Here is a 144,179-nt window from a genome sequence, read left to right as displayed (position 1 = left end):
AAAATCTTTATTTCATCTCTACGAATTGTGATTCCCACATTTTCCTCTTCACTCCAGTTTCCATATTGCATCAGCACACATTTGTTTTTATTCAGCTTGGCCCCTGATGCTCCGCAAAACTGGGTTGTCACCTCCAAGCTATTTCTGACTCCCTTATAATCTGTACAAAAAACATTTACATCGTCCATGTATAGTACAGTTCTCACCTCTTGGGCCCCACTCCCAGGGATTTTAATGCCTTCAATCCCATTCTCCATTCTCAAGGCTTGTGCCAGTGGTTCTATACAGCAAACAAAAAGGAGTGGGGATAACGGACAGCCTTGGCGAACACCGCAACTCACATTAACCACATTTGACATGCTGCCATTAATCATTATTCTACTTCCTATACCCTTATATAATAACCTTACCCAAGTGAGGAACCTGGTTGAAAGCCCCATCTTTTGTAGTACTCTAAACATATACTCATAAGAGATACGATCATAAGCTTTCTCAAAATCCAAGTTTAAAACCGCCAATCCAATATTCCTCTCTCTCGCATAACCTATGGTATCTCTAATCAGTATCAGGCTGTCCGTGATCCTCCTCCCTGCCACTCCACAAGCTTGATCTGGATGAATGACTTCACTCAGGACAGATTTTAATCGAAGCGTTAAACACTTGGAAAGCAGTTTAAGATCACAATTCAATAAAGTTATCGGTCGCCAATTTGCCAGGTCTGTGCGATCATTCTTTTTGAATAGTAAGATCACAACTCCCGTCTTAAAGCTGTCCGGCAGTTCTTCTAAAAACTCAAATTCTTTAAAAATGGTTAAAAGATCCAATGCTAAAATATCCCAAAAGGCCCTGTAAAACTCAATGGGTAGACCATCCAACCCTGGAGTCTTACCCGTTTTGAAGGTCTTCAAACTTTCCATTAACTCTTCTACAGAAAGGCCTTTTGATAACACAGTATCATCTTTTACACTTTTTGGAATGACTTGCACAAATTTTTCTAACAAATCCTTAGACACTTGTTTCTTTCCAAACAACTCCCCATAGAAATCCTCAGCTACAGTCAACATGTCTTCCATACTAGTTTGCAAAACCCCCTCTCGTCCCTTCAATGCAGACATTAGTCCCCTCCCTACAACCCTTTTCTTGAAAAAGAATCTTGTACATTTTTCACCTTCTTCAAGCTCTTTCACTTTGCTTTGAAACATGATTTTTTTAATCTTTTCTCTAGAGAGATTTAAAAGCTCATTCTTTAATTCTTTGATTTCCTCACTGAAGTCCCACCCCTCTTCTAATAACTTAACATACCTCTGCAATCTCTTTTGTAATCCGTTTTCAACCCTTCGTATCCTAGCCTGTTTTCTCCTCCCCATCTCTATGAAAAATGCTTTTGTACGCTCCTTTACCTCCTCCCACCACTGTGCTCTTGTGCCAAACAGGTCGTACAAAGTCTGCCATTCCTTATATCTTTCCCTGAACCTGCTCCTCACTTCCTCATCCTCCAGAAGTGAAATATTCAGCTTCCACACACCCTTCCCCACAGTAACAACTGTTGGAATAGCAAGTGTACATGACAGTAAACAATGGTCAGAGAAAAAAACAGGGGTTAAGCCTGCAGTTGTGCAAGTAAAATCACGTATCAAAATAAAATCTATACGTGAGGCTTGGGTCCCATTAGACTTGTGCCATGTGAAACCTGCCCTCCCCTGACTATGAAGTTTGAGGGCATCTTTCAGTTTAAAATCTGTACATACAGTTTGCAATAATATTGATGATTTATCAAATTGGACCCGTCTCTCACCCCTCATTCTGCCTTCTCTTTCTAAAAGGCAATTAAAATCCCCAGCTAAAACCAGTGGTTCCCATCCCAATAAATATTCTCTCAATTCCTGAATTAGGACATATCTGTCGTGTGGGCAACTCGGACAATACACATTTAAAAGTTTAAATTTGACATTCATGAAACCCAGATACACCACCAGTGCTCTCCCTGGTTTCACTACAAGGTACTGATGTACCTCTACCATCTTATTTTTAATTAAAACAGCTATACCATCAGATTTATTCTCATTGGACCCACTCCAAATTGATGGGCCCAATGTCCACAGTTCTTCCATATCCTTATAGCTGTTTTTAAAAGGTAATCCACACTCCTGTAACAACATAATATCAGCATTTACCTTACTCACAAATGATAGTATAGTCCTTGCCCTTAACTTGGATCGAATGCTTCTCACATTTATGGACACAATGTTCAGAGCCATACTTGATGTTAGACCAGGGAAGACTAAAAACTCTGGCTAGAATCATTCAGTCTGTGACACCTACTATACAGGCCTTTTTCTTTTTCCATTTGCTCTCCTTGCCTCCTCCTCCACCACCCCCACCATCAATAGGATGGTTCTCCACCTGCCCTCCTTGAGTCTCTAGTTCTAAAGCTGGATCAGTAGGATTGGAGAGAACTAATCCCATGGGAGAACCTGCCATCTGAGGACTCTGAAAATGATCTTCCCTCACTTTTCCACTCGGAGTTAGATCACTTTCTATATCAGATGTCTCAGCAGACCTTTTAGCCTGCACCCTTTGTTCTATACATTCCATTTGAGCGCTTTCAGTCTCCACAGGTGGCAGACGATCAGGAGAGATGCTACCACTCAATTCAGAGTCCACCTCACTTTCCACATTATCATCATTCTCTTCTACCTCAGCCTCATCTCCTTCACTCCATTCTGAACCCTCACTCTCTTTTCCACTACTTTCTTCAACGTCAACCACATCCAGTTCCTGATCCAGAACCACTGCTCCAGCCCTAAATGCCTCTTCAAACTCTTCCTGCTTTTGCATCGGTCTTCCCAGTTTTGTTCTATTTGCAAAAGAATTTGGACAGTCTTTAAACACATGACCTTCACACTCACATAGATTGCATTTCCTCACGCTTGTACATTCAGTATATGCATGTCCAATTTCCTTGCACTTACCACACACCACCTTTGTACAGGCATCCACAAAGTGACCCAGCTCCCCACATCTCCTGCACAGTTTTGGCTGCCCTTGGTAGAACACAAGGCCTCTATTTTCACCTAATCCAATCAAGGAAGGAATGTGTTTAAATCCACCATAACCATTTTTGTCTTCATGCAACGAAATAGGTACTCTCCATGCACAGTTCCAGATGCCATCATCATCCAAGACTTTCTGAGGCTCACCTTTCACTAAACAATACTTAGACAACCATGTCACAATATCTTCCTTCATCACCATCTCATTAAACATGCGAACAATCACAGTTCTATTAGAAAGATCCGTCAGCTTCTGCCATTCAAACATTCTAATCAGGCCCACATCTTTTTTCTCCTCTATTTTTCTCCCAAATTCTTCCAATAACTTTGCCGATTTGAAACTAATGTCAAAACCAATTCCCTTCGGCAAAGTAATTAAGCAATTGACATCTAATGCCTTAACCTTTAACTCTTTCTGTAACACCTTCCTTGAAAAGTCCAACCGTGAAATATCACCCGAGTGAGCCGAGCCCTCACCACTCTTGTACACCAAACGCGCGCAAAAGTAACGGCGCATGCCGACCCTACAGGCCGCCCTGGCCGTTACAAATGTGTCAAAACTAAACAAAAACCAAACCTAAGCCTCTTCTGTACACCAAACCCTATCCCCTTAATCTTATAATCGTACACAAACTCTACTCTCTACTTCTGGGCTTTAACCCTGTAAATCTCCAACACTGGCTGGAGACTAGTTGGGTCCGTGCTCAGCGGTTATATAGGACAGGACTCAGCGCGCAGCAGGTGCGGCTCATTGGTCTACGCTCCCCGTGCGGAATGCGCGTCTCCTCCTTCCAGACTAGTAACACCGCTGCATACATCCCTCTTAAATCCCAGAAACGCAGAAACTCAGGGGTGTTTCTGTGAGTCAGTACTGAGTTTCTCTGTTCGAGGTTACAAGCAGAAACAAAAAAAGCAGGAAGTTATTTCTGCTCGTAGGCATAAACGTGTAAAAATAAATTTTCTGATTCCTAAAACCCTAATAAAATCTATCTAAGTCTCCCTTTCGTTCCCAATGCACATAACTGAATATAAACCAGTCAAGTTCAGGTACTTTTCTGATGTACAGTATCTGATCTGGCGCGGCTGTTGTAACAAAGATACTTAAGAACTTATTTTTCATACGAGCTCTTGCCGTTTTTAAAATGAATATTTTTTTGAATTCGCTAAATCACACGAAACACCAGCATCACTTATCGTAAGCATCTGACCAATTACATTCCTGAATGTTAAACCCATTTAGTCTTTATTTTTAACTTGTTCTATTTTTTTTTAAATTACACACCTGTTAACTTAGCCCGGATCGCGGTCACCGAGGACCACTCCTGTCTCCCCAGGTGACACTTTTTATTTTTAAGATAAACGCGAGATAAACAATGTTTGTTTGAAACCGCTCCACAAATTTTCTCACATGCACGTATTCTCAAATATCACCACAACAAAACCATAAAGTTTGTTTCCACAGACATGACACTATTATGCAATAAACCAATAAATTAATGAACTAGCAGAATCCCAATAAAAACACACGGCAACCCGGCAAGCACAGCATGTCAATATCATACATTTTTACCAACAAAACCGCAAAAGCAAAAACCAGCAAATATATATATATCCCATGTTTTTACCTTATTCTGGAGCATGATATATATCCAAAATAACCCAGACTAGTTTATCTCAAGAGCTAGAGACTAGTAAACGTTACTGATTACGTAATAAATGTTTGAAGAACGAGCGCCAGAAATAAGGCGATTTGATTGGTAAAAACCGCTGTCATTCTTTGTATTTTCAGCCATTCAGAGCCCTTAGGGGGTGAGACTTCCTCTAGAAGCTTCAGGCTGCATTTTTAGCTGTCAATCATTGACTCAGAAGGGATAATCAATCAGTTTTTTATCAGTTTCTTATCAGTGCTCCTTTTTTTCACACGAGAAGGCAACTCTGAGGTTTTTTTTCATTGCATAACAGCAGATAAAGGCTCTCTAGCAGTGTCTTAAGGTTTTTATAGCAATTGCAATGATTTTTATTCTTATTATTTTCAATATTTTTATGATTTTTTTATTATAGGCGTGAAATTTCATTCCAGGTCCAGTCTTCACAAAACATGATGTAGAATTTTTTCTAATTGATCAATTTGTCCCAAATTTTTATCCAAGCTAGTAACCACCTAGAACAAGGTTTTCATATCATTCCCAGGCCCTTGACATACATATAGTTGAAAAATCTGACCTCTGAAGACCAAAAAGAATGTTCGCCAGCTGTTTTTTTTTGTTTTTTTTCATATGTTTGTCTGCTGAGTGGACACATTAAGAAATATAAGAAATATAAAAATTTTCACACTCAAAGCCAAGGGGGTTAGCTTCAATTTAAGACCTGAACCAGGCTCCTGCTATGTTCTGCTGCAGAGATATAACAAATGTTTAAGGGGGAGGAAATTCCAGGCGGACATTGGCTAAATATGTCACTGGTAGTAAAAGGTTAAGTATTCTTGCCATTTTTAGCATATTGTAAGTGGATTTTTTGCAAACATTTTATTTTTTAAATCACATGAAACACAATCAACCCATTGTAACTTCACATTGATAATTCCTGAGCTTTATAACAGTGTATTATTTCTTTTTACCTTGTTTTAATATTTTTTTTTATTATTTTTGCATTTTACAGAGCTTTTTAATATATTGTGAGCATTTTAGTGTCATTTTAAAATAGGACTATCAATGCTCCTGACTTTTAAACCTCTATTTATTCTGACATTATTCTCTCCACCTGCAGATGAGGGAGGTATTTGATTATTAATTTGTTGATTTGGGGGGAAAATATACATTCATTTCCTTGTATGTATCACCAGTGGGAAACTTGGCATTTTTGGATGAATTGCAATCTTTACTGCAAGGCCTTCAGACTGATATAGAAATGACTGGAGATTTAAATGACACATTTGATAAATCAGACAGGAACAGCATAACATCTAAAATGGCAGAACCCTCTAAAGTACTGAAAAAATTTCCGGCACATTCATAATCAATAAAATTTATTTAATTTAAAGCATAAAATTTGCTTTTAAAAGAAAACCACAATTTGTAGGATATCATATTTCAATATCGATGTTCAGATGAATAATTTGAGGATTTGAATATCAATGGAGAGTACATTGATTTTGGGACAACGTTTGCATCTGAATAATCCTTCCTCCTGGAAAGAAGGAAAAAAAAAGTTTTGAGTCTCAGTCTTCAGGATCCCCCCCAAAAAACGTGCAAATTTGTTTCCGATGTATTTTAGATAAAGATATAACTCTCATAGAAGATACATTTTATCAGTTGAATGCAGTCGATACTTTCGACTTTTTATATGATGATAGGACCTACAGTACATTTAGGGCTCAGTACTGATAACACTGCTGCTATTGATGGAGTAGAAATAACTGATGTACTGGCAGTTTTTTTTTCTGAGGCAAGAAGTCCTAGAACACCTCCTATAAAAATGTTAAGATTCAGAGCAAGAAATATTTTTCCACCTCACCTAATGCTATTGCATTAACGAGACTGAAGTTGACTTCTTATTCGCCATCTGCTGCTTTGCGTTTTTCGTTCCATCTTAAATGCTGCTGCTGTGATGTTATGTCGTCTTTTGCCTGTAGATGGCTCTCTACAGTCATTTTTAAAAATACTTAACTGGATGTATTAGTGTACATTTCCTCAGTAAAGGGGAATATGTAAGTAGAGACTGTCCAAATTGCATTTTTGTATGAAACACATTTCAGAAACACAACTCACAATAAAACAAACTGGCATGTTATACCACGAGTAAATAAGACAAAGGCAAAACGTAAATTCACTGGCACTTTCTGCACATTTTCCACGACCTTGCCTTCTGATCATAAAAAGTCTCAAACTCTTGCATTTTACAAGAAATTTTAATATAGCAGTTTTAAATTTAGAACATGGCATATGAGACTATATGGTTAACTGAGGATGAGCAGAGGGTGCTCTGGTTATAAAAATGTCTAAAAATTCTGACACAGATGTGTGAGAGACAATGGAAAAGACTATCAAAATCCTGAACTTCAGGACACTGTACTGTACCGTTTTTTAAATACGACCCTCTGAACATGGCATGAGAGAATACATTGTCAAATGGTAAATGCAATGTTTGCTATATTGCTAGGGCCCTCGCTCCTGATTTTAAAATCGTCTCATATTTCTGACATCAAGGTGTGAGACACAATATAACAGACTGTCAAAATCCTGAACTTCAGGACATTTTATGATACCATTTTAAATATATGACCCTCTGAGCATGGCATGTGAGAAAATGGCATGTGAGAATGCATTGGGAAAAGGTGAATGCAATTTCTGCTGAATTGCTATGGACCTCCCTCCTGATTACAAACTCGTCTCACAATTCTGACACTGAGGTGTGAGATACAATGTGACAGACATCATTAAATCGTGAAGTACAAGAGATTATACTGTTACGTTTTTTTTAATATTGACCCTCTGGCATGTGAGGACTTGTAGTCAACAAAATAGCACACATTCTGCCAATTTGCTTTGTCCCTCCTTCCTCGTTACCAAAACATCTTAGTATACCGACACTAAGGTAAATGTCTCTAAATCCAGAAGTTAAGTTGTCAAAGTATATCGGAGTCAACCGATACTGATCAGGTTCTGCTGATGCTGAGCCCGCAGCCTTCACCATAAGGTCCAATTCCCCAAGCCTGCTGACCTTATATGTCCATCCCTTCTCGTCAAAATTCGTATTTTCACAGGGTACCCTTCAGAAATTGCAGTATAGAATGGAAAAAACTCCAATAGATATCGGCCACTGTTGGCGATTTTCCTTTAAGATAGATAATACTTTATTAATCCCGTAGGGAAATTGACAAATGATTCTCCAGAAATTTTACGGAGTGTATCACTTTCACTGAGACCGAGAAGTGTTAAGCTGTACATGAGTCTTTGTGGCTCGGTTGTTAACCAAAAGGGTGGTGGTTTGAGCCCTCCCAGGGACGCTATGAGCCTTTTAATGAACACACCCTCTTCACTTCATTTCTCCACGGCCGGTCTTGTACCGCAATCAAATACAGAGCCCGTAGGGGGCAGTAAGCCCGCGTATATAGCTCACTGTGTATATAATGAAGAAGCGGAGGTTAGTTTCTCATCTGCATGTTGCAGAGCCTTATGCAACTCGTACCAACAGTTGGGGTTTGATCCCTGCACGGGCTATTAGTTGAAAGACCATTGTAAATGACGTGTAACAGATTTATCCAGCTGGCTTTTATGTTTCATACTAAATTGCTATCTTGAAACCAAAATAATTAGAAATATGGAACACAACTGTTGTTCCCCATGAAGGAAAGCTGTTTTACACTGACGTCACTCCTTTTTATTTAATCCAGATTTTAAAAACAACTCCGCCCTATCAAAGGAAAATGTTACACAAAAGTTGGAAAGCACACTCTGAATCCAGATGTATATTTGATTTCCGCAATCCGTTCAAGGCTGCCTATGTTAATCGTAAGTGTATAGAAGAAACATTTAATATATTGTTCAGTTTAAATCAAAATGCTTTACTACTACAAGAGAGAAGTATAGTATGGAGGATGCGACAAATGTGTGATTTCTTGGAATAAAACTACTTTTCTTTGCGTTCGAAATTAATCGAAACAATTGACACACAAACCCTTTGTCTTTTTTAAAGAGATTATATCTTTAAGCAGACAAATGTATAAAATGTGTTTTTTTTACCTAGAGATTTTGGACAGGGGCGATGTATTACTAGTAGAGGCTGCTGACTAATTAACACTGTACTGTCTGGAGATCAGCTCCATTTGCAATAAAAAAACGTGCGTAACAAAGCTGGAGAGCAGCTGAACTTGTGCTCAGTAGTCAGTATGGTGCTGAGGGTTCAATACTGGCGTTGTTGTATTAGCACAAGCTGCACAGGCTCTGAATCAGACCATTTCAATTAGTCTGATCAGTGCAGGACAAGTTAATGTAGAATTATTGCTTTGTCTGTCTCTTGTTTGTATATAAATGAATGTCTCTGATAACTTAATGTTAGTTTTTAATTTAGTTTTAGTTTTACGATGTAGGTCATGCGTTGATATATGACATGTCTCATTCCTGATTCAGCTCATGCTCCATAGGAGAGAAGAGATTCCTCCTGTTTCTCGTACAACCATATCAGAACAAAAGCCCGTGTCACCCAGCTCTGATTCAAGATCGAGTTGCATCTTCAACATTTTGTTTTTGTTTCTGATCATAAATTTCTTTAGTTATGATCAATATTGAACTTTTTCTAAATAAAACAAAAATAATCAAACATGCAGGCAGATTTTTGAAAAGTATTAGGAGTTGACAGGGCGCTCCTTCGGAATAGTCGTCAGAAAATGTGAGAAAAGGAAAGTTACGTAAGTTCTCACACACAGCATTAAAGATTGGAATCTGATCATAAAAAAACTAGCTGTCTCCCCGTCGGTAATCAAACCCCGGTTTCCCACGTGACAGGCAGGGACACAAACAACTTTACTAACTAGGAGCGCTTGCTAGCTATTAGGAGGCATTTACTCTTAAATATGTTACTGTTTTGGGATTTGACTTTAATTTTCCCGATACCAGCTTTTAACAAAAGTAAAGGCACACGGCACATGTGTGCCACATCACGTCCGAGTTTAGTGACAACTACCTCAGAGATTGTAAGCTGGGTAGTTTCAGATCAGATCACTTTTTTTTATCAAAGGTTCAAGCAAACCCGAATACTTTTGCAAGAGACATTTCAGAATCCCAGTCAAATCCAGTACGATTGCTGGATCCTTCGAATTCGACTGAACTATAGCACAGATCTGCAGTCCACCATTAGAATACTGTGGGTGTGTTGTATAAGCCACATGGCCAAAATAGTTCTAAAACAGGAGATGCATCCTCGTTTAGGAATTTGGTATAAAGTGAAATGGTCTGGGAAGAGTCCTACGTTTGAACAGTTCAAAATAGACGTAAAGGGGTATTTACGGACTCTTTCGAAATGTAAGAACAAGCTGTGCGGACCTTATCTTTATTTACCTTGTGTAATCGTTTTTCATAAAGTGTAATTGTATTATAGCATGTGCCCCTGACGATGTTCTTGATACGTTATATGTGCTCTTGTTTGTATTGTATGTAGTTTTGTTGTTCAAATAAAACGTAAAAGACACAACTTTCCGAATGCGGCTGCTGTAAAGATAAAATGACATCAAGGGTGCTGTACGCAGAGGTCTGAAACCTGCTCCACAGAAGATCTTTATCCAGAGGTGTTAAAGAAGTCGAGATCTCGCCATGAGAGGGGAAGCATCTCAGAAAAAGCAGGTGCAGTCGGTTCCACGGTCATAACGCCACTAAGTCGGGCGACAAGAGCAAAACCCACCCGACCTCCTCCGAGCAAGTAACGAGACAAAGAAACAGCGCACAGCGGGTAGCGTGGCCGAGCGGTCTAAGGCGCTGGATTAAGGCTCCAGTCTCTTCGGGGGCGTGGGTTCGAATCCCACCGCTGCCAGGTGCTTCTGTCGCCACCTCCTTTCAGCTGACTTCAGATGAAAGGGAGGGAGCTGCTCTTTGGCAGTCTCTCGAGAAACTAAGCAAAGTGTTTAAAGATGCTTTCTCAGCTTGACATCAAGGCACAAAACAAAAACCGTCTTGCGTCCTCTCAACCCAAAAGCGCTTTGCCACTTTTTGCGTTATGCAGGGAACGACGTCTGCCCAGATCACTTTTGTGTCAATGCAAATCGTAGTGTGCCCTCCGTTTTAATGTTGGCTGTGCTGGCGTGCCGCTTCTGTCTGTGAAACTTGAATGTTCTGCTTCTTCACACCGAATCGTTGGCGGGGGTTGAGCTTGTTAAATCTTTGCGCATAGCGCTCCTTTGGAAGTACTTTGTCCAAGTTCAAAAGCGATCGTGGGATTTACTTCATGCGTTCAAGAAGCATGCCTCGCACGACAGATTTAAATGGGGAATGGAGCCTGCTTCTTGCTGTTTTTCCTGTGGTTGCAGTTACAAAGTTGATCGTGCTTTCACATTCTGTTAACAGTATTCACTGGCTGAGCTTTATCAGTTGGTTCGTAAAGGAATCTCTGCTTCGGTTCCAGAAAAGTCATCTGTAGTGTGTTTTTTTCCGAGCCCATGGCAGTCTTTTAAAGCTGGTAGTAATGGCGGCGAAGTTAATTTTTTATCCTCTTTAAAAGAATAAGGACGGGCTGGGGCGAGCTCCATTTGCCACTCTTTCAGCTAACCGCCGAACTCGCGAACTGATTACACTGCAGAGCCACAGGCGCCTCGCTTTTCTCCATTCTCTGGGTTAGGGTGAAAAAAAAACACTGCTGGTATTAGCTGGCCTGCTGGGAGTACCTCTTCTTCACTGATAAGCAAGATTTGTGTTTCATCTTTCGCAAGCTGTATAGATTTCTTTCAAAACAAGTTGTTCCAGAAAGGAAACGAACACTTGCATTCACCTGAATTAAAAGGCATGGGATTTGCCTGTAAGGATAAATTCTGTACAGTAAGACAGGAAGAAAGGCACCGCTGGGAATCGGACCCAGGATCTCCTGTTTACTAGACAGGCGCTTTAGCCAACTAAGCCACGGCGCCGGCAAAGTGCCGTCCTTTGACAGTCACTTGGACACGTCTCAACTGCTCTGAGACATCTGCGTTCGGTGTGCACCGAGCCTGCTCGCCTTGCAAGTTGCTTCATTTACATGCGATAGCTCCACCACTAAGAGAAAGGATGAGAAATGGCTTTTATCTGGCACTTTTCATGTCAGAGGATCTCAATCTGCTTTCCGTGTACAAGAGGATGTCCAACTCATGTAGCTAAAGACGTAGACGACAGTGCTCCACTGAAATCTTGATCTCACAACCCTCGGCATGACTCCGCTGTGTTCTGCTTTAGACAAAGGGGGAAAAGACTTCTTTCATCACACGTTTTGCACTGTTTACGGTGTTTGCAGTGCTCTTTCTTAAATGAAAACCAGGAATCGGCACCATATGAGGTGTGACTAGATAATATTGGAACAAGTAGCCTCGCCATTCCATGCGTGACGTGAGCAAAGTGTAATTCCTGTCTTTATAGTGTGCTTGTTAGAGACTTAGCTGGCACCCAGAGCGCTTTAAATCCGGGAGTCAGCAGCCCAAGACAAGAGAGCTTCCTTCGTCTATGTTTTTTGTGTGAAGGGGGGAAACCGTGCGTGTGCTGCAAACGATCTTAGTATCGAAGTGCCGTCCCACATAACCGATCCGAACAATCTGCTTTACAGAGGAGCACTGCCGGAGCTTATCGTTGGCAAACTGAAGACCAGGCCGACCTCTTCTGTGACTCAAGGTGAATCTCAAGGTTGTGAATTCAAGCTCCTCGCTGGCGGGAAATTCCATAGGTAATGATCACATTTTCTTGCATGCTAATCAAAAGAAATATTAAGAAACTTTTCCCGATACCAGTTTTTTACAAAAGTAAAGGCACACGGCACATGTATTTAGTAACAACTACCTCAGAGATTGTAAGCTGGGTAGTTTCAGATCAGATCACTTTTTTTATCAAAGGTTCAAGCAAACCCGTGTAGCGGCAATGCTTGTTAATAAGACAGAATTAAGTGTTGCGGTGCTTTCCCAAATGAGGCCTCATCTCTCTGTTCATCTCTGTGGTGCAGCCACAGAGAAACTATTCATGCAGGCTGATTTAAAGATATTTTCTTTTGATAAGGGACAGCTCCCAAAGGGGGATGCACTTAGCTAAGCCTGGCTATCATGATCAATGGTCAACCATTGGCGCCCATCTGTCTAGGGAGTGCCAGAAGGACATCTGGACTGCATTCCTAAGTGTCAGGAGTAAGTGACTCACATCTCACCTTGATCAACCAATCAGGGACTGGTAGGGCCGAGTAACCCACGTGGGACTCTGATGCCCATGGAACTTTCAGCCAATGAACGAGCTGAAGTTCCTCCATGTAACAACAGGCAACACAGAGGGCCTGCAAGAATTCTGTGAACTTTTTCGGACAATTTAAAGGAGAATTCCAGGGCAGGACGGCCCAGGAACAGAAGGCTCCCAAGGGAAGGACATTCTCGCAGCGCGCCTCCTGACCATCCTGAGACTCAGCCCGGACAACCACGGAACGGCCAGTGTGTCCGAGTGCCAGAACTTTCCTTTGTTCTAAGAGTCTAGAGCGGAGGTTGCCAGAGAGTAACCAGAGGATCCACCCGAGGTTAGCATCAGCAGTAAGCCTCGTGAACAGGTCGGAACTGTGGACAGCTGAATCACTATTCAGAACTAGCGCTTCATCAGGAACGAACCGGTCCTCTTCCTGACTTGCTGGGACCCACAGTCATCTTTTCTCCTGTGCACAAACTTTGCTAGTTAAAGCCAACACTAACTAGCCGGTCAGTGAGCGTCAGCAGCGCACTGTCGCAAGCAGCACAGCACAGCCTGGCACGGAGCCAGAGAGCCCGCAGGAGATCTGAATCCCCAGAGATTGGATGAGTATTCAACTTCAATGCATTACAGCTCAAGAATTCAATTGTTATCCCAACCAGTTGATATCAATTTAATTCCTAAGAGTTATGTACTTGTTTTGAGTATCTAATGTAGAAGTTGTAACCAAGTTCAATTACGAAACGGTCTAAATGAATGATATACTGAACGTATGTCCTCTTGATATATGTAACTCTTTGTAACTGATTGAATATATATCTTTTGTATTCTGAAAACCATCACGATAAGATCTGTTAGGTTTACATGCATATTTTATGTATTAATAAATGTATCCTCGTGTATTAGTACCTGTGTGTGTGCGTTGTTTGAGTTATATCGCATGGTTGGATTCTGCCATTAAAAGAATCAATTTCGTGATTTACGGCTACAATTAATAATTGTCCCCTTAAATGCCCAAATTCTACATTAGTATAGTGGCAAGTATCCCTGCCTGTCAAGCGGGAGACTGGGGTTTGATTCCCCGCCTCTCTCGGCTCCTCGGTTGTCATTTCTGCTCTGTAAAGGAATCACAGCACGTGTTGGCTTCCAGCACGGTGGGTCGGGACACGATGCAGGGGGTCGGAGAGAGCGATGTCTTCCTTGTTAGTATAGTTGTGAGTATCCCCACCTGTCACGCGGGAGACCGGGGTACATCAGGACGCGCATTGAGGTGAAAGCAGGAAGCGCTGCGACATGCATTGTGCAGATCCCACCACACTAAGAGGTGAGTGGGTCTGTTCGATCACAGCGCTAGGCGAATCCCCAAACAGTGTGCGTGGAGACAAAAGGCGCCGGTCTGTTTTCTCCCGGTTTCGAACCGGGGACCTTTCGTGTGTGAGGCGAACGTGATAATCACTACACTACGGAAACGGTGGGAAATCATGCCCAGCGGCCCAGTGCTGAGCTTCGCCAATGCGATTCAGCTGCTTCCAGTGCCTTTATTGGAGTGCGCTGATGGACCGTGATCTCTCTCCAGAGACCAGCACGCCTGTCATGGACGGAGCAGGAAAGGCGGCGCCACATTCTACAGCCCTCTCCACACAATCGACGAAATCGGGCTACTGAAGTGGAGAAAATCGCCTCTCCAGAAAGTGCAAAATTCATCTTGGAGAGTATAAATCCTATTGCCAAAGGTCAGCCCTGTCTACCAGAGTCACCCTCCCACCTCCTGCAGCTTTCCGAGCTGCAGCAATGATCAGTTCGTCTCACACGCGAGAAGTCTTCGGTTGGAAACAAGCGCCCCCTCTTCTTGCACGTTCGAGTGGTTTTAATGCGGCTCCTTCGTACACGTGCTGATCTTTTGGAAAGCAGAAGGCAAAACTGACACGCTCCCATACCGGGAGTCGAACCAGGGCCGCCGGGGTGAAAACCAGGAATCCTGCTCTTCAGGGCATCATGCAAGCAAACTACATAAATATGAGAAAACACGCAAGAGAGTTGTCACTCAGAGTGTCGAAGGGTCGATGTATACTGGGGCTCAGTTGAAATACAACGTCAGGACTTTTCCGAATTATGTCACACGAAGAGAGCACAGCCTTTTCCGCCCTGCCACGTGTGTCTCGGTAACTCGCCGTGATCGTATAGTGGTCAGTACTTTGCGTTGTGGCCGCAACCGGGTCACGGCAGAATAGGGGCGTCTGCTTTTACTACTTGCACAAATGAAGGCAAAAAAAAGCCAATCGATGTGAACGAACGGCGCTTTACAGAGGAGTACTGCCTGACTGGATCGTTGATGAACGACAGAGGCCACTCTGACCTCTTCTCGGTTTTCTTCAATGACTTACTAAGGATCTTCTTCACATTCGCCCATGCAGGGGAAGCCAGTTACACCAAAGCAAACGCAGGAAAGTGCATTTCAAGCAGAGACCAGGAGGGACTTGTTTACACCGAGAGTGGTCGGAGAATGGAACAATGCGCCCAGCCCTGTTGCTGGAGACGATTCTTGATGAGATCTTGGGCTCACTAAGAGGCCCCCGCTGGATGCTAATCTTTCTGTTGTTCTCGCAGGTGCTGCGCTGCTTTTGAGCCGACAGAGCTTGTCTTGGTCTGTCGGCACAGCCCAATTGCAAATGATCGGCTCCGCATACAGAAGGAATGCGCGTTTGGTACAAGAGTGCATGAAGGCACCGGAAATACATTGACTGGTGGCTCAAGACCTCTGTGAAGTACAGAAGCGTGCAAGATGAGGCAAACGTGATAACCGCTACACTACGGAAACCTGCAAGGTCTGCTGCTGGTGTCTCGCTTGTGTTTTGGGCTGAGAAAGGGAAGCGTCACTTTAGGCAGGGGACGCTGGAGAGAGGAACAAAGGGCGCGATGAAACAAAATGCCGAAACCCGAGATCTCCTCCCTCCTTTGCAGTGAGCACTATTTTTTTCATTTTCTTCCCTTGTATTTTCCTTGCTCTTTTACTGTCCCTTTCTCCCACGCAGAGACGGAAAACATGCCGAAACCCTGTTTCACCCTGTGTTTGTGCAACGTCAGTTTGTGAGGCAAAGTCAATCGTGCAGCTTCAGTGGCGCAATCAGTCAGCGTGTGGTATTTATACAGCAGCGCACAGTGGAGTCATGCTGAGGTTGTGAGTTTGAGTTTTACCTGGAGCAGTGTAGCCTGTTTCTTTAGCTACTGAAAGCAACTTTTTAGTTTAGGTGCTCTTAGGTATTTGCTGGAGATCAGGTCTAAATTAACATGAATGAAACAAGTAAAGGTTTACTCTGTACCACACCCAATGAAGACTCCACTGCCAAAACGTTGTTCAGCATGGAATAAACCTTTACTCGTTCCTTTGCAGCCCATGCATGCTGACACAGCTACTTACTTAAATTACCATCAGCTGTGGACCCCCAGCTGGCCTGTACACAGATAGATGAGAGATATGTTCTTAGACGGGAGGAGCACGATGGAGTACCGAAAACGTGAAAAGGCTCTCGCAGTTAGATTCTGTGTTTTTGTTGTTCCCCAGATATGCTTTTAATGTTCTTTTACTTTTTGTTTTGCAGTGAGCACTGTTTTTTCATTTTCTTCCCTTGTGTTTTCCTTGCTATTTTACTGTCCCTTCCCTCCCAGGGGGAGACAGAAAACATGCCGAAACCCTGTTTCACCCTGTGTTTGTGCAACGTCAGCCTGCGCTGGTCTTTAGCTTCTGAAAGCAACCAGTTTAGATGCTGCTATGTATAGGTTGTCCTTAACACCTTATGCAGTGGGATTGTAGTCTGTTAGGTATTTGCTGGAGATCTGGTCTAAATTAACATCAAAGGAACAAGTAAAGGGTTTATTCCATGTCACACTTGAAGAAGGGTCCACGTCATGTTTCTTTCTCTTTTCAGCATGGAATAAACTTTTCTGTACTTCCTGTACTTTTTCCTTTGCAGCTCATGCATGCTGACGCAGGTCACTACTTAATTTCCCATCAGCTGTGGACCCCCTGCTGATCTGTTCACAGATAGATGAGAGATATCTTCTTATACGAGAGGTCTACTGGGACTAAGGGAGCACGATGGGGTACCTGGGGTACCGAAGACGTGAAAAAGTTCTCGCATTAGATTCTGTGTTTATGTTCAAATCAAATCAAAGTTTATTAATCAAATGCACAACAATACAGCGTGTAGCAGTAGTTTCTGGCAATGAAATGTCTTTTTCTGCGAGCTCACAAAAATCACAAGAATCACAAGAATCACAAAAACACAAAAACACAAAAATCACAAAATTGAGGTTACATTTTTGAAATTGAATAAAACTCAATATGAGTAGAGCTGTTATGTGTCCATGGTGTATGCAATATATACATGTATTGCAGTTATGCTGAATACAGTGAAAACTGTGTGTCCATGTAGCCATTACAGGTGATTTGCTGAAGGAGCTGCAGGTTGGCTATTTAGCAGTCTTACAGATGCAGCCATTCAAAGTGCGCGGCACAGAGACGTACCGGAGGTAATTGGCTACGGCCTCGCGCTTTGTGACGCGCGATGACGCAAAATACCGCGGTACGTGATTGGTTGACCGACAGGGGCACTCGTGGTGTGTTGGTCGGTCATAGAAAGATTTAAATGTCTTTACTGTGCACGTTTTAGTATTGAATATTTATATGGAATTTTACCACTGAAGGGAAATCTTAGTAGCTTAGCATATAAAGAATGGAAGCATACTTTAACGCGTGTGAAGGCCATAAACGATATTCATTTTGGAACATAAACATACAGTATATGGCTGGTCTCGGTACTTTAAAGAAAACACACACCAGTATTCCATTTCTCCCTAAACATTTTAAGCATTGAAGTCTTTAACTAACGTGATACTGGAGTCAACAAGCATACTTTTAGAATTTGATTAAAAGGGAATATAGTATGGAATCGCGTATCTAAAGAAATTAATAACACTATAATTATATTCATGTACCGCAACACAAGAATTGTACACGCTGCATGATGTCTGTTGATATTGTTTGTAGGGCTTTTGCAACACTCCTTACATGGCACTGTGGGTTAGGCTCCTGACTCCCACCTCACACGTTGGGTGTTTGAATCTAGCTGGAGCCATGACTTTTTTTTTAACAAACATTTCTTTGAAAAAATAAAAAGTTTCCCTGGGTCAGAGATTAAATAAAACTTCACTCGCACCAAACAAATTTATATTTCTAAATATCACAACATGATCGAATTTAAGTCATTTTAATAACAATGAATAGTCACCTATGCATTACAATATAAACATTTATATTGATTTAAATCGCGTTTAAATCGCCTTTATTTAAAACACATAAATAAAGCTGATACTGTTTAGACTTTTAAGTATTTAAAACTGTATTACAGCAGCACAATGCACAATGCAACATAAATCGCTATCTTTGTCTTCTGCGTAATAATGTTCACCTCTCTGTCCAGCAAATTAACAATAGTAATAATAATGAACTTTATTGTATATGGCGCCTTTAAAGGTGGCTCCTCAAAGTGCTTTACAGGATAAAAACAATAACAACAATACTGTTAGGCTGGGCAAACGATTTTTTTTTTAAAGAAATACAAAATGAGATATAATGATGTGTTCCGGCTTAGACATTAACAAAGAGCATAACACGGGGGCAGCGTAGCGGTCGGCTCTGGCTTTCCCATCTATACCGATGCACTGCAAATACAACCCCCCCTCTCTGCGGGAGTGCTGGCTATGACGAATTAAACCGGTTTCACAGGTATTTTCAAAGTAGAAGGGGGCAAGATTTCCAGTGAAAGACACCTCCCCCCTCCAAAACCCAGTAAGTACAGTACTTACTAGTTAAGAAAGCTAGGCTCCTCAATGAAATCGCTTTAACATGCTAATGCTTGGTGTAACAGCAAGCTTCTAATGTCTCCCGACTACGGCGAAAGGAACCCTTCTTTCATTGGAAGACAATGAACATATTCTAGCCCTAAATGAATTAATAGCAAACATGGTTTACATAAAATACATTTTTCCAAGAAAGTTTAGCCTTTGTCACTAACGAAACCACTAAATAAATACATAATTTTTTTTTCTTATAAAATATACTTTAATCAGAAAAAAACACCTCAAAAGAAAACATCTCACACATTAACACTCCATGTAATAAAAACAACGGCGGAACGGCGGTGATTGTCCGTTATCAATCATTGCAAGTGTGGGCGGATTTGCGCTATTATGAGAGTCCCTCCAAACCCTATCACTTGCTGTTAACCATTAATCCCTGTACAGGGTCCATAGTCCTTTCCAGTGCTCCCTCACCGTGGGGAAACCCCATTTGGCTACGCCGCGCTTCATCCTCCTCCTGAGGTCCGCCAGGATCCTCTCCTCCAGCTCTCTTGCTCCCCACTCGATGTTGTGCCGGATGAGATTGTTCCTCGCGTCCCACAGGCCTTTTTTTGTGAGGGACAGCAGCAGCCACATCAGGAACTGCGTCCCCTTGTCCAATCCGGTAGGTGCCAGCCCCAGCAGAATGTACTGGTAACTGAGCACCGCACCCGTCCCCAGGAGTTGCATGGTGTTGTCCATTCTGCCCCACACCGCCTTGGTGAAGGGGCAGCTCCAGAACACGTGCTCCTGAGTCTCCTCGACGAAACACATGTCCCGGGGGCAGTGCGGGTTCCTGGAGATCGAGTGTCTGTAGAGGACCTCTCTGGTGGCCAGTCTCTTGTGTACGGCCATCCAGTTGAGGTCCTTCAGTTGATTGTCCAGTTCTTTAGGCTGCGTCCTTTCCCAGACTTGTCTGGGAACTTGCAGCCTTTCGTCGGCGACCAGATGCCCCCTCACCTCTTTGTACAGGGCTCTGTGGTTGGTGCAGAGCTCTGGCTGTCTCGTGGCCTCGTACCTCCTGCTCCACTTGACAGCGTGGGTGTAGAACTTCGGTCGCCTCTCTGCCTTGGGCCCAGTGTTTGACCACTGGACCAAGTGCCTCATCGGGACGGAGAGCCACAGCCTGACAAAGTACTGGTACTTGTGGCCGATGGGCTCCCGCAGCACCCGACAGAGGTTGCAGAAAAAGATGCAGTCGAGTTTCAGGGGGAAATGTGGGACATCTCGACCCCCTTCCTCGACCGGCTGACACATCCGGTTTCTCGTGATGTACTCGTACTTGCCGCCCCAGACGAAGCCGAAGATCATCCCTTGCAGCGCTCGTCTGAGTCTGGCCGGCAGCGGGTACACCACCGCCAGGTAAACCAAAGCTGGCAGGACGTCTGCTTTCAACACCATCACTTTCCCTGTGTAGGACAGCGACCGCGTTTTCCACAGACCCAGCTTCGCGTTCACCTTGGCGATCCTCTCGGTCCAGTTGTTGGTCTCGTTGTCCTGGCTCTGGAAGGAAACCCCCAGTATTCTGAGGGGCTCCGTGCAGAGCTCGAGACCCTCCGGCGCCGTCGTCCTGTGCTTCCAGGGCCCGAAGAACTTCAGTTTGCTCTTTCGGCGGTTGAGCTTTGACCCCGAGGCTCTGGAGTATTGCTCCATGACCTGCAGGGCCCTCCTCAACCCCCTGTCCGACCTCAGGAACAGCGTCGTGTCGTCGGCATACTGGGAGATCTTCAGGGTTTCCCCCGCGCCTCCCGGTATCTCCAGGCCGTCGATGACAGTTTCCCGTCTCACCGCCTCTGCTAAGGGCTCTGTGAAGAGAACATAGTGAAGGGGTGAAAGGGGGCAGCCCTGTCGTACTCCGGATTCCTGGGGAATGAAATCCCCCAGGTTTCCGTTCACGTTCACTCTGCTGCCCACGTCAGAGTACAGAATCTGAATCCAGCGGCTGAAACTCTCTCCGAAACCGAAGCATTCCAGCACCCTGAACAGATAGCTGTGGTTCACTCTGTCGAAGGCTTTCTCCTGGTCCAGGCTGACCACCATCATGGGCATGTTCCGGTCCTCGGCCCAGGCGATGGCGTCTCTGGTCAGCTGGAGGTTCCAACTGACGGATCGCCCCTCCACCCCGCACGTCTGGTCGCTGTGGATGATGTTGGGGAGGGCGGTTCTCAGTCTGCCGGTCAGGAGCTTGGACAGGATCTTTACGTCCACGCAGAGCATCGTGATCGGCCTCCAGTTTTTGAGGTCGGCGGCGTCTCCTCCCTTGAAGAGCAGGGAGATGACGCCCTCCCTCATGGTGTCTCCGAGTTTCCCCCGGCGGAAGATCTCCTGCGCCACTTCCACCAGATCTGGCGCCAGGGTGTCCCAGAAGCAGGTGTAGAATTCCTTGGGGAGTCCGTCCGGCCCCGGCACCTTGCCATTCTCCATGGACAAGAGCACCGCCTTCAGCTCCTCGGCCGTGATTGGACCCTCCAAGTCCTCCCTCACCTCCTCCGGTACTCGTGCCTTCAGCCCCTCCAGAAAAGCATCGCCTGCCTCCACCTCCGTCTGCTTTTCTGAAAAGAGCTCCGTGTAGAAAGCGTCGGCCGCTTCTACTTTGTCGTTCTCGTCCAGCACTTCCTCTCCGTCTCCCCGTCTCTGTGGATCACCCTCTTTTTCTGGGCTCCTCGGACCTGATTGAAGAAATAGGAGGAACAGGTTTCATTATTTTCATAATGCTCCCTTTGTGCATTGACCAGGAAAGCCTTGGCTTTCTCGGTGTGCAGTTTGCGGAGCCTCTCCTTCAGGTCCCGTGCCCGGGCTGAATTGAAGGCTCCTCCCCCGTTAGCCGAGCTGTACTCCTCCTCGAGTTGCCTCTGGAGTCGTGCAGCTTCCTTCCTCTCCCTGGCCGCCTTCCGTCTGCAGTACGTCTGCGCCAGGGTTTGGGTCCTGTCCTTCACCGACTCCCACCATTCCACCACGGAGCTGTAGCCGTCTCTCAGATCGACCCAGCTCACGTAGTCTTTCCGGAACAGTGCCCTGAAGTCGTCTTCCTCCAGTATCTCTCGGTTCAGCTTCCAGTACCCACGACCGAATGCCGGCAGGCTGGTGTTAGCCACCACCGTCAAACGCTCGTGGTCGGAATACCACGCCGGGGACACCGTCGCCGACTCCAGGGAGCAGGTCGTGTGCAGGAAGATGTAGTCCAGGCGGCTGCACACTCCCCGGGAGTTTTTCCAAGTCGTTCCGGCGTCGTTAGGGTGGCACCGTCTGAAGCCATCTACCAGGGAGAACTGCTTGAGTAGCGACTCCAGCTCTGCCGAGCTAGCGTCGCTCCCCTTCTCCCGGTCGACGTTGAAGTCCCCGCCGAGCACCATCTGTCTCTTGGTGGTGCAGCAGCTGGCCAGGTCAGCAAACACTTCCTTCCGGATAGAGGGTTCGGTAGGAGCATAGACGTTAATTGCTCTCAACTTCTGCCCCCTCCAGTCGATGTCTGCGACCAGGACCCGGCCCTGCACCACCGAGAAGGAGGAAACCAGCGTCATCTCTGGGTTTCCGAGGAGGATTCCCACTCCGGAAGAGTGGACCCCTCCTACGCTCCAGCATGATTCTCCCTTCGTCCATTCCCTGGTGAATGTCAGCTTGTCGCTTTCATCCTTCAGGTGGACCTCCTGTAAGAAACAAACTGAGAAAGACTTTGAGGCCAGATCATGAAAGACTCCCCGTCTTTTCACCGGGTCTCTCAGCCCTCTCACGTTAGTTGTTAGGAAGGTTAGTTTCACAGTCATGATTAAACTAGTGAAAGTTAAACCTCCTCTCTGTGCTTACAGTTGGAACTTGGGAGTCTACATCTGGGCACTGTTTAGCCTAGATGTAACTCCTCTCGTTCGGGTCCTGGGGGGAATATGCTGGGCTCCCTCCCTCGCTGGGGACTGAAAAGTAAACATGCTGGACAGGTCCAGCCCTACCATCAGTCCGGGCTCCAGGGCGGCTTTGAAGTAATCCTCGTCTTCCTCGAGGATACTCTCCGCCACCGCTTCGGGAAGACTCCTTTCTTCCCTTTCTCCGGGAGTTTCGGGGACCTCCAGTTGCTCCTGGGCCTCGGGGGAGGGGGGCTCCAATTCCTGGGCTGCCTCTTCCTGTTGTTCCTGGGCCTCGGGGGAGGGGGTTCCGACTTCCTGTGCTGCCTCTTCCTGTTGCCCCTGGGCCTCGGGGGAGGGGGTTACCTCTTCCTGGGCTGCCTCCTCCTGTTGTCCGTGGGACTCGGGGGAGGGGGGTTCCGTTTCCTGGGTTGTTACTTCCTGTCGTCCTTGGGCCTCGGGGGGGAGGGTTTCCATTTCCTGGGCCGCCTCCTCCGGTTGTTCCTGGGCCTCGAGGGAAGAAAGTTCCGTTTCCTCTAGGACGAGGAAACGGTTCTCCCTTACCACTCTTTTTTTTCTGTCCTTCCGAAGGTGGATCCGCCCTGGCTCTCTTCTCCCGCTTTCGCTTCCCCTTCTTGCTGGGAGTTATCCAGGGCTCTTCCTCCGGTCGTCCTTCTTCCTGGCGGCCATCTTGTGGCACCGGTGCGGCTGGGGGTGTGGCCTCGGCAGTTTCGGGGTCTCTGCGGGGGAGGTGCGGGTTCTTTGTTCTCACCTCTCTCCCTTTGTCTGGAGACCGGTTTCTGCTGGCCGGCTTCCACCACCTGCAAAACGTCTTCGTTGCAGTTGTGACATCTGACGATGTCACACGTGTTTGCCTTGTGGCCGGACTGTCTGCACTTGTTGCAGAAATCCGGCATCCTGGGGTAGAAAAGGTACCCCCTGTCGGCTCCGATGTTGAAGCGAGCCGGGGGGTACTGGAAACCGTCAACGCCCTCTGGGTCCTCTTTCAGGAGGACTCGGTACTGGCGTTTGCTGTACCAGACGCCGTCGTCCCTGATCTCTGTCGGTTTTCCCACCACAGTTACATACCTCCCTAGGTACGCTGTTACCCATTCCGTTGGTACGTAGGGGTTGTATGTGTGAACTGTGATGGTCCTCTGATTCGTCTTCCTCATAGGCTCCGGCCTGAAATCAGAGAAACCGGGGTGCTTACCTTTTTCCCTGATCAGTCTTGTTGCCTTTTCATACGAGGCGTCCGTGGCCATGTAGGCCTCCATGTATCTCTCTGTCTTGTTGTCCTGGAGGCAGTAGAGATCTCCGGCCACCAACTGCAAGATCCCTCGCAGGAAGGTCATGAAAAAGGATTTTGCAGTCGGCATCGTCTCTGTTTTCTTGGTCCAGTGGAACCGGATCAGTGTCCTCTTGTCTGCCATCTGTAGAGGAGAAAAGGGGAAAAAACGGAGGGAAAGAGAGAGAGCAAAGGAGCAGCGAGGGAGCCCTGGCCTTTGTCCTTGTGGGCGTGAAGCAGGCGGGGTGAAGCGCTCCTTCTGGCTTTCCGGTTGCTCAAGGGCGGCCTTCCCCCCTTTAGGCCGTCCCGCTCCCGTTTCCCGACGGCCTTCAGAGTCCCCAGGGCTCCGGCGCCTGGCACTCCCGGGCGATGTGCCCCCTCTCCCCACAGCGGTGGCAGATGACCCACCGTCGTCGCTCCCCCGGAGTCGCCGCGCTGACGGTCTCCTCCTCCCCATCTGATTCCCCGTGTGCCCCTCTGTTGGTGCCCACCAGTCTCCTCGAATACAGCGTCAGCCTGCTCAGACAGAACCAGGGCCTGCTCCAAGAGGACCGACGCGGCCAGCATCATGTGGCGCTGCACCTCAGTCGGCGCCAGGGCCCAGAGGAACGCCTGGAGCGCTATCTCCCGGTGGGCCTCCTCCGGGAGAGTAGGGTAACCCTGGCGGGCTAAGTAGGCCACGTCTGCGGCGACTGGACCCAGCGGCTCTCCCGCTAGGCAGCAGCGTTGGGCCAACCTTGCCCACAGCAGTCCCAGTGCCTCCCCTCTCCTGCCAAAACGCCTCCGGATGGACGACGCCAACGCCGCGTAGTTGTACCGCTGGTCCCCGGGTACATCCAGCAACGCCTAGCAGGCCTTCCAGTCCAGGACGGCGGCCAGGTGGCCCACCATCTTCACCTGAGACCAGCCGTTTGCCCAGTCTGCCATCTGGAACTGGGCCTCAAACATCAGCCATGGGATCTCCCCATTATAACGGTTCGGTCTCACTGGCGCAGGCTGGAGCAGGGGTGGCGGGCTGGACCCCGCTGGTCTGGCGTCTCCTTCCTGTCACACGGCCTGAGGTGACCCATGAAAGGGCCCCCCTTCCGCTGAGTAGGTCACCGTGGGGTAGCCCTGATAAGGGCTGTGGCCACTGGCGGTGCTGAGGGGTCGTCCCGGCCCCTGGCGGCTGCTGCTCGCCCCCAAAAGGCGCTTTAGGGGGTCACTCGGCTGCTGGGGGAACCGGCGCTTCTCTGAGTCCGACATCATCAGCCGTTCACTGTCCATCCTCCTGCTTCTGACACCAATGTAATGAATTTGAGTTCGTTGAGGACGAACACAGAGACTCAAACCTGTGGAGTTAAAAACTGCGCTTTATTTCTTCTCCGTCACCACCCGCCAGCAGCACTCTTGCACCCAGATGAGAGAGAGACACAAGACAAGCCTGCCAAGAGCGCGGGCCCGAGAGAGAGACAGAGAGAGGGACAGAGAGAGAGACACCAAGGGGTGCGGAACCAGGGAACTATTTACATGGAAAACGGGCAATCTCCCCAGACTGTACGCCTGTTTCACTGTTACCTGGATACCTCTTGGGGGATATCCTCTATATCCTCTTGGGGGGAATATCCTCTTGGGGGATATTCTAACAACAAGTGATTATAAGACGATCTGTCAAAGTGCAATGAAATACAATATGCTGGACAGTATGCTTCTCAAAGTGCTTTACGGGATAACAACAATAACAACAACAATTTTACAAGTCCTGGGAGGAAGAATATCATCAATATTAATAATAATAAACTTTATTTTATATAGTGCCTTTAAAGGTGGATTTAAAAAAAAACTTTTTTTAAGTGCATTTGCATTTGCACGCAGAGCAGTGTTTACTTGAACATGGAGATGCCATACTGAATAATTCCTGCACACAACCATTGCAGTGGAATTTGCATCGTTTGGCAGGGCTATGATTCATACAAGTGGTGGTGGATTTGGAGACAAAATGTATTTACATTGGGTTGCTGTAAGTGGAGCGCTAACAAGCCCAAAGCTCTACTTATTATTTTACAAGAGAATGCGCCTGACAAGCTGGACAGTATGCTTCTCAAAGCGCTTTACAGGATAACAACAATAATAACAACAACAATTTACAAGTTCTGGCAGTAAAAATATGATCAATATTAATAATAATAATAAACTTTATTTTATATAGCGCCTTTAAAGGTGGCTCCTGAAAGTGCTTTACAGGATAACAACCAATGAAACAACAGTGGCTGGGGGTTGAAAATACCTGGGAAACTGGTTTGTTTACAATGTACTGTAGACACAGAGTGTTACACCAACGTATTAGCATGTTAAAGCGATTCCACTGAGGAGCCGGGCGCGATAACTGTTTTATTCCTTGATATCTGATCTGCAAGGCCATTTTGCTGCAGCGAATGTGAATTCTGTCTGAAAAAATAAAAGTATTTTAATCAAGATTCCTTTATAAAATTAACGTGAAACAAAACAAAAACTAAAAATAAGATACAATCTACAGACATTCACAACAAACATATCTTAAAACATTTACATATATTGTTAAATTATTACTTTAAATATATACTTTAAGTTACTGAAACAGCCAGTTAATAAAATCGTTGCAATTTTGTTCTTGTTTGGAGGTGGGGATATTCTGACAACAATTGATTTAAAGACAATCTGTCAAAGTGCAATGAAATACAATATTACGGGGGTACCTTTAAAGCGGAGACGACGAAAATAAAGTTTATTATTAATTTGCTGGACAGAGAGGTGAAAATTATTATGCAGAGGACAAAGATAACGATTTACGTTGCATCACCAGATTGTGAATCAATAAAAATATTTAATTAAACACGGGTTTGCGATTTAAATGGAAATGGGGGTAACGGGAACTCTTAATCTAAATAAAAATAAAATAAATAAAACAGATTTCGATAGTTAATAACCACTTTTTATGCGCGAAACATTTTTCTTCCTCCTGATCAGCTTAGAAATCTGTGTACGCTGAAAGGTTTTTACTTCCTAATTAAACTTTTAAAATACGCATTTCGAATAGAAGCAGCATATGCTCACGTCTTCCTGTTATGTAGAACAGATCAGCAAGTTTTTTTTCCCCAGTCAGAGGGGTGTCAGATGGTGTCAGCCAATCACCATTCTGAAGCCTACCGTAATCTCTGGTATAGGAACACCCCAGAATTCTGTCGCATTTTCATTTTAATGAAAAGGCCCGTCCGTGCCTTCTTAATTCATCCCCACCTTCCTTTATCTGGGTCTACATGGAAACCTACGTCTACATGTCTTCTTGTTACTCTTTCTGTGAAAGTGCACAGTTGTCTGTTAAAGCCTAAATGGATTGCGGAAATTTAATATATGGAATTTGTTAAGAACTTAATTGTCTTTTCACAAATAAATACAGAATGATACAAAGAAGACATTTTATAGTCATAAACTGGAACCAGTAACAGTATCTACGCAAACATTCAGAAGAGATTACAATGCCAATAGAAAAAAGCATTTGCTCCGTTAAATTAGATCACTTATCATTTTAAACCATTTTTTAACGCAACATTTGGTGGTGCTAGTTTCCGCGATGAACTAAAACACATTTTTTTCTCTTACAGGATTTCTCGTTTACTTATCAACGAGTATAGAAAGAATGGGGAATAAAGCAGTTTCGCAAATAACCCAAAGGTCTGTCACCCTTTGGGAGATGTCAAGCACATTGAGCTCCTTGGACATAAAAAGTGCCATAAAAAAGCCAAAACACGACTGTGGAACTGACTTAAGGACGTGCAGAAACTCCCTGCACACAAGCTATCCACCACAATCAAAGAACGCCCGCAGTTCCTCACTCTTTCGTTTTCTTTACTACAGAGTTAATTCATGGGAATGAAGAAATAAGGATTGTGTTTCTGCACCATTTCGTGCACAGTACACAATTTTTATCTAACAATAACCTGTTTCTGGACTAAACGCATCTACACATCTACTGCTACATCTGTTCTCTTTCTTTTTCTTTTTCTTTTTCCCGTTTACAACCACTTTTTGTGCAATATATGCCAGGGACCTGTGCAATACATTTATATTTATATCTATAGTTACATCTATATTTATATCCATATGTGTGATATGAGTGTGATATGATTTTCTGTGTACTGTTCTGTTCTAGTTTGTTCTTGTGCGTCCGGACTGTGAGTAACTCTTGTATTGTATTGTATGTATTGTACTATTATTATATAATTCGTTACACTGTGGCTGTGTTGTGTGTGTTAAGCTGCTGTTGCACTGCAATTTCCCTCACGGGATCAATAAAGTATCTATCTATCATCTATCAATAAAACAACAGACACAGCAAGGGCTTTACACGCAGTATGGGTAATTTCCCCCTTTTATATTTCTGCCACTTTATATCGAACCTGTTATACTCCTAAAAGTGCGTAGTAGCTTGCACTTAACAAAACTGAAAAGTTCACCGCTGGTATAAACATACAGTATGTGTGCCTTGTTTGCCTTTGTAAGCATTTGTTTAAAAAATAAGTTCACAATACGTTAAAACACAAAAAGCACAAACTTAATAATACATCGATACAAAATCAAAACCAAATCCAAAAGCCAATTAAGTACCTATCCTTTGAAATTAGAGAACACCTTTATATCTACAATAAAAACGTGACATTTGTATCTACGTTTGAATTACTGTACAAAGCAGACAGAGCAGTCCCTGAATTCAAAGATCAGATATTGGCGAAAACAAGACAATCAGACGTGAGCTAAATTCGGAACAAGAGCCTCTGCTTCGTCGTTTATTGAACTCTTTTATCAAAATACACAAAAAGCCCCTTCCTTCAAGCTGGAGTCAAACCAGCATCCTAAGGATTCCCCACTGTTTCCACTATAGTCCGCAGCGCTACCCACTGAGCTATCGAAGGGAGATCAGCTGCTGCTCTCTGGCACATACTGCCCAATGTAGTGAAATGTTCCGGGTGATTTAAATTCCAGTTCGACATCAAGTTTCCAACTCGTTTCCTTAGTCTTGTTTACCTTGAACTTAAGCCACGAACCAGTATTCTACTGTATAATCCAGGGATATTACAAAATGTTTGATGGGGCATCAATCATTCCAGGCGGAAATTGACTCCTTTTTTTTCTCGAGGTATCATATTAAACATTTCATTAGGATGGAGAGGAGGATCACCATGAGACACAAAACAAACAGCTTTTTTCTGTCTTTATTAGAAAGTAGCATTTGTGCTACATTAATAATATTTTTGTAGAAATATTGATTGTTGTAAATTTTAAAATTTATATTTGAATCGAAGTGTGGGTTTGAGTTAAATATTAGCGTGTTCATGAAATTAGTTTGTGTTTGTCATTACTATATATATATATTGCCATGTTACTAGAATTTGTAACTGAAGTTTACTAGTTGTGTTTTTTATGATGATTAATTTTGTTTATTACAATATTGTATATAATGTATAATTTGAACTACATATTTTTAAGGTGTGAATAATTGTATATTTTCAGAATAAATTTCTAAAACAAATCAATGGTTTGATTCTTTCGTTTCTACACCTATAACATCTATCTTTGATGTATAATAGAGCTTTAACCATATATGTATAATAGTCCTCTAAAGTTATCCGTATAATAGAACTCCAACCATATATGTATAATGAACATATAATCATAGATCTAATTGACGTATAATGATATACGCATATTAGAATTTCATTCTAGACGAATTACGGACCACATTTATATGTCTAATATATGAGTTTAATAGACGTATATTCTACATCTTTTGCCCACTGGGATGTCCCGATTTTAATTGAACAAAGCTAGATACACATTTTCTAATGCAGCCTTAATTACAAGACAGTTTATTTCTCGAAAGCTTGCTATGTAAAAAAGAGAAAAATGAAAATATATTAATGACAATCCTTCAAAGCTGAAGATTTTAATTTTGAAAAATTGACATTTTATGTATGCAGTGGCATTCACTGGTTTTAGACCTTTGCTGTGCTTTCTGAATCATTTTCAGTGTTATAAACTGGGTGGAGAAGGAGCGATCTCTTCGTAAAGCAGTTGATAGGCTGGAGCTGTTCAGACTACTCTTGTTATTTCTCAAATGCTTCCATCATTTTTCTGTCATGCTATGATGCGAGTGTGTACATGTGTTTGGTTTTCATTTCACTGATTCTCATTGAAGATTTGGGAATTAATGACGAAAGAATCAGTTGCCTCGGAAAGCAGAAGCTTTGGTTCACAATGATCTTGAAGACACGCCCATGTAGAGCAGCATGTGATATTTGTACTATAAAAAACCAAGTGCTCAAAGTTACGTCTGCGGTTACCGTTGAGACTTTTCATCTCGGGCGCACTTTTTTGCTGAATCGCTCCACATCTTCTGTTAGCAGAGTGGCACAGCGGAAGTGTGCTGGGCCCATAACCCAGAGGTTGATGGATCGAAACCATCCTCTGCTATGCACGTTTTACACACGATTGTTCAGCACACCATCAGTTTAATGAAGTGAATTAAAACTGATTTTTTCTCTTGTGTGTGTCCAAGCTTCACACTTACTGTATTCGTTAATCTTTACCAATAGCAGATGCCCAAATGTATCTTTGGTTGTTCTGAGATCCTTGATAGTTTCCTCAAATCCTTCAAATGAACATCCATATCAAAGCAATTATGTTTATATTTATTACAATTAAGGTACATATACAAAATATCAACACACATTTGTATAATGCTCATTTAATAATGATTGTCAAGGATTGTCAAGTTCTCCAACAAATATGTGTTCTAATTTTAAAATATTTTTGCTAAGGATACAACGAGTGTATAAATGAATTCTCCCAACAGCCAGTTGAAGATAAAATTCCACACGTGAAAATGTTTTTCTTGGACATTGACTTAGGTACTTAATTGTTTACTTGTAGTTCCACACGAGTAAAATGCAAATTTCCTGCAAAGTTCAAGAGGAAATCCCATCAAGTTTTAGCAGAGATTATGGTTACAGCGGAACAATCCCCTCATGCCTGAGTGGGTTTGAACCACCAGCCCTATGTTTAACAGCTGCACAGAGACACACTCCCGTTGCTTTTCACCATTCACACGTTTGTAGTTGAAGAAAATAAAATACTGACATTTTCCTGCCAGCCGGCAGTATTTCTCCTGCACTGACCATGAATATCCAATAACTTTATTTAATCTTTCGCAGGCTGTAATCTACAGAAAAGGGAGTGAATACATGTATTAAGCTAAATCAAGCCGATGGAAATGCACTGCCGTTGTTTTTCTCAACTTTTCGTTAAAAGGAGAAAAATCACTGGCATTTTCTTGCGGTATTTCTTCTGTCCTGATAAGCAAGATTTGTATTTTATCTTTCAGAAGTTGTATGAATTTCTTGAAGTTCAGAAACAACTTGTTCAAGAAAGGAAATTAACACTTGCTTCAAAGTAAATCAAGACGTATGTCTCTCTCGCTGCGTGTGCTCTAATCTGTCCATCTCTCTCTCCTCTTCTCTCTAGCAGTCTGTGCAGAGTATCTGAAGGGGATGTAACACCACTTGGCAAAGAAGAAAAACTTTGAGGCAGAATAAAAAAAAAACATTATTCTCTTCTCAGTCAGATTCACAGCTCAGACTCACACTCAGACAGAAGCTCAACGCCATACTGCTCTCTATCCTCACAATCCAGAACCAGAAGATATTCAAACAATCAGTGCTGCTACATGAACAATATCAGACAGAACAGCCTGGACTCAAGTCACATTTCCCCCTTTTATCCTTTCTCCCAGCCCTCTTAGAGACATAAAAGAGCTCCTGGTTCTCCTCTCTGTGAACTGGGCTCAGGGGTCTCTGATCTGGCAGCTGTGGGCTCTGTTCCAGTTTGGAAGCAAGAAGGTTCTATTAACCCTTTCCAGGACTTCCAGCCCTTCAGTATTACTTTCTTTACTGTATATCAGGCTCAAACATGTTTTTTAAGTGTTTTATAACACAAGTGAGTGTGGAATTGTCTTTGTATTTATGTAATAAACACCAGTATTGACACTCTGATCAGTATATTGATTATTAGTAGCCAAAGGCCGATGGTTGTGACTACAATAGTGACCAGTTGACCAGTCTGTAGCTCTGAGCAGTGGGACTCAGATCACACAGAAGAAGACCTGTCTGTGTGTGATTCTACACCAGCCCTGGGATTCAGCTGCTCTCAGAAGTGTCTCACAGGCAGTCTTATAAATGTACAATTAGATAAAGTCTTGTAACAGTTATACAGTTAATTTAAATCATCAGACTACCTATAGAGCTGAGAGCTGGGTTGAAATAAAACCAGGATACACGTTTTAACCTCCAGGAACATGAGTCTGATCCTCCTGGCTTCTATACTCTGATGATTCGTGTAAAACCCTTGAAAGTGCTTATTTCAGGGACTCATGCTCGTTCTCTACTGCTCCACATGGGTACACTTTGTAACACATTAATCTGTGAAGTAAATGCTTTTCTTTTTGCAACATTTCGAATACCTCTGGCATTCATGAAAAAGACACTCAAAAGCAGCAGAGACGCGCTCTGCTCTGTCAGAATAAGCGCTGTGATGTCACAGACACCAGCCAGAGCGCCGGGATCAGAGAGAGAGAGAGACCGCGGGAGGCGCACGGAGCGCACGGAGAAGAGTTATTGATCACTTATCTATCGACAACCAATTATTTAAACTGAAGAACCGTAGAAAAATCGATTAACTTCACCGATTGGTGAGTACTGATTCATTTCTTGACCCTGTTTAAGTATCTAGAAAACAGTTAATAAAGACTGTATCGACCAATTATCATAGTGCGTTTAGGGTTAATAATGTTCAATCCGAAATTAAACAATGATTATTCATATTATTATTTAGGTAACTGTATCCCAGAGCTAGAAAATGATATTTCAAGTTCATAAATGTATGTAAGTAACAGTTTAAATGCATTTTTCCAGTGTTTATAAATCATAAGAATGGTAATCACGGCAACAGGCGCCCCGTCACTCCTCGCGTATAAGTGTCTCGCATTTGTCACAGAGAGCGGTGTGACGTCACGGGTAGCAACTAATACTAATATCAGTGTCTTCATGTTAATATTAGTGAGATTACAACTGGTAGTTTTAATGCTAGTGTTCATGTGAGTATTAATGACAGTGGCACTACTGATTGTTTTAGTTTTAATGTTCATATTCATGTTAATATGAATTATAATTATAGTGTTACTGTTGAAGTATTAGTAGTATTTATATTTGTGTTAGTTATCGTGTATCTGTAGATAAGTGTATTTGTGGTATCTGTGCGTGTGTGGGTGCGTGTCTGGAAGTCTGTGGTGTCTGTGAGTGTGTGGGTATGTGTCTGTTAGTATGTGAGCGTGTGGGGTCTCTGAGTGTTTGGTGTCTATGAGTATGCGTAGTGTCTCTTTGTTTCTGTGAATGCATGACTGAGAATGTGTGTGTATGGTTTATGTCCGTGAGTGTGTGGTGTCTGTCAGTGTGTAGTTTTATATTTGTAAGTGTATGTGTGGGCATGTCTGTCAGTGTGTGTAGTGTCTATGTGAATATTAATGATGATAGCATTATTGATAGTTTTAGTTTTAATGCTAGTATTTATGTAATATTAGTGATACTTATAGTGTTAGTGTCAGAGTATTAACACTCATCATCATCATGTTAGTTTTCATGAGAGTATTACTGTTATTATAAGTATTATTAGTCTAGTAGTAGTTTTTGTCAGTGTTAGTAACAATGATAGTGTAAGTTTTGGTGATAGTGTTACTGTTGTAATATTAGGAGTATCTGCATTAGTGTTAGTTATAGTGTATCTGTACCTAAGAGTGTATGTGGTGTCTATGTGCGTATATACAGATGCAGCCATTCAAAGTGCGCGGCACAGACACCGCGGTACAGATACCGCAGGTATGATGACACGGGATACCGCGGTGCGTGATTGGTTGACCGACAGGGGCACTCGTGGTCCGTTGGTCTGTCATAGAAAGACTTACTGTAAACGTCTTTACTGTGCCCGTTGTAGATATTGAATTTTACCACTGAAGGGAAATCTTAGTAGCTGAGCATAAAAAGAATAGGAGCATACTGTAACGCGTGTGAAGGCCATAAACGATATTAATTTTGGAACGTAAACATACAGTATATAGCTGGTCTTGGTACTTTAAAGAAAAAAATACACACCGGTATTCCATTTCTCCCTAAACATTGTAAGCTTCGAAGTCTTTAACTAACGTGATACCGGAGTCAACAAGCATACTTTTAGAATTTGATTAAAAGGGAATATAATATGGAATCGCGTATCTCAAGAATTTAATAACGGTATGATTATATCCGTGTACTGCGGCAGGGCTGTGTAGGGCTGTTTCGCCTGCCTGATCATGCGAGCTCTCTTGTAGCCTACTGGTCTAGGTGTGTGTGACTGCCAACTGGCAGGTTGTGTGTTCGAATCCAGCTGGTGCTGGACTTTTATTTTAACAAATATTTCTTCGAAAAAATAGGTAAGCGATATTATGGACAATCAGTTGACTTTTATATTTCAAAATATCGCAACATGATCGATATTTGCGATATTTTGAACATATCTTCCCTTCTGACAGCGGTTCCTGCTTCTATTGTGTGTGTGTGTGCAACAGTAAATTTTTATAGAGAAATGGAGGCTGGACAGTATGCGTTACAATATAAACATTTATATTGATTTAAATCGTGTTCTGATTTAAATCGCAAACGCGTGTTTAATTATGTGTTTTTAATCATAATCAGGCTAATGCATTTCTACATTTTCTGTATGAACCAGCTTAGAGGTTCATACAGAAAGACAGCTTGTGTTTAAATTGAGTGTAAGGTAATTTATGCTTCTAAAGTCATGGTCAGTATTATTGTACTGTGCTGTACTGTGTCACATTATTTTATAGCGTTTTTATTGTGTTCTTAAATCCGGTGGCGCTGTGTTAGTTTCCTGACTCACATTATTTAAACTACCACATTGATCATTCATCTCTAAATAAACTTTATTTTATATAGCGTTTTAAGCGATTAGGTAATTAGATTGCTCATAAACCTAATCGCTTTTTCTACATAAACACAGCGTGATTGCTCTCTGAAAATGCTTTTCCTTTATTTTTAAAGTAGGCTCAGATTTCAACTATAGATCGTATTATTATAAACTTTCTTGGAAAAATGTATTTTATGTAAACCATGTTTCCTATTAATTCATTTAGGGCTAAAATACGTTCATTGTCTTCCAATCGAGTCGAGTTGACATTGGAAGCCTGCCACACCCGGACTGTTAAACCAACGCATTAGCACGTCAAAGCCCATTGAGCCAGTATCGGCTTTAGTATCCCCCCCTTCTCCCCTCAATTCAATTCAAGGTGTTTTATTTGCATGACAGATGGGTACAAGCAGTGTTGGGTATGTATATTGTAACGCTTACGGCAGACAGGCACTGTGTAAGAGCCGGCGCACCAGAGCAGCGCACCGAGGGAGCGTCTGCATTTCTAACTTAGTTTTTAAAATTAGTCAAGCAATATGAAGCATCTCCTTTTACTTAGTGCCTGAGCATAAAAAGAATAGGAGCATACTGCAACGCGTGTGAAGGCCATAAACGATATTAATTTTGGAACATAAACATACAGTATATGGCTGGTCTTGGTACTTTAAAGAAAAAAATACACACCAGTATTCCATTTCTCCCTAAACATTTTAAGCATCGAAGTCTTTAACTAACACGATACCGGAGTCAACAAGCATACTTTTAGAATTTGATTAAAAGGGAATATAATATGGAATCGCGTATCTCAAGAAATTAATAACGATATAATTATATTCATGTTGCAAAAGAACTGCAACGGACATAAAAACTCCCTTGCTTTTAACAGAGCGTTCCATAATTTCTAACTACGAAAATGCCAGGTGAAAGGATTTGTAAACATATTTTGTTAAAGCAAGTCAGTTTTTTCCACAACACATAAAAGACATTTTTCCAAGAAAGTTTAGCCTTTGTCACTAATGAAACCACTAAATAAAGACACAAAACTTTATTTGATATATCACCATTAAAGGTGGCATCTCAAAGCAATACAGTAGATGTAAAAACAGATAAAAGGACCACAGATTACAAAGTAAATGCATATAAGAAAGACAAGCAGTTAGAGGTGCTACCAAAATTAGAAAATGAAGCAGATACAGACACTAAGTCTTCTGAAAAGAAAGGTTCTGAGGTTAGATTTAAACTGGCCTTGGTGTGTGTGTGTTTGTGTCTGTCTGTCCTGTGATGGACTGGCGCTATGTCCAGGGTGTATTCTGCCTTGTGTCCGTCGCTTACTGGGATAGGCTCCAAATCCTCTGTACAGGATAAAGAGATTAGAAATGGATGGAAGTAAAGGCACTGTGTGGATGGAACTATACACAGTGTTAGAAACCCACTATGAAATGGCAGCATCTGGCTTAAGGAAACAGCCTTTCCACCTCTCTTGCACATCAGTATCCATACCTAGTTATTTAAACAAATTGCCTCTAATTATAAACATCTTAATATGCTGGCTCTGTGGTCCGCATCAGCTATGTTTGCCCATTCCTTCAATTCATGTGCATCCAACACACAGTTCAACGCTAGCAACTACACAAAATCTAAAATATGAGCTCTACTTGCCACTTACAGTACCAACAGTACCAGCTAACTTTAGTAGTGACATTTTCATGGATCTTTTTAACAATAAAATTTACAACATCAGACTTCAGACACAATTAAACAGGCCTCAAAAAAGTCTGGTACAAACATTTTCAGCATGGAATAAACCGTTACTTTAATGGTATAAACCTTAAATGGATTCATATTCTCAATAAGATTTGGTGCTCAGTAACATGACTTAGAAAATGACAGAAGACATACGTATCATGCTTATCCTTCTATTTTTCATAATCGTAAACTCCTTAAGGCAGTTACATTTTCTCTGTTCTGACCTGGAGTTACAGAGAAATTTAAATTCTAATAAGAGATTTGTAATGAGGAAAGTCATACCAATCACTCATACAGTACCAGGATTTGCAATTACAATACAAATACTTTCTTTCTGTATGTGTTTATTTTGCAGTTTGAGTCTATGGCATTCCTTTGGGGGTCTATACTCCAAGGCATGACTTTTTTATGTATAAACATCAGTATTTACTGCTATTAATTACTGTACGATTTATAGTTGAAATCTGAGCCTAGATATAAAGTTAGATATAAAGTTAAAATCTCGACAAAGCAATGTAGGAAATACAGAGAAAATAAATCCTTTCTGACATCTAAAATCAGTTTCGATCAAGGTCTCTAAAACGAACAAGAAAAAGAAGATTTTCGGAGGGCAATTACGCTGTGTTTATATAGAATAAGTGATTTATGAGCAATCTAATTTCTTGTTCGTTTAAAACAGTGAAATGTCAGCTGTAAAAGATCGCACCAGAAACAGCACTCTCTCTGCCTGTCATAGACATTCAGGAAAGGCTGAATGAAGTCATGTCAAGTACAATAATTCGGAGATCAATAATAACAGTTGTAGGACAGTATATAAGGAGGATAAGGATTTTGAAGTTGACTCGAAATCTGATAGGTAACCAGTGCAAGGACTTGAAAACAGGTGTAATGCATCCCTGATAGGATTCTTGCTGTCATATTCTGAACATATTGAAGATTGCTCAGTGTGGATTTAATTTCCTCAGTGAACAGGATGTGCATTTATTAATTCTAGAAAAAAACTAGATTTCTCTAGTTCTTAGTTTCTCTAGTTCCCTTTAAAATAAACTATTATTCCACAATGCAGAGTATTACATGGCCAGTATTTACACATGATATTTGTGATTTAAAGAAATTAACACAAGCAGCTTTTGGAGATTTAAGTGTTGGCTGAGTTATTGCAGGATAAAAGACTAGAGATGTTGGCAAGAAGAAGATAGTTTGGGGAAAGCTGAGGAATACACTTATAACAAGAACACTTCCTAATGGGGTTAGGCATACTTTTGATGAAGATGATGAAGTTAACAGACTATATGTTTACATAGATACTGAAATAAGGATTGTATTTTAGATTATGTGTAGTTGCTGGCATTGAACTGTGTGTTGGATGCACATGAATTGAAGGAATGGGCAAACATAGCTGATGCGGATCCACAGAGCCAGCATATTAAGATGTTTATAATTAGAGGCAAGTTGTTTAAATAACTAGGTATGGATACTGATGTGCAAGAGAGGTGGAAAGGCTGTTTCCTTAAGCCAGCAGTATAAAATATTTTATTCTCAGTGAGATGCTGCCATTTCATAGTGGGTTTCTAACACTGTGTATAGTTCCATCCACACAGTGCCTTTACTTCCATTTCTAATCTCTTTATCCAGTACAGAGGATTTGGAACCTATCCCAGTAAGCAACGGACACAAGGCAGAATACACCCTGGACATAGCGCCAGTCCATCACAGGACAGACAGACACAAACACACACACACCAGGGCCAGTTTTCCCATAAACCGATTAACTTACCAGTATGTTTTGGAGTGCGAGAGGGAGTCATATCACACATATGGAGAAAAACCATGTAACCCAGAGAGAACATGTAAACCCCACACACACAGAATGGCAGGAATTGAACCTAGGACCCCAGTGCTGCAAGATAGCAATGCTAACCACTTTGCCACCATTATAAATGGATGGACAGCTTAGTTATCTTTCTAGTTCACAGGTTTGCATGCATAATTTAATTTTGAAAGCCACTGAGACATCAGGTACTACTGTTGTATTTATGAAAAAGAAACAAAACAAAAAACATACTAACAACTGTGCCATCCTACTCCTTAGCTAATACATTTTATTATTCATAAACAGTTAACATTGTTAGCAAAATATTTTGAATTATATTTAACCCTATTTTTTCTTTAGTTTTGTATTTAACTTATTATATGATAGTCAGACTTAATGTATATTTGAACAATGAAAATATATTTTTACAAGATTTTACATTAAGCACTTAAAATTAATATGGTTAATAATAGTAAACTGTAACATGCTGTAACAAGATCGGTTAAACTGCGAAGAAAATGCTTTCAGAGAAAATGTTTCAGGTGTGAAGAACATAGATCTCCAATGCAATTTCAACCAAACCTGTTCCCACACACCCTGCCCCCACTACCATTAGAATATACACAAAGCACTCAAATCTTTCGAGCTAATGATCAGGTGACCCGAGAGAGAGCGAGAGAAACACCAAGGGGTGCGGAACCAGGGAACTATTTACATGGAAAACGGGCGATCTCCCCAGACTGTCCGCCCGTTTCACTGTTACCTGGATACCTCTTTATTTAGAACTCACAAACACTGATTTTTAGTTTAGAAGGATTCAAGTAGGGTTTTAGATGAAAGGCAGCGACCTTAATCAAGCCCAAATCACAATTGAACCCATTCAGAGCCTACATTACATTTTAGCGTTTCATTCTGAGCAGAAGACCCTCACACCTGAAGAAGGGGGAGGTGTTTTTCGCTGGAAATCTCGCCTGCTTCTACTTTACAACCGGAGTGCTGGCTGTGACGAATTAAACCGGTTTTACAAGTTTCAATCACAGACCATGTGACATGGGAGTCAGGAAACTCCACCGGATTTGATAACGCTATAAAAACGTTATAAAATAATGTGACTTGGCACAGAACAAGTTTACAGCACAGTACAATAATAAATGCTGACCATGACTTTAGAAGCATAAATTGCCTTACACTCAATTTAAACACAAGCTGTCTTTAGCCCTCTAAGCTGGTTCATACAGAAATGTAGAGATCCAGGCTCAGAACACACAGCTTCATTAGCGAATACATATGCAGGACAACTAGAGAAGACGTTTTACAGAGGATGGATTTTTAGAAACATCCCATCAGTGACATCACTGAAGTCAACTCCTAGGTACTGTAACTGTCGTGTGGATAGTTTCACAAGAATCAGACAAAGGTTTAAGCATCGCTTGTTCTAGATAAAACTGCATAAAAAAAACAACAACCCATAATGTACTTCTTTGCGGCTCTGTTTGCCCAAATCATATATTCACAACGTGAAATCTAGAAAATAATATTACGTAACCAAAATCCGCAATATGGAAACAGAACCTGTGTAATTGTTGATAGATGATGTACTCGTAACATTTTTTCAAGACGAACTACAGCATTTAAAAAATGACTTGTATGTACTTGATATCTCTAATCAATCCACGGGTCCCAGCACGAAACGAAACTAAAACGCATACCGTTTCGCGCTTCTTATTAGTTGCTCAAAAGTAATTTGACCTTATGAAATGCATAATATAAACCTAGAAACATATACGTGAGCAGTACTTAAGCACTGTAGTATCGGTGTTAAGACATACCTCTCAAATACTGTAAATCAAGTTAAAAATATCTCAAGACAGATTCTGGTCATAATGAAACCATGTTTCGTGTATGTTTTCTTTAAAGTACTGAGACCAGCCATATACTGTATGTTTATGTTCCAAAATTAATATCGTTTATGGCCTTCACACGCGTTGCAGTATGCTCCTATTCTTTTTATGCTCAGCTACTAAGATTTCCCTTCAGTGGTAAAATTAGATATGAATAGTCAATACTTAAACGGGCACAGTTAAGACATTAAATATACATATACATACTGTATACAGTACAGTTTGCATACGGTAATATGTTTATGTTCCTAAATCAATCTCTTTTATGAGCATGTGAAAGGCATGGTGAATCACTGTACTTTGCATGATTGGAAACAAATGCGTGATTGCGAAATGCTCTGGTGTTACTTTTACAAAGATGGTCAATGAAAAAAAGAATGTTGACCAGGGCAATACTTTGAGTTTACACTTACAGCTTGTCCAAGGTCATTCATTATTAATACTATTAGTAATATCTTCGTTAAAGACTTTGATGGCCACAGCTCAAACATGAGAGGTTGAGCTTTATTAGCTCCACCTTGCGGAAATTCCGGATACTATTATTTTGCTTGTCGTATTATAGGAGAATTTACGGTAACTCGCGGTATTTACCGGTAGCTTGCGGTAGACTGCGTACAGCGTACCGCAAAATAATGCGGTATCGCCCGCGCATTTTGAATGGCTGCATCTGTAGTGTCTATTTGTGTATTTGTGAGTCTGTGAGTGTATATATGTGAGTGTGTGAGTGTCTTATTGTGTGTATAATTGTGTGATGTGTCTGTGAGTGTAAATGTGTGTGAGAGTGTAGGTGTACAGTATATCTATCAGTGTGTGTGAATGTGTGTGTAGGTGGGTATTGGGTTCCACTGATGTGTCTGACAGAAGTGACCCATCAACAGGTGTTGAGTTCCAGAGCCGATTGCAAATAAAAAGACTTTCTAGAGTCCAGGCCAATGTCCAGAGAGCTGTGAGGTCTCTGTTTTTATCAGTATTAGTAATAATGACAGAAGTAATTCCCACGCAAATGATTATTAACCAAAACAGACATCAGAAAATATCGCCTTTGCAATTATGTCACTCCTCTTTTTAATGAATTTTCTTTAATGACATTTCTCTGTCTGAGTGCCTGCTGCGAATAGTGTGACAAGCCATTTCTTTCCAATATTTTCTAGTTCAGTTATTTATCGCATACAAAATATTATTTTACCTGCAAAGTCACAGTGAAACTACTACGGCGAATGAACTTTTTATGGGTGGAAAACGTTCAAAAGACTTAATGCTCCAGGGAAAGCTTGAACACACAACCTCATTATAACTCCACTGTGCACAGCTACATGCATACCACACACTAACCAACTGTGCCACTGGACCTCTGTAAGGCAGGCTCCTACACCAAATGTAAAACTGGCACAAACGTAGGGCGAAACACGGGGTTTTGGCTGTGGATACATCTCCACATGGGGGAAAGGGACAGTCAAATAGTAAGGAAAATAAAAGAGAAGGAACTGAAATATACAGTATGTGCTCACTGTAATGTAGGAAGAGGTGGTCAACAAGCAAAACAGCTTTGCGGATAATGTGAAGCGACATTGTTTTGTGTCAATTAGCCCATGGATTTCGCTTCATGTGCCTTAAGCTGTGCAATTTGTATGATTGTTGAATGAGATTGGTTTCTTCACAAGCCCGGTCAATTGCCAGTGGAGAGCTTGACGACGCACACCTTCATGAAGACTCTCTTTAAGATGATCACACCTTTCATTGTCAAGTCGCCTCCTTTGCATACAATAGTAGCACCAACACTAAGAGAAAGGATGAGAAATGGCTTTTATCAAGTGATTGCAGTGTTTGTTTGACTGAGGATCCTTGTGTGCTGAACTGTGTAGTGCAGTAAAAGAGAAGGTTTGTGTCACTCAAGACTGTAACGGAACAGAACAATACAATTACAATACTTTTATGAAAGTAAATAATACTGGTGCATCACAGTTCTTATAATGGTGAAAATAGGAGCACCTTCTCTACATTTTTGACTGACGTATTTAAACGGCAAGAAATACTATCACTATGCAATTAATTAATGCAGTTGAGCTCCTCTAAATGTTCTAGTCTGATGAAACAATGTATAGAATTAGGTGACAATATCGGAATTCATTCAAATGCACAAGATTAATTTTCAGCAGCAAAAATACGCTCGAAAATATTTTACAAGAAAGAAACCTTACATTCACCCTCTACATTAACAGAGAACAGTAGGACAGTTAGTGTCACTGGACACTGCATCACAGAGGCTGATCTTTTCGGACTTCAGTGAGTCTTCCGACTTGTCGTAGCTGTTGAAGAAGCACCTGTTGAATCTCAACCGAGATTTCCTGAGAGATCGTTCAGCGAGCGAGTCCTCCCTCTGGACTCCGCACTGAGCTGAAAGCTGTGCGAATTCCTCACTGTATGTCCTGTACTGTTACATCCATTCTTGTGTACGTGTTATCTTGTGTTATCTACGTGTAGAAATGTGACAAGAACACATCGAACTTTTTCCATGTGTGAAGGAAAATGCTAAAGAGCCTGAAAACTTTGAACATTTAAGTTCGCGTGCTTTATATACTGTATATTTTTTACTTTACTTTATATGCTTGGGGTGGCTAAGGATCTGTGCCTGTGGCTGGAAGGTTGCTTGTTCAAATCCCTCTGCCGGCAGAGGAATCCTACTCCGTTGGGCTCCTGAGCAAGGCCCTTAACCCCAACTGCTCCAGGGCACCATACAATGGCAGACCCTGTGCTCTGACCCCAGGCTCTCTCCTTATCTGTGTGTCTCATGGAGAGCAAGCTGGGGTATGCAAAAAGATAATTCCTAATGCAATAAATTGTAAATGGTTAATAAAGTGATGTTATTATTATTCCTTACAGCAGAGCAAGCAAATTGTTACAAAAAACACCAGCTAATGTCCACCAGCGGAATTAACATTAATATACTGTAAGGTGCTGTTACTTGGGAGTGTTAATCTACAGATAAATTAAACAAATGGTATTTATAGCTCTAAAGAGGTTAACATAGACGTCTGTAACAGATCTTTTCAGTTCATTGCTGTTCCTCTGACTTGGTGAGCCTTTGGAATTTTAAAAGCGTTTTGCTTGCCTCTCGTGTGGTCTGTGTACCAGTCCATTAAGAGCCCCACTATCACTGTGTCGTGTGTGGTCCTACACAACTACACAGCTATCTACTGGAGTCGTCTTCTGTCCGTTGGTAGTTGAGAACAGATTTAATACGGAGCTGTGCAGAAATTTCTGTGGCAAATATCGCTGCAGAACTAGCCCGTGCACAACAACGAAGAGAAAAAGAAATACCACAGTGTTGCCCATAAGAGGGAAAAATAGAAATCAATTGTTCAAACAATTACAACATTCTTACAGTGGTCTCATGTTATTTTTCTTGCCATAAGAACAGTGGGATTGTTCAATTGTATTGTTCCCCAAATGGTTGAATAATAATAATAATGATAATAATAGTGGTGGTAGCTGATCGTTCTTGTCCGTGGCAGAGTGACCTGTGCGAATAAAGTATGTTGATTTATTCTCCACAAGGCATCACTTTAGCGTGGGTTTTAACCCATTCAGTGCTTATTTCAACTAACGCCACGTTCCTTTTTCTAGGTCTTCAAATAGTTTACAATGTAGAGGTATCTTTAGTAATAAGAAAAAAGCTGCACCTCGGAGATCCATCTCACAAAAGCAAAGACTTCTTAAAGTGCACTTATGAGCTGTAGAACCTGAAGGAGTTCTCTCTCCTAGATATTAAACGTGCAGATAATGAAATCAGTGATTTACGATTTCCGCAACCTTCCAATAAATACATCTAAGACATGTAGCAAACACATTGTTCAGCTGCAGTGGTGCATTACATAGTGGAGTCATGCCGAGGTTGTGAGTTCAAGCCTCACCAGTGGCAGTTTTGCCTGTGATTTCAGCTGCAGAAACTTGCTGTTGGATTTTGGTTGGTTCTTCTGTTACTTCTTCCGCTCGATGGAGCTTTATTAATGCAGGCACACCTGCTTCCCCTGCATTTTATTTTATCGCTGCTCACAAACCAACATACTGCAGACACCTCTGATACTGTTAATGCTTGTGGGCCACGTGTTCCTGCTGTCAGCCTATTATACCATGTTCATGCGCGTCTAGAAACATTACTGCTCTAGTACAGGAGCGAAAGACTAAACGAAATCACACGCACTTTGAAAAAATCACGTTTGACAAACCATAGGATGACGAGAATGGGATTCTTTGGTTGTTTGAGTACATAAATCAAAGACACTGCGTTCAGCATATTCACATCAGGCTCTCGGACAGAGATAAACCCAGAGAAACTCTTCTCACGTTTTAATCTGTAACTGCAGGAATCAACAAATTGTTAATTATCTCAACTTCACTTACAATTTTTAAACAATTTACAAAGCCCACAGTTGATGACATTTGGCTCCGGCACACATCAGTTGCTTGGAATATCATTGTAATATTTAATTTGCTTTCCTGTCACACCACTTTTATTAATAATGAAGTTTATCAATAAACGTTTATTTAAAACATGTCATTTATTATTGATACAGTTTCATTCTGTCTTTATTAGGAGCTGTATCACAGCTAATGCATGTAAAGCCTTCAGGATGCGATGGTGAGAGTTCAGTTATCCCAGGGAGTGAAGAGAACTGAAATTTAGTAAATACATATTTTAATAGAGTGAAAATCTTCAAAGTGTTCTGTCACTTCAAAAGCAAATTACAGGAGCAGGGATTGAACCCACATAGACATTTGCTCAGTGGGCTATAAATTCAACACCTTAACCACTCAGCCATCCTGATCGACAGTTTCAGCTGCTCAATTGCTCAGCCATCCTGATTTCACCTTTCCAGCTCTGTGTTACACAGTTCATTGAATATATTAATTTAATAAATTTGTTATATTTTTGAATGGAATGAGACGGTACACTGGTGGTTCCCAGGGGAAAACAGGGTTATTGAGCCATTTGGTATTCTGAGAATAAATTGGGTGGGTGAATGTAACCGTGCGGTAAAGTAAAACAGTCCTCTTAGATGAAGCGCTACAAATGCAGCCCCTGAAAGTGTATAAGACTTACATTTATAGTACTGCTGACACAAATGGAGCCTCTACATCAGACCGAAATAGCGATGTGTTCGCTTAATTGTGCGTAGGATCTCCTCATGAAACTGTCTCATTCATCAGTGGAAATAGAAGCCATTACAATACGATACATGTTCACCTTCAACCCCGCAGCTGTTGGATGTGCTTGTTTTGGGACTATTTGCAATGAGTACTGAATTACGAGTTAGGTGTCCATACTGGTATCTTCTAAACTGTGAGGGACATTGGGTTATATACGAACAGGACAGAGACACAGTAAAAATCCTATATTAATGTGTCCTGCATTTTAATTTACTGATCAGATAAATTGAAATGTTCTGATTCAGAGCCCGTGCAGTTTGTGCTAATTATAACCACAACAATACCCCTGTGTCCTGAGCACCACACTGAGCACACGTTAAGCTGGGCTCTGACTTTGCTCAGCACGACTGCTTGTTGCAGTTGAGCTCAGAGCTGGAGATGATCTCCATATTCTACTGCACTAACTAGTCCGAAACTTAGTACACAGTACACACTTTCTAAATGAAGTCAGGTTGTTAAAAAATGTAACCAGCGCCCTGTCACAGAAACGTAACCCGGTCTCTCGCGCGACAAGCGAGGTTACTCAGCACTGTACTAACAAGGAGCGCTTGTCCGCAGCTGAGGGTGAGCTCAGTTTACTGTCAGCAGACATTTCCTCTTTTCCAAAGACGTTTTCGACTTCTCTCAGCTTTTTAAAGACGGTCATAAACGCTCATGAAGTAATTCATGTCAGTTTGAAGTCTGTTTCTGTTGTCTCAGCTCTTGATAAAGAAAAGCCGTGCGTGGGAGACTCCCTCTCTAAAGAAGTTTGCCGTCACCCTGCAAGAGAGAAGAGCCATCAATCACCGAGGCAACCACTGAGACAATTAACATTAAACACGTGAAATGCGAGATGTTGTGATTTTTTCCCACTTAAGGCTTCTATCGTTTCTACTCTAACGAGAAAAAGAGTACTTATTAGAAGTACGATTTGAACAAACGTCTCCAGAGGAAACTGCGACCTGAACGCCTTAGACCACCAGCCATCTTGCCTTTAGTTCTTATAATGAATTATGTATTTTATTTCTTTCTCCTCGTTGATCATGGAATCATGTAACTAGAGAAATTTCTTTTTTCATGAGGAAAACCAGCACAAGCAAATGTAAAGTTTAGAGCAGCGCTCAATAAAAACGATCAGAAACGAAAGCGCTTATTTTGCGGATCAGTATATTCCGATACCGCTGGTTCTGCAGAAGAAATAAGAAAAGCCGGACTCCTAACACTGTGTTGCCATTAAGGCTACTTAGTTAAAAGAAAAATGTATCGTCACCTTTTTGAACGTGATTATTAGAGACCTGTTGAATCTCCACCGGGGTTTCTTGAGAGATCGTTCAGCGAGCCAGTAATAAAAAACTACTTCGCTCAATCTCTGCTGTCACTGTAAACTCGGACGTGATGTTCCACAGATGTGCAGAGTGTGCTTTTCCTCTTGTTGTATTCAAGAGTACTCGCTGTGTGAGCTCCTCACTGCGTTTCCTTTACTTTTCCTGTGATTATCTACGTGGAGTGCGGTGACAAAATAGTCTTGAACATTTTCGGTTTGTGAAAGGAAACACTAAAGAAAATACAAGTGATGAACTTTTAAAATATCAACAGTACAGCTAGAAGAGTGGAAGATAAAATACGATTTATAATGAAATTCACAATACACTTAAGGAAAACATAAACGCCCGAACAGGGACTTGAACCCTGGACCCTCAGATTAAAAGTCTGATGCTCTACCGACTGAGCTATCCGGGCCCTGGAAAACGAACGACACTGTCGGGATCCTCGTAAGTCACATATCTCTTCTTGTGCCGAAGCGCAGTCATACCTGACCCGTCTGGAATGACCACTGACAGACTTTATCCAGAAGCGACGACACCTCACCCAGTAGAATGAGTGAGAAATACAGCATGACATGGGGAGGTAAGGGGCTCCCACAATTAATCTTTCCTCACATTACTGATTTTTTCAATAGCATTTTGACCTTTTTTCACATTCAGATTTTTTCGCATTTAATAAGATCTTTTAATCAACAACATTAAGAACGAAAACAAATGGAAAATTTTTTGGAACAACAATTAAAAAAAAACCTTTCAATGCCTTGGTTCTATAACTGTGCACACCCTTTATAAAGGGAGTTGTAACTATGCTGAAATTTAAAGAGCATTTCTGTAGAGAAAACAAAACATTTTCTCTGCCTTGATGTTAAGCTCAGGGAGCCTGCCTTTTAGAAATTCTATCTCTAAACACCTTGCGCAGCCTCTCGAGAGACTAACAAATATTGTTTTGAGAAATTGGCTCACACACCGGAAGGCACTAACGTTTCTCTTCGTTAGTGTATGTGAATAACTGTTTAACCCAAGATGTTTGTAATTGTGATTTTGTTAAAATTCAATAAATCGTCTATCAGCAGCAAGAAATTACTATGAAAGTAAGATTTTTTTTATATCATAAACTGTAAGACATGAAGAGAGTTTACAGGTCGTATCCTTCGCTTTGTCTCTTAAATTAAGCGTTCAGGATTCAAACCTGTGTTCGGACTGTTGTGTTTCTTGAATTTCTTATAATCATCAAATGTCATTGTTTAGTCCATCAGTTTTTTTCTCAGTTGTACAATGGAATTCACGCAGCTTTCAGCTCAGTGCGGAGTCCAGAGGGAGGACTCGCTCGCTGAATGATCTCTCAAGAAATCCTGGGTGAGATTTAAAAGGTGTCTTCTTCAACAGCCACGACACGTCTGAAGACCTCTGGATTTCCTGAATATAACATAAAATTAGTTCAAATCATTTGGTAGTTAACAGAGCTAAATGCTTTAGAGGTACATTTAAAACAGCAGAGCAACACCATAGCACTTCGAGTGTGCCTGAATTTAATTGTGTAAATCTGGCTCTCTATGATCACGAGCAAAGAGTTCACATTCAACAGAAGATTGCGATGTGAGCACAGTAATATAAAGCACCTAAAGATACCGGGATCTCATACATGCAAAGCATGCCTTCTATCACTGAGCTAAATCCTCAACAGACCTATCAATGGAACTGACTTAGAGATGTGCTGATACTCTCTGAACACAATCCACCACTCACGAAGAATGCCTACAGTTTCCCGCTTTCGCGTTTCCTTTACTACAGAGTAAATTCATAGGAATGAAGAAATAAGGAAGGAAAAATAATCGCATCGAAACTTCCAGAGACTGGGTAAAAATGAATCAGTTATTTTTATATCCAGTCACACGGGCGACAATGATTGATTTATCGACGGGGGAGTGCTTTTTTACCTCCTCACTCGACTACCTTGATTAAACTACGCATAGAACAACAGCAGTACTGATGATTTTCATGGACCGACTTGTTTTGTACAACTCGAGTGATAAAGCCCTGTCTGCAAATATTGTAGAAGAACGAAAAAGGGCGAAACAACGCTCCAACGACAGGAATGGTAACAGGAAGGATCATGTTATTTAATATGTCCTTTGGAGATGCCTTGTCAACGCACACAGGCGTTAGAGCTGGACAAATAATTGATAGTGGTGTTTGTAAACAATCATGGAACATTATTTCTAAACCAGGAAGAAAGGAGCAAACTTAAACTTTAAGAGACAGAAACGACACCTTATCACAGCTAACATTAATTAAAATGACATCACAATAAAAGAGCGGAGCCTTGAGTGAATCAAATTAGTTTTCATTGGACGTCTGTCTCTTCATAACTTTGTAGGTGAGAGGGAGGATTGCGGAAATGTGCCGGTGTTTCTCAGAAGTGCGTTGGTGCTACAGTATAGGTGCCTTCTAAATAATTGAGCCGGGTTTGAATCCCGGCAAGTGCATCCCCAAATCTTTTCAAGAAAATCTGTGATCCGGTAACATATCTTTTGAAACTAGCATTCAAGGTAGGATACGTGTTCTTAAACACCAAAACACTCAATAAGGAAAAAGCAGATCTCTGTACACAAGACGGCAGTGCGATCTTAGAATTCCTGTGTTGTTGACGGATTCAGACTCCTTCTCAGAGGTCTTTGCTAGCCAAATAACTTTGCAGCTGAGGAAGAGCACTACGGAAAATACCAAACACAACCAGCGAGCGTGCTCTTAATGCAAGGAGCTGTTTTTTTTTTCCTCGCAATAATCATTATTAACCAAAAACAGCAGCACAGGTAGGTCGCATTTGTGATTATGTCACTTCTCTGCTTCAGGAGGTCAATAAAAGACTCTGAAAGTAGTAAAGCAAAACTGAACTCAAAATCATATTAGGAATTCTGAGCGATATATCCATACAGGTAATCCAATAAGAATGTTGAAATATTTGAATATCATCTCTCTATATATTTCGCTGCTTTTTACCCGGAGTAAAACTATTGGATTGAAGGAATGCTAACCGCTGGGTTAAAATGTATAGTTGTTATTTGGAGAAATCTGTAAACTCGTGATCTTATATGTTTTAAAAGACAGCACAGGAAAAAACGACAGTGCTGATTATTTTCCGGAGACGGAGCACTGATGACCTATCCGAGCTGATTGATAAAGCCCACCCAGTGGATACTCTAGTAGAACGTCAAAGAACATTCACCATTGTATCCAAAGAAACCACAGGAACAACATCAGGAAGCACAATCAATTCCCCTTTTAAATCTTTCCTGTAAGGTATGCTATGTGAATTCATGAAGTTAATCCTCTGATCTCTTTTGACCACGAACAAAGTATTTCTGATGGAGCGCTATGTTCGAAGATTTAATAAGCTTTACCCCTGCCAATGATTCGGCGTGAAGAATTAAAAGTTTCACAGACAAAAGCAGCTCACCACCACAGCCAATATTAAATGTACTTGCCGGTACACTATCATGTGCACTGCCTCAAAAGTGATCTCGGCAGATGTTGTTCCCTACATAAAGCTGAACATAATTACAAAGATAATTTATGTTGAGAAAACAAAATATTTTTGTACCTTGATGTTAAGCCTGTATTTTAGAAAGTCTATCTCTAAACACCTCCCGCAGCCTAACAAGAAGTGCTTTTACTGATCGTATTGCAGGTCTTAAAGCACTAACATTTAGCAGCGGTGGGATTCGAACCCACGCCCCCAGAGAGACTGGAGCCTAAATCCAGCACCTTAGACCACTCGGCCACGCTACCTTCCTCCATGCCCAACTTCCTCACATTGCTGGCTTGGTAAATGCCGGGGGCTTCAGCTCTTGTCGTCGGATCTAATGATATCATGACGTGGAAGTGACTGCACCTTTATCTTCCGAGATGCTTTCAATACCACAAACACTACTTTCACCGGCACAAACAGCAATAATGAAGGAGGTGGGATTCATCCTTTGTGCTGTTTGTAGGGGCGCAACTCTACGGTGATCTACTGACTTAAAAAGCAAAATTCAAAATCCTCTGCTACTACTGTTGCTTTTTTCATAGTTTCTTCAGATCCTTCATTTGAACGTCGATTTTGAAGGATATTGATGATAATACCACATAAATTGTGGTTTTCTTGTGCTCGCCAATTTTATTCAAATACCAGCCTTTTTTACAGTTCCTTGCGTGTTTCACAAGGTATAATATCCCCCTCGCATCCTCAGCTAACATATTTTAAAATTACAATAAATTATACAGCATGCATGTTTACATTTATATTAAAATTAAAGTAAATATACCAGAACACATACAGTGCTAACCCAATAATTATTGTCAGGTTCTCCAACAAATCTGCGTTGTTATTTTAACATGTTTCAGCTGAGGGTGCAACAGGAGTATAAATGAATTTTCCCGCCAGCCATTCAAAGACCAAATTCCATGAGTGAACATTATTTTCTCAGACGTTGCCGGCATTGGACTTTGCCGGTGGTATTGAATTATGTCCACAACTATTGTAGTAGTTCCTTCTTGAAGTTCGACACGTGCAAAGCACTCGTAATATCATAGGTGTTAAAGTTCGCTGAGTCTATTCGAGTCGTGGTGTGTATCTCTGCCTATCATTGGGAGACGGGTAGCTTTTTTACACTCAGATTCCAATCTTCAATGCTTTGTGTGAGAGCTTACATAACTTTCATTTTCTCACATTTTCTGACGACTGTTCCAAAGGGGCACCCTGTCAATTCTGAATACTTTTCAAAAATCTGCCTGCATGTTTGATTATTGTCACTTCATTTCGAAAAAGTTCAATATTGATCATAACTAAAGAAAATAATGATCACGAACAAAAAAGGGATAAAGATGCCAGTCGATCTTGAATCACTGCTGGGTGACACGGGCTTCTGTTCTGATATGGTTGTACGAGAAACAGGAGGAATCGCCTATCTCCTATAGAACATGAGTTGAATCAGGAATGAGACATTTTGTATACTCGTGCATATGTCAACGCCTGACCTACATCGTAAAACTAACATTAAGTTGTCAGAGACATTCATTTATATACAAACAAGAGACAGACCAAGTAATAATTCTACATTAGTTCAGGTGGGTAAACCTGAACTAACTAACAAACCTATTAATAATTCTACATTAACGTGTCCTACACTGATCAGACTAATTGACATGGTCTGATTCAGAGCCTGTGCAGTTCGTGCTAATTACAACAACGACAGTTCTGAACCCTCATCACCGAACTGAGCACAAGTTCAGCTGTTCTCCAGTTTTGTTAGGCATGGTTTTTCATTGCAGTTCAGAGCTGGAGCTGATCTCCAGACAGTACAGTGTTTTGGGTAAGTTGTCGAAATTCGCATGAGGCTGCAGACAACTTACCCAAAGTGTTTTCTATAGCTTTCAGGTGCAGTTCATTTATATAAAAGAATGTAAGTGGTATAAACGCAACAAGCCAGACGGCAGTAGAACCTATAATTTTCTGACGCGAGGCCTGACGCGCTAGTCATTACGCCACTGACCCTGCTACTGTAGTGCTAAAAAAACACGTTTTCTACATTTATGTCTGTTTAAAAATCACTCTCTAAAAAAGACAAAGGGTTTGTGTGTCGCGCTAAAATTCCGCTTCATTTCGAATGCAAATAAAAACCGTTTTGTTCCAACAAATCTTAAATTTGTCACATCCTTCATACTATACTTCTCTCTTGTATTAGTAAAGCATTTTGATTTAAACTGAACAATATATGAAAGGTTTCATCTATACACTTACACATAATAAGTATACGAATAAATACTCGGAAGAAGCCGCAGCTCAGGTATTAGAGAGATTTAAATCGGATCGGAGGATTTAGAGTCCAGACTGCAAAAAGACAGCTGACACAGGTCTTTTATAGAACCGTTTTGATTTTCTCTCCTTTGTCCCCGTGGCGTCATTGTCCTGCTCGCAGCCGAGCCCGACACACGTCTGGTTTTTGTCGCTAGGCGCACACCCTGCGGTCCATGTGGGTCCTAATACCCCAGTACAATGACGGAACACTAAACTGTAAACAGGTGCCGTCCTTCGGCTGAGACGTAAAACCGAGGTCCTGACTCTCTGTGATCGTTCAGGAGAATGGTGGTGGTGGAGGGGAGTCCCCATTACCTGTAAAGCGCATTGAGTGGAATATCCAGAACAGCGCTATATAAGTGTAAGCAATAATGATTATTATTATTATAATGTAAAATGCAATAAAAAATAAAAAAATATATCAAACTTTGATTCAAAATAGATTAATGTAAAAACTGATGAAGCTAATGCTTTTTTCAGGGCTATATCCACTTTTGTTTTAAAAAGCGAAGTCTGTCGCGATTGTGAAAGTTAGAGAATGTGTCCCAGCGGGTGCCTTCATATCGCGAGCGTCAGTCTCGCCCGTAGCTGCGAGAAGGTTAAAAGCGCCCAAGTGATCTGTCTTTCGTCAGAGTACTTGCCGGAGCAGTAAGACGCAGAGCACCATCCAGCAGCTGTAGACGATGTTCGGGGAAGAGCTAATTCTGTTTTTAGCACAGGGAGTGAGAATGAGCTCAGTCCAGCTCCCAGCACAATCCATCCTGGTTTGGTTAAAGTGCGTCTGAGGCTCTTTGGATCGTAACGTAAAAAAAAAACAATTGCTCACATCGTGTGACTTCCACGACAGGAAGGAAAGGTATCACTTAAAAAAATCAGAACTGAAGATTTGGATCCTGGGCCTCAATTTGATCAAATTATTAAAATGATAATTATCAAAATATCAGACTGTGTTTCTGCAACATTTCGTGCACAGTACGCCATTTTAATCTAAAACAGTCACAACGAGGGCTTTACACGCAGTGTGGGGTATTTTCCCCTTTTATATTTTTGCCACTTTATATCGAACCTGTTATACTCCCAGAAGTGCACAGTAGCTTGTACTTAATAAAAATGTACAATTCACCACTGGTATAAACAGATGTGTGCCGTGTTTGCCTTTGTAAGCAGTTGTTTAAAAAATAAGTTCACAATACGATAAAAACACAGAAAGCACAAACTTTATAATACAACGATACAAAATCAATACCAAATCATTATGCCAATTAAGTACCTATCCTTTGAAAACAGAGAACACCTTTATATCTACAAAAAAACTTGACATTTGTATGTATTTTTGACTTACAAAGCAGACAGTGTAGTCCCTTAATTCAAAGATCAGATCTTGGCCAAAACAAGACAATCAGACGTGGGCTGAATTCGGAACAGGAACCTCTACTTCGTCGTTTATTGAGCTTTTGATCAATGTCTGATTGAAACAGATTCGCTTTTTTAACTCTTTGATTAAAGTACACAAAAAGCACCTTCCTTCGAGCCGGAATCGAACCAGCGACCTAAGGATTCCCTGTTGATTTCTCTACAGTCTTCCGCTCTACCAACTGAGCTATCGAAGGAATGTCAAACATTGCATTCTGGCACATACTGCCCAATGTTGTGAAATGTTCCGGGTGATTTAAATCCCAATTCGACATCAAGTTTCCAACTTGTTTCCTTAGTATTGTTTACCTTGAATTTAAGCCACGAACCAGGATTCTACTGTATAAACTTCCAGGGATATTACAAAATGTTTGATGGGGCATCAATCATTCCAGGCGGAAATTGACTCCTTTTTTTTCTCGAGGGATCATATTAAACATTTCATTAGTATCGAGAGGAGGATCACCATGAGACACAAAACAGTTTCTTTCTGTCTTTATTAGAAAGTACCGTTTGTGCTACATTAATAATATTTTCGTGGAAATAAAGAAGTTGTAAATTTTAAAATTTATATTTGAATCGAAATGTGGTTTTGAGTTAAATATTAGCGTGTTCATGTAATTAGTTCGTGTTTGTCATTACTATATATATAGCCATGTTACTAGAATTTGTAACTGAAGTTTACTAGTTGTGTTTTTTATGATGATTAGACATTTGTTGATTACAATATTGTATATAATCTATAATTTAAACTACATATTTTTCAGGTGTGAATAATTGTATATTTTAAGAATAAATTTCTAAAACAAATCATTGGCTTTATTTACTAGTTTCTACACCTATAAAAATCTTTCTGTGATGTATAATAGACCTTTAACTATATATGTATAATAGTCCTCTAAATTCAGCCGTATAATAGAACTCCAACCATTTATGTATAATAAACATATAATCATAGATGTCTAATTGACGTATAACGATATACGTATATTAGAATTTCATTCTAGACCAGTTACGGAGCACATTTACACGTCTAAGGTATGCGTTTGATAGTCGTATATTCTACATCTTTTGCCCACTGGGATGTGCCGATTTTAACTTAGCAAACCAAGATACACATTTTCTAATGCAGCCTTAATTACAAGACAGTTTGTTTCTCGAAAGAGTGTTATGTAAAAAAAGAGAAAAACGAAAATATATGGATGACAATCTTTCAAAGCTGAAGATTTTACTTTTGAAAAATTGACATTTTATTTATGCAGATGCATTCGCTGATTTTAGAACTTTGCTGTACTTCCTGAATCATTTTCAGTGTTAAAAAGTGGGTGTAGATTATTCTTTCACGCAAGGACGCAAGTGTGTACATGTGTTTGATTTTCGTTTCACTGATTCTCATTGAAGATTTGGGAATTAACGACGAAAGAATCAGTTGCCTCGGAAAGCAAAAGGTTTGCTTCTCAACGATATTGAAGACACGCCCATGTAGAGCAGCGTGTGATGATTTGTACTATAAAAGACCAAGTGCTCAAAGTGACGTCTGCGATTACCGTTCAGACTTTTCATCTCGGGCGCACTTTTAGAAAGCAAAGATAGAGCAGTTTTGTTGAATCACTCTGCAGCCGCTGTCAGCAGAGTGGCGCAGCGGACGCGTGCTGGGCCCATAACCCAGAGGTCGATGGATCGAAACCATCCTCTGCTATGTACATTTTATGCACGATTGATAAGCACACCATCAGTTTAATGAAGTGCATTAAAACTGATTTTTTCTCTCGTGCGTATGCAAGCTTCACACTTACGGTACTCTTTCATCTTTACCAATAGCAGATGCCCAAATGTATCTTTGGTTGTTCTGCGATCTTTCATAGTTTCCTCAATTCCTTCAAATGAACATCCATATCAAAGCAATTATGTACATATATATATTACAATTAAGGTACATATTAAAAATATCAACGCACATTTGTATAATGCTCATTTAATAATGATTGTCAGGGATTGTCAAGTTCTCCAACAAATCTGTGTTCTAATTTTAAAATATTTTTGCTAAGGATACAACGGGTGTATAAATGAATTCTCCCAACAGCAGTTAAAGAAAAATTCCACACGTGAAGATGGTTTTCTTGGACATTGACTTAGGTACTTAATTGTTTACTTGTTGTAGTTTCACACGAGTAAAACACGAAGATTTCCTGCAACATTCAAGAGGGTTTGCAAAGAAATCCCTTCAATTTTTACCAGAGATTATGTTTACATCATCACAATCTGAAGCGCGTCCCTGAGTGCGTTTGACCCACCAGCCTTTTGTATAACAGCTGCACAGGGACACATTCCTGTTGCTTTTCACAACTCACATGTTTGTAGTTAAAGAAAATAAAATACTGTCATTTTCCTGCCAGCTGGCAGTATTTCTTCTGCACTGACCAAGAGTAACCAAGAACTTCATTTAATCTTTCGCAGGCTGTAATCTACAGAAAAGGGAGTGAATACATGTACAGTATTAAGCTAAATCAAGCCGACGGAGATGCACTGCTGTTGTTTTTCTCCACTTTTCGTTAAAAGGAGAAAAAATCACTGGCATTTTTTTGCAGCATTTCTTCTGTCCTGATAAGCAAGATTTGTATTTTATCTTTCAGAAGTTGTATGAATTTCTTGAAGTTCAGAAACAACTTGTTACAGAAAAGAAATGAACACTTGCTTCAAAGTAAATCAAGACGTATGTCTCTCTTGCTGTGTGTGCTCTTATCTGTCCATCTCTCTCTCCTCTTCTCTCACTCTGGCAGTCTGTGCAGAGTATCTGAAGGGGATGTAACACCACTTGGCAAAGAAGAAAAATTCTCAGAGGCAGAATAAAAAATCATTATTCTCTTCTCAGTCAGATTCACAGCTTAGACTCACACTCAGACTGAAGCTCAACTCCATAGTGATCTATATCCTGAAAAACCTAAACCAGAGGGCATTCAGGCAATCAGTGCTGCTACATAAATAATATCAGACAGAACAGCCTGGACTCAGGTCACATCTCCCCCTTTTCTCCTTCCTCACAGCCGCTTAGAGACATAAAAGAGCTCCTGGTTCTCCTCTCTGTGAACTGGGCTCAGGGGTCACTGATCTGGCAGTTGTGGGCTCTGTTCCAGGTCGGAAGCAAGAAGGTTCTATTAACCCTTTCCAGGTCTTCCAGCCCTTCAGTATTACTTTCTTTACTGTATATCAGGCTCCAAACATGTTTTTTAAGTGTTTTATAACACAAGTGAGTGTGGAATTATCTTTGTATTTATGTAATAAACACCAGTATGGACACTCTGATCAGTATATTGATTATTAGTAGCCAAAGGCCGATGGTCGTGACTAAAATAGTGACCAGTTGACCAGTCTGTAGCTCTGAGCAGTGGGACTCAGATCACACAGAAGAAGACCTGTCTGTGTGTGATTCTACACCAGCCCTGGGATTCAGCTGCTCTCACAAGTGTCTCACAGACAGTCTTATAAATGTACAATTAGATGAAGTCTTGTAACAGTTATACAGTTAATTTAAATCATCAGACTACCTATAGAGCTGAGAGCTGGGTTGAAATAAAACCAGGATACACGTTTTAACCTCCAGGAACATAAGTCTAATCCTCCTGGCTTCTATACTCTGATGATTCGTGTAAAACCCTTGAAAGCGCTTATTTCAGGGACTCGTGCTCGTTCTCTATTGCTCCACACGGGTACACTTTGTAACACATTAATCTGTGAAGTAAACGCTTTTCTTTTTGCAACATTTCGAGTACCTCTGGCATTCATGAAAAAGACACTCAAAAGCAGCAGAGACGCGCTCTGCTCTGTCAGAATAAGCGCTGTGACGTCACAGACACCAGCCAGAGCGCCGGGATCAGAGAGAGAGACCGCGGGAGGCGCACGGAGCGCACAGAGATGAGCTATTGATCACTTATCTATCAACAACCAATTATTTAAACTGAAGAACCGTAGAAAAATCGATTAACTTCACCGATTGGTGAGTACTGATTCATTTCTTGACCCTGTTTAAGTATCTAGAAAACAGTTAATAAAGACTGTATCGACCAATTACCATAATGCTAGTATTTATGTAATATTAGTGATACTTACAGTGTTAGGGTCAGAGTATTAACACTCATCATCATGTTAGTTTTCATGAGAGTATTACTGTTATTATAAGTATTATTAGTCTAGTAGTAGTTTTTGTCAGTGTTAGTAACAATGATAGTGTAAGTTTTGGTGATAGTGTTACTGTTGTAATATTAGCAGTACCTGCATTAGTGTTAGTTATAGTGTATCTGTACCTAAGAGTGTATGCGGTGCCTATGTCCGTATATAGTGTCTATTTGTGTATCTGTGAGTCTGTGAGTGTATACAGATGCAGCTATTCAAAGTGCGCGTTACAGACACGTACCGCAGGTGGCATCGCGCAGCGTGACGCAAGATGACGCGTGGCACCGCAGTACGTGATTGGTTGACCGACAGGGGCACTCGTGGTCCGTTGGTCTGTCGTAGAAAGACTTACAGTAAACGTCTTTGCTGTGCCCGTTGTAGATATTGAATTTTACCACTGAAGGGAAATCTTAGTAGCTGAGCATAAAAAGAATAGGAGCATACTGTAACGCGTGTGAAGGCCATAAACGATATTAATTTTGGAATATAAACATACAGTATATACAGTAGCTGGTCTTGGTACTTTAAAAAAAAAATACACACCAGTATTCCATTTCTCCCTAAACATTTTAAGCTTCGAAGTCTTTAACTAACGTGATACCGGAGTCAACAAGCATACTTTTAGAATTTGATTAATAGGGAATAGAATATGGAATCGCGTATCTAAAGAATTTAATAACGGTATGATTATAGTCGTGTACTGCGACAGGGCTGTGTAGGGCTGTTTCGCCTCCCTGTTCATGCGAGTTGTCTTGTATCCTACTGGTCTACGTACCTGGCTAACAACTCGTAGGATGTGTGTTCAAATCAAGCTGGTGCTGGACTTTTCTTTTAACAAACATTTCTTCGAAAAAATAGAATAGCGATATCATGGACAATCAAATGACTTTTATATTTCAAAATATCGCAACATGATCGATTCTAAGTCATTTTTGATAACAATCAACAAACAAACAAACATTTCTTTGAAAAAATGAGACGTTTCCCTTGGTCAGAGATATAAATATATAATATATAAATAAATTTAATTTAACTAGCATGTAAAATAGCGTGTGAAAAAGTGGTAGTTTTAAGCTTTTCTGCTAATATAATATGGAATCGCGTATCTAAAGAATTTAATAACGATATGATTATAGTCGTGTACTGCGACAGGGCTGTGTAGGGCTGTTTCGCCTCCCTCTTCATGCAAGTTGTCCTGTAGCCTACTGGTCTACGTGCCTGGCTAACAACTTGCAGGTTGTGTGTTCAAATCCAGCTGGTGCTGGACTTTTCTTTTAACAAACATTTCTTCGAAAAAATAGAATAGCGATATCATGGACAATCATCTGACTTTTATATTTCAAAATATCGCAACATGATCGATTCTAAGTCATTTTTGATAACAATGAATAGTCACCTTCTTCCCTTCTGACAACGGTCCCTGCTTCTGTTTCCTGCTTCTATTGTGTGTGTGTGTGTGCAACAGAGTAAATTTTTATAGGAGAAATGGAGGCTGGACAGTATGCGTTACAATATAAACATTTATATTGATTTAAATCGTGTTCTGATTTAAATCGCAAACGCGTGTTTAATTATATGTGTTTTTTAATCATAATCAGGCTAATGCAACATAAGTTGATACAGTATCTTTGTCTTCTAGGTATCTTAATAAACTTTCAGCATAGCTTTCTACCCGTTTAGATTTATATTTCTTGGGATGTTGGGATCAAACGTGGAAGGATTAGATTGTAATACGTTTTAGAAAAGTGTAATCTATACCTGCCCAGACTGTACGCCTTCCTAAACTAGTGTCCTGCCCTTCCCCGCGCACCCCAGCCGGGCGCTCTTCGGCCTGTGCCCGGGACGAATGTATATTTTGATATTTACACCCGGCGCGGCACCGAGGGAGCGTCTGCATTTATAACTTAGTTTTTAAAATTAGTCAAGCAATATGAAGCATCTCCTTTTACTTTTAAGTCCCTTAAATACATTGAGCACAGCTTTCTCACCACTTAAGATTACTTTTTTGGTATCATCCTTACACAAAGCAGAAACTTTCCGATGACATACGGTACAAGTGGAAAGATTACAGATTTTAATCGTCTTTAATTTTGTTACGTTATACGTTTTAGGAACGTTTCATCTAAACAAACACCACAAAACTATTCTCGATTGTATTTCTGAATGTTATGTTACACCTACAGTAGTTCACTGCTTTAAATACATCGAATTAAGAATGTTAGGTGTAGCACTTTAGATCTTTTTTTCTGAACCAGTGAAAATCTGATCATGTTCCTCTATAACAATAATAAAAAACTTTATTTTACATATCACCTTTAAAAGTGGCATCTCAAAGCAATACAGTAGATCGAAAAACAGTTAAAAGGGACCAAAGTAAATACCAGACAAACGCAAACGCGTTTTTAATAAAATGCTTTTATTCATTCAGCAGGGAGTGAGAGGGACATCCAGCAGAGAGAGACACACACACCGGTTTCCATTGACAAAAAGTAATTGTTTTTTTTACATGTTTTGTTTGTGGACAGACTGTCCACAAATGTGAGACTGTCTTTCTCAGACTTACATTCCCGAATGTCCCCCGCCCCGGTCAACAATCCTAGGAAGAACACGAAACAGCCTGTTAATAAAATTGTTACAATTTTGTTCGGTCAGTTCTTCCTCCCAGAATTTATAGATCGCATCGATCAGTTCCTGCTTTGTGGTGGGCTTAGCGGTTTTCCGAACGTAGTCTTTCAACGAATGCCAAACCATCTCTATCGGATTTAGATCTGGGGATTCGGCTGGAGTTTTCACCCAGTTCACTCCTTCTGCTATAAGCCTCGCCCTTGCTGCTGTGTGTTTCGGATCGTTGTCTTGAAAGAGACGGTGCCTTGATCCAAACTGCTCCCTGATATATGGGGCAGCATGCTGTGTGACCACGACATCCTCGAAGAATACATGGTCCATAATTCCTTCAAAAATAAGAAGTGGTCCCGGGCCTCTTCTAGATATACCCCCCCAGATGTGAACCTTCAGTGGATGTTTGGGCTTTGGCTTGTCCACATATCTCCCCTTTTTACAAAATGCCATTGTTGAAAACTGTTCCAGAGCCACTGTTGTTTCGTCGGTAAAAAGTACATCCTGAAATGCCTCCCCCTGTTCAATCCATTGGAGAGCTTGCTTGAGTCTTTCCTCTTTGTTTTTTAGCCTTATCATGGGGCATGTGTTGGTTTTTCTGTATCTCCATCCAAGCCTCCTGTGTACTCTTCTTATCGATGTCGGGCTAATATTCGCACCGAGGTCAGCCCATAGCCGTCTTTGGACTTGCATCGCCGGTAGCTCATCATTTTCATCAGTCAGTTTGTCGATAGCTCGCACAATAGGACTTGAAAAAAAGAGATCAACAGTTAGTTTTAAAAATAATGTGCGTAGTTGTATTTACATGCAAGAAAGATATTTTTAGAAATTTATTTACCTTTGAATCGTCCTCGGTTTAGATTCTCTTTGCCTCCTCTCCCCTTTATAATGCTGTCTCACTGTGCTTTCAGAAACGAAGATGTCCATCGAAGCCAACTGCTGTACAATGTCCCGTGTTGACTTCCCGTTTCTTTTCATCTTCATTATTTGGTGTGAGAGAGTCTTCGTGATTTTGGCCATTGTCCGTCTCCTTACCAAAGCGATACAGTGGTGCAGCTTGAATTCTGTACCTATATACTGTATGGTATGGTACAGATAAACCTTACACCATACCGATGAGCTAATGCCAGGGAAAGACACTCCTATTTTATTTAAAACACAATACGCCAGGAAATGTGTCTGATGCATTAGCAAGTTAAAACAATTGGGTCGAAAACCTGGGCGTAACACCATTTCCTTTTTCTGATCACTCGCTTTCTGGATACACATCTCACCTGTCCTGTTCTTTGTTTTCCTGGTTTGCTGATTATGCCTGCTGCGGTCCACTCCTACCCTCACACCTAAAGAATACTATTTTAAATTTCTTGGCGCAGTTCATTAACCCTTGTATGTGCTGTCCGCGCCCAAAATGCAATTTAAAAAAAGTCAAAAACCGCGCTCAAAATGCAATTTAGAGCTTAATAGGAGACACTCCACAGGCATTCACAACAGCAACATATGAAACGTTTATTTTTTAATCGCGTATCTAAGGAAATCTCAGTATTTCAAATAGAGAAAAAAGACCTGACTGACAAGCCGATACATACTCTTAGAGTTTGATTAATAGGGAATATAATACAAAAATATAGTACTAAAAAAGGTACTACCACTTTTAAAGGTGATATGTAAAATAAAGGTTTTTATTATTGTTATAGAGAAACATGATCAGATTTTCCCTGGTTCAGAAAAAAAGATCTAAAGTGCTACACATAACTTTCTTAATTCGATGTATTTAAAACAGTGAACTACTGCAGGTGTAACATAACATTCAGAAATACAATAGAGAATAGTTTTGTGGTGTTTGTTTAGATGAAACGTTCCTAAAACGTATAACGTAACAAAATTAAAGACGATTAAAATCTGTAATCTTTCCACTTGTACCGTATGTCATCGGAAAGTTTCTGCTTTGTGTAAGGATGATACCAAAAAAGTCATCTTAAGTGGTGAGAAAGCTGTGCTCAATGTATTTAAGGGACTTAAAAGTAAAAGGAGATGCTTCATATTGCTTGACTAATTTTAAAAACTAAGTTATAAATGCAGACGCTCCCTCGGTGCCGCGCCGGGTGTAAATATCGAAATATACATTCCCAACACTAATTGTGCCCATCTGTCATGCAAATAAAACACCTTGAATTGAATTGAATTGAGGGAGAGAGGGGAGAGTTGTGAACAGCAACACATGAAACGTTTGCACATATAGTTAATTATTACTTGGTTTTCAAAGTGCAATGAAATACAATATTGTTGTTGTTGCTGTTCTTGTTGTCTTTATCCTGTAAAGCGTTTTGAGAAGCCACCTTTAAAGGCGATATATACTGTAAAAGCGCTGATTCTTATGGAATGTGTTCCGCCGGGGATTCAAATTTTTATTTATTTATTTTTTAATCGCGTATCTAAGGAAATCTCAGTATAACTTTGTTCATGAACAAACAGTGGCATGTTACATTATTATTAGTTTTTTTATTTCGAGAGACTGGATAAGTTGTTCAAGTGTTTTTTTTAACTTCCTGAAAAACAACTAATAATTTAACTATATGTGCAAACGTTTTATGATATGTCGCTGTTGTGAATGTCTGTGGACATGTGCTGGCTGGACAGGAGGCTCTACTGTACACAGAGAGCTTAGAAGACAAAGATATCAATTTATTTTAGTCAAAAATTTATATATCACCTCTAAAGGTGGAATCTCAAAGCAAAGTAAATACCCGACACTGATCGAACCCATCTGTCATGCTAATAAAACACCTTGAATTGAATTGAATTGAGGGGGGGCGCGCGAGATAACCAGGACACAAGGCAAATAAGATACTGTACACTCCACAGGCATTCACAACAGCAACATATGAAACGTTTGCACATATAGTTAAGTTATTACTTGGTTTTCAAAGTGCAATGAAATACAATATTGTTGTTGTTGCTGTTCTTGTTGTCTTTATCCTGTAAAGCGTTTCGAGAAGCCACCTTTAAAGGCGATATATACTGTAAAAGCGCTGATTCTTATGGAATGTGTTCTGCCGGGGATTCAAAGTTTTATTTATTTATTTTTTAATCGCGTATCTAAGGAAATCTCAGTATAATGTTGTTCATGAACAAACAGTGGCATGTTACACTATTATTAGTTTTTTTGTTAACAAGGCTCGCCAGCTAATGTGAATCGAAACCTGTCTTGCTAGCTTTTAAAGTCGTGCGAGGTGTAAACGACAATACAAATAGAGAAAAAAGACCCGACTGACAAGCCGATACATACTCTTAGAGTTTGATTAATAGGGAATATAATACAAAAATATAGTACTAAAAATAAGATACACTCTTCAGACATTCACAACGGCGACTGTCAGAAGATAGGACACAGCGGCTCAGGCACCCGCTGAATGGAAAAGGGGCACTTTAATGTTCTGTATGGCTAATACTAAAGCCAATACTAATATTCAATACTTTAATATCCTTTTCTGTATGTTTAACAATAGTGGGTACTGGCCTAATTCGTCCCTGCTCCCGTTGTTAGGTGTTAATGTGTTGTTAAGTGTGAATTTGTACCTGTGTCCCTGAGGTCTGGCTTTTTTTCTGGAAAACCATAACTCTGGTTTTGTTCAGTTTGACTGTCGGCGCCCAGGTCTGACAGTGCTGCTCCAGCAGTGCCAGGTTCTGGCGCAGCCTCTGTTCTGTGGGCGACAGCGGGACCAGGTCGTCCGCACAGAGCAGGAACTCAATTTCCATAATTAATGCAGATCAGTAAATCAAGGGACAAAACAACTATTGCCTCCGGGTCCTCAATGGGCTTTGACGTGCTAATGCGTTGGTTTAACAGTCCGGGTGTGGCAAGCCTCTAATGTCTCCCGACTTCGGCAAAAGGCACCCGCCTTTCATTGGAAGACAATGAACATTCTAGCCGTACATGTGAATATAGCATAAATACACCAAGGGATTGGGTGAGCTCCCATCACAAAAAAAACTGCGAACCTGCACTACAGCGAACACAGTACAGTATGGAGACCAAGACCTTTTACGGGAAGAGACGGGGTGCTTCTGCCGCCCCTGCTTCCAAAGAATGAAGGGTAAGCAAATACAGCAGACTTCATCTGAAATACGCGATTACAGTGCATATTACAAGGTATTATTGCCGTTTTGAATTTTAAATTCAATTATAATTATTTCTTCGTAGCCTGTTCTTCAAGAAAACACCGCACGGGCAAAACGATCTTCGAAATCTACCACCAGGACAGTAAAAAAGAAAGCGGTAAGACGGAAAAAAAGAAAAGTTTATTTTGATGTCTGTTCCGCGACTGATGAATACTACTGTGTGACTATTTCTTACATGAATTATGTTATTTTGCCAAAGGCCGTGGGTCTCTGCTCTCGGCCACTGGCCAGGGTGCCAACCTGTAGAAGCAGCACCTGTGTGGAGACTTTTCGGCAGCAGCGGGAGCAGTACAACGCATTACTGGGGAGGATTGGGAGGCTAGAGACACTCCTGAAAATGCAGAGGAAGGAGACAGTATGTTCCAGCAGTCAAACAGTTGAGCAGCTGTCTCCCGAAAAGTGCCTCTCCCCGCCGCGCAGGTTGCAATGCCTGGCGGAAGCTCTGCCCCCTACAGAGCACACACCGCCTCAGGACACTCCATCCCAGCCTCTCCACTCACCACTGCGCAGGAATTTGTTGATGCTGTCCCCGCCGTCTATCTCCCCCCAGGAAGCACTGTTTACAGAGCAGAATTCACAGACGCCAGTGGGACGAAAAATTCTCCCATATATCCAACTGTTACCCATCACTCAAGAGATGGAGGGGGGGTTGTACTTGCAGTGCATCGGCATAGACGGGAAAGCAAGAGCCGACCGCCACGCCACCCTCGTGTTTCGAAATCTTGTGACTTTTGAAATTTACTGGGGGTGGACGACGTCTGTAAATTTCGATGGGTCCAGAGGCAAAAGTGCCTTGCCTTGCAATCTCCGGGAAACCATTAGTAGCATGGTGAATCGGAGATTCTCAACCCTTACTTCGTGCGACTGGAAAAGAATTCGTGATCGGATCAACGAAATGCTTCATAGAAGGAGGCGCTCTTTTCCTCTAGTCTAACAGTCTGTCCACAAACAAAACATTCCTGTTAGACAAGAGGAATTGAAAAAAAAACAATTACTTTTGTCAATGGAAACCGGTGTGTGTGTCTCTCTCTGCTGGATGTCCCTCTCACTCTCTGCTGAATGAATAAAAGCATTTTATTAAAAACGCGTTTGCGTTTGTCTGGTATTTACTTTGGTCCTTTTTAACTGTTTTTCGATCTACTGTATTGCTTTGAGATGCCACTTTTAAAGGTGATATGTAAAATAAAGTTTTTTATTATTGTTATAGAGAAACATGATCAGATTTTCCCTGGTTCAGAAAAAAAGATCTAAAGTGATACACCTTACTTTCTTAATTCGATGTATTTAAAGCAGTGAACTACTGTAGGTGTAACATAACATTCAGAAATACAATCGAGAATAGTTTTGTGGTGTTTGTTTAGATTAAACGTTCCTAAAACTTATAACGTAACAAAATTAAAGACGATTAAAATCTGTAATCTTTCCACTTGTATTGTATGTCATCGGAAAGTTTCTGCTTTGTGTAAGGATGGTATCAAAAAGTAATCTTAAGTGGTGAGAAAGCTGTGCTCAATGTATTTAAGGGACTTAAAAGTAAAAGGAGATGCTTCATATTGCTTGACTAATTTTAAAAACTAAGTTATAAATGCAGACGCTCCCTCGGTGCCGCGCCGGGTGTAAATATCAAAATATACATTCATCCCGGGCACAGGCCGAAGAGTGCCGGCTGGGGTGCGCGGGGAAGAGCAGGACACTAGTGAAAGGCAGGGTTTAGGAAGGCGTACAGTCTGGGCAGGTATAGATTACACTTTTCTAAAACGTATTTGAAAAATAAAAACAATTACAATCTAATCCTTCCACGTTTGATCCCAAAATCCCAAGAAATATAAATCTAAACGGGTAGAAAGCTATGCTGAAAGTTTATTAAGATACTTAGAAGACAAAGATACTGTATCAATTTATGTTGCATTAGCCTGATTATGATTAAAAAAACACATATAATTAAACACGCGTTTGCGATTTAAATCAATATAAATGTTTATATTGTATCGCATACTGTCCAGCCTCCATTTCTCTATAAAAATTTACTCTATTACACACACAATAGAAGCAGGAAGCAGAAGCAGGGACCGTTTTCAGAAGGGAAGAAGGTGACTATTCACAAGTCAAAAATGACTTAGAATCGATCATGTTGTGATATTTTGAAATATAAAAGTCAATTGATTGTCCATAATATCGCTATTCTATTTTTTCGAAGAAATGTTTGTTAAAAGAAAAGTCGCATGAAGAGAGAGGCGAAACAGCCCTACACAGCCCTGTCGCAATACACGAATATAATCATATCGTTATTAAATTCTTTAGATACGTGATTCCATATTATATTAGCAGAAAACCTTAAAACTATCACTTTTTCCACACGCTATTTCACATGCTAGTTAAATACTTCGATGCTTAAAATCGTTAGGGAGAAATGGAATATCGGTGTGTATTTTTCCTTTCAAGTACCGATTCCTGGAATCTGACTGGCTGACACCCTTCTGAAGTGGTTCCATAAAATCTGGTATACGGAAAAGAAAGCGTTGATAAAAAAGCCTGGATTCTCATGTATCTGATACAAGTATCTTTTAATACAGTCTTTGCTGTGCTCTTGAGGATCCTTGTGATATTTTGAGCTCTAGCTGAATGATAAGTGTCGCATTTTAAATCATTTCCGTAGTAAGAAATTATGAAACGCCCTGTTAAAAGCAAGGGAGTTTTTAATGCCCGTTGAAGTAAAACAAAATGCCTGACAAAGTATGGCTTGGACAGATTCCAAGTGCTTGTACAAATGTGCTAAAGAAATTATACTTTGAGTATACAGCTTGTCCAAAGTCATTCATTATTAATACTATTAGTAATATCTTCGGTAAAGGCTTTGATGCATAAATATTTCCGATAAAGGTAGGTTGTGTACTTTTGTCCAACTGAGCAATCTTGCTTTCATAAAATATACCAACATTTTAATGACTGATGATTAACATGCTGTAATACACAGTTCAAAATTAAAAGCTCAAATGCTGTACATGAGAGGTTAAGCTCCCCCTGGCGGTTTTACAAGGTGAGGCCAGATAGTTTCCGGCGTGACGTCAGAAGACACGATTAACCGCGTGATACTGCGTGATACCGCGACACGCCCACCGGGGTAGGCCGCGAAATACCCCACCCATTTTGAATGGCTGCATCTGTACATCTAACTTCCTCCAAGTCCCCCTCTACAAACAGCCCCACTTGTTCCCAGTGGAACCAGCCTGGAGCAGCAGAACAGAGGTTTTTGTTTCTTAATAGTGTCTGCTGTTGTAAAACAAGTCATCCCTTGGGGATAAAAACTCTCCTTTGAGGCTGGTGGGTGTCTCCTGTATTTGCCCCATATTCCCAGGGCTTCTCAGCTGAGTGATCAAAAGCTGAACGACAATATGCTGAATTCCACACTGGATTACAACAGACCCTACTGGGAGAGCGGGCAGGGGAAGGGACTCCCCAAAAGGGGACACTCCTATCTTTATCTCACGTAGCCCGCCTACATTAATGAGTACAGAGTTTGCGTGAGTGAGGTCAATAACGAGCAAAATCAGACCCAATCTACTGCTTTCACCAACAACAGCCCTTTATTTTGGGTTTTAACCTCCACCTATTACCCCTCAGACTCAATCTTTCTGAAACAGGGTTATAGTTTAAGTTTTGCCCGGCCCTGTTTGAGCAGAAAAAAGAAATAATAGCGCTATTCTCGAAGGTCTAGCACAGTAACCACCAACTCCAATAACTTTAACTACAGAAAGAATCCCAGCTTCAGCTCAAAAGAAATTTTGAAATTTTAAAGTTTTTATTGCTACACAAGCAATAACAATTTACACTATTAAGTTCTTACATAAAATTAAATAAGATACAAAAGCAAAGAATAAAAACACTAGACAGATGTTGTGCAAGGCAAGAGGCATCACAAAAAAAAGTTTCAAACATGACCTGCTGAAACATGACTTGTGATCCATCACCATTTGATTGCAACATGCTTGGGCCATAATGTCAACTTCCAGACCCTCTCAGTTTCTTTCTCCCCAAATCTTCTCCGGTGGATCAAAATGTAGTCTCTCAAATAAGACACAGCCTTCTGTATCACTGACAGAGGCAGAGTTTTTTCCATTCTATATACCAATGTAGTTCTAGTCTTCCATAAAGCTTCCCTTAGGCAACAGATGACCTGCCAGGCTTTGCTTTCTTCCGATTTCAATAGCTTCTCAAGTCCATGTCCATAGAGCACTACCTGGGGGTCACTTATACCGCAAGCCAGAAAGCACCTTATCCAGCTGTTAGCCAATGTCCACACCTCTTTTGCGATGCCACAGTCCCACAGGACGTGCCGGATGGATTCTTCTTGTCCGCATCCTTCCACTGGACACCTTGATGTCTTCCCCATGCCTCTCGAATGCATCACAGCCCTTGTTGGTAAAACTTCATGTGCAATCATCCAGCACATGTCTCTGTGTCTATTCAACAAAACCGTGTGGCCAACCCTTTTCCAAACATGGCTGGGATCCCCAGCCACGAGGCCACGAATTTGACATACTGCACCTCTACCCTGCACAACAAGTTCCAACCTTCTTGCACTTGTCAACACATCCAGTGCCTCATTTTCCAAATTCTGTTCCCTTAAAAATTTCTTTATGATAAAATATGAATATGGGAGGTCAAAAGCAACAGGTGCTGTTAAAGGGATCTCTAAAACTTTCAATGTCCTTAAATAAAAACCACACAAAAAGCGAGACAAAGGATACTTTCCCCCTGTTCCCTACCGCTAAAGACAAATGTAATGATACATATTTGTACATTCGGAAAGTGAACAGTTCAGGCATGCCTTTTCCACCCATTTCCACCTTTTTTTCTACAACCACCCTCTTTACTCTCTCCCATTTTGACCTCCAGAAAAAATAAAAAATAGCCCTCTTTAAAACCAATAAAACAGACCTTGATGGCATAAAAACAGCACTGACAAACAACAGTAATGGTAAAATTACAGTCTTGACAACTAAAACCTTGCCTTCCATTGTTAATTCCCGTAAACTCCACAGACCGATCTTGCTTTTGACTTTCCCTACCCCCCTATCCCAATTCCTACTCCCCATCCCTGTCATTTCTGTCAAAGTTTATTCCCAAGATCTTTATTTCATCTCTACGAATTGCGATTCCCACATTTTCCTCTTCACTCCAGTTCCCATATTGCATCAGCACACATTTGTTTTTATTCAGCTTGGCCCCTGATGCTCCGCAAAACTGGGTTGTCACCTCCAAGCTATTTCTGACTCCCTTATAATCTGTACAAAAAACATTTACATCGTCCATGTATAGTACAGTTCTCACCTCTTGGGCCCCACTCCCAGGGATTTTAATGCCTTCAATCCCATTCTCCATTCTCAAGGCTTGTGCCAGTGGTTCTATGCAGCAAACAAAAAGGAGTGGGGATAACGGACAGCCTTGGCGAACACCGCAATTCACATTAACCACATTTGACATGCTGCCATTAATCATTATTCTACTTCCTATATCCTTATATAATAACCTTACCCAAGTGAGGAACCTGGTTGAAAGCCCCATCTTTTGTAGTACTCTAAACATATACTCATAAGAGATACGATCGTAAGCTTTCTCAAAATCCAAGTTTAAGACTGCTAATCCAATATTCCTCTCTCTCACATAACCTATGGTATCTCTAATCAGTATCAGGCTGTCCGTGATCCTCCTCCCTGCCACACCACAAGCTTGATCTGGATGAATGACTTCACTCAGGACAGATTTTAATCAAAGCGTTAAACACTTGGAAAGCAGTTTAAGATCACAATTCAATAAAGTTATCGGTCGCCAATTTGCCAGGTCCGTGCGATCATTCTTTTTGAATAGTAAGATCACAACTCCTGTCTTAAAGCTGTCCAGCAGTTCTTCTAAAAACTCAAATTCTTTAAAAATGGTTAAAAGATCCAATGCTAAAATATCCCAAAAGGCCCTGTAAAACTCAATGGGTAGACCACCCAACCCTGGAGTCTTACCCGTTTTGAAGGTCTTCAAACTTTCCATTAACTCTTCTACAGAAAGGCCTTTTGATAACACAGTATCGTCTTTTACACTCTTTGGAATGACTTACACAAATTTTTCTAACAAATCCTTAGACACTTGTTTCTTTCCAAACAACTCCCCATAGAAATCCTCAGCTACAGTCAACATGTCTTCCATACTAGTTTGCAAAACCCCCTCTCGTCCCTTCAATGCAGACATTAGTCCCCTCCCTGCAACCCTTTTCTTGAAAAAGAATCTTGTACATTTTTCACCTTCTTCAAGCTCTTTCACTTTGCTTTGAAACATGATTTTTTTAATCTTTTCTCTAGAGAGATTTAAAAGCTCATTCTTTAATTCTTCAGTTTCCTCACTGAAGTCCCACCCCTCTTCTAATAACTTAACATACCTCTGCAATCTCTTTTGTAATCCGTTTTCAACCCTTCGTATCCTAGCCTGTTTTCACCTCCCCATCTCTATGAAGAATGCTTTTGTACGCTCCTTCACCTCCTCCCACCACTGTGCTCTTATGCCAAACAGGACGTACAAAGACTGCCATTCCTTATATCTTTCCCTGAACCTGCTCCTCACTTCCTCATCCTCCAGAAGTGAAATATTCAGCTTCCACACACCCTTCCCCACAGTAACAACCGTTGGAATAGCAAGTGTACATGACAGTAAACAATGGTCAGAGAAAAAAACAGGGGTTAAGCCTGCAGTTGTGCAAGTAAAATCACGCATCAAAATAAAATCTATACGTGAGGCTTGGGTCCCATTAGACTTGTGCCATGTGAAACCTGCCCTCCCCTGACTATGAAGTTTGAGGGCATCTTTCAGTTTAAAATCTTTACATACCGTTTGCAATAATATTGATGATTTATCAAATTGGACCGTCTCTCACCCCTCATTCTGCCTTCTCTTTCTAAAAGGCAATTAAAATCCCCAGCTAAAACCAGTGGTTCCCATCCCAATAAATATTCTCTCAATTTCTGAATTAGGACATATCTGTCGTGTGGGCAACTCGGACAATACACATTTAAAATTTTAAATTTGACATTCGTGAAACCCAGATACACCACCAGTGCTCTCTCTGGTTTCACTACAAGGTACTGACGTACCTCTACCATCTTATTTTTAATTAAAACAGCTATACCATCAGATTTATTCTCATTGGACCCACTCCAAATTGATGGGCCCAATGTCCACAGTTCTTCCATATCCTTATAGCTGTTTTTAAAAGGTAATCCACACTCCTGTAACAACATAATATCAGCATTTACCTTACTCACAAATGATAATATAGTCCTTGCCCTTAACTTGGATCGAATGCTTCTCACATTTATGGACACAATGTTCAGAGCCATACTTAAAGTTAGACCAGGGGAGACTAAAAACTCTGGCTAGAATCATTCAGTCTGTGACACCTACTATACAGGCCTTTTTCTTTTTCCATTTGCTCTCCTTGCCTCCTCCTCCACCACCCCCGCCATCAATAGGATGGTTCTCCACCTGCCCTCCTTGAGTCTCTAGTTCTAAAGCTGGATCAGTAGGATTGGAGAGAACTAATCCCATGGGAGAACCTGCCATCTGAGGACTCTGAAAATGATCTTCCCTCACTTTTCCACTCAGAGTTAGATCACTTTCTAAATCAGATGTCTCAGCAGACCTTTTAGACTGCACCCTCTGTTCTATACATTCCATTTGAGCGCTTTCCGTCTCCACGGGTGGCAGACGATCAGGAGAGATGCTACCACTCAATTCAGAGTCCACCTCACTTTCCACATCATTATCATTCTCTTCTACCTCAGCCTCATCTCCTTCACTCCATTCTGAACCCTCGCTCTCTTTTCCACTACTTTCTTCAACGTCAACCACATCCAGTTCCTGATCCAGAACCACTGCTCCAGCCCTAAATACCTCTTCAAACTCTTCCTGTTTTCGCATCGGTCTTCCCAGTTTTGTTCTATTTGCAAAGGAATTTGGACAGTCTTTAAACACATGACCTTCACACTCACAGAGATTGCATTTCCTCACGCTTGTACATTCAGTATATGCATGTCCAATTTCCTTGCACTTACCACACACCACCTTTGTACAGGCATCCACAAAGTGACCCAGCTCCCCACACCTCCCGCACAGTTTTGGCTGCCCTTGGTAGAACACAAGGCCTCTATTTTCACCTAATCCAATCAAAGAAGGAATGTGTTTAAATCCACCATAACCATTTTTGTCTTCATGCAACGAAATAGGTACTCTCCATGCACAGTTCCAGATCCCATCATCATCATCATCATCCAAGACTTTCTGAGGCTCACCTTTCACTAAACAATACTTAGACAACCATGTCACAATATCTTCCTTCATCACCATCTCATTAAACATGCGAACAATCACAGTCCTATTAGAAAGATCTGTCAGCTTCTGCCATTCAAACATTCTAATCAGGCCCACATCTTTTTTCTCCTCTATTTTTCTCCCAAATTCTTCCAATAACTTTGCCGATTTGAAACTAATGTCAAAACCAATTCCCTTCGGCAAAGTAATTAAGCAATTGACATCTAATGCCTTAACCTTTAACTCTTTCTGTAACACCTTCCTTGAAAAGTCCAACCGTGAAATATCACCCGAGTGAGCCGAGCCCTCACCACACTTGTACACCAAACGCGCGCAAAAGTAACGGCACATGCCGACCCTACAGGCCGCCATGGCCGTTACAAATGTGGCAAAAGCAAACCAAACCAAACCTAAACCTCTTCTGTGCACCAAACCCTATTCCCTTAATCTTATACTCGTACAAAAACTCTACTCTCAACTTCTGGGCTTTAACCCTTTAATTCTCCAACACTGGCTGGAGACTCTCTGTGTCCGGGCTCAGCGGTTATATAGGACAGGACACGGCGCGCAACAGGTGCGGCTCATTGCTCTGCGCTCCCCGTGCGGAATGCGCGTCTCTTCCCTCCTGACTCGTCACACCGCCTTCATACTCTACAGCGGGAAAAAAAAAACTCCCCTTTACTGTCTTCATACATCCCTCTTAAATCCCATAAACACAGAAACTCCGAGGCGTTTTTGTGAGTCAGTACTGGGTTTTTCTGTTTGAGGTTACAAGCAGAAACAAAAAAAGCGTTGAAAGCAGGAAGTTATTTCTGCTCGTAGGCAATAACGTGTAAAAATAAATTTTCTGATTCCTAAAACCTAATAAAATCCATGTAAGTCTTCCTTTCGTTCCCAATGCACATTACTGAATATAAACCAGTCAAGTTCAGGTACTTTTCTGATTTATCTGAATAGTTCTGGCGCAGCAGTTACAACAAAGATACTTACAAACTATTTTTTTTCCTTACGAGCTCTTGCCGTTTTTAAATTGAATATTTTTTTTTCAATTCGCTAAGTCACAAGAAACACCAACAACACTCATCATAAGCATCTGACCAATCACATTCCTGAATTTTAAACCCATTTAGTATTTATTTTTAAATTGTTTTATTTTTTTTTATTTTACACCTGTTTTACGTATTCTTGCTGCTGTCCTTTTACAGCCACTTGGACAGACCGCTCTGAGACATCTGCGTTCAGTAAGCGCTGAGCCTGCTCTCAGAGCAAATTGCCTCTTTTACATAGCAGCCCCGACACTGAGATTGTAAGTTTCTCAGATTGTAGGCTTCTACCTGGCTCGTGTAAATGTTATTCAAGCTCCTCAGTAATAGATGTCTATTATGTAATGAAATGCACCTGAAAGCAAACGCTGGGTCTGTTTCCTTTCCAGCTCAAGTCCAATAGCGGTTTTTTTTTCAAGTGACATTTACAGACATCAGACACTTTTTAATAAAACAAAAGTATCCTGAAACTCCCTAACTTTCAGGTTTGTTTAAACCTGTAATAAAAAGGGATCTGAAACTTCCAGGATTTCATTCTCTGATGTAGCTGTCTTTCAAGTCGGACGTGATGTTTCGCAGATGTCGACTGTGCCTTTTCTCTTGTGTTCAAGGGTATTCGCTGTGTGAGCTCCTCACTGCGTGTCCTGTACTGCTCTTTCATTTAGATTATCTATGTGGTGTACAGACAGAACCCAACCGCATGGTGAGAATTCCGGATTCAGCACCAGCAGAACCTGAAAAACTAAGAGCTGACCCCGACGTGATTTGAACACTCAACCTTCAGATCGGTAGTCAGACGCGCTACCGCTGCGCCACGAGGTCACACCGATCCTCCCCTTTTAAACCCCCAGAGGAGAAAAATCAGCGTCGCGAAATTTTTTTTTTCATTCTCTCCTGTGAGGAGCACCGCTCTTCTGAAGAGAGTATCTTCTTCCCAGACCACATTTCATTCTTCCTGCGCAGCCCTTGTGCAGGTGTTGTTCTCGATAACAGATCCAGGAACACTGATTGTTATTCTATTTGTTTTTTAATTAAGTACCGCATGGTGGAATGGTAGCACGTCTGACTCTAAATCCCGAAATTAAGTTTTCAAAGTACATGGGAGTCAACTGATATTGATCAGGTTCTTCTGCTGCTGCTGAACCCACAGTCTTCACCTTAAAGTCAGATTCCCTAAGCCTGCTGACCTTTTATGTCCCATCCCTTCTCGTAAAAACTCGTATTTTCACAGGGTACCCTTCAGAAAACGCAGTATAGAATGTAAAAAACTCCAGTAGTAAAAATTTTACGGAGTGTATCACTTTCACTGAGACCGAGGAGTGTTAAGCTGTTTATGAGTCTTTGTGGCTCGGCTGTTAACCAAAAGGGTGGTGGTTTGAGCCTTCCCAGGGACGCTATGAGCCTTTTAATGTACACACCCTCCTCACTTCATTTCTCCATGGCCGGTCTTGTACCGCATTCAAATACTGCCCGTAGAAGGCAGCAGGCTCGTAAACATAGCTCACTGTGTATATAATGAAAAAGCGAAGGTTAGTTTCTTATCCGCATGTTGCAGAGCCTTACGCACCTCGTACCAGCAGCTGGGGTTTGATCCCTGCACGGGCTATTAGTTGAAAGACCATTGTGTACGACGTGCAACAGATTTATTAAGATGGCTTTTATGTTTCACACTATATTGCGATCTTGAAACCAAAATTATTAGAAGGAAAGCTTTTTTTACACTGACGTTACTCCTTTTAATATAACCCAGATTGTGAAAACAACTCCGCCCTGTCAAAAGAAAATGTTACACAAAAGTTGGAAAGCACACTCTCAATCCATCTGTATATTTGATTTCCACGATCCGTTCAAGGCTGCTTAGTGCTTCGCAAGCAAATCATTTCAGGGAAGAAACTCAGTTTAGTGAACTACTGTTGTATTTTCACTCATTGAATTTGATCGTTGTACTCTCTTTGCATTCTCAGCAATAATATTTCAAAATTACAGTTCGGATGTATTGGAAAACTTCACAAGCATTATTAGGTTAGTATTGTAAAATTGTATTTTAATATCTTGGTTTATTTACCTTCATTTTATTATAGATATAACCATAAATGTTGTTAAGCATATTGTACTTTTGTCGTACTTTTTAAAACATTTAAGCTGAGGACTACATGCAAGACATCTGTAAACGAAGATATAATTACAATAAAATTGGCAATTAACAGAAAACCACAATTTGTATAATATTTTTCATTGATATCGATGATCAGTTGAAGGATTTGAAGAAACTATCAAAGAAACAGCAGATGATTTTGGTTTTGAACCCATCTTTACACCTCAATAATCCATTTGTCCTCGAAAAAAGAAAAGACAGGCATATTTTGAGTCTCATAATTATCCTCTTCTTGATCCAAAAGAAACGTATACATTTGATTGCTTCTGTAGTATTTTGGATTTTCTTACAAAGATCTCACAAAGTATTACCAGGATCTATATTTAGCTTTCGGTAGCGATAACACTGCTGATATTGATTGAGTAAAAATCTATGATGTATTGACAGCTTTATCTGAAGCGAGAAGTCCTCGAACGCCGCTTATGAAGTGTTGGGATTCATACCAAGAAATACTTTTTGTTTTCCCACCCAAAATGCTGCTATTGCATTACACATTATATGAATATTACCAGTTTTGGTAGATTCTGGGTGCGATTTTCCAAAACTGAAACTACAAAATTATTTAAGATGAACCATGTCCGAAAATTGTAAATCATGACTAATATTAATATCAACTGAAATTACTACAGAAAAAAAGATTTAACCGAAATATTCATAAGGCTATGCAAGCCTAAAAGTAGAACAATTAAATTCATATAACTTTTATTTATTTTTTTTTTAAATGGGCTCACACACCTGAAGACACTAACGTTTCTCTCCGTTAGAGTATGTGAATAACAGTTTAACCCAAAATGTTTGTAATTGTGATTTTGTTCAAATGCAATAAATCGTCTATCAGCAGTAAGAAATTATTAAGAAAGTAAGAAATTGTTTTATTTCATAAACTGTAAGACGTGAAGAGAGTTTACAATTCGTATCCTTCATTTTGTCTTTTAACTTAAGCGTTCAGGATCCAAGCCCGTGTGTGGACGGTTGTGTTTCTTGAATCTCTTGTAATCATCAAAAGTCGTTGTTTAGTCCTTCAGTTTTTTCTCGAGTTGTACCATGGATATTTTATACGATGCAGCTTTCAGCTCAGTGTGGAGTGCAGAAGGAGGACTCGCTCGCTGAACGATCTCTCAAGAAATCCCGGGTGAGATTCAACCGGTGGCTTCTTCAACAGCCACGACAAGTCTGAGGACTTCCTCTGAATTTCCTGAATATGACGTTAAATTAGTTCGAATAATTTGGTAGTTAACACAACTAAACGCTTTGGAGGTATATTTAAAACAGCAGAGCAAGACTTCAGGCACTTCGAGTATGCATGAAATTAATTGTGTAAACCTGGATCTATATGAACAAGAGTTCTCTTGTTCATAATATCTTTTTATATTTGTTAATTGAATATATCAATTGAGTATATCTGTTATATTTTTGAATGGGATGGGACTGTACACTGGTGGTTCCCAGGGGAAAACGGGGTTATTGAGCCATTGGACATTCAAATAGTATATGTTGTGTGGGCGAATGTAACCGTGTGAGAAAGTAAAAAAATCGTCTTAAATGATCAAAGAATAAGTTGGGTGGGTGAATGTAACTGTGCTCTAACAATCCTCTTAGATGAAGCGCTACAGATGCAGCCCCTGAAAGTGTATTCGACTTACCTGTATAGTACTGCTGACACAAATGTAGCCTCTACATCAGACAGAAAAGGCAATGTGTTTGCTTAATCGCGTGAAGGATCTCCTTGTGAATCTGTCTCATTCACCAATGGAAATAGAAGCCATTACAATACGATACATGTTCACCTTCAACCCCACAGCTGCCGGACGTGCTTGTTTTGGGACTATTTGCAATGAGTATCGCATTAGTAGGTATGTGTCCTTAAAAATGTAAGGGACATTCAGTTAACGGGACAGAGACAAAGTAATAATCCTATTTTAACGTGTCCTGCATTTTAACTTACTGAACAGATAAATTGAAATGTGCTGATTTAGAGCCCCTGCAGTTCATGCAAATAAGAACCACAACAATACTCCTGAGCCCTGAGCACCACACTGAGCACACGATCAGCTAGGCTCTCACTTGTTCAGCATGACTTCCTGTTGCGGTTGAGCTCAGAGCTGGAGATGATCTCCATATTCTACCACACTAACTAGTCCTAAATGTAGCACACAGTGCACACTTTTTTTAAACAATTTAAAGTATTACACAAAGGCTGTAAAGCACACTCTGAATTGATCCGAATATTTGATTTCCACGATCTGTTTAGGCAACAACAGACAACGTGGCGCTTCTCCAGCAAAGCATTTCTCAGTTTTGTGAACTACTGGTGCTTTTAACAAAGTGATGTAAGGAGCTTGTCAGGATAGCCGAGTGGTCTAAGGTGTCACACTCAAAGACTCCTGTCTTTCCAATGCTTGGGTGTTCTGGTCTCTGAGTAGCAGTGTGGGTTCAAATCCCACTCCTGACAGCTGCTCTCTCTTCCCTCTCTTGCATTTTTCCCGTCTTGTTGTGCCCACTGACAATGACAGGAAGAGGAAAATGGAGAAACCAGTTTGAGGGCACATGATGGGCAGGGAAATGTTTCGTGAACACTTACACGTTATTAGCAGAAAGTCAAATAGGCTTCGATTTCTGCCTTAAAAACTGTTTGGGGTGCCTGTAATCGAGTAAAGATTTACGGCCAAGCTATGCATTAAAAGGTGAAAGACCGAAATATAAATCCAGAAGAAGATTTATTAAAACGCGCGTGTCCTCCCTCCATTATGACCTTCATACACTCCTCTTAACATTAAGCACTCCTCTTAACTCTTAGCAGAACATTAAAGCTTCACAGACAGAAGCAGTACGCCAGCACAACCGACATTAAAACACAGTACGATTTGCACTGACTGGAAAGTGATCTCAGCAGACGTTGTTCCCTGCATAACGCTAAAGGTGGCAAAGCGCATTTGGGTTGAGAGGACGCAATACAGCTTTTGTTTCCTGCCTTGATGTCAAGCTGACAAAGTATCTCTAAAAACTTTGCTTAGGTTCTCAAGAGACTGTCAAAACAAAATTCCACTGATTGCTTTCCAAGTCAGAAGAAAAAGGGTCACAGAAGCATCTGGCAGCGGTGGGATTCAAACCCACACCCCCAAAGAGACTGGAGCCTTAAGCTAGCACTTTATATAAAATATTCTTTACTCAGCAGCTTATTAAAAACAGCTCCCATGATGTTCAAACCGACACTGACACAGCTTTGTGTTCTGAAACTCTTTTTCTCGTGCTTTTATTTAATGTGGCACAATGCACTGGGATAGAGGTATTCTGTTCACAAACTAATAGCTTTTAAACCACAGCACCCACAATGCTGCAAGTAAGTGTTTTGCACACTAAGCAGGTCCTCTGACTTTTCCCAGCTTTGTTTTGGGTTGTGGAACCTTTATTTTTTTATGATTTTTTGAAGAGAACACTACAGGTAATACACTGGGACAGGTGGGTCGTCTTCATGGCTCAATAGCATTTCAAATACAACAGCCACACTGCTGAAACCAAGTGTTTTACACACCAGACAGGCCCCCAAACCGTTTTTATGATTTTCTGAAGGTTGACTGCTGAGGATAGGGATCCAATGCGGTGCCCTTGGTAGGGTTGGCGCGAGACGCAGGCGTAGTTGGAGTAAACAGGCAGGGGTCCGAGTCCGGGAAGGCGTAGTACAGGCGTAGGCACAGAATCGACAGGCGAAGGCGTAGTTGAGGGACTGGCAGGGGTCGGAGTCCGGGAAGGCGTAGAAGTTGCATCGGTGTGGATTCAGAAGGCAGAGGCGTAAACGAAGAGACAGGCTGGGGTCAGGATCAGAGAAAGCTTAAAACAGGCGAAGGTACAAAATCGAGTGGCTAAAGCGGTAGTCGGAAAAGCGGAGTCGAGGTCCAGGGGAGAAGTCGTAGTAAGGCAAAGGCGTAGTTAGTAGGTAAGCTCCGGGAGAGAATCTCAATCGTGAGCAATGACCGGGGGACAGATGAGGGTTTAAGTAGACGACTGATTGATGTGTGCACGTTTGGTACGGGGAGAGCTCGTGGGAATGCAGGAGCGCTTGCCTGCGTGAGGGAGATTCGTGACAGAACCAACAGAATCAACCTGAACTCATAGAAAAACAAGAATGCCCCCGAAACACCTGCACCCCCCTCCTGGACCACTCTGGTATCAACACCCCCAAACCCATCCATACCAGCTAACAAGACTCAGAATCGGTGCAACCCTTCAACCTGGACCAAGAGCAGGATGGGACAAGAACCTGAACCACACTACGTACACAAGTTTGTATTTTTTGGCTGAAGATGAAAATGTCTAACATAGATTGTTTTGGTTCTAGCAAACAATAATAATAGTTGTTAAAATCCAAACACACATAATGAGATCACTCTCTGTCAGTATGTGTAATATTCTGGGTCTGGGCTCCTCTGTATTTGGGCTAAAGAGAGTTCAACAACATTATTAAATGCACTGACATCATAATCTGACAAGAGACATTGTTTAGGGGAGACTTGACCACCCACTGTCCCCCTGGTATCGTGAAGCTCATTGTCCTTTAGCTTACCAAAACCAGAATCACTTGGGTTCATCAATCATTTGATAATTTTTCAGCATGGAATAAACCTATTACTTGTTCCTTGGAGACAATCTGCTGATAAGATATGATCACTATATTGACCATATACAAATTCTTGCATAAGGAATTCATATTTTGCATACACCGATCCCCCCGGAGTCCCAAGTGATTCTGGTTTTGGTGAACAGAATACCGCTATCCCAGTGCATTGTGCCACATTAAATAAAAGCACGAGAAAAAGAGTTTCAGAACACCTAGCTGTGTCAGTGTCGGTTTGAACATCATGGGAGCTGTTTTTAATAAGCTGCTGAGTAAAGAATATTTTAATCTTCCTGCTGTCAGTAGTATTGTGAATATAGTTGACCCTTACCTGAATGAAAACAGGACGTAAAGGAAGGGTTTCAGAAATCAAACAAAACTTTATTCCCGTGCTTACAGTCTGGGTAATTGGAGACTGCGCTGTTCTGTTTCGTATGGTCATATACGGGTTTTTCGCACGAAGCCGTATTGAACAGTATTTCTCGCGTTGTGAACGTGTGCACACAGCGGTCCCCCGGGTTCCAGTTAGTGCGTAATTACGCATCGATGAAAAGCCGGAGGTTTAAAAAAAGATAATTAGCTCACTGATAGTTTGGTGTAAAGGCTGTGGAAATATCCACAAGTCGTGGTCTTTAAAATGCATTTGGTTTGAAGGCGTTCTGTGCTTCCATTGCGAAGATATCGACAAAAGAATATTCGTGCTTGGTCAAAAAAATGTCATAAAAACGAAAAAATAAAGGCTGAGAAAGCATTCACAATGTATTTTATACACAAAGGTAGTATTCTCGCAACTCTAAGAGGTTTAGTGTAAACGCTACAGGCGTGCCAAAATCGTTTTCGAACTTCAAGCTAACTTTACCCCGGTAAAGTGAATTTCCAGAACGCCATATTAAAGTCTCCCATCCGTTCGTTTCAAATACATGAATTAGATGAGTTCGGGTACTTTTCTGATGTATTTTAATAGTTTGGCACTGTGCCTTGTTAAATATGTCACAAGCAAAGTTTATCAACTTCACTTTCATGCGAGGTTTTGCGTGGATACAAAAACATTATATGATATCTATAACACACGTGAAGAGTGAATCTGAATTAATCAGAATGCCTCGCTGCACCAGAATTGTCAGAATACGTATTTTAAAAATACATGTGGTGCATCTGAAGACAGAATAAAACCAGAAAAGGACGACAGACCATTAAACTGTCTGGTGATATTGCTGCATGGGGCGCAAGATCACAATAGAACACGTTATTGTAAAAAATGTTAACATTCGTGAATGAGAATTTTTTTTATTGTACCAAATGTCCGTTAAATAATGAATGACGTTTTTCAGACCATAAACACTATTATATGAAAAAGAAACATTTACTATATATGCATTTAACTTGCTTTTTTAAAAAACATTACAATACGGTAGATGAAAATTGTTGTTCACGCTCTTGTATTAAATATACTCTAGTCATGTGTCAGAAATAAAGTGTATAAAATTTGCTAAATCAAACAAAACACAAGCGCTACGAAAAAGAAAAAAATGTGTTAATCCTGCAATTTTATCTCGTTGAAACGTTTTTTTTTTCTCTGTGGCACTAACGGGCTAACGGTTAGGATTCCTGGTTTCCTGATTACATAGAAATGTGTCTCTCTTGCCTTACGATGTCCAAATGATCAGTTCAGTGTAGAAAAGAGCAACGTAAAACCCCGTCAGGCGTGCGAAACGTATAAATAAAAGAGATCGCTTTGTTTCTGCCCGCTTTCTCACTGAAGCCCTTTGGTGTGTTAATAGAAGGTTATAACCGCTACACTGCGCGATGTGGGGAGGGGTGACTTGCAAGCAGAGTTGACCTTTGAGAAAGGACTCGTCTCGGGAATATATTTCCACATTTTGAAGAGATTTTCTCCATTTCTGTAGCCTGATTTCCACTATTGCTAGAGAGCTGTAGAATCTGGAATCACCTATCCAGCTCTGGGAACAGTGTGTAGATGACAGGTTTGTGACTTTCTCATGAGCACGGTATATGAATCCATCAGATTAAAGAGACTGTGAGCATTTGAATAAAATTAACGATAGTCTGTCCCAGCTTGCCGCGATGGTATAGTGGTCAGTACTTTGTGCTGTGACCGCAATACCCGCGCTTTGAATCCGGGTGACAGCAGCCCAAGACAAGAGAGTTTCCTTCGTCTATGTTATTTCAGTGAAGGGGGGCATGCGTGTACAGCGAACGATCATCGAGTTGATGTGTTGCCCCATATAAGTAATGTGAACCAACACTGCTTTACAAAGGAGCACGGTCTGATCTTATAGTTGATAATTTGGAGACCAGACCGACCTCTTCTCTGACGAGAAGAAAATGACAGGAGCCGCAGTATTTAATATAAATAAGAAAATAATTTTCTGTGGCGCAACTAGTACCAAACACTTAATCTCGGGGTTGTGAATTCGAGCTCCACGCTGGTAAGAAATCATATAGGTTATGATAAATTTAAAAAGTAATATTATAAAACTTTCCCGATACCAGTTTGCAGGTGACATGTTCTTTATAAAAATAATCTTTAGTATGGGATCAATAACCGCGCCAGAACAAATATCGGAAAGAAATCGCCTGTAACTAAGGAATTTAAGTGAAGTAGAGACATAATCAGAAAACCTACATATAGGAAATGTTAGTTACTTTGTATGTGCTTTAGCGTTTTCTTTTATATACCGAAAAAAAAGTTCAAGGCGTTCTAGTCGCTGTACTCCTCGTAGATAATCTCAACGAAATCACAATACAGTACAGGACAAGCAGTGAGGACCTCACGCAACGAATAGTCTTGAACATGCCAAGCGTAAAGGCACACTGCACATCTGCGAAATATCACATCCTAGTTAAGTTACAGTGAGATTATAGACTGAAAGCTAGGAAGTCTCAGATCACTTTTTTATTAAAGGTTCAAGCAAACCCGAATACCTTTGCAAGAGACATTTCAGAATCTCAGTCAAATCCAGTACGATTGCTGGATCCCTCTAATTCGGCTATATCACAGATCTGCAGTCCACGATTAGAATACTTTAGGTGCGTTGTGTAAGACATACCGCCCAGAGCATTTCTAAGACAGGAAAAACATTTTCGTTACGAAATGAGATATACTGTACGTAGAGTGAAATGGTCTGGTACGAGTCCTAAGTTTGAATAGTTCAAAATAGACGAAAAGGGGTAATTACAGACTCTTTCGAAATGTAAGAACATTAAAGCTGTGCGGACCTTATCTTGATTTACCTAGTTTAATCGTTTTCAGAAAGTGTAATTGTATTATTTTATGTACCCCTGACGATTCTACTGATGTTATAAGTGCTCTTGTTTATATTGAATCTATTTTGTTGTTCAAATAAAAAGTAAAAAAAAAAACTTTCCGGATGCGGCTGCTGTAAAAATAAAATGACATCAAAGGCGTTGTACGTAGAGTTCTGAAGCCTGCTCCACAGAAGAACTAGCTGAGATGAAAAGTTCAATATTCTACTGAGAGGGCTATTCCCGTCAACTCAGTTTCTTTCTGAAACAACGTTTTTCAAGAAAAACTTACACTTACGCAAAATTTGAAATAAAATACTTGCTTAAAAGTGCAGATTATTTTTTTCCCCAAAACTGTAAAAGGAGAAAACCGACCCGTTGGAGTCTCTGTCGTACCATTGCTCAGTGCGGTCAGGTCGGGACTAAAATGATAGTAAGGTGCTGTTTCAAGCACATCTAGGCACGCCTTTCTCACTATTCCATCGTGAACATCATCTAGAGAAAAAGTGGCATGTAATGTTTAATACATTATTGACCTTATTAATAATTTGAGGGAATACAAATGCTTTGCATGTATCGAATTACAGCACGTAACAACTGACTACCTGAGTCGATATCACCGGGCAATTTCCAATAACGACCAACATCAGAAACTTCAAGAAAAATAAGATTCCATATCTTGGAATGTAGGGCGGGAGAATTCATTTATACTCCTGTTGCATCTTGAGCTAAACTTTTTTTTAAAATATGACGCAGATTTGCTCAAGATACTTGTAATCCCCTTAAAGAGAGTTTTCATGAAAACGTACATCGGCTAGCTCTCCACTGTTAATTGACAGAACTTTTGAAGAAACTGTTCTTATATAAGCAACATACAAATTACACATCTTAATGAACATGAAGGGAAATCTATGGAAGCCCGTTTCCGCCAGGGAGTAAAAAAAAAACGCGCTATGGTATCTCATTGTCTGTCCTTTTTTACTTAAAAAAGGTCTTCTTTAGCTCAGCTAATAAGACCTGGGTTCGAGCCAATGCAGTGAGGCACGAACTAGGGTGGGAGCGGCGAAGGCACAAGCCCTAGAACCCGAATCCGTTACAATAACAAAAGGACAGACAATGAAATATGGGCTATTTCGAAGTCGCAAATGTGAGATATAAAGTCGGAATTCTGAGTTACTAAGTCGCAATTCTGAGTTGCTAAGTCGGAATTCTGACTTACTAAGTCGGAATTCTGAGATACCATAGCGTGTTTTTTTTTTACTCCCTGGCGGAAACGGGCTTCCATAGAAATCCGGGTTGTGAATAACAACTGTCACTACACACGATTGAGTTCTTGAGGCTGGCACCTAAGACCACTCAGCCATCCTGACAAGCAGTGGAGGATGCCCGTTGCTTTGTCAAAGGATTATTAACTACTACTGACAGTTCTTTTCTTATTATTACAGAAATTTCTACATTGCAAGACAATTGACGATTTAGATAAAGGTAAGTCGTGGTAAGCAAACCAGGCACGGACGGGGCTTGAACCCGCGCTCTTCGGTTTACGAGACCGACGCCTTACCACTTGGCCACCGCGCCCACAGTTCAATTTTCTTTCCCATCAAGACTAATATATTTTGAAAATAAATAAAAAAAATCTTTGTGCACAAATTGCAATGGCAGGAGTAAAACAAATATGATTATGATGTACAGTAATTGTTCACTTAGTGAAATACTTTTTTTGGCCCACTGAATATAGTTCTTCTGTGGAGCTGGCTTCAGACTCTGCTTATAGCGCCCGTCAAATAAAATAGATATTTTATTTTTACAGGAAGACGCATTCCGAAATGTATCTCTGCAGTTTTAGAAAAGTTTTGAATGGCATATTTTATACAACGCACAAACCGTATTCTAATTGCAGACTGCAGATCTGTGCAGCAATCGTACTACATTTCACTGTGATTCTGAAATACTTCGAGAAAAGATTCAGGTTTCCTTGAACTTTTAATAAAAAACGACTTCGCTTTCAATCTCTGATGTCACTGTAAACTCGGACGTGATGTTCCGCAGATGTGCAGTGTGCCTTCTTGTCTTATTCAAGTTTACTGGATTTTTGAAACGAAAATACAAACTGGACAGTTTCAGACAGATGAAGACTCATAAATGTCACTACAAATGACAAATTTGTAGTGTAAATCCGCCGGGCTGATTTACCTGTCTGACCATCTCTCTCCTCCCTCTTTTGCAGTGAGCACTATTTTTTCATTTTCTTCCCTTGTAGTTTCCTCGCTCTTTTACTGTCCCTTTCTCCCACGGAGAGACGGAAAACATGCCGAAATCGTTTTCACTGTGTTTGTGCAACGTCAGTGTGTGAAGGGAAAGCAATGTACGCAGCTCCAGTGGCGCAATCGGTCAGCGCGCGGTACTTATCCAGCAGTGCACAGCGGAGTCATGCCGAGATTGTGAGTTCGAGCCTCACCGGGAGCAGTGTAGCCTGTCTTTAGCTACTGAAAGCAACTGTCCACTTTAGTTACTGCTACTTATAGGTCGTCCTTAACACCTTATCTAACGGGATTGTAGCCTGTTAGGTATTTGCTGGAGACCCGGTCTAAATTAACATCAAAGGAACAGGTAAAGGTTTATTCCACGTCACACCCGAAGAAGGGTCCACGTTGTGTTTCCTTCTCTTTTCAGCGTGGAATAAACCTATACTTTTTCCTTTGCAGCTGATGCAGGTCACTACTTAATTTCCCATCAGCTGTGGACCCCCTGCTGGTCTCTACACAGATAGATGAGAGATATCTTCTTAGCCGAGAGGTCTACTGGGACTAAGGGAGCACGATGGGGTACCGAAGACTTGAAAAAGCTCTCGCATTAGATTCTGTTTTTGTTGTTTCCCAGATTTGTTTTTAATGTTATTTTTGTTTTGAAGTTGTTCCGTTAAGTATTTTTTTATTTTATTTTCTGTAGTCGTTAGACTACTACAGTGATTTACCGAGGTTCCCGGAAGGCTTCTTGCATTGTGGTTGTTGTGTTTTTGGGTTACAAGTATTTTTTTTTCTATTGATAGGACCCCACGCATTACTGTGGGACTAGTTAACTTAAGTTCTTACATTGTACCTGAAATTACCACATAAACTACTACTCTGTTTTTCCTTTTTTTTTTTTAATAAAGGCACAAATGATGTTTTTTTTTTCTTGTGGCTGATTGGCAATGTCCCTACAACGGGTCATTGCTACGAACCTGGCTGCTGAAATTTGTCAGCAGCTCTGTACTAAACCTGTTCTCAATTGCAACAAACCTAAAATAACATCTGCTGCCCATTAGATCTTACTGATGTAGGAGACTAACTTAAACCACCTCTTCACAGGGTTTAAGTAACTCAGTAGTGGAACAGTCGATCGCTTTTGAACTGTTCTGAATGTAGTGGAAATATTATGGTCACAAAGTAACGAACATACAGTATTCACCACTCGCTTGAAATATTTAGCTAAAATTGTTTTCTAGACACCACAACTATTCACAATGAATTTGATCAGTACATGTCTTTATTAATAAAAGTGTAATTTATTAATAACTAAGATTAATGTAAACCTTTATTAGTAGCTGTATTACCGGTTAATCTGATGAGAATTCAGAACACGAGTCTCTCGCTCAGTAAACACGCTTTATCGTTTACTGAGCTTTCGATGAACGTCTAAGTGAAAGACAAATTTACTATTTTCACTTTTTGTTTAAAGAACACTTTTATCACATATTCTGCACTCCCGATGGTGTTTAACGGTGCTCTTTTCTACACGCCTGATTTGAGGATCCCCAGCTAAAATATTTTTTACTTATCAGGCTGGATTTGAGCGTCTTTACAGAGAGCTGATTTGGAAGCCTCACATATGCAAATGGTGACACTTTATCTTCGCTCCACATAAGAAACTCATAAATCTTTGAATGCTTTCCTCTTCACCTGCAGCACTAGCATTTGTCTACAGTTTGTGGCATCTTTTCAACACAATATATTTCACCATGGACTGAAAGATCAAATGGTTTTGGCAAAAGATAAGGAGATCTCCTGGCCTGTAAGGGATCAAACCCACAACTGTGGAGTTATTAGAACGACAATCGATCCAACTGAGCTACCTGAACATGTACATGTGAGGCTCTCTGTGCAGCATAAAATTTAATTTAGAGAATTATTTTTCCCTCTGAATTTAAACCCTCACAATTATGTGTACTGGCTTTCTGGAAGTGGTGGATATGATGAAAAAGAGATCAGCCTCTGTGATGCAATATCAAGTGACACTGATCTTCTGTTATACCGTTCCCTGCTGCATTTTAACCTACTGGGGAAATACTGGTATCCATGCATGTAAGGTTTCCTCCTTGTCAAATTATTTTCAAGCACATTTTTGTTGTTGAAAATAAACCTTGTGGATTTACATGTTGTGTCCCTCTTCTGTTAGTATCACCCAAATTGATACATTGTGCTCTGGCGATTCTTCAGATCATACCATTTTGTACAATACTGTATCAGTATTGTAGAACTCATATCATTAAAGAAAATAAGGCTTTTTTTGTATATTTTATTATAATTGTATTTATATGTGGAAATATGTTATTTTAATATCGACATGTACATTTGAAAAATTATTTCCCCCCCTAAAAGCTGGCAGCCTAACATTTTCAGCTGACAAAAAATTATATGAATTTTTAAAGATCCAGACTGAAAGTTTACAAAATATTGTTTTACACTATATGCTGCTGTTTTGGAAGTATACTTATTTTACAGGTGCAACTGTGGTTAACATTGCTGCCACGCAGTGCTGGAGCTCTGTGTTTATTTCCTGACCTGTTGTTCTATCTGAGTGGAGTTTGTATGTTCTCCCCATGTTTGTTTGGAGTTTCCGCCAGGTGCTGCAGTTTCCTCCCACAGTCCAAAAACATTGTGATATCATTTTAGGAAGTGAATTTCATGATCATAAGTTTTCTAATGTCATTTTGTCACACCTGTCAAAGTGTGAATTGTTTGAACTTTCATCTTTCCTGTCATGTGAACCCAGATGCCTTTGTAACAATCTGTAGTTAATATTTCTGCAGTTTTAAGTGAGGTAGCGATGCTGTATATTTCGACAAGCCGTCCCTTCTTGCAGGACGAGGACCCTTAATTTCTCTTGATTTGTAGGGAAATGTAAATAACAGTCAGAATGTCTCATGTTGTGTCTGGATTTGTCCACAGTGGCTTTTCTCCTTTGTGTGGTCCAATGTATACATATTGATAACAAACATTTAAGTTTCCCTTTCCATTGGGGTTGATATTTTCATTGTGAGTTGCCAAGAGCTCCTTCATTTTTAATTGATAGTTTTACAGGATAGTTGGTACAGGGTGTACTCCTGCATCTTATTTATAATAACTCACCTGACAGCGTCTGGACTCTGGGGCACACTCTTTTTCCAAAACTCTCCTCCTCTCCATCTTCTCCTTCAATTGTTGCTTCTCCAAAACTCTCCTCCTTTCCTCTTCCTTCTTCATCTGTTTCTTTACCTCCTTTTCACAAACTCTCCTCCTCTCCTTCTCCTCTTTTGCTTGTTTCTTCTCCTGCTTCTCCAACAGTTTCCTCCTCTCCTTCTTCTCCTTTGCTTGTTGCCTCTCCTCCTCTTCCCAAAATCTCCTTCTCTCCTTTTCCTCCTTTGCTCATTTCTTATTCTCCTACATGAGCTGATTCCTCCTCTCCTCCTCCTGAGCTCGCCTCCATTCCTCCTTCTCCTTCTGCCTCCTCTCCTCCTCCTGCTGCAGGGGTTTCTCCAGCCCCCGAACGTAGGCCTTCCACCTCTTCTGCTCCTTCTTCTCCCATCTCACCTCCTGCTTCTGCTGCTCCCTCCTGTTCTCCTCCGCCTCCTGGGCATGTCTCCGCTCCTCCTTGTTCACGGTCCTCCCAATTGCATCTGCTGCCTTGGTGCATCTCCTCTCCTGCTTCTCCTCAGTCTTCCTCCTCTGCTCCTCCTCCTTCTTCCGTCTCCTCTTCTCCTTCTCCAGCATCTGCCTCCTGTCCTCTCCCTCCTTCTCCCATCTTCTCTCCTGTTTCTCAAACACCTTCCTCCTCTTCTCCTCCACCTTCATCCTCTCCTCCTCCAGCTTCCTCCTCTCCTTCTCCTCCTGCACCTCCTATCTCCGATCCATCAACCACCCTTCCTGCTTCTGCCTCCTCTCCTCATCCCGCTCCTGGGTGTTCAGGGACCGGTGCCTCCCGACCCGGACACTCCTGACTTTCTCCACTGGTGCCGTTGTCCTCTTGCCCCCTTGCGGCTCTTTCCATCTCTTCAGCTCTGTAGTGTTGCTCTTATCCTCATCGACCCCGGAACAGCACAGCATCTTGGTGATGGAATGGGAGGAGCTGACCTGCTTTGAGAGAGAGGAGTTAATATAGACATACTGACTGGACACTCCAGTACATTAACACTGCACCAAGAGAGAGAGGAGTTAATACAGACACACTGACTGGACACTACAGTAAAGGTTCACTCCTCACCTCTCCTAGAATCACAGGAGCTACAGGGTCCTCTAGGTGTCTCAGCACCTGTGTTCTGACTTTCAGCAACTCTGGAGGCCTGTCTTCAGGACTTGGACCTTCCTGACTCTCCTGATTCCTCTGCCTCTTCTTCCTCTTTTTCTTAGTCTCCTACACCTCAGTCTTCTCCTGGGAGGTGATGGGAGGGAGGTGAGGGAGGGGTCTGGGGACAGGTAGCTGGCTGGGTAGTGACCTGGGGCGGGTCAGTGTCAGGATTGGAAGAGGTGGACATGTTGTCCTCTTCATCTTTTTCAGGGCTGACTTGGAAAGCACGCCTCTTTGCACCTGGACACTGAAGGCAGACACAGGTCTTTGCTGCTGGGGTCAGTTCTTGACTTCTTATTCTTAATATACCCTCAATATATGCATTGTGACTGTAATAAGATCCTGTACAGGTGAGTCTGTACAGTGTGTCCAATAAGAATCTGTACAGTTGACTCTACTCAAGGACAGAGGTTCTGTTCGCTTCTCACCTGTCTCAGAAGCTCAGGAGCTCTGACGCTCCTTAGAGGAGGGAACTCATCTGGGAGTTGATGGGGGCAGCATGGCGCAGTCACCAGGGGTTTCTCTGAGTTCAGCGGGGTCACAGGTGATCGAAGCGGGAGGGCCCAGGGGTGCCAAGATCCAGGAGAGAGAGGGATGGACAGCTTGGTTTCTTGTCCACCTTAGAGAAGTCACACCTGACTTTCTTGTTTTCAAAGTAGGACTTCAGTGTCTCCTTCGCCTCCTCGTAGTCATCCTGCTTCTTGATTCTTGTGCCCTGGAAGGGAAAATCCTAGGAAAATATGAAGAGAGATTCAGGCAAGATGTCCTGACAATGTCTGCTGCCGTCAAACCAAACCTCCATTATCAGAGCTCCCATTGTGTAGCCTGTTGTCTTCACTGTTTTAATTTTGGGATTTGGTATAATTTCTTATAATATCCTCCGTGAAACTTCACTAACTCAGTACCAACTCCTGTACCAGAGAGAGAGAACAAAGACAGTGAATCATCATCATCATACCTCCACAGTGCCAGACAGGAGATGCAACTTAGGGGTGGAACTGTGGTATTTCTAAAGCCAAAAGAGAAGGGGGGGGTCACCACAATGTTGATAGAGCCAATAGAGAGAGAGAGAGATACACCCCACTGTTAATAGAGCCAATAGAGAGAGGGGAAGTCTCCCCACTGTTAATAGAGCCAATAGAGAGAGGGGGAGTAACCCCACGTTGCCATCGATGACCAAGAGTCTCACCGCTCACTCTGTGATGCCCCCTAGTGTTGATCTGTAAGCGGTCTGTCTTTCAGCCACCCACTTGAAATAGAGTCCCAGCCCAGCTCCTGTCTCTCTCCGCTTGGATCTGGGAGATTTCCAGGTTGAGTGGGGTGACGCAGGTATCTTGGAAAGCTGAGGGGGTCAGGAGAATCGCCCCAGCCCCTGTACCGCCCTGATACCACAGTGTGAGCTGGACAAGGGGGAGGGGTTTCAGGGACTCACCAATCCCACATATGCTGCCTCCGATCCAAACTTGGCCAGGACCTCATCGTACAACTCCAGGCAGTCCAGCTGGATGGAAGACATCGCATTCTGATCCCAGGTCTGTATCCAGCTCTCCTCAACCTAGAGCAGCCCCTCCAGTTCGACCCGCAGGCCCTCCCTGAGCCACCACAGGGCAGCCAGGGTCTTACCTACACTCTAACCTACAGTTACACTATAACTAACACTTACACAAATACTGCTAATATTACAACAGTAACACTGCAATTAAGGCTTATAGTTTCATTATTACTTACAATAACACAAACTTAGTAGTACACTAATAATACCAATAATAACAGTAATGCTATCAAAAGAACTAACATGACAATGAGTGTTAATATTCTGACACTAACACTATGATTATCACTAATATTAACATGAATACTAGCATTAAAACTAAAATTAAAAGTAGCTCTATCATCACTTATTCTCACATGAATACTAGTATTCAGTAGTGCTATCATCATTAATACTCACATAGACACACAGACACTACACATACAGACACACACCCACACACATCACACACTCACAAACACCCACACACTCACACATATCCACACACTCACAGACACCACATACGCTAATAGTGATAAAAACACAGCACTCACAGATTTCTGTTCATTGGTCTGGACTCTAGAAAGTTCTAAAGTGCTCTAGAAATTCGCAAGCGACTCTGGACCTCAACACCTGTTGATGGGTCACTTCTGTCAGACACAGCATTGGAGCCCAAGCCCACCTACACACACATTTACACACACACTGACAGATATACACCCACAAACTCACACATATTATGACACACTGACAGAGACACAACCACACACTCACACACATTCACACACTGACAACCACACACTCACACACATTCATACAGACACTACACACACTCACAGATACACACTCACAGACACACATTCACAGACACACACATAGACACAACACACACTCACAAGCACCACACACATTTATACACACAATCAGACACTCACACACATACTCGCACACATTCACAGATACACACAATAGACACTACTAATACTTACAGACACACACCCACACACTGATATACACCACATACTTGCAGACACACACCCACACACTAACAGACACACACGTACACAATGACAGACATATCACACTGACAGACACACATTCACACACTGACAAACACCACACACTCACAAACACCACAAACTCACAGACACACTCTACATACACTCATAACCACAAATACACTATAACTAACACTAACACAAATACCACTAATATTACAACACTAACACTATCACTACGACTAACACTATCAATATCCCTAACAGTGATACAAACTACTACTACACTACTAATACTAATAATAACAGTAATGTTATCACTAAAACTAACATGACCACTAGTGTAAATAATCTAACAGTAAATCTATAATTTGCACTAATATTAACATGAATACTAGCATTAAAACTAAAATTAAAAGACTTACACTATCATTATGACTAACACTGACACAAACTACTTATAATAACAGTAATGCTATCACTAAAACTAACACTACTGCTACTGTTAATACTGTAACAGTAACACTATAATTAAATTTAATATTAACATTAATATGACCATTAAAACTAAAACTATCAGTAGTGCTATCATCATTCTCACATGAATACTAGCATTAATATTAAAACTACCAGTTGTACTCTCACTAATATTAACATAAATACACTAGCATTAGTATTAGTTGCTGTCTGTGACATCACACCACTCTTTATGACCTAGCCAGGCACAGTGACGTGCCGCGTGTCGCCATGGTTACCATACTTATGATTTGTAAACAAATGGAAAATGCATTTAAACTGTTACTTACACAAATTTATTAACTTTGAATATATTTTTCTAGCTCTCAGATACAATTCCTAAATAATAATTTGAATAAATAATTCTTTAATTTCGGATTGAACATTATTAACACAAAATGCACTATGTTAATTAATCGATATTGACTCTATTCTAGATTTTAAAATGGGTCAAGAACGGGAAAAGAATCAGTGCTCACTAATCAGTGAATTTAATCGATTTTTCTACTGTTCTTTAGTTGAATTAATTGCTTGTTGATAGATAAGTGATCAATAACTCTCCTCCGTGCGCTCTTCGCTTCTTCCGCGGTCTCGCTCTCTGATCCCGGCGCTATGGCTGGTGTCTGTGACGTCACAGCGCTCTTTCTGACAGAGCAGAGCGCGTCTCGGCTGGAGGAGACTCCTGTCCGGAGCCTGGGGGGCTTTTCTTATAGATATAACATCTCCCCCCAAAAAAACACAGGCTGTTAAGAGAAGCGATTCATAACAGCAGGAGGAGAAGAATGACATACTGAGGAATGAAATTCATTAAACAGAAAAAAAATGTTTACTTCACAGACTAATGCGTTATAAAGCATACTCCTGTGGAGCAGAAGAGAAAGAGCACAGGTCTCTATAATAAGCGCTTTTAAGCGTTTTACACGAATCTCCACAGAATAGAAGCCAGGAGGATCAGACTCCTGATCCTGGAGGTTGAAGAGCATCTCTTGGTTTTATTTCCACTCGAGCTCTCAGTTCCTCAGCTTGATTATTTAACTAGCTGTATAACTGTTATCAGACTCTCTTTAACTTTATATTTATAAGACTCCCCATGAGAGACGTGTGGGAGATGCTGAATTCCAGGGCTGGTGTGGAATCACACACAGACAGGTCTTCTGTGTGATCTGAGTCCCACTGCTCAGAGCTACAGACTGGTCAACTAGTCACTATTGTAGACACGACCATCAGTCTGCTGCTGATGATAATCATATTATACTCATAAGAGTGGCAATACTGCTGTTCATTAAATAAGTAAAAATAATAATAAGAGATAATCACATATTGCTCAATTGTCAGTCAAACACTTCTGACAGATGCTTGGAGGCTGACTTACAGTAAAAATAATGAATCACTACAGTAATACTGAAGGGCTGGAGGTCCTGGAAAGGGTTAATAGAAGCTTATTGCTTCTGACCTGGAACAGAGCCCACAGCTGCCAGATCAGTGACCCCTGAGCCCAGTTCACAGAGAGGGGAACCAGCCACAGCCTCACAGTACAGCCTGGCTTCCTGTGCTGGAGGAGCTCAGAAGAGCACAAACCACAGACTCACTGCAGAGTCTGACCTGCAGCTCCAGTGAAGCTCTGTCTAATATCACCGCTTTTAGGCTGTGTAAACAAGGAAAGATTTTTAAAAGAAATCATCATATCATTGCTTTTTCAGACTGACTCTTGCACTTATGCTCCTGCTGCTGCAGTTATTATGGTGAGGCTGTAACACAGGAGCTCTGCTATATTGAACAGGAAAGTTTAAATACAGCATAACTACTAATACTACTACAGCTATTACTACAACTACTCCTGCCACTGATACTACTGCTACCTACTATTACTATTTATACCTACTACTAATATTTTACTGCTCCTCCTACTGCTACTGCTACTACTACCGATAAGAATAAGGAGGATGAGCTGAGCTGTGTCCTCACTCTGTTCAGACTGGGGGTGTATCAGTGTATAAGTATTAGTTCAGCTCCACTGTGCTGTTAGAGAGTCTCAGTCTCTTCCTCACAGTCAGCTCCACTCAGAGAGACTGGGGCCACAGCTGAAGGGGCTGGAACATCTGTGTGGACTGGAGCTGCACAGGGACAGACTCAGAGTCTGAGGGACTCAACTGGAAGAGCTGCTGTCCACCAGGCTCAGTACAGAGGGGACAGTCACTGCTGGGCTTTTCTTTCTTTTTCATTTAAATTATTTGGCTCTGTTCACATCCACAGGACACCCAGTTCTTATTCAGTCCACCTTGTTTCTGTATTCCTGGGCTGACCTGAGTGACCTCACTGCCACAGTGGAAGAAACAGTGATGTGGCTCTGATATATATGGAGAAGACTGAAAGGGCCCTGTCTGATTTGTTTTATTTGTTATTGGTTTTATTTCCACCCGGCACTCAGTTCCACAGCTGGACTGATGATTTATTTAACTGTGTTACTCTTACCAGACTCATAATCATGGCTCTGGAGCCTTCTTTGGGTGTAATACAGAATAAACCTTTACTTGTTTCTTTTCATGTTAACTGAGACCTGATCTCCAGAAAATCGTCAGTTGCTTTCAGTAGCTAAATACACAGGCCACACTGCTCCAGCTGAGGCTCAAACTCACAACCTCAGCATGACTCTGCGGTACACTGCTGTATAATGGAGGACAGGCTGAGGGAGAGCAATGTGAGAGACATGTGGAATGGCATGAGGAAGATCTCCGGATACAAGTTGTCCGGCGGCCAACAGAGTGAGGGAGGCCTGGAGAGGGCCAATGAGCTGAATCTTTTCTTCAACAGATTCGATACAGGGTCCACTGTCCATTCACTTCACAGGCCTTCACCCCAGACACCCTCTTCATGTCCTCAGTCACCCCATCATGTGATCCCTCCTACTCCTACTCCATCTTCCCCTGCCCTCCTCGGCCTATCCATCACAGCTGACCAGGTCAGAAGGGAGTTGAGGAGACTCCATGCAGGGAAGGCAGCGGGTCCTGACGGTGTCAGCTCCAGGGTGCTAAAGATCTGTGCGGACCAACTGGGTTCAGTGCTGCAGTACATCTTCAACCTCAGCCTGAGATTAGAAAAGGTTCCGATGCTCTGGAAGACATCTTGCCTGGTGCCAGTACCCAAAAGGGGCACCCTAAAGTCTTGAATGACTACAGACCAGTGGCACTTACATCACACCTAATGAAAACTCTGGAAAGGCTTGTACTGGACCACCTCAGAACCCTGGTGAGTACAGCACTGGACCCCCTGCAGTTCGCCTATCGGTCACACCTGGGAGTGGAGGATGCAGTCATCTATCTGCTACACAGAGCTAACTCTCACCTGGAGAAGACGGGGAGCATTGTGAGAGTTATGTTCTTTGACTTCTTCAGTGCCTTTAACACCATCCATCCACCTTTACTGAGAGATAAGCTAAGGGCGGCGCAGGTGGACACTCCCCTGCTGTCCTGGATTATAGACTATCTGACCTGCAGGCCACAGTATGTACGGCTACAGAGCTGTGTGTCCGAACAGATTGTTAGCAGTACTGGGGCTCCACAGGGGACTGTCCTTGCTCCATTCCTGTTCACCTTTTACACCTCTGACTTCAGGTACAACTCTGAGACATGTCATCTGCAGAAGTTTTCGGATGACTCTGCAATTGTGGGGTGTATTAGAGAGGGGAGGGAGGAGGAATATAGGAGCTTGATTACCAATTTTGTGGAGTGGTGTCATCTTAACCATCTCCAGATTAACACCAGCAAGACCAAAGAAATGATTTTTGACTTTCGAAGGAATAAGTCTCCACTGAACCCTGTTTCCATCCAGGGTGAGGACATAGAGGGCGTACATTCCTACAAGTACTTAGGGATACACCTGGATGATAAGCTGGAGTGGTCTGGTAACACTGATGCCCTGTACAAGAAAGGTCAGAACCAACTCTATTTTCTTAGGAGACTCAGGTCCTTTGGTGTGTGTGGAACACTGCTACACATTTTTTATGAATCAGTGGTGGCGGCGGCCATCTTCTACGCTGTGGTGTGCTGGGGCAGCAGCATCATGACAAAAGATGCAAATAGGCTCAATAAACTCATCAAGAAGGCTGGCACTGTGCTGGGGATGAGCCTTGACCCCCTGGAGGTGGTGGCTGAGAGGAGAATGCTGAACAAGCGCACAGCCATCATGAACAACACCTCTCATCCGCTTCATGGGACTGTTACTGGGCAGCGGAGCACATTTAGCAATAGACTGCTCCAGCTACGGTGTTCAAGGGAACGTTTACGCAGGTCTTTCCTCCCGGCGGCTGTCAGGGTGTATAACGCTGCCCTAGGCTAGGACTGTTAGCCCTTCATTTGCTCCTCTATGGACAGCATGTTTACTCCATTGTACTTTTTGGACAATCAGTCTGTATAAACCTATGCACATTTTGCACATATTTTATTGTTTTTACAGCGACTATGATCAGCACATTTTGCACACACCTATGTATTTATTTATTTTTATTTATTTTGTTTGTCTTTTGTTTTATAACTATTCTGATGTCTGTTTTGCTTGTCTTGGGCTGGACTGCTGTAACACATCAATTTCCCTATGGGATTAATAAAGTATTATCTATCTATCTAGTCAAAGTCCTGACCTGAATCCGATTGAGATGTTGTGGCATGACCTTAAAAAAGGGGTTAAGGCTCGAAAACCCTCCAATGGTGCTGAATTACAACAATTCTGCAAAGATGAGTGGGCCAAAATTCCTCCACAGTGCTGTAAAAGACTCATTGCCAGTTATCACAAACGCTTGATTGCAGTTGTTGCTGCTAAGGGTGGCCCAACCAGTTATTAGGTTTAGGGGGCAATCACTTTTTCACACAGGGCCATGTACGTTTGGATTTTTGTTTTCCCTTAATAATAAAAACCTTCGTTTAAAAACTGCATTTTGTGTTTACTTGTGTTATCTTTGTCTAATATTTCAATTTGTTTGATGATCTGAAACATTTCAGTGTGACAAACATGCAAAAAAATAAGAAATCAGGAAGGGGGCAAATACGTTTTCACACCACTGTATTTATTACAGTTTCCTATTTTGTGAATATTTGTATTTGTTTGTGAAATTAAAATAAAGTTCTTAAAAATAAAAAAAATAAATAAATGGAAGGTTTTCTGAAGTCAGAAAGCCAATTTATTTGGTGGAAAAACAGATTGGTGAAGCTCCTCCTCTTCCTTACCTTAGAAGGAGAATTACAAGGTCATCTCCAGAGCTACAATCTGACAGTTGCAGTCACAATCCAGTGTATTTGTTTACATTTTTTGTTTCTGGAGTAGCTGTCATATTAATTATGCTAATATGTAACCTAACTCCAGCATGAATAACTAGAAGAGGAGATCAGCTCCATTCCAGACCACGGGAGACTTGTGATTGGCTGGGCCAGGTCTCTCATTTGCATATTGGATTTGGAAATATAACACTAAACCCTCTTCTTACATGGATTTAATGTACACCCAAGAGTCACCTACTGTGTATTGCCACTTCAATTTTTTATGAGTAGTTGGGATTACCGGTTGACAGGTTTTATTTGTTGAATTTTAAATCGTCTTGTATTATCACCCTGACTGCCTGTACTCAAAGTTTGGTAAGGTACATGTGTTTTCATTTCCTTTACCAAGTGGAAATTTTGTCTTTTAGTATTTGTCTCGAAGGCTTTCTGAAGTCAGGAAGCCCATTTTTGGTGAAAAAAGATATTGCACTTTGATATCATGATAAAGCTGTATTCCATACAATCTAGTAGTTATGGTTCCTGGTATTTGACTGTGATTCCCTGGGTTCAACCTTAGGTGTGGGAACATGTCTTTTTCGCCTTCTCGTTTTCAATTGATCAGCACAGTATAGAAAATAGACCCATAAAGCAACGTCAGCAATGAAAAATGTGAGAAAAGTGATCACTTGTTTTAGCTTGCTTTCAAAAAGAAACCCTTTGATGTGTTAAGAGAATGTGATAACCACTACACTGCGCAAGGTGGGAATGAGTGACTTGCAGAGAGTGTTGAACTTTGAGAAAAGGACTTTTCTAAGGAATATATTTCCACTTTCTGAAGAGGAGATTTTCTCCATTTCTGTAGTCTGACTTCCTCTATGCTAGAGAGCTATAGAATGTGGAGTCACCTATCCAGTTCTGGGAACAGTGTAGGTAACAGGTTTGTTACTGCCTGATGAGCACAGTAAATTAATACAGCAGAATAAAGACACTGTGAGTATTTGAAGAGAATTAACAATCTTTTACGTCTTGACACGTTCAATGCTGCTGTCATTTCTGTAATATTGTGATTATCACGTTCATCACACATGCGCAAGATCCCCTGTTTGAAATCGGGCAGAAACAGGTGTCTTTTATCCTCTCACATTTTGCACTTCTGCCACACTCTACCACTCCTCTTCATGCATTCATGCTGGAACTTTAGGAGGCTACTGTAGACAGCAGAGGTTGGATCATACACGGAGGTTGAAATAGCTCATCTGAGAAAGCCTTAGACTGACGCTCTAAAGGTCCCTGGTTCAATCTGGGGTTTTGGCATTTTATTTCATTGCACCATTTGTTCCTCTCTACCATGCCCTGTATCCAAAGTCACACTTCCCTTTCTCAGCCCGAATCCCAAACTAGAGTCTTTGTGTCCTTGAGTCCCTCTTTTACCGACGCTGATGAAGTACAGAAATAACTTAACATGTTTTGCACTCCTTATGGTGTTTTATGGTGGGACCTGTATTTCTCTTAGTGACAGCCCATTTGTTTTCAATATATTTCTGGTGCACTTATTACATCAGTCTCCCCTGGTGGCCTGTTTTCATATCCCACTTCTGACAATGACTTTTCTTATGTCACTTTGATGGGAGTACAATTGGAAAAAAAAAACTAAAATGTGTGTAGTTGTTTCCATATCAAACCCGTCTTCCATTTTATACAGTATTTCACAGGTGTAACGAACAGTTCTTTCCGGACCCTATGCGGACGACACAGTCCGACGGAGTGGGGGGAACACTAGGGAAACGTCATGCAGGAATACGGGGCTGAAGACAGGGGGGCGTGTCCAAGGTGTGCTGGTGCACGGGGGAGGTGTGGCCGAGGCGAACAATCCAAAAGAGAAGTCCTTAGAGAGTATCCAAAACAGAAAGGTAAGTCCAAAACCAGGAGATCCATCAAAACAAGTTAAAAACCACGAAGGCCGGGTCGGAACCGGCGGACGGGGAACAGGAACGGGAACCGAGGTTAAAACCTTAACGGGACCAGGCGCCTCCTGGTCCCGGACTCGCACGATATGGAAATCAGATGCAGAGCCCGGATGAGCGTCAGCGCCTGGCTTTTAAGGTGGGCTGGGAATAGGGAACAGGTGCAGAGAATAAAGTCTAGTGAAAGGGCTGGAGCACCCTTAAGGAGGGGGAACTATAATCGTGACAGTACGCCCCTCCTTTTCAGGGCGGCTCCGAAGCCCTAAGAAAAAAAAAAGGGGAGGAAAAAAAAAAAAACTGATGGAATCCAGGCTGCCAGGGTGCCGTCCGCGGGGTCCAGGTGTTGGCTCTGCATTCTGTAACGAACAGTTCTTTCCGGACCCTATGCGGACGACACAGTCCGACGGAGTGGGGGAACACTAGGGAAACGTCATGCAGGAATACGGGGCTGAAGACAGGGGGGCGTGTCCAAGGTGCGCTGGTGCACGGGGAAGGTGTGGCCGAGGCGAACAATCCGAGAGAGTAGTCCTTAGGGATAATCCAAAACGCAAGGGTAAGTCCAAAACCAGGAGATCCATCAGAACAAGATAAAAACCATGAAGGCCGGGTCGGAACCGGCGGACGGGGAACAGGAACGGGAACAGAGGTTAAAACCTTAACGGGACCAGGCGCTTCCTGGTCCCGGACTCGCATGATATGGAAATCAGATGCAGAGCCCGGATGAGCGTCAGCGCCTGGCTTTTAAGGTGGGCTGGGAATGGGAAACAGGTGCAGAGAATAAAGTCTTAGTGAAAGGGCTGGAGCACCCTTAAGGAGGGGGGACTATAATCGTGACAACAGGAGTGAATCAATTCCTTGTTTAATTTTGCAAATGACCCTGTTGTCAAAAAAACAAAATTCCCATGTAGCCAAGGGGTTGCTGAAAAGCAGCTTCACTTTGATGTTTTGTGTTGTTATAACAAATTCATCTCATTTAAAAAAAATGATTTCTGTAGGAAGAAAGGTGTCTCACACTACAGTTTAAATTGTAAACAGATTGTAGAAAAAGCTCCTTAGCTCCCTGTCAGGAATCAAACCCCACTCTCCTGTATGATAGGGAGGGATTCTCACCATGGTTAAATTGCAACCGTAATATCAACAACATTAATAAATGCATATATAATTGAAATTGAAAACATATCTAACACAGCATCTTTTCTGGTTATATACCACAATGCATTGCTGACTCCCAATTCCACATCAAGAGGCTGAGCACAATGGAAGAGTTCTGTACACACAAGCGAGTCCTTGACAATATGGACAATCAAAACCTACTTGTATGATATTATATTCTCTCTGTGGTGTGGAAAATATCCACTACTAGTATTCCAGTTTACAGATAGGTCATTATATGACAGCTTACATCTGATTAATAGGATCCATCTCTGGCATACTTTCTTATTTTTAGTTTATAATGTATAATCTTGCTGATCTTTTAATGCCAAAATAAAGTGTTTTACAAAAAGCTCCATGTTCTAAAAAGTTACTACAACTTTCGAACTTTGAAATATGGTCACTTTGTATTCTAGGACTGAGCAAAGACTGCAGAAAAGTGCAGTTAATGTTTGAAAATGTGTAATGGGTATGTCTGATTGGTTGATTAGTGAAGATCTAGTAGCAGTTGATGATTAGCCATATGTTGATTACAATATTGTATATAATGTACTATAATTTGAACTAGATATTTTTCAGGTGTGAATGATTGTATATTTACAGAATAAATTTCTAAACCAAATCATTGGCTTGATTTACTTGTTTCTGTGCCTATAAAACTTTTAAAACTAAAACTAAAACTAAAACTAAAATCTTTGATGTATAATAGATCTCTATCCATATGTGTATAATAGTCCCCTACAGTTAATTGTATAATAGAACTATATATTGTATAATAGAACTCCAACCATATATGTATAATAGTCTGCTTAATTGATCTGTACATAAGAACTCCAACCATTTATGTATAATGAACATATAATCATAGATGTATAATTGACGTATAACAACATACGTATATTAGAATTTCATTCTAGACAAATTACGGACCACGTTTATAATTCTAAGGTATGCATTTAATAGACTTATATTCTACATCTTTTGCCCACTGGGGAGACACTTCAACAGGTAACACCCCGTGTGAAACATCATGAGCATCTGTAAAATCTCTCTACCTGCCCGTTCTTCACAGAGACGTGACGAGGGTCTAAAGGGACTTTTTTGAGCCGTAGAAACATTTTATTATTCCGTACTTTCCTGTGCAGTCAGGCCAGTTCCACTTCTTCTGAGCCCGACAACGGAGGTCGTTTTGAAAACACGAGAGTAAAGGTACACTGCACGTCTGCAGAACATCACGTCCGAGTTTAAGGACAGTAACATCAGAGATTGGAAGCTATGGAGTTTCAGGTCTGTTTTTTTATTATAGGTTCAAGAACGTCTGAATACATTTGCAAGAAGTATTTCAGAATCCCAGTCAAATCCAGTACGAATGCATCTTTTGGAATACATCTTCCTGTAAAAATAAAATGACTTCAAGGGCGCTATAAGCACAGGTTTGAAAGCCTGCTCCACAGAAGAACTATATCCAGAGGTGCCAAAGTCGAGATTTCACCACGTGAGAGAAAGCATCTCAGAAAATGAAGTTGCAGTCGCTTCCACGTGTCATAACACCACTAGGTCAGACCACAAGAGCTGAAGAGCCGCTATCGAGAGTAACGCGGCCGAGCGCTCTAAGGAGCTGGATTAAAGCTCCAGTCTCTTCGGGGGCATCTGTTGGAATCACACCGCTGCCGCGTATCTCCTTGTTAAGAATCCCTTTTTTGTTGTTGTTGCTGCCTCCAGGCGATGTAAAAAAGATTCAGAAACAAATAATTTGAACAACATAAGTCGCCTGCTTGCTTGAAGGCGCGGCGGCTAAGTGGTAAAGTGTCGGTTTCGTAAACTGAAAATCGTGGGTTCAAACCCCACCTATTTCATTTGTCACCACTTTCCTTGAGTTTCAGTGTCTTTAAAAAACACGCAAAGTAGGAGTCTCTATAGTAAAAGAATGTAACTGTCGCCAGTGATGAGTGTTCTTGCATATCCTGCCTTGTTCTTTAGTCGACAAAGCCTGTCTCTCTTCACACCCATCTTCCGAATGATCGTCTCAGCATTGGGAAGGAACGGGCATTTGGTACAGCCCCCCCACTCCATGGTCTGATCACAAACAGATCGGGTGAGCTGTCAGTCTAGGTTGGAAGTAACGTCCGAAAGCACTAAAAATCTGATTAGGAACGAGAAGACCGTGTTTTTTTAAAACGAGTAAACGATAAAATTATATAAGTAGTGGGACAAAACATTGTCTGCCTGCAAGACTATGTCATGCTAAACGCCACAAATTGTGTTCGTCCAGTCGTGTCAATCATCCTAAAGTTACGGAAAATCGGATGCAACTGGTGCATTCGGTGTACATTTCTTCAGGATAGTCGCGTGGTTTAGAACAGCAGATTCATAGATTCGTGTCTTTTAAGCTTTGTGTTCCGCTCTCCAGATAGAGGCGAGGGTTCAAATCCCACTCCCGACAATCAGGCGTTTTACCCTGTCTTTACACTGTTTCAGTCTTGTGCTCGCTGACAATCACAATACGAGGAAAACGGAGAAACTGCTTAGCAACAACATAATAGACAGAAAAAAGCTTCGTGAACACGTGAATGTGATTAGCAGCAGTAACGTATGCATTCAAATGTTGAAGTCCGAATTATAAAAACAGCAGAAGAAAGGTGCAATTTGTGAGAATTCTTGGGTTTTTATGCTGCTTGGACTTCTTTCAAGCCTACGAAGTGACCCCCGTTTCATTTTCATTTTCAAACTTCAGAACCGAATAACAAAATGGCAAATACCGTTTCCACGATGTATTCAGCGACGCGAATGAAATATTTTAGTGCTGGCTCAAATGCGAGGAATTTCAGAAAAACCTGGAAAAGCAATGCTTGCAATAAATGACATAAATTTAAAGCGTGTAGTCAGCATGAACAGAACAACGCAATGCTCTGTAAAAACGATCTGAAGCCGCAATTACTCTTTTATCCGGGCAGTTCATTCTGAAACGATGTTTCTGCAGAATAAATGAAATGCCGAACTCCAAACATGTTGTTGCCATTATTGTTACTCCTGTTGCTGTAGTTTTAAACTTAATCAGTGGGTATGTAATGTTGTATAGGGGCTGGACTACTTTGTTCCGTCCAAATTCCATTATGTGAATTTATGCTTTTTTAATATAAGTATTTACAATACAACGCGTGCTCAAAAACCGTTACTTGGTAGCTTAAGAAGCGGCAGTGTTTTGACAAAGTGTGGTATTCGAACAGTAAATGCTGAAGTGTTTAATACTTGCTTGTGAGCGAATCTCCCTCGATTTAGACAAACTCTTGTTAGGCCGATGATTTCAGATCAAAATCTGAATCAAGTGGAAAGAAAGCTGAATTACGCAAAGGTCACAAGGCACTGGGTATCACTGTTACGCCATCGGGTCATGCTAGGAGTATTGGAGGGATCAAATTGACACAGAGGGACCCAACGTGGGGGCTGAACCCACAGTTCTGAGATTAAGAGATTCAGGCTCTATCGACTGCGCCTATATAACTCTTGTGCTACAGCAGTAATGTTTCTGGGTGTGGATGAACATGACATAATAGGCTGACAGCAGGAACACGTGGCCCACACGCAGTGACAGTATCGCTATCACATTTGTCTGCAGTATATTGTTTTGGGAGCAGCAACAACTTTCCTGCAGAGATGGGAGTGCCTTTAATACAGCTCTTTCAATCGGACAGAGTAATAGGAACCGACCTAAAGTTTCGGCTGTGGATCCATCTGCACATGGGGGAAGAGACAGTATAAAAGCGACGAAGAAACAGAAAGAATTGTGCTCGCTGCAAAGTAGGAAAGAAAGAGGTGTTAGGACACGTAAAACAGCTTGGCGATAATTTGCAGCGACAGTTTTATGTTATTTAGTACACAGATTTCTCTTCATGTTCCTTAAGATGTGTAATTTGTATGTTGGTTGTATGAAAACAGTTTATTCTAAAGTCCTGTCAATTAACAGTGGAGAGCTACCTGGTGCACGTCTTCAAGAAGACTCTCTTTAAGGCGATTACAAGTTTCTCGAACAAATCTGCGTCATATTTTTAAAATAGTTTAGCTAATGAGCAACGAGAGTATAAATGAATTCTCCCACCCTCCATTCGAAGATAAAACTCCATGTGCGAGTCGAAGTTTCCTTGAAGCTACAGATGTTCGTCATTATTGGACATCCCCGGTGATATTGACTAAGGAGCTCAATTCTTACGTGCTGTAGTTCAACGTGCGCAAAACACTCATATCCCCTGCAAATATCGGCAAGGTCAACGATATTCTCAACAATTTGTGCCATTGCAATTCGTGCAATTCGTGCCATACTTTTTCGCAATGTATTCTGACAAAGCCAAGATCAGAGGGTCATATTTGGAAAATGGTGCATTAAAATGTCTTGTACTTCAGGATTTTGATAGTCTATTACATTGTCTCTCACACCTCGGTGTCAGAATTGTGAGACGTTTTTATAATCAGGGGGGAGGGCCGTAGCAATAAGCAGAAAGCACAATCACCTTTTTCCCAGTGCAAGTCCATGTTATGGTGAGTTTTTAAAATTGGTTTGCGATTTTCTAAAATATACTCCATACAAAAATATAATTTGGACAGTCGCTATTTATTTGGATATTCCCTTTCACTGAGGATGTCTACAGTATTCCAGCCAAATTAGTACTGATCGAAGAGAGCCATCTACAGGCGAAAGGCGACATAACATCACAGCAGCAGCACTTAAGGTGGAACGATAAACGCGAATAAGAAGCCAACTTCAGCCTCGTAGCAGGCCCTGAGAGGCACGCTCAAAATAATCATCTTTCCCAGTACTTCAGAGTCATATTTAGATCGCTTTAATGCAATTTTATTTGATTGATGGGAGATGTGAAGCCATCGAGCCTGTACTGCGATTCACATTGAAATTGAAGCCGTTTCTCATGCTTTCTCTCAGTGTCGGGGCTGCAATTGCGTGTAAAGGAGGCGACATGAAAATGAAACGTGTAATCACCTTACAGAGGGTCTTCACGACGGGGTGCGTCAGCTAGTTCTCCATTATTGTCAATTTACTGGACTTCTGAAGAAACCTATCGACATAGAAAATACAAACTGCACAGCTTAAGGCACATGAAGAGAAATCCGTGTGCTGATTGACTCAAAAATGTCGCTACAAATAATCCGCCGGGTTGATTTTCTTGTCCGACCACCTCCCTCCGCCCCCCTTTGCTGTTAGCACAATTCTTTCAGTTTCTTTTCTTGTATTTTCCTTGCTATTTTACTGTTCCTTTTCCTCATCTGGAGATGGATCCACAACCGAAACCGTTTTCACCCTGTGTTTCTGCAGCGTCAGTCTGTATGAGGAGCACAACTTGCTCAGCTCCAGTGGCGCAATCGGTCAGCGCGCGGTACTTACACAGCAGTGCACAGCGGAGTCATGCCGAGGTTGTGAGTTCAAGCCTCATCTGGAGCAGTGTCTTCAGCTACTGAAAGCAACTGTCGAGTTTAGATACTCTTAGGTATTTGATGGAGGTAAATTAACATCAAACGAACAAGTAAAGGTTTATTTCTAGTCACAATCAAAGAAGGCTCCACAGCTGAAACATTGTGTTTCCTTCTCTTTTCAGCATGGAATAAACCTATACTTTTACCTTTGCAGCCCACACATGCTTATGCAGCTCCCTACTTAAATTACTATCAGCTGTGTACCTCCAGTTGACCTGTACACAAATATATGAGAGAGGTCTACTGAGACGAGAGGAGCACTGAAGACTTGATAAAGCTCTCGCATTAGATTCTGTGTTTATGTTGTTCCCCAGATTTGTTTTAATGTTCTTTTTCTTTTGAAGTTGTTGCGTTTGGTTGTTTTTTTATAGTTGCTAGACTACTACAGGGATTTACCTAGGTTCCCGGAAGACTTCTCGTTTTGTGTTTGTTGTGTTTTCGGGTTACAACTATTTTTTTTCTTGATAGGACCCCACGCATTACTGTGGGACTAGTTAACTTTAGTTCATACATTGTACCTGAAATTACCACATAAACTACTACTCTGTTTTCCTTTTTTTTTAAAAAAAAGGCAAAACTAATGTTTGTTTCTCCTTGCTTCTGATTGGTAGCTACAACGGGTCAGTTGAAACAAACTGGCTGCTGAAATTTGTCAGCAGCTCTGTACCAAACCTGTTCTCAATTGCAACAAACCTAAAATAACAGCTGCTGCCCATTAGACGTTACTAAAGTAGGAAACTAAGCAGACTAAGCGGAACAATAGATCACATTGGAACTGTCCTGAATGTAGTGGAAATAATATCGTCATTAAGTAATGAACAATTGCTTTCCAGACACTACAATTATTCACAAGGAATTTTATCAATACATATTTTATTAATAAAAGCGTGATATCTTAATAATGAAGTTTAATGTTATCTTTATTAGTAGCTGTATTACAGGTAATGCATGCACAGAGTTTATTATGCTATAATGAATTTTCAGGTATCCCGGGGAGAGAACTGAAATGAAGGAAATACATATTTAAAGGGGTGTAAGTCTTAAATGTGTTCTGTCACATAGGAGTGTTAATTGAATAGATTTGTTGTATGATTTAATATGATTTGACTCTACACTTGTGTTTCTCAGGAGACAGCATTAATATTGGGGATTTGCAGATACAGATAATAAGTTGTACTATACATGCAAATGTACGGTTACCTTAATGAAAAAAAACTCTTATCATTACCCTTTTCAACATTATTATTTAAGACAGTCTTTCAGAACAGTATTCTCGTATTAGTGGCTATAGTCTAATGATAATGGTGGTGAAACAGGCGAAATGTGCGGAAAGAATTGGAGATGGAACAGGAGACTCATCCAGTCGATAGAAAGGTTGGGAAGGACTGCACAAACACCGTGCCAGTGCTTAGTAGCGTCATTCAAAAACAATACGTGGTTTAACAATATCAACTGCTCTACTTTGAGCTCAGCTCCACTGCTAGTAATACATTGCCCAAATGTTCTAATTAGATACATGTGTTTTCTATGTGTATTTAATTAGTATTTCTTTTGTTTTAATTGATTTAAAATAGAATCTTTATAAAACAGACAAAGGCTTTATGTGTCACGCTGAAATTCACACACAAGTAAGGAAAGATATCGCGTTTAGGAAGAAATCCAGAGTGGAGACACCGGCGATTGAAAACAGCCATATACATGCGAGGTACTGTACTGTATGTGCTCTACCACTGAACTAAACTCCCGACAACTACTGTATCTTTATCTGCGGCACTTTGTTTTAGGAAGAGTGAGGAGTCTACAAGCCTAGAAAATGTTAGAAGAATTCAGAACAAGAGGCTCTGCTTCACCGTTTACTCAGCTTTCGTTGGACAACAAAGTGAATGACAAATTTTCACTTTCTGATTAAAGAACATAAAAAACACCTTTCTTCCAGCCAGATTCAAACCAGAGAACAAAGAGTTCCCAGCTGTTTCCACTATATTCCTCCGCTCTTACAACTGAGTAATCGAAAACACAGGAAGCCCACCTTTTGTCTTACATAAAGCACAATGTAGTGCAGCGTTCCTATTTATTTAAATCCCAGTTCAAAATCAAATCTCATTCCCATAGTCCTGTTTAGTTTGAATTTAAGCAGTTAACCAGGCTTCTACAGTATACACTCCCAGAGATATTACAAAATGTTTGAGGGACATCATTAGATATAGAAATTGACTCTTTTTCTAGTGGGATCACATTAAACCTTTCTTTTGGATTGAGAACAGGATTGTCGTGCGATTCAATACACATCTGCCTTTGCTTCTTTCGACGACGAATGGATTATTGAGGTGCAAACATCAGTTCAAATCAAAACAAAATTGTACTATACAGTACTTCTGTTTCAGCTACCAAAATTTAGCCTTAGTTGTAAAATTCCATATTAATATTCAATATTAAGTGGATTTAAACATGCACAGTAGAGAAACAGATTAAATCTCTTCCTCCCTGGGCCATTTGCCCGCTTCTCTCACTAAACCACCATTCCGTCTCTTCACAGCTGTTCCAAGACCCTCTTTCTGTCACACCTCTCTACATCTATTCTGACTTCACACCTCTTGATTGGCCTCTCTTTCTGTCCCCTGCTCCCGCCTCTCACTCCTCCTCCCTCCCAGCCTTTGTTCTCCCACTACTTTACCTTTGCCTACTGCCCTGTCTCTCTCACACCTGAAGAAGGCTCCACGGCCGAAACATTGTGTTCTCTTTCTTCTTTTTTTCAGCATGGAATAAACCTATCTGTCAGAAGTGTTTGACTGACAATTGAGCAATATGTGATTATCTCTTATTATTATTTTTACTTATTTAATGAACAGCAGTGTTGTCACTCTTATAAGTGTAATATGATTATCAGCAGCAGCAGACTGATGGTCGTGTCTACAATAGTGACTAGTTGACAAGTTTGTAGCTCTGAGCAGTGGGACTCAGATCACACAGAAGACCTGTCTGTGTGTGATTCCACACCAGCCCTGGGATTCAGCGTCTCCCACACGTCTCTCATGTGGAGTCTTATAAATATACAGTTAAACAGAGTCTGATAACAGTTATATAGTTAATTAAATAATCAAACTGGCTGAGGAACTGAGAGATCGAGTGAAAATAAAACCAAGAGCTGCTCTTCAACCTCCAGGATCAGGAGTCTGATCCTCTTGGCTTCTATTCTATGGAGATTCGTGTAAAAAGCTTAAAAGCACTTATTATAGAGACCTGTGCTCCTTCTCTTTCTCTTCTGCTCCACAGGAGTATGCTTTATAACGCATTATTCTGTGAAGTAAACATTTTTTTTTTCTGTTAGTGTTTAATGAATTTCATTTCTCGGTTTGTCATTCTCCTCCTCCTGCTGTTATGAATCGCTTCTCTTAACAGCCCGGTGTGTTTTGTTTTTGGAGATGTTATATCTGTAAGAAAAGCCCTCCGGGCTCCGGACAGGAGTCTCCTCCAGCGGAGACGCGCTCTGCTCTGTCAGAAAGAGCGCTGTGACGTCACAGACACCAGCCAGAGAGCCGGAATCGGAGAGCGAGACCGCGGGAGACGCGCAGAGCGCACGGAGGAGAGTTATTGATCACTTATCAAGCAATTAATTCAACTAAAAAAACATAGAATAATCGATTAAGTTCACCGATTGGTGAGCACTGATTCTTTTCCCATTCTTGACCCATTTTAAAATCTAGAAAAGAGTCAAAATCGATTAATTAACATGCGTTTAGTGTTAATAATGTTCAATCTGAAATTAAAGAATGATTTATTCAAATTATTATTTAGGAATTGTATCCTAGAGCTAGAAAATTATATTCAAAGTTAATAAATTTGTGTAAGTAACAGTTTAAATGCATTTTCCATTTGTTTACAAATCGTAAGTATGGTAACCATGGCGACACGTGGCACATCACTGTGCCTGGCTAGATGTCTCGCCTTCGTCACAAAGAGTGGTGTGACGTCACGGACAGCAACTAATACTAATGCTTGTGTATTTATGTTAATATTAGTGAGAGTACAACTGGTAGTTTTAATACTAATGCTAGTGTTTATGTGAGTATTAATGATGATAGCACTACTGATAATTTTAGTTTTTTGGTCATATTAATGTTAATATTAAATTTAATTATAGAGTTACTGTTACAGTATTAACAGTAGCAGTAGTGTTAGTTTTAGTGATATCATTACTGTTATTATAAGTGTTTGTAGAGTGTGTCTGTGAGTTTGTGGTGTTTGTGAGTGTGTGGTGTTTGTCAGTGTGTGAATGTGTGTCTGTCAGTGTGATATTTCTGTCATTGTGCAGGTGTGTGTCTGTTAGTGTGTGGGTGTGTGTCTGCAAGTGTGTGGTGTCTATCAGTGTGTGGGTGTGTGTCTGTAAGTATTAGTAGTGTCTATGTGTGTGTCTGTGAATGTGTGCGAGTACTGTATGTGTGTGAGTGTCTGATTGTGTGTATAAATGTGTGTGGTGCCTGTGAGTGTGTGTTGTGTCTATGTGTGTGTCTGTGAATGTGTGTCTGTGAGTTTGTATCTGTGAGTGTGTGTAGTGTTTGTGTGAATGTGTGTGAGTGTGTGGTTGTGTGTCTGTCAGTATGTCATAATGTGTGTGAATGTGTGGGTGTATATCTGTCAGTGTGTGTGAATGTGTGTGTAGGTGGGCTTGGGCTCCAATGCTGTGTCTGACAGAAGTGACCCATCAACAGGTGTTGAGGTCCAGAGTCACTTGCAAATTTCTAGAGCACTTTAGAACTTTCTAGAGTCCAGACCAACGAACAGAAATCTGTGAGTGCTGTGTTTTTATCACTATTAGCGTATGTGGTGTCTGTGGGTGTGTGGGTGTTTGTGAGTGTTTGATGTGTGTGGGTGTGTGTCCATGAGTATGTGTAGTGTCTGTGTGTCTATGTGAGTATTAATGATGATAGCACTACTGAATACTAGTATTCATGTGAGAATTAGTGATGATAGAGCTACTTTGAATTTTAGTTTTAATGCTAGTATTCATGTTAATATTAGTGATAATCATAGTGTTAGTGTCAGAGTATTAATACTCATTGTCATGTTAGTTCTTTTGATAGTATTACTGTTATTATTGGTATTATTAGTGTACTACTAAGTTTGTGTTATTGTTAGTAATATACAAACTGTAAGTCTTAATTGCAGTGTTACTGTTGTAATATTGGCAGTATTTGTGTAAGTGTTAGTTATAGTGTAACTGTAGGTAAGAGTGTAGGTAAGGCCCCGGCTGCCCTGTGGTGGCTCGGGGAGGGCCTGCGGGTCGAACTGGAGGGGCTTCTCTAGGTTGAGGAGAGCTGGGTGCGGACCTGGGCTCAGAATGCGATGTCTTCCATCCAGCTTGACTGCCTGGAGTTGTACGATGAGGTCCTGGCCAAGTTTGGATCGGAGGCAGCATATGTGGGATTGGTGAGTCCCTGAATCCCCTCCCCTTGTCCAGCTTACACTGTGGTATCAGGGCGGTACAGGGGCTGGGGCGACTCTCCTGACCCCCTCAGCTTTCCAAGATACCTGCGTCACCCCACTCAACCTGGAAATCTCCCAGATCCAAGGGGAGAGAGACAGGAGCTGGGCTGGGACACCAGCCTGCTGTTATTTCAAGTGGTTGGCTGAAAGACACACCGCTTATAGATCACCACAAGCGGGCATCATAGAGTGGGTGGTGAGACTCTTGGTCATCGATGGCAACAGTGGGGTTACTCCCCCTCTCTCTAATGGCTCTATTAACAGTGGGGTGTCTCTGTCTTTCTATTGGCTCTATTAACAGGGGGGTGACCCCCCTCCCCCTCTCTTTTGGCTTTAGAGATACCACAGTTCCACCCCTAGGTTGCATCTCCTGTCTGGCGCTGTGGAGGTATGAGGATGATTCACTGTCTTTGTTCTCTCTCTCTGGTACAGGAGTTGGTACTGAGTTAGTGAAGTTTCACAGAGGATATGATAAGAAATTTTACCAAATCCCAAAATTAAAACAGTGAAGACAACGGGCAACACAACGGGAGCTCTGATAATGGAGGTTTGGTTTGACAGCAGCAGACATGGTCAGGACATCTTGCCTGATTCTCTCTCCCCATTTTCCTAGGATTTTCCCTTCCAGGGCACAGGAATCATGAAGCAGGATGACTAGGAGGAGGTGAAGGAGACACTGAAGTCCTGCTTCGAAAACATGAAGGTCAGGTGTGACTTCTCTGAGGTGGACAAGTGCTTCCGCCAGTGTGCAGCATAGCTCTACCTCATCCTGCAGAACTACCTGGGAGTCCCTGTAACTGAGGTCTGTGATTAGCAGGTTAATTTTTTCTCTTTGTAGTAGTCTTAGGACAGTCTGACTTGTTGTGGGACTCAGCAGGAACAGAAAGGTCTTCTGTGTGTCTTCAGTCTCCACAGCCAAGGAGACACATGATCCAGATTGGCGAGGCTGTTAAAGAAAACAAGATGTTCATCCCTCCCTCTCCTGGACCTCGGCGCCCCTGGGCCCTCCCTCCTCAATCATCTGAACTCAGAGAAACCCCTGGTGACTGTGCCATGCCGCCCCCATCAAGCCCTGGAGGAGCCCCCTCCTTTTAGGAACTTCAGAGTTCCTGAGACTCAGAGACAGGTGAGAAGTGAACAGAACCTCTGTCCTTGTGTGGAGTCACCTGTACAGGCTCTTATTGGACACACTGTATAAACTCATCTGGACAGACTCTTACTAGATACACTGTATAGTCTCACCTGGACAGACTCTTATTGGACACACTGTATTGTCTCATCTGTACAAACTGTAGAGACTCTAGGAGGAAAAAGGAGGAAAAGAAACAGATGAAGCAGGAGGAGAAGAGGGGGAAAATCATGGAAAAGGAGGAGATGAAGAGAAGGAGAGTTTTTTGAAAAAGAGGAGGAGAAGAGGGGGGAAATCTTGAAAAAGAAGGAGATGGAACAGATGAAGCAGGAGGTCGAGAAGAGGAGATGGGAAGTGGAGAAAAAGAAGAGAGAAATGAAAGCTCAGAAGAAGAGAGTGAAGGAAGAGAAGAGCAGCCTCTTGGTATGTCCAGACTGTAGGTTTAGCAGGAACAGCAGTAGATACAGCTGTGATATTATTCAGAGCACTAGTAGTGTCATCAGTACTATAAACATAAGGGGGGAATTTACTGTTGTAAGCAGCAGCAGGAGTGATATCATTAGTAGAAGAAGCAGAATTAATTATTATTATTATTTTAAAATTGCAGAAACTGCTCAAGGTATTGTTTGGAGCCTGACTTCTCACCAGACTAGAATGAAGAGAAGAAGGGATCTGAAAAAAATTCTGAAATAAAGTTGAGAATCAAGCGGAAAGGAGTCACTACACTAGGAAGAGAGAATCGATAAACCAGAGTGTAGATAAGAAATAAAGGAAGAAGGGAGATCAATGACTTATGTTGTGGATTATTCTATATTAAATCTCTGTCAGGGTGACGAGGCAGTGCAGTGGTTAGCATTGCTGGGTTCATTTCGTGCATTCAATCTGCTCCCTGGGTATGTGCATGTACCCTTGTTTGCTTGGGTTTAGTTAATTAGCTTCTGGGAAAACCAGCCCTGGTGTAAGTGTGTGTCTGTAGTGTCCCATTCAGGGCGTATCCTGTCTTGTGCCCATTTAATGCTGGGATAGGCTCTGCCTACCCCGCTACTCTGAATTGATTGAAGCAGTTACAACAATGGAGATAGTATTTAATGCAGAGTCCCTGTTAATACTACAGTTATACAGTTGTTCTCTCAAGAATATAAATACTCTACAAGAAATACATGAGCTCTATCAATAATACAGATAAGATAATATATCAATAATATCAATCTGTAAGATCAAAATAGACTAGATGAGAAATTGAAATTGAGATTTTTTCCTGAGTGTACATGGTTTACTTGTGTGTGAACATTTCTGTGAAGAAAGAAGCTGGTCCCAGCCTGAGCATGACAATAATGATTCAAAATCCAAACCCAAAAGTCTATTAAGTACCGAACTTGAAAAACACAGATTACCCTCATATCAAGCTTCACTTACATTTTTTATCATTTTTTTTTATAACTACAAAGCAGATGGAGCCACCCCTTAATTGATTCAAACACCAGATTTGTTAAAATACCACATACCTATTTATATATATTTCTAATAGCACCGGAGAAGCTGAGTCAATAATGTCAAAAACAGTTATTTTACAAACCAGAAACATATTTTAAAAAGGACAAAGAAACACAAGGAGCCCACAGTTTCTGGTACTTCTAGTTTGAAAAAACGGATTGATTAACCAGCACACAAATGGATAAACTCCCCACTTGATTGACAGCAGGGAGGGCTGTGATTCGGTGAAAACTACCAAGAATGAGAGCGGAGACTGTGATTGGACAATTCTTTGTAAATAATTGGGACCCATACAGGCTTTGATTGGCTAAGGCTACCAAAAACGAACTGAGACCCAGGGCTGCAAGTTTATAATGTGGGAAGATTTTCATCAAGTGTATCTGTGTTCAAGTCCTGGTGTGAATATGTTGAATGCAGGTGTGGCCTTCTGTTTAGACTCTGCAGCGCTCTGGTTGTCAGCTAGCTCTCAGGGAAGCACGGCATAGAGACAGGAACTGCAATTTGCCTGCATTATGCACAGAATGACTACGTTGGTCTAGGAGTTAGGATTCCTGGTTTTCACCCAGGTGGCCCGGGTTCGGCTCCCAGTATAAGAACGCCTCTCTGTTGCCTTTTGGTTTCCAAATGAGCAGCTCAGTTTAGAAAAGAGCAGTGTAGAGCACCGTGAGGTCTGCAAAAATGTGTAATAATAGCAATTGCTTGTTTCAGCCAGCTTTTGTACTGAAGCCCTTAAATTTTGCCAGGTGGGTAGGGGTAACTTGTATAGAGTATTGAACTTCAAGAAATTTACTCGTCTCGGTAATATTTTTCCACATTGTGAAGAGGAGATTTTCTCCATTTCTCCACTTCTGTAGCCTGACTTTCTCTATTGCTAGAGATCTGTAGAATCTGGAGTCACTTATCCAGCTCTGGGAACAGTGTCTAGATGACAGGTTTCTGACAGAGGCCAGCAGGTTTTGTGCCAAAATATCTTGATATTTGGAGCTAGTCATTATCCTATCTATTTTAACTAGAGCCCCTGTCCCAGCTGAAGAAAAGCATCCCCAAAGCATGATGCTTCCACCACCAAATGGTGTGTGATGATGGGCTGTGTTACACCAAACATATCTTTTAAACTTAAGGCCAAAAGGCTTACCCTTTGTCTTATAAGACCATAAGACATTTTTTAGGGTGACTGAATGCATTTTATTGCAAAATTTAGATTTATTTTTTTGTGAAAAATGGCTTCTGTCTTGCCTCCTACCCCATAGCCCAGACATGCAGAATACGGGAGATTGTTGTCACATGCAAGGAGTGACCAATACCCACCAAAAATTGCTGCAGCTCTGTAGGCCTCTGTAGCTTTCTGTAGGCCTCTTGGTAGCTTCCCTCATAAGTTTTCTCCTTGTCCCGTCATTAACTTTGGAAGGTTGTCCTGATCTTGTCAATGTCCCTGTGGTGCCACATTTGATGATAATCTTCAGAGGGCTCCATGGTACATCCAATGCCTTTGATATTCTTTTATACCCCTCTCCTGATCAGTACCTTTCAACAATAATATCCCTTATATTTTTAATCACCTCCTTGAGGACCATGGCTATCCCAGTAGAATCACTTTCATTAATGGCAGGTGTATGCTACTTAAATTTAGACATGATTTTGAATGTGATTGGTTAACTCTGAACACAGCTACAGCCCCCATAATAAAAGGGTGTGCACACTTATGCAACCAGAGTGTTGTAGGTGTCATGCCCTCTGCAGCCAGAGGGTGCTCCTTCTCTGTCCTGTCTCTCATTTCCGGTTATTTGCTGTCCTTCCGGTATTTCTCTCTCTCTGGGGCTATATAATAAAGTATCTAATTGCATTAATGAAGTAAAGACTTGGATATGTGAAAACATTTTGTTCTTCAACTCTGATAAAACAGGTTCTGTTGTTTGGTGGCTACAATACTGATAGGACTACTATAACTTCAGCACTTTACTCAGAGCATTCAAAAATTTGCCTCAAGAATCAGCACATAACCATATTAGACGCAAGGCTCTCGTTTAACTCTCATGTTAAAAGAGTATCAAAACATACTTCCTACAGTTGAGAAAAATTGCAAAACTAAGGCAGTTTCTCTCCACTCAAGACACAGAGAAATTAATGCATGCTCTTGCATACAGCAGGTTAGACTACTGCAATGCCCCACTATCAGGTAGCAAAGACCTTTAGAGACCGCCGTGTATAAGCCCCACATAAGTGATGTGAACAAACAGCGTTTTACAAAGGAGCTGCTTTGGAGTCGACAAAGCTCATCTTGGTCTCTCTGCACAGCCAAATTTCAAGTGATCAGCTCCGTGTACAGAAGGAAAGTGCATTTGGTACGAGATGCCATGAAACACCAGAAATACATTGAGAAAAGATGGCCTGTCGCTAGGGACCTTTATGCAGTTGAGAAGCATGCGAAAAAAGGTGGTTTGTTTCCGCTTGGGAAACCTTTCGTTTAGGCGAAACCACTACAGAATGGAAAGCTGCAGGCACTACTGCTGCTGCTGCTGGTGACTCTTGTTGTGAATGCAAGGAGCTGCATCTCCAACATCCCTAACTTCCACTCGATAATCTACTGGACACACCTGCCCCTCACAGAGTCAGTGGAAAGACCCCCGAGTGGGAGTAACGGAAGGCAAAAGAGATAGGGGTCTTTCTCTTCTTCTCACAAGCTGTGGGACACAACAGACATACAGAAGGTGCTGCAGCACCATTTTCATAAAATGCAATTATGTTGGATGAAATTGTCGAGCTGCTTCAACCTCTGGGGCAGGAAAGGCAGTCTCAGACATGCCCACAGCCATGCCGGCTCGAAGTGGGGGAAGATTTTTCCCCAAACCACCTCCAAGACCGGTGCCCTGAACTGCTTTGCCAGAACCAGCCTGTGGAACACGATGGTGGTGCACCCCAGGAGGCTCACCCCATGGTCCCCCCACTTCACTGTCATCTCCCTGAGCCATGCACCGGTCACAGCTTCTCCAGCCAGCTGTCCAGGAGGCTGAGTTTGAGTCGCTCAAAGTCCTGGCGGATCTAACTGCCAGACAGCTCATCGTCAACCTCCCGCACAGTGTCGACAATAGCTTGAGCAGGTAGAAAGCCATCCTTTATTTCGTAAAGAAGATCCCTGAACTAAGACAATTCAGCCTCATAGAAACATCTACTCCATCGAGACCTGAGCCGGGTGGTTGAGGAACAGAGGCTGCTCAAGCAGTATTTGTCCCACAATAGACACTTTTTTGGGAAAAAAAAAATTGAATTGATGTATCATGTGAACCCTTGCTCTTAAGATGGAAAGAGATTGCATTTGGTATTGCATGCAATTAGATGCTAATTATTTTATTTACTTTGCCCTCTTGTTAAGATGTGTTACATCAGGAAAATAAAGTATATGCTCAGTAGAGGGGTTGTCATATTTTGTCTGTTAATCAAACATAATCAACAATTATGGACAACCATTTTTTGCCAAGGTTGTGAATTATAATGCCTTCAAAGTCGCATTTAAACTTTCTGTAAAATTAAAAAAAACACAGAAATGCAAGCGGGCACTGATTTGTGTCCAGAGTACTCCAACGTAACAAATCCTGCTCCAGAAATGGTCTCTTCTCCCCTTTTGAGCCACTGCCCACCAAAAGGTCTCTGCGTGTCTCTGTTAGGGAGATGTCAAGATGCTGAGCCTGTGCTGTGCTTCAGTGGCGGGTGTAGAGGACACGCTGTTGTACATGGAATGCAAATTGAGCTCCTTGGACATATAAACTGACAGATGGTTTAAACTTCTCTCAATATACAGGAGATCCTGTGTCCGAAATCCTGAGGTGCCTTTCTTCCTGTCTTTTCATACAGAATGTATCATTAAGGACAATCACATATGGCTTGATTTTGTTACTGGAAGTATTTATTTCCTTTCTTGGAACAACGTGTTTTTCGAGAAATTCAAACAATTTGCGAAATATGAAATACAAATCTTGCTTATGGTGCAGAATAAATATTGCCAGCTGGGAAGAATATGACAGCATTTTTTTTTCTTTAACCAAAAACCTGCAAAGGGAGACGTTTTCGTTGTGGAAGGGCAAAACAATAAATCTGTTCCGTTTCACAAAATTCACACTTACGAACGGCGCAAGTCGCAGGTGATTCACTCCTCTTGACTAGGTGGCGCTAGGAGGTGCAGTTAAGTTTATATCCGGCTGCAGAAACTCCTCTTTCTCAGCTCCGCTTCTCGATTGTTTTGAAGCCGCGGCCGCGCTAACGAATGACGTCATCACACGGCGCTACACAGCATGCCTGTGGGTGCTTGAATGATTTTCTTTCTATAAAGAAGAAAGTTGTTTTTTTAATAACTTCAGTTTCTGAAAACGTAGCATCTTGTCAACTGTGTTGATACTTGAACAGAGCACAGCCCTGACAACAGAATCTGTGAAGAATAAAAATAAAGAAGCTGTTCTGTTTAAACATCGCAAGTCAGCCTTTGTTTCTGATCGACTCTGAAGAAGGATGGCGGAGTACTTGTTAAATCTGCAAATCCAGCTTGACTCGTTCATGCACGTTTTGCTCAAATCGATCGTGTATGAAGTGTCAGAAGTTTTTGGAAACAGGATGTCTGACTCTGAGAACGAGTTTGAAGACAAACTCCGCAGCGTCTCCCAGGTCCTGGTGAGAGGGGCCGTGTTTAAAATCACACAGTGTGTGGAGGACAGTGTCGGGAGTGAAATGGCGCAGCTGAAGAAGGAAAACGAGAGCTTGAAGTGGAGATTGCAGCTTTGGGAGGAGGATTCGGGAGCAAGAGGAGATCAGGGTACCCAGACGCTTCCCTGTGAAGTCACTGCAGAAATAAAAGAAGAAATTGACATGAAACTGTTGTCAGGTCAGTGTGGTGACGTGTATGAAGTCAGAGTATGTGTGTGTGTTTAAAACCAGTGTCTATAACTTCCTCACTGGTGAGGTCTGTGTCTGTATTAACTCCTCTGGAATATTAATCCACTGTATCTGTATTAATCCCTCTCTCTCTTAGTGCATTGTTTATGTACTGTACTGTGAAGTAAGTGTGTCTGTATTAACCCCTCTCTCAGTACAGTGTTAATGTACTCTAGTGTCCAGTCAGTATGGCTGTATTTACCCCTCTCTGTCAGTGCAGTGTTAATATGCTGTAATTTCCAGTTTGTCCTTGTCTGTATAAAGTGTTAATGTACTGTAGTGTCTATTCAGTGTGTCTGTATTAAGCCCTCTCTCTCTCAGTGCAGTGTTCATGTACTGTAGTGTCCAGACAGTGTGTCTGTATTAACTCCCCCCCCTCTCTCTCAGTGCAGTGTTAATGTACTGGAGTGTCCAGTCAGTGTGTCTGTATTAACCCCCCCCCCCTCTCTCAGTGCAGTGTTAATGTACTGTAGTGTCCAGCCAGTGTGTCTGTATTAACCCCCCCCTCTCTCAGTGCATTGTTAATGTACTGTAGTGTCCAGTCAGTATGGCTGTATTTACCCCTCTCTGTCAGTGCAGTGTTAATATGCTGTAATTTCCAGTTTGTCCTTGTCTGTATAAAGTGTTAATGTACTGTAGTGTCTAGTCAGTGTGTCTATATTAAACCCTCTCTGTCTCAGTGTAGTGTTAATGTACTGTAGTGTCCAGTCAGTGTCTGTATTAACCCCCCCCTCTCAGTGCATTGTATATGTACTGTAGTGTCCAGTCAGTGTGTCTGTATTAACCCCCCCCCTCAGTGCAGTGTTAATGTACTGTAGTGTCCAGTCAGCATGTCTGTATTAAACCCTTTTTCAGTGCAGTGTTAATGTACTGTAGTGTCCAGTCAGTGTGTCTATATTAAACCCTCTCTGTCTCAGTGTAGTGTTAATGTACTGTTGTGTCCAGTCAGTGTGTCTGTATTAACCCCCCCTCTCTCAGTGCAGTGCTCATGTACTGTAGTGTCCAGACAGTGTGTCTGTATTAACCCCCCTCCCTCTCAGTGCAGTGTTCATGTACTGTAGTGTCCAGTCAGTGTGTCTGTATTAACCCCCCCCCTCTCTCTCTCAGTGCAGTGTTAATGTACTGTAGTGTCCAGTCAGTGTGTCTTTATTAAACCCTCTCTGTCTCAGTGTAGTGTTAATGTACTGTAGTGTCCAGTCAGTGTGTCTGTATTAACCCCCCCAGTGCAGTGTTAATGTACTGTAGTGTCTAGTCAGTGTGTCTGTATCAAGCCCTCTCTCTCTCAGTGCAGTGTTCATGTACTGTAGTGTCCAGACAGTGTGTCTGTATTAACCCCCCCCCTCTCTCTCAGTGCAGTGTTCATGTACTGTAGTGTCCAGTCAGTGTGTCTGTATTAACCCCCCCCTCTCTCAGTGCAGTGTTAATGTACTGTAGTGTCCAGTCAGTGTGTCTGTATTAACCCTCCCCCCTCTCTCAGTGCAGTGTTGATGTACTGTAGTGTCCAGTCAGCATGTCTGTATTAACCCCTTTTTCAGTGCAGTGTTAAAGTACTGTAGTGTCCAGTCAGTGTGTCTGTATTCACCCGTCTCTCTCAGTGCAGTGTTAATGTACTGTAGTGTCCAGTCAGTGTGTCTGTATTAACCCCCCTCTCTCTCAGTACAGTGTTAATGCACTGTAGTGTCCAGTCAGTGAGTGTGTCTGTATTAACCCCTTTCTCTGATTGCAGTGTAGTGTTAATGTACTGGAGTTTCCAGTCAGTGTGCCTGTATGAACCTCTCTCAGTGCAGTGTTAATGTACTGTAGCGTCCAGTCAGTGTGTCTGTATGAACCGCTGGAGAGGTGCGTTCTTGCGGTCGGGGAGGTTGTGGGCTGCAGGAACATCAAGTCCGCTTCCCGCATGAGTGGAGGGATAGTTATTTTCCTGCAATCTATTGATCTGGCAAATGCCCTGGTGGTAAAGGGGTCGTCCTGGACGGCACCTTCACCCCGGTGCTGCCGCTCGCGGCCCCAGCTTGGAGGATCACCCTCTCCAATGTGCCTCCGTTCATGAGGAACGAGCTGCTGTAGAGGGAGCTGTCCCATTACGGACAGGTGGTCTCTCTGATCAGGAGGGTCCCTCTGGGCTGCAGGGCATCTTAAAAAACCCCATGGAGGAGATCAATGTGGATCTTAAATTTCGGATTGACACCTGTGGTTATGTTGCATTCGTGACTTTGGAATCGACGAAGTGCTTCAGGTGCGGGAGCGAGGGGCATGTGGTGAAGAATTGCCCGGAGGTGGAGGATGAGATGGGCAGGGAGCCTCAGCCCCAGGGTGCACAGGAGGCCAGGAGACAGCGTCAGGCAGCGGGGAGTGGAGCAGTGCAGGGAGGCAGCAGGGAGGCAGAGCCCATGGCCGGGGTGCAGGAGAGGAGATCGCTGGAGGGGGCAGGTGAGCCCGAGCTGGTGGTGTCCCATGCAGGAGAACAGATAGCGAAGAGTGGACCACCTCAGCCCTCAGATAGGAGCTCCCCACACCGGGGAGCAAGATACGAGCGCTGGCGGAGCAGGGGAGCTGCAGAGCCCAGCAGCTCAGGAGAGTCAGGGAGAGAGAGAGCAGGCAGTGACACCGACGGAGGAAAACTCGTCACAAGTGCCAGCGAAAACTGTAGACACAGTGTGGGGAGGAAATGAATTAACATCCGGAAAAATAGACGATGGTTTTAAGACACCGTGGAGAAAGTGCACGAAAAAATCTGTGCAGAGTGCGGTGCAGAAAAAGCACAGCACAGAGAGCTCGGTGGAGGGCGGCTCTGTCGCCGGCCCGGGGGCCGCGAGTGACTCCGACACTGGGAGAGTAAGGACGCGCTGGAGTGTCCTCGCCACCGCCGCCCGGAGCTCCTCGGAGTCCGGGAGCGACGATGACGAGGGCGGCTTCACAGACTCCTCTCTCGCCTCGGGCTCCTCGGCCCGGCAGAGCTGCAGAGTAGGCTACAGTTTCCAGAGCATCAGGGAGTTCTTAGAGAAGACTAAAGGTAAGAGGGGAACTGTGGTCGAGGACTTTTTTCCCGACACTGAGCTCTTTGTCCTCTCCGCGACGCACCATCTGAAAAGGCTCAGGTACGAATGACTTCAGCGATCAAGAGAGATGGTGCCTGAAGAGCTTATTGGGTAAGATCAGGGCAGGACCGCAGAATGCACCTCAGCACGAATGTGTCCCGTCTCTTACATCACATCACTATCCGTCTGTGTGCTATGTGTCTGTTCGTGTTTTATGTTGTTTCTTTTTTTCTTTTCCGCAAACATGGGCGGCATTAGAATAGGGAGTTTGAACACCAATGGGTGCCGGAGGGCTTTGAAGCGAGCTGCGGTGTTGGAGGTCATCAAAGAAAACAGCCTGCAGGTGACGTTCCTGCAGGAGACCCACACCGACAGCTCCAACATCATTGCCTGGCAGCGGGAGTGGCAGGGGGACATTGTGTACCATCATGGGTCCCCTGTGAGCGCGGGGGTCACGGTGCTGTTCTCTGTGGGGTTGAAGCCCCTCTCTATCGCCGTCCATGAGGTTGTGAAAGGTCGCCTGTTACTCATGCAAGTAGTTTACAGGAAGAAAACCTTTGTTTTTATTAACATTTACGCATCCACAGACGGCGGAGAGAGGGTCACCTTCTTCAGGGAGCTTGAAAATGCGCTGGTGACCTGCCAGCCTGAAGAGCTGGTCTTCCTGGGGGATGATTTTAACTGCACAGAGAGCAGCACACTGGACAGGAATTATGCAGGAATCACGGAGAGCCACATGGCCTGTCGGCCAGGGAGCTGCGCAGGATCCTTGTCAAATCTGACCTCACTGACATCTGGAGGAGATGTCATGGGGACACGAGGCAGTACACCTGGGCCCAGGTCTGAGGGAACACCCTCTCTCTGGCCAGGCTGGACCGCATCTACTGCCGTAAACATCATTACAGCATCGTCAAGCAGTACTCCCATCTGTCCAGTGGGCCTGTCGGACCACTGTCTCACCATCTGCACAGTCGTCGTCCCATCAGTGAGATCCCGCAGTGCCTACTGGCACTTTAATACCCAACTGCTTGACGATCCTCACTTCTGTGACTGCCTCGTGTTCTTCTGGTAGCAGTGGAGGAGTCAGAAAGCCCACTTTGTCTCCCTGAGGCAGTAGTGGGATACTGGGAAGGTGCAGATTCGCCAGTTCCGCCAGCAGTACACTGGAATTGTCACGAGAGGTATCCGTGAGTCCATGAAGGCTCTGGAGAGAGACATTCTGGAGCTCCACCAGGCTCTGGAGTGTTGTGCAGACAGAAGGCTAATTGATAACCTCCACACTCAAAAAAATCACTCATTGGCCTTCTGGACACAAAAGTACAGGGAGCTCTAATAAAATCTAGGGTTCAGAGTGCATCACAGGTAGACGCCCCGACTCGCTACTTCTTGGGCCTAGAGAAGAAACCGGGCCAGAGCAGGCAGAACCTCTGCCTGCGCTCGGAGACAGGGCAGGAGCTGCACGAGGCTGGGCAGATCCAGGAGAGGACCATGCAGTTCTACAAGACGCTCTTCTCCAGCGAGGCAAGTGAGGACTCTGTGAGGTCTGCACACGCAGGTTCCTTGAAGACCTTCCACAGATCCCCGAAGAGGAGGGGGCATGGCCGGAGAGGCCTCTATCCCTGGAGGAGCTCTCCACTGCACTCAGTGTCTTGAGTAATGGTATGACCCCTGGCCTTGATGGCTTGCCGGCCAAATTCTACTGTGCCTTCTGGGCCGTGCTGGGACCTGACCTGCTGGATGTGTTCTCGGAAAGTCTGGAGCACGGGGACCTGCAACTGAGCTGCAGGAGAGCTGTTGTCACCCTGCTGCCTAAGAAAGGGGACCTGTGTGACATTAAGAACTGGAGACCTGTTGCCCTGCTGTGTGTGGATTATAAAATCCTGTCCAAAGCTCTGGCCAACAGGCTGAGGGTGGTGCTGGGATCAGTGGTGCAGTCCGAACAATCGTACTGTGTACCCAGAAGGACAATCTTTGATAATATATTTCTGATTCGAGATGTTGTGGCCACCTCCAGACTATTGGGTTTAGATACTGGTCTCATTTCGTTAGACCAGGAAAAGGCCTTTGATAGGGTTGAACATCAGTATTTGTGGAGAACCATGAGGTTTTTCGGATTCAGCTCTGTCTTTGTTGCCATGATTCAGGTGCTGTACAGTGACATCTTCAGTGTGCTAAAGGTCAACAGAGGGCTGATTGCTCCGTTTCCAGTGCGGAGGGGAGTCAGGCAGGGCTGTGCACTCTCAGGAATGCTCTACTCCCTTGCCATTGAACCTCTGCTACATCAGCTGCGCCGGGTCATCAAGGGGCTGTCCATCCCGGGCTGCCCCAATTCTACTGTCAAGATGTTGGCATACGCTGATGACATCATGGTCGTGGTCGGAGGAGAACAGGATGTCAGGGCGCTACAGACAACTTTGAATGATTTCCAGTGGCTATCATCAGCCAAAGTAAACTGGGCCAAGAGTAGCGCCCTACTCCTGGGAGAGTGGAGCGAGACGGGTCCCCCAGTCTTGCCAGAGAAGTTCAGCTGGACCAGAGGAGGACTCAAATACTTGGGGTTGTACCTGGGGGACAAGGCCAGTGTGAGGAAGAACTGGGAGGGGCTCCTCGAAAAAGTGAAAGGTCGCCTGGACCGCTGGCGCTGGCTGCTCTCCCAGATCTCCTACAGAGGCCGGGTTCTGATTTGTCAACACCCTGGTGGCTTCAATGTTGTGGCATTGCCTGCTGTGCCTGGAGCCACCAGCTGGACTGATCGAGGAGCTGCAGGCCACGCTTCTCGACTTCTTCTGGGATGGACTGCACTGGCTGTGGAGGGGTGTCCTCTATTTGCCCAGAGAGGACGGAGGACAAGGACTCGTTGACATCCGGAGCCGGGTGGACGCCTTTCGTATGCAGGCAGTACAGAAGCTGCTGTATGGCCCGGCCTTGCTGTCCTGGAGGGAGCTGACCTTCACCCTGTTGCGTCTAGCAGGACACCTCGGGATCGACTCCACTGCAGCCTTGACCTGTCTCCACTGCAGCCTTTCCAGCGTAGTCTCCTGAAAGCCTGGCGGCATCTGCACGTGCGGAGAGAGGAGGAGCGGCCCAGTCTATACTGGTCACTCTGAGAGCCACTAGTACACAATCCGTGAATGGACACAGAACTGGGCCGCTCCTTGGACTTTACCGGCAGACTGGTCCGCGCCAACGTCACACAACTCCACCACCTGCTTGACGTGGATCAGGACTGCTGGCGCAGCATGGAGTGGGCATGTGACGCTCTGGGACTACACTCGCAGCGGTGTGTGGACGGGTTTCTTAGTCAGCTTTGCTCTGCTCTGCTCTGCCTCTTGAGGAGATGCTGCTAGTCCAGGGTCTGTTTGAGGAACGCCACCTTCCAACCACACAGCCTCCTTTCCCTGGTCTGCTAGTGTCTCCTGCACTCAGTCCCGGGCCGACAGGATCTCTCCTTGAGTCCCTTGCTTCAGAGGAGAGGTCTCTGGCTGGTGTTGAGGGGAAGTGTCTGTATAGACTAGTTGTAACATCTAGACACCAGGCCCAGCTGTCTGCACTCCCTGACACTCCCTGGAGGGCTCGTCTGGGGGTGCCAGATGGTGTCCGGCCTGCCTGGGGTAGCCTCTACAGATTTCCCCTCAACAAAAGGGCCCTGTCCCTTCTGCGCTCAGAGGGAGACGGTGTTCCACTACTACAGTGCCTGCCCCCACCTGTCGCCCATGTTTGCCGTGTTGATTTGGCTCTTCATCAACCTTGGCCTGGCCTTCAATTACATTATTTTCATGTTCGGGGTGGGTCATACGAAAAAACAAAAAACTCAGACCCTCCTCGCCAACTTTCAACTGGGCCAGGCCAAACTCACCATCTACAAGACTCTGGTTCCAGGTCTCTAGACTTGGTGAGGATGTTTGAAGGGTTGGTGAAGAGCAGGATGTCGTTAAAATATATGTTTTATATTATCTCATAATGACTGTGGAACATTTGAAAAGCGTTGGTGTTTTGGAAACGTGCAGGATTGTGAATAAAAAATTAATATTCCAATTATGATTTTATTTTAATAATTCTTAAGGTGGGGTTCTAAGAATCAAGATTCATACTTTGTTTATTTTTTCTGTCAATAAAGATTGATTGAACACTCTCTCTCAGTGTAGTGTTAATGTGCTGTTGTGTCCAGTCAGTGTGTTTGTATTAACCCCCCCCCCCTCTCAGTGCAGTGTTACAAAGTACTGTAGTGTCCAGTCAGTATGTATGTATTAACCCCCCTCTCTCTCAGTGCAGTGTTAATGTACTGTATTGTCCAGTCAGTGTGTCTGTATTAACCCCTCTCTCTCAGTGCAGTGTTAATATATTGTAGTGTGCAGTCAGTGTGTGTGAATCAACCCCTCTCTCTCTCAGTGCAGTGTTAATATACTGGAGTGTCCAGTCAGTGTGTTTGTATTAACCCCTCTCTGTCTCAGTGTAGTGTTAATGTACTGTAGTGTCCAGTCAGTGTCTATGTATTAACCCACCTCTCTCTGTGCAGTTTTAAAGTACTATAATATGCAGTCAGTGTGTCTGTATTAATCCCTCTCTTTCTCAATGCAGTGTTAATGTACTGTAGTGTCCAGTCAGCATGTCTGTATTAACCTGTCACTCAGTGCAGTGTTAATGTTCTGTAGTGTCCAGTCAGTGTGTCTGTATTAACCGCTCTCTTTCAGTGCAGTGCTAATGTACTGTAGTGTCCTGTCTGTCAGTCTGTCTGTATTTACACCCCTTCTCTGAGCAGTCCATGGCTGTATAAATGCCTCCGTCTCAGTGCAGTGTTAAAGTACTGTAGTGTCCAGTCAGTGTGTCTGTATGAACCCCTCTCTCAGTGCAGTGTTAATGTACTGTAGTGTCCAGTCAGTGTGTCTGTATTAACCCCTTTCTCTCTCAGTGCAGTGTTAATGTACTGTAGTGTCCAGTCAGCATGTCTATATTAACCCCTTTCAGTGCAGTGCTAATATGCTGCAGTGTCCAGTCAGTGTGTCTGTATTTACCCATCTCTGTCAGTGCAGTGTTAATATGCTGTAATTTCCAGTTTGTCTAGTGCAAGTATTCACATTACTCCTATCCTGGAGTCCTTGCACTGGCTTCCTGTCAAGTTTCGTGATGCTTAACAATCCTCCTGCTTACCTATAAGGCTCTCTATGGCTTGGCACCTCAGTACCTGTCTGAGTTATCGCCCTACTCCCCACCTCACAACCTTCGCTCTTCTAATTGTGTTCAACTATTTGTCCCCCAGTCCTTCTACACTCTATGGGTGACATGGCCTTCTCCTGTTTTGCCCCAAGCTCTAGAACTTTCTCCCCAAGGATATCAGAGTCACTTTCTCTAAGCTTCTTCAAATCCAGACTCAAAACCTTCTTCAGAAGAGCCTTTATTTATCTGTTCTTTACCCCTCTGCTCCTACTGGACTTAGTACCACCATCTACTGACTCGTCTAACTATATTCTCATCATGCTTATATTGTGTATATTTTGTTGTTGGCCTTCTGTAAAGTGCTTTGAGAAGCCACCTTTAAAGGTGCTATATAAAATAAAGTTTATTATTATTATAAAGTTCTTGTTTTCTTTTCCTGTATTTACAGGCACAGAGACCAGTGCTCTCTCTGACGCTGGGGAAATGGCTCCTCTTGAACAGCAGCACAGTGAGGAGGAGTGGGGCTCCAGTTTGGTGCAGGAGAGAGAGCTCACTGTCGCAGAAGGGAAAGAGACACTCAGTGAGCAGCACACAGAGAGCAGACAGAGTGTCGAGGATCTGGACTCTGTGCCCATGATGAAGACAGAGCCTGAGAGTGAGACACCTGGGCTCTTAGTATGTGATGATTTTATAGAGAAGATTAATAATCTGGACTCGAACAATATTACACAAGGTTGTAATGAACTGGGCTGTGTCTCTGTACGAGAGCACAGTGAAGAACTGGATGTTTTAAATCTTACAGAACAGGACATGAAGTCCAAGTTGATTGACGCTGCAGAGCAGCAGACTGATGTACCTGGTGAAGAGAACAGTACTGAGTCACAGCACACAGAGAGGAGTCAGTACAGGGAGGAGCAACAGCAGCTCCTACAGGGCTTGATAATTAGGCCTTGTTCTGTTCAAGTGGAGAGACTGTCATTGCAGAGTCTCAAACAATCATATGATCCCTTAGTATCTGATGGCTTTACACACAGGTTTAATAATCTGGTTACTGAGAAAATTGTTAAAAGTTTTAATGAACTGGAGAGTAGGTCTGTTCTTGGGCAAAGAGGGGAACAACTGAATGAACTAGACAGTTTTAGTCTCAGAGAGCTGGAGAAGGAGCCCCGGATGATTCACACTGCTGAGCAGCACACTGAAGGACATGGTGGAGAAAACAAATCTCAGCACACAGAGCAAGACCATTCCATGGAGCATTGGCAGAATAAGAGACCCCAGTACAATCAGAGGATGAGGAAGAATCACTCAAGGCCTTGCTCAGATGGAGTGGACAAACTGCCATTATGGCACAGGGAGGAGCAGCGTTTCTGTTATTCAAGCATTTCAAAGCCCTACCAGCACCTTCACACAGGAGAGAGACCATTCAGCTGCAGTCAGTGTGGGAAGAGTTTTATTCAGTCAAGTGACTTTAAAAGACACCAGCGTATTCACACGGGAGAGAGACCTTTCAGATGTAGTCATTGTGGGAAGAGTTTTAGTCACTTGCACCTCTTAAAACAACATCAGCACATTCACACAGGAGAGAGACCATTCAGCTGCAGTCAGTGTGGGAAGACTTTTAGACAATCAAGTAATTTAATAACCCACCAGCGCATTCACACAGGAGAGAGACCATTCAGCTGCAGTCAGTGTGGGAAGAGTTTTAGTCAGTCACATGCCTTAAAATCCCACCAGCACATTCACACAGGAGAGAGACCATTCTGCTGCAGTCAGTGTGGGAAGAGTTTTAGTTGGTCATGTAACTTAATAACCCACCAGCGCATTCACACAGGAGAGAGACTGTTCACCTGCAGTCAGTGTGGGAAGACTTTTAGTCAGTCAAGTAATTTAATAACCCACCAGCGCATTCACACAGGAGAGAGACCATTCAGCTGCAGTCAGTGTGGGAAGAGTTTTAGTCAGTCAAGTAGCTTAATAGCCCACCGGCGCATTCACACAGGAGAGAGAGCATTCAGTTGCAGTCAGTGTGGGAAGAGTTTTAGTCAGAAAAGCCACTTACAATCACACCAGCGCATTCACACAGGAGAGAGACTGTTCAGCTGCAGTCAGTGTGGAAAGAGTTTTAGTCGGTCAAGTAGCTTAATAACCCACCAGCGCATTCACACAGGAGAGAGACCATTCAGCTGTGGTCAGTGTGGGAAGAGTTTTAGTCAGTCAAGTAGCTTAATAGCCCACCAGCGCATTCACACAGGAGAGAGACTGTTCAGCTGCAGTCAGTGTGGGAAGAGTTTTATTCAATCGCATGACTTAAAAAAGCACCAGCGCATTCACACAGGAGAGAGACCATTCAGCTGCAGTCAGTGTGGGAAGAGTTTTAGTCAGTCACGTAGCTTAAAAGCCCACCAGCGCATTCACACAGGAGAGAGACCGTTTATCTGCAGTCAGTGTGGGAAGAGTTTTATTCAATCGCATGACTTAAAAAAGCACCAGCGCATTCACACAGGAGACAGACCATTCAGCTACAGTCAGTGTGGGAAGAGTTCCAGTCAGGTGACTTAAAAACACCAATTTAGTCACCAGGTTTTTTATTTAATCATAGTCTAAGTCAACTCAACTAAAATGTCTTTTAGTTCAAGTGGGTAGATGCGTCAGCATGTGACATCCGAAGAAGGCTCCACAGCCGAGACATTTATTTTCTTCTCTTTTCAGCATGGAACAAACCTTTACTTGTTCCCAAAATGTCTATTAGTCATAGTCACTTTGTAGTCACCCAATTTTGAGTTCGTCTGGTCAGTTAAATTTTGACTATACTCTTATTTACAGTTGACTAAAACAGAAATAGTTCTTGTCACAGAGTTTAATTTATGTGGATAAGAGAGCATATATATCAAATACAAGAAATATTTATGCAATAAAGGGTAAATAATAAAGAATAAGACACTGTATGAATCTCTTTTAATAAGAAAATCTATTTTGGCACCGTTAGTAATACTTCAATTTTTTTTTCAATGCAACTGCAGACAGGACAAGCTATATATACAGTGCCTTCAGAAAGTACTCACACCCCATTGTTTATTTCTCATTCTGCTGTGTTGCAAAGTCAAATTAAATCATATTTAAATGTTTTTCTCCACTCCTGTAGAAGCAATTCTTTATAATGTTCAAATGAAATTAAGTATTTATAATTCTGAAGACATCTATTAAAAATAAAAATGGAAAATTACTTAATTGATAAGTATTCACTCCCTTTGTTTCAACAACCTAATTTGGGTCAATTATCTTGAGAGATCACACTAAATACATTAACAAGGTACACCTGTGTTCATTTCAAATTCACCGGTGTTCAATTGCTTGATTGCACAATAGATATCACTGACTGTGAGGTCTCACTGAAACAGCAGATCAGATCAGTCCTGCTGTCATGAAGACCAAGGAGCTACCTTTGGAACTTTGAGATGAAGTTGTTAGGAGGAAAAAAAACTGGAGAAGGTTATAAAAAGATTGGCAAAGTTTTGAACCTTCCTAGGAGCACCGTTAAATCCCATTGTAACTAAATAGAAAAAACATGGCAAAACCCAGACACTACTAAGATCAGGCCCTCCTACCAAATTGAGCAACCGGACAAGAATGGTGATTGTCAGAAAAGTGACCAAAAGTGGCCAGCTCCAACACTGACAGAGTTGCAGAGCTTTTTGGCTGAAATGGGAGAAACTGCAGACACAAACAATCTCTTGTAATACAATACTTTTGTAAATGAGAAATGTAAATCTTTCATTTTGAAAAACAAATGTTCTTGAATAAAAAATATTTTTGATTCATAAATGTGTTGAATTTAGTGTTCTTAAAACGAGGAAAAAAATGTTAAAATGTGGAGGTGTAATGGGAAAAAAATGCAACAAAATTCCAGTGGGTGAATACTTTCTGAAGGCACTGTATATACACTCATCTACTGTGACAAGACCCTGCTGACACTACCCTGACTCAGGTAATTCACACACACAAAAACACAAGACAAAAGGCATTTTAAGGTCAAGCAGGATTTAACACAACAGAGTGTAGAAGAAGCTACACCACTTCATAACCCTGCTTCACAACAACTAACACTCATCTTCTAACTCTGCTGGTATTCTCAAGCTAACCCTGTCAGCCTGTTGAAGGTGTAACTGACAGGTATCACATGATGCACAGTTTATATGCACATCCTATTCACTCCCGGAAAGATACCAGTGTGCAGCATTAATGTATCAGCTACTACCAGAAATATTTGTTTATGGATAATGTCATAATGCATTTATTTTACATTGTTAGAGAGTGAGACTGCAGGGAGGAATAAAGATTTCATGATACTATTACTGTTACACCTGTAGCGGCAAGGCTTATTAAAATACAGGAATTAAGTTTTGCGCTCTCTTGCCAGTGAGGCCCCATCTCTCTCTTCATCTCTGTGGTGCAGCCACAGATAAGCTATTCATGCAGGCTGATTTAAGGTTTCTTTGATAAGGGACAGCTCCCAAATGGGGATGCACTTAGCTAAGCCTGGCTATCATGATCAATGGTCATCCATTGGCGCCTATCTGTCTAGGGAGTGCCAGATGGACATCTGGACTGCATTCCTAAGTGTCAGGGGTGAGTTACTCACATCTCACCTTGATCAACCAATCAGGAACTGGTAGGGCCGAGTAACCCACGTGGGTCTCTGATGCCCATTAAACTTTCAGCCAATGAAGGACCTGAAGTTCCTCCAGGTAAAAACAGGCAACACAGAGGGCCTGAAGAAGAATTCCAAAAAGAACAATTCCAGGGGTGCGAATGATTCCAGGACAGGACGGCCCGCAGGCCAGAACAGTTGGGAAGTGCAGGACATTCTCGCAGCACGCCTCCTGACCATCCTGAGACTCAGCCCGGACCACCATGTAACGGCCAGTGTGTCCGAGTGCCAGAACTTTCCTTGTTCTAAGAGTCGAGAGCGGAGGTTGCCAGAGAGTAACCAGAGGACCCACCCGAGGTTAGCATCAGCAGCAAGCCTCGTGAACAGGTCGGAACTGTGGACAGCTGAATCAGTATTCAGAACTAGCGCTTCATCAGGAACGAACCGTTCTTCTTCCTCACCAGCTGGGACCCACAGTCAGTTTTCTCCTGTGCACAAACTTTGCTAGTTAAAGCCAACACTAACTAGCTCGGTCTTCAGAGAGCAGCGCAGCAGGAATCTCTCCAGCCGCACCGAGCACCGCTTGGCACCTAGCCAGAGAGCACGGATTGGACAGCAACAAGCCTGCAACTGTTTCTTTGTCCGGGGGAGATCTGAATCCCCAGAGATTGGATGAGTATTCAACTTCACTGCATTACTGCTCGAGAATTCAATTGTTATCCCAACCAGTTGATATCAATTTAATTCCTAAGAGTTATGTACTTGTTTTGAGTATCTAATGTAGAAGTTGTAACCAAGTTCATTCAAGAAACGGTCTAAATGAATGATATACTGAACGTATGTCCTCTTGATATGTGTAACTCTTTGTAACTGAATGAATATATACCTTTTGTATTCTGCTAACCCTCACGATAAGATCTGTTAGATTTACATGCACCTTCTATGTATTAATAAATGTATTTTAGTGTATTAGTACCTGTGTGTGTGCGTTGTTTGAGTTATACCGCATGGTTGGATTCTAAGGCCATAAAAAGAATCATTTTGTGATTTACTGCCACAATTAATAATTGTCCCAGTAAATGCCCAAACCCCTACAGAACTGGTGCCTCATGAGAGCACACTACAACAGCTTTCTGACCTTTTTTTATTTGGTAGCTAGTACTGAATTGATCCCAGGATGTCATCCATTTGTTTCCTGAAAGAAAACTATCCCACCACCCTTTGTGTGAGCTATTGTCTCCCATGCTCATTTTTAAATGTACTTCCCTGTAGTTTCCATTTGTGAAACAACTTGGATATTTAGCTTGTTCCATGCTCCCACATCCCTTTGTGTAAAGGAGTGCCTCCCTTCCTGACTGGAGGACCTCATCTAGCTGTCTTGAATGATGTCAGGGTATCGGCTTCAACACTATCACTGAGCAGCATGTTCCACACACCTACAGCTGCTTTCGTAAAGAAGCCAATTTGAAATTCACTTGTGCCCTCTAGTGTACTAGTACAGTGTACAGTAACACTTTGGTATTTATGAGGGTTAGGTGCCTTGAGGTCTCCTCAGATGGTGAATTTTCAAACATGGAACTTAATGCCTTGCGGGAAAATAATGTGTGGTTCCACAGTTCACAAAACCATAATTATTTTTGTTATAACTATATCAGAAATAAGTGATATTAGTTATTAGTATTTTTAAAGAAAATTAGTTCTGAAAACTTCAGAAAAGCATTCCGTCCTCCCTATAATTCTAATTATTGTATGTGCAAACTAATAAGATCACTGCTATATAACAGATTACCATGTACTGGACTAAGTTTTTCTTTTCATTGTTGTGTGCATTTTCTTTCCTTTTAGATCTTATTTTTATTATTGTTCAAAAATGCAGCACTATCGCCTTGTAATGACGCTTATTACCTCACAGGAATAACTGACAGGAAAGTAAATTGAAACTGATAGTTTAGGGATTCATGGAAGATATTTGTTTTAATAATATTTCTTTTATCTGGCAACACAACACTGAGTCGCGCACAGGCACTGCTCTGGTAACAGGTCCACATACAAGCCACTTCTAACGCTTTCCTGAAGGAAACTGAACAATTGAAGCATTACCCAGGATGCACTGCTCCAGAATCATGTTAAGTCATGTTAACGCAGCTGTGCCTTATAACATTGTATAACCTTATAACACTTTTGTGCAAAGAAGCGAAATCACGAATATTGAACACGGTTTTACTACAGAAAGTTGGCTGTTAGTAGTTTAGAGTTTAATGAATAAACCGCCTTTTCTAATTTTCCAGAATTACTACTCCGTCAAATGGACACATTTTCAAAACTGGAGGAACTGAAATTAGTACTGGGTCCATCTCCAGGAATTTTGTGTGCCCTACCAGTTGGATTCAGCAAGGTGGTTACTCTAAGGCAACTGTACTTGAATATTACCATACAACAGGAAGACACTATATTAGGTAATATCAGGTTAATCCATCCATCCATCCATTTTCTAAAGTGCTTTATACACTACAGGGTCGTGAGGAAGCCAGAACCTATCTAGCAAGCAACAGGGGTAAGGCAGGATACACCCTGGATGGGATGCCAGCCCACTGCAGAGCAGACAGATACAAACATACATGCACACTCAGATCGGAGTCTGTTCACCTACCAGCACTGCCAGTGGACTGTGGGAGGAAACTGCATCACCTGGAGGAAACCCACATGAGCACAGGGAAAACATGCAAACTCCATGCAGACAGCACTGAAAGTGAACCCAGGGCCACTGCGCTACAAGGCTAACCCTAACCCTGAACTGGAATAAGTGGTTAGAAAAAGGGATGGATGGATGAGTCAGACTAACAAAGATCTGTTGGAATGAATGGCTACTCCTGACCAAGACTGGGAAGCTGATCAAAACATGATTCCAAAAATATTGTGCCAGAGCAAACAAATATGAGTGTTTGGACTGCATTTTCTTCTAAAACATCAAACCATTTTGTCTTTAAAAACACTTAACATGACCGCACAGATGTGTTCCTTGGAGCAATACGAATGCAAAAAATATTGCTGCATGAATCTAAATATCTGCCTTAACTGCATTCCATCTTAAATTTCCAAACTCATTTATGTAATCAACTACAAACTTCCCTTTATAAATTCGACAGTATGTGCCAAGTAGAAGCTACATTAAAGCTTACAAATAACCAAAATGTAAGTCTTACAAAAGTGCTGATGGAAAGTGAAAGGCCGAAGGAATAGAGCGCACTTTGGGAGTTGTCACAGCATTGTTTGAAAAGGCCCAAGCAGATAAATTAAGAATACCAATACCAAAATGAATCAAGGTAAGGCCAATGCTGAGGTCAAATCAATATACAGTAATTATTATTGGTGAAGTAAAAGTAAAGATGGGGGTTAAATTAAGTCCTTTCTGCTTGAAGATTAGACTTCTAAGCAACAGGAGTTTATGGTAGGAAAGGAAGACCTTTGTCTCTGAACTGATTTGTAGTTTTACAGCTGCCGACTGAAGTAGTTGAAGTAAGGTGTAAATAACACGATAAATAAAGAATTCCAGTAACTCAAGGTAACACCCGTGCAGATGCCAGATGAGCGGCACTGGGAGAGCAGGAGTCTGAGACCCCTGTGAAACCTCTATTGGGGAAGAGGGAGAATTCAGGTTGAGGCCTCTAATAGATGTGTGTAGAAAAAAATGTGAAAAGAATGTGTGTATGATGATGAGGTGTGGGGCCATCAGTATGCCATATTTTATAAGGGGGGAATGAAGTAAGATGTGAAGACGGGGTTAATTTTAAGTCCTTTCTGTATGAAGATTAGACTTCTAAACAACAAGCTGAAGTTTATGGCAGGAAAGGGGGTTAACTGATAAGGATTCCAGATGCAAGCTAGGAGAGCTAGGGAACCCCCTGGGGACTTAATCCCTGATCATTTGGCCAAAAAGCTGTGAACTGGCCAAACACGTGACCTCCCCTCTTTACCATAATAACGAGCGATGTCAGAAGCGGAAAGGAAAGGATATATAAACCTAAAGTTTGTACCAGCACTTTGAACAATATTTCGGTTTTGTTGTTTCTTGTGGGAAACAAGACTTCGGCTTTATTTTTCCTTGCATGCAATTAACTTCGTCTTGTAATCCAGAACCTTATTCTTTCTGTTACAACATTGGGAAAACTCCTTCTGTATTATTGCAACGTGATTGCACTGCCCTTCTTGGTGAAAGAACCAGAGGCTGTGGTTTTCAGGAGGAGTGGCCAGTCATCGTCTGCACCAGTAACAGTATGAAGCTGCTGATGGGTGGTTTTTGGTTTTTTGTTTCTGTTTCAACTTTTCGTGCATTTCCCACTCTTGTCCAGCTTTGTATTGGAAAGTGACTCCTGTCCTGCATAGGAAGGCATCATCAGCCCCCTGCCTTGCGCTAGCCTGCGGGAGCTCAGACTGGGCTGCAAAGCGTTTACCGGTTCTCAGGTTTTGGTGAGCCATTTCCTTCTGCCAATGAGTCTGTGCCGTGTTCTGATGCATCATATTCCAGATTGTTGTTCTAGCAGTTCTTATCCACACCAGCGGGTTTTACAGAGGTTATCAAAACTAGTCACCCCGGCCTAGACTTTTTCACGTATTACTGACAAAATCATGTCAAAAAAACAAAAGTCTACAGCTCATCCCAAATCAACTAGAAATATAAGACTGTTACTTGCATGACTAGTTAACTGCTTTTGCTACGAAACACTTGAATCCAGGGCATTATCCTCAACAACATGCCTGGGTATCTTGTTCTGCACTCTCATAGTCTCCTTCTGTCCTCTTTGGTTCACATTTCACTGTTCATTCTGAAGATGTCCAGCCAGTGTTTCTATTATTTCATTTTCATTTGCAATTACTGTTCAGAGCGTCTGACCACTTGTTTTTCACTTGGAGGACGGATTTTACAGTGTGTGAATAAAGGTAAAATAAATTGTGATTTTAGGTTGATTTGCCTTGCACAACCTTTTCACAGATCAACCTGTACAGAAGGTATTCTATTTCTGGACATAAGAGAAGAGAAAAGGTAAGAGGTCTTTTATCAAGTAAACAATCACTCTAACAGTTGTCGTTGTGATCTCTGTTAATTGTAATGTTTTGTTTTTTTCTCAGTTGTAGAGCTTGGGAGATTAACAAATCTGAAAGTGCTGAAGCTGTGTGATGAAGTGTTTGACACTGTGTGAAGTAACGCCAGCTTTCAGTAGGTGGAAACTAACTTCTAAAAAGCCAGGCACTTCTCAGTGAGTTATTGAAGCTTTCATGTGAACGGCTCGTCTTAGTGACAATGTGACTGTAACATATTTATGATTTGATCTTAAGTTCTTTGACTTTTTTAATATAGGCAAAATGATTGTTTGCTCTGCAATTCAGCTCCAATTTCTTTGGGATGTTGGGCATGATTGTGTTGACCTAAAACCAATTAGCTTGCTCTGTCCATGGGTGGCACGGTGGCTCCCTGGGGTGTATTGCTGGGACATTGGCATTGCCTGTCATTGCATTAGCAGTTCTGGAGCCCTGGGTTTAATTCCGGACCAGGGTTCTGTCTGTGGGGAGTTTGCATGTTCTCTCCGGTTTAGTGTGGGTTTCTTTCAGATGCTCTGGTCTCCTCCCACAGTCCTCCCACAGTGGTAGGTTATATAGGTATGTGCACATCTAGATACATCCAGGATGTATCTGCCAGGCACGTGTTTCTTGCTGGGATAGACTTCAGCTGCCATGCAGCTCTGTACTGGATAACATGGCTAGAAAATGGATGGATGAATTTGGTTGACAGAATTATCAGTTTTTTTAAATACATCGCACAGATATTGTATTGCATGTGTGTCTATAAAACATTTAAGTATCTACAGCTGGCATCTATATGTGCCCTGTGATGGAAAACCAAATGATGAAAACATTTGACTGTCCATTGGACTTGTTGTAACAGTCTTTAAACACAGGCTAATGCAGAGAAACAGACATGCGCAAATACAGACATTAGGCTCAGAAACAGCACTGGTTATTTATAATGCAGGGAAATAAAAAACAAACTCCAAAGTAAAAACCTAGCTCTTTTTCAGTCCCTCACTATCAGGAGTGGGCAGCTAAGCTAATTGCCATCCTCAAAGAACTGAACAACTCTTAACTCCAGTCTCTCTCTCTCTCTCTCTGTGACTCTTCACAAAAAACATGTGTTTCCCTGAGTCTCTTCATACTAAACACTTCCAGAACCTTGCAGCTCTGTCCTCTGTGTCTTTCTCTTGGTCCCTCAGATGCACAAAGCCTAGCAGAGGATCTGCCGTCTGGTCGGTCCCATTTTTACCGAACGGTGCCTTTCTTGAACCTTATCACATTAACTACTCCGCAGAGCAAACACCACACGTCTGTGTTAAGATATGTTCATTTCACGAGTCCCAGACTTGCCGGGTCCCAGACCCGTTATAAGTCCCTGACTCATCGAAGAGAATACCCCTGTGGCTCGCTTTTCAAACTATTAATTTTTTAAGGATCATTTACTGACGTCAGACAGCTGCCAATTCTCCAGATGCGTCTCTGGAAGGATAAACAGTTTATCCCCCTAGGTCCGGGTCCGGATGGAGTTTCAGCAGCCATCCGCGCTCAGGTTTGTGATCCCGGACGAGCCCCCAAATTGTCATGGAAATATACCTATCAAGGAAGCCACGAGAGAGAGTTCTTACCTGAGTAAGGTCTTTATTTCAATATTGCAATATTGGGAGCCCTGTTGCCACTCTGCAAAGTGCATCAGAGACTCAATTTGTTACAAGCAGTACAGGGTTTTTATAAGATGTTGCGCTGTAAGAGAAAGCTCAGCATTTTGTCCCTTCTAACACTTCCCCTTTCCCTAAGACAAAACAGATTACATCATAAAAACGAAAGAAGAAGCACCACTAGATTTGTTTTTCAAAGCTTATCAGTTACTTTCGGCTAATCTAATGACCTAGACAGCATATATTGTTTTGGTACATTGTCTTCTAAAGTAACCTAAACAGTGCGTACTTTGTTATATATTTTCCTAAAGCTCTCTACATTTTAAGAATCAATTTACTTATTAGATTTCCATTTCACTTCAAATGGCAGAAAGCAAAGCAACTGACTTTTGGAAGCTTGAGCTTCCTTCTTTGTGATCTGACACCTGACCAATAATCTTCCACCAGCAGGTCTTGTGACAGCGGGCAGCAGCTCACACCCCACAGCATTCTGGGAAATGCGGTCCAGACAAGAACCTCAAGTTTGTCTTGACTCACTCCCCTCTTGCATATTTGTACAGTATGTATAGTAAAGAGACTGAATGTCCTGAAGGGATAGGCCGTCCCAAAAAGAGATGAGTAAATAAGTGCTGCTAATTATCTGTGTTCTCACCTTGTGCACTGCAGAAACTTAAAAACCTTGAAGTCTTGCATCTGCCGTTTGGAAAAGGCATTAAAAAGGCAGCTGAGATGATTATTAAAGTTTGTCAAACTCTGCCATGCTTGAGGTCCCTTTGAATGCACTCCTGTTTGAAAGATGACAGTCTTGTCACATTTGGTAAGTTGTACAGAGATCCTTTATGTTTAGAATAGATCTACAACAGAATAAGTGCTTGTTATGACAAGTCTACTGTATGATTTTCAAATGGTGTAAAAATAAGAGCTAAATCAAACCTGTCAGTGCTGGGGCCCTGGGTTCAGTTCCTAAGATGCTCTCTGTGTGGCGTTTGTATGTTCTCTCTGTGTTGATGTGGGCTTCCACCCACATGCTGGTAGGTTAATTAGCCCTGCTGTTTGTGAGTGTGTGTCCGTCTGCCCTGTAATGGACTGGTGTGCCATCCAGGGTGTATCCTGCCCTACGCCTGTTACTTGCCAGGATAGGCTCCAGCTCCCCTGCGACCCTGTGTGGGATATTCTGGTTAGGAATACCAGAATATCCCAGCTCAGAAACAGTACTCTCTACTTTATCATATGTTTTGTTTTCCATGTAATTTTTCAAATACATTGCTTAGGATACATTCTATGTCTGTTTATAAAACATTCAAAATATCTAAATAAAGTGAGTGTTTTTAGTTATTTTAATTAGGCATAGGAAATCATAAAATAGAGCTTTTTCTCATTTTTGATAAGCTTCATGCCAGAATTGTTATCCTATTAATTTAGGACTGTGTTGTAATAAAACAGTAGTTCTATTTCTAACAAAAGTGCATTTTATTTTTCAATGCAATTGAAGTTTTTTTATTAGAAATATATATAAACTTAGTAGTATTAGTATTCTCAAAAAATAATATTGTTTAAACCTATCTATCAGGAAAACATTATCTTGGTTGATACTACTGTTTTGAAACGTTCCTGGAAATGACATTCAAATGAATTAAAATGCTTGATTAGCTGTCCTTACCTACAGCTGCGATACCACAACTGTATTCAGCCTATGGGAGGAGCGGTGGCTCTGTGGCTAAGGGACTTTGCCTCTGGCTGGAAGGTTGCTGGTCCAAATCCCGCGGCCGGCAGAGGAATCCTACTCTGTTGGGGCCCTGAGCAAGGCCCTTGACCCCAACTGCTCCAGAGGCGCTGTACAATGGCTGACCCTGGGCTCTGACCCCAAGATTCTCTCTGTCTGTCTGTCTCATGGAAGGCAAGCTGTGGTATGCGAAAAGACAAATTCCTAATGCAAGAAATTGTATATGGCTAATAAAGTGATCTTATGTTATCTTATTCCATGTAATAAATAAATATAAATATTTTTTTTAGCAAAGGCAACTCAAAATGGCCATTTCCTTGGACTTCATAAATTCATTATAGATCACAGCATCAACACCACAGAAAGAGGTTGGCAGGAATTGTTCCACTGTCTGGGGCGCCTGAGTAACCTGGTGAAGGTGGACATCTCCAGACCCGTGTCTCATCTGCTGAAACCTTCTTCCTGCCTGGTCGTCGCCTGTGTAAGGGCCATCGCGTGGCTCCCTAGAATCCAGTATGTTCTTCCGCCGGGCTGGCTGCTGGACGAAATGGACTGGAAGCTGTTCGAAGACACGAAGAAGAGGCATCCTCAGTCACGACACATTTCTTTGACCTACAAGATCCACGTGCAGCCAAAGATTGTAGAAAGCATTTGAACTTTAGTTGGCAACACGTACCACAACAACAGAAATCAATCCCCATTCGACCATCGCTTTCGGACGCTGTTGGCACCCGGTGAAGTACAGGTGTACTTGAAATGAAATGAGATGTGTACTTGTACTAATTAACTGCTGTCTCTGTGTTTTTCTATTATTGGAAAATAAGACTGCAAAACCTGAGACCTCTAAATATATGAATATTAATTATATTTACATTTCCCTGTGCAAGGTCTGAAACAACCCCTTAAGCCTTGCAATCTTACACTGTTCTTGGATCCTATGTGGAAATAGAAAGGGCAGAAGGGTCATGATCTGTTTTGTAACCAAATGTATTCTGTAAAAGGATGTGATGAACTGTCTCTGGTCATTCGTCCTGCTTTCCTAATATGGACTAGCTGTAGATTGCTGTAATAGCTCTCACTATGTTGTTGTTACCGAGGGAGCTTGGTAAAGTCCCTGATTATCTCCAGGTGGCAGAAGAAATAAAGTTGCAGACTATTGTTCGCTGTAATCTGGTATCCCATTACACCAGTTAACTGAGGCTCACGCAAGCACATCACCAGTTGGGTCATCTGTCATTCCAGCATCCCAATGACTGGAGTTACTTGTAGGAATAGGTACTGGCCAGAAGGAGCCCCAATTGGAAATGGCTTCACCCAGAGGTTGAATGAATATTCAAGTGCTTGTGAAGGCCAGGGTCTTTATTAACAGCGGTTCATCTCTGATATCCACAAAATGTGTCCTCTTAGACATTTCCGAAGGTGTGTGTCCAATGTTGTACACTGGGCCAAGGAAATGTCGGGGAATGACGATGCCTAAATAAAGGAATTTCTTTTATTTTGTAACCGACTGCACCGCCTAGCACTTTGAAAGGGTGCCAGGACTCTACACTTGAAAGGAAAGTGGGGATATTGGGGATTTAGGGGTACAGAGAATTAAGTTGTGGTGGCAAATGTAAGCGTACGTTCAAGAAAAGAACCTTCTATGTCTTTTTAAAAGTGATTATTCATGAAAGTTCTTAGGAACACTGCCCCTTCTCTGTCCTGTGGCTGTGGTCCAGTAATATACAGCCAGAGTGCTGATAGTCTTGCAGACGGAAGAGGAGGCTCATCCTGTTGATATCAAGGC

The 144,179-nt window shown here is 42.0% G+C and overlaps 1 protein-coding gene, 9 non-coding genes and 1 pseudogene across 10 annotated transcripts; 5 read left to right on the top strand and 6 right to left on the bottom strand.

The window, feature by feature from the left end:
• Nucleotides 1-10,495: 10,495 nt before the first annotated feature.
• trnal-aag (transfer RNA leucine (anticodon AAG)) lies at nt 10,496-10,577 on the top strand. The gene has a single exon. It is a non-coding gene; the product is annotated as a tRNA-Leu (tRNA).
• Nucleotides 10,578-47,301: 36,724 nt separating this feature from the next.
• On the bottom strand, nt 47,302-47,374 carry trnak-uuu (transfer RNA lysine (anticodon UUU)). Its single transcript has one exon. It is a non-coding gene; the product is annotated as a tRNA-Lys (tRNA).
• Nucleotides 47,375-50,666: 3,292 nt separating this feature from the next.
• Nucleotides 50,667-50,748, bottom strand: trnal-uag (transfer RNA leucine (anticodon UAG)). The gene has a single exon. It is a non-coding gene; the product is annotated as a tRNA-Leu (tRNA).
• A 3,572-nt stretch (nt 50,749-54,320) lies between these two features.
• On the bottom strand, nt 54,321-54,408 carry trnay-gua (transfer RNA tyrosine (anticodon GUA)). Its single transcript is given in 2 exon segments — nt 54,321-54,356; nt 54,372-54,408. It is a non-coding gene; the product is annotated as a tRNA-Tyr (tRNA).
• Nucleotides 54,409-75,321: 20,913 nt separating this feature from the next.
• On the bottom strand, nt 75,322-75,393 carry trnag-acc (transfer RNA glycine (anticodon ACC)). The gene has a single exon. It is a non-coding gene; the product is annotated as a tRNA-Gly (tRNA).
• Nucleotides 75,373-90,949, bottom strand: LOC148807599 (uncharacterized; annotated as a pseudogene).
• trnat-cgu (transfer RNA threonine (anticodon CGU)) lies at nt 86,112-86,183 on the bottom strand. Its single transcript has one exon. It is a non-coding gene; the product is annotated as a tRNA-Thr (tRNA).
• trnai-uau (transfer RNA isoleucine (anticodon UAU)) lies at nt 86,978-87,071 on the top strand. The gene is made up of 2 exons: nt 86,978-87,015; nt 87,036-87,071. It is a non-coding gene; the product is annotated as a tRNA-Ile (tRNA).
• An 8,947-nt stretch (nt 90,950-99,896) lies between the features above and the next one.
• On the top strand, nt 99,897-99,950 carry LOC148807598 (U7 small nuclear RNA). Its single transcript, XR_016088867.1, has one exon. It is a non-coding gene; the product is annotated as a U7 small nuclear RNA (small nuclear RNA).
• An 8,005-nt stretch (nt 99,951-107,955) lies between these two features.
• trnav-uac (transfer RNA valine (anticodon UAC)) lies at nt 107,956-108,049 on the top strand. The gene is made up of 2 exons: nt 107,956-107,993; nt 108,014-108,049. It is a non-coding gene; the product is annotated as a tRNA-Val (tRNA).
• Nucleotides 108,050-120,688: 12,639 nt separating this feature from the next.
• On the top strand, nt 120,689-132,230 carry LOC148807596 (uncharacterized). The gene is made up of 2 exons (XM_088909505.1): nt 120,689-121,058; nt 129,749-132,230. The coding sequence occupies exons 1-2, from the start codon at nt 120,689-120,691 to the stop codon at nt 131,857-131,859; spliced, it is 2,481 nt and encodes an 826-aa protein (XP_088765631.1). The 3' UTR covers nt 131,860-132,230.
• Nucleotides 132,231-144,179: the final 11,949 nt, after the last annotated feature.

The sequence above is a fragment of the Atractosteus spatula genome, unplaced genomic scaffold (genome assembly GCF_055471065.1).
Source record: "Atractosteus spatula isolate fAtrSpa1 unplaced genomic scaffold, fAtrSpa1.hap1 Scaffold_29, whole genome shotgun sequence".
Classification (NCBI taxonomy): domain Eukaryota; kingdom Metazoa; phylum Chordata; class Actinopteri; order Semionotiformes; family Lepisosteidae; genus Atractosteus; species Atractosteus spatula.
This window is presented reverse-complemented; position numbering and strand designations above follow the sequence as displayed.

Coding starts and splice junctions, on each gene's coding strand:
- LOC148807596 (XM_088909505.1), top strand. CDS start 120,689: ATGGCGGAGTACTTGTTAAATCTGCAAATCCAGCTTGACTCGTTCATG. Junction 121,059..129,748: donor TGACATGAAACTGTTGTCAG/GTCAGTGTGGTG, acceptor CTGTATTTACAG/GCACAGAGACCAGTGCTCTC.